The sequence below is a fragment of the Epinephelus fuscoguttatus genome, linkage group LG20, assembly GCF_011397635.1.
Source record: "Epinephelus fuscoguttatus linkage group LG20, E.fuscoguttatus.final_Chr_v1".
Taxonomy (NCBI): domain Eukaryota; kingdom Metazoa; phylum Chordata; class Actinopteri; order Perciformes; family Serranidae; genus Epinephelus; species Epinephelus fuscoguttatus.
Window position 1 is genome coordinate 18,670,479 of NC_064771.1, and position 144,179 is coordinate 18,814,657.

At 41.4% G+C, this 144,179-nt stretch overlaps 6 protein-coding genes and 1 long non-coding RNA gene across 9 annotated transcripts in view; 4 read left to right on the plus strand and 3 right to left on the minus strand.

Moving 5' to 3' along the window:
* The first annotated feature begins 869 nt into the window (after positions 1 to 869).
* LOC125881319 (uncharacterized) lies at positions 870 to 15,511 on the plus strand. Its single transcript, XR_007448228.1, has 3 exons — positions 870 to 1,161; positions 13,308 to 13,341; positions 15,480 to 15,511. It is a non-coding gene; the product is annotated as an uncharacterized LOC125881319 (long non-coding RNA).
* LOC125881318 (double C2-like domain-containing protein alpha) lies at positions 14,313 to 60,851 on the minus strand. Its single transcript, XM_049564423.1, has 11 exons — positions 60,747 to 60,851; positions 54,356 to 54,696; positions 52,378 to 52,457; positions 48,645 to 48,719; positions 48,272 to 48,381; positions 39,770 to 39,896; positions 32,898 to 32,957; positions 22,537 to 22,736; positions 18,577 to 18,658; positions 18,207 to 18,303; positions 14,313 to 15,655 (listed from the first exon to the last, which is right to left on the minus strand). The coding sequence occupies exons 1-11, from the start codon at positions 60,776 to 60,778 to the stop codon at positions 15,519 to 15,521; spliced, it is 1,341 nt and encodes a 446-aa protein (XP_049420380.1). The 5' UTR covers positions 60,779 to 60,851; the 3' UTR covers positions 14,313 to 15,518.
* Positions 60,852 to 90,887: 30,036 nt separating this feature from the next.
* adprh (ADP-ribosylarginine hydrolase) lies at positions 90,888 to 108,687 on the plus strand. Its single transcript, XM_049563699.1, has 8 exons — positions 90,888 to 91,247; positions 97,202 to 97,316; positions 97,417 to 97,525; positions 97,894 to 97,992; positions 101,404 to 101,509; positions 102,881 to 103,147; positions 103,344 to 103,558; positions 108,007 to 108,687. Exons 1-8 carry the CDS (start codon positions 91,240 to 91,242, stop codon positions 108,153 to 108,155), a joined length of 1,068 nt encoding a protein of 355 aa, XP_049419656.1. The 5' UTR covers positions 90,888 to 91,239; the 3' UTR covers positions 108,156 to 108,687.
* A 30-nt stretch (positions 108,688 to 108,717) lies between these two features.
* On the minus strand, positions 108,718 to 125,995 carry LOC125880881 (ataxin-2-like protein). Of its 3 annotated transcripts, none has more exons than XM_049563691.1 (23): positions 123,583 to 124,314; positions 122,402 to 122,441; positions 120,633 to 120,689; positions 119,768 to 119,839; positions 119,420 to 119,579; positions 118,930 to 119,051; positions 118,356 to 118,447; positions 116,848 to 117,096; positions 116,197 to 116,645; positions 116,016 to 116,102; positions 115,806 to 115,919; positions 115,554 to 115,631; positions 115,327 to 115,388; positions 112,350 to 112,708; positions 112,186 to 112,255; positions 111,527 to 111,661; positions 111,364 to 111,427; positions 111,007 to 111,188; positions 110,706 to 110,844; positions 110,406 to 110,515; positions 109,821 to 110,000; positions 109,505 to 109,676; positions 108,718 to 109,406 (listed from the first exon to the last, which is right to left on the minus strand). In XM_049563691.1, the coding sequence occupies exons 1-23, from the start codon at positions 123,702 to 123,704 to the stop codon at positions 109,357 to 109,359; spliced, it is 3,165 nt and encodes a 1,054-aa protein (XP_049419648.1). In that variant the 5' UTR covers positions 123,705 to 124,314; the 3' UTR covers positions 108,718 to 109,356. The 3 variants fall into 3 exon arrangements, with proteins under 3 accessions (XP_049419648.1, XP_049419650.1, XP_049419649.1); XM_049563693.1 differs by lacking the exon at positions 123,583 to 124,314 and adding an exon at positions 125,855 to 125,995 and having other exon boundaries at positions 108,719 to 109,406; XM_049563692.1 differs by having other exon boundaries at positions 108,719 to 109,406; positions 110,706 to 110,841.
* Positions 125,881 to 131,765, plus strand: mto1 (mitochondrial tRNA translation optimization 1). The gene is made up of 12 exons (XM_049563696.1): positions 125,881 to 126,070; positions 126,192 to 126,391; positions 126,502 to 126,619; positions 127,408 to 127,706; positions 127,819 to 127,931; positions 128,012 to 128,202; positions 128,327 to 128,457; positions 129,534 to 129,738; positions 130,290 to 130,461; positions 130,600 to 130,709; positions 131,296 to 131,453; positions 131,599 to 131,765. Exons 1-12 carry the CDS (start codon positions 125,881 to 125,883, stop codon positions 131,758 to 131,760), a joined length of 2,049 nt encoding a protein of 682 aa, XP_049419653.1. The 3' UTR covers positions 131,761 to 131,765.
* Positions 131,766 to 131,948: 183 nt separating this feature from the next.
* LOC125880884 (tectonic-3-like) lies at positions 131,949 to 138,718 on the minus strand. Its single transcript, XM_049563697.1, has 14 exons — positions 138,081 to 138,718; positions 136,972 to 137,086; positions 136,786 to 136,883; positions 136,506 to 136,618; positions 136,290 to 136,398; positions 135,420 to 135,532; positions 135,287 to 135,325; positions 134,619 to 134,693; positions 134,411 to 134,530; positions 134,230 to 134,328; positions 134,019 to 134,122; positions 133,739 to 133,886; positions 132,288 to 132,422; positions 131,949 to 132,197 (listed from the first exon to the last, which is right to left on the minus strand). Exons 1-14 carry the CDS (start codon positions 138,448 to 138,450, stop codon positions 131,952 to 131,954), a joined length of 1,884 nt encoding a protein of 627 aa, XP_049419654.1. The 5' UTR covers positions 138,451 to 138,718; the 3' UTR covers positions 131,949 to 131,951.
* A 2,814-nt stretch (positions 138,719 to 141,532) lies between these two features.
* sult1st6 (sulfotransferase family 1, cytosolic sulfotransferase 6) overlaps positions 141,533 to 144,179 on the plus strand; it is a 26,839-nt gene continuing 24,192 nt past the window's right edge. Inside the window, exon 1 of the mRNA XM_049563703.1 lies at positions 141,533 to 141,877. Coding sequence (XP_049419660.1) covers positions 141,691 to 141,877 — 187 coding nt within the window. The 5' untranslated portion in view covers positions 141,533 to 141,690. The remainder of the gene's footprint in view (positions 141,878 to 144,179) is intronic.

The following is a 144,179-nucleotide window of genomic DNA, read 5'->3' on the forward strand; positions in this document are numbered from 1 at the left end:
AACATTAAATGCGAACAGTCACATTTCAATGACAAAAAAAAAAAAAACCCATAACAGCCCCAACCCTGGCAAGAAAAAATAAAAATGAAAAAAGTAATTTAGATAATAAAAAGTACATAAATAAATAAAAGAAAAAAAACGAATAATTTATTTTTTTTTAAATAGCCTGACATTTTATAGAGTTGACAAGAAGTTATGTATTTATTAATTTTACAGCAGCTGTAGAGAGTAGCCATTTTATTTTTCAAAGCTGCTAAGAGTTCACTTAATGTTAATCAAAATATTAATTTTTAAAATGTAATTCTTATTTACTTTGATTTAGAAGGGCTACAGAGTTGACATGTTGCGCTCGACACACATGTGCTAGCAAAATTATTTAATAACTTTATCAACAAAAAAAAAATAGAAAAATTATCAAAACAAAATAGATTTATTTCAAATTCTTTAAAATAATGTTTCATTCCAAAAATTGAGTAAGTGTGTTGATAAGTTATAATTTGAATTTTTTATTTTTGGTCGGACATAATTTGTCTTGTCTCAAGAATACATGTGCAGCATGCCCTGCACCAGAATGGCCAACTGATGCATTAACAATATCAAACCATTTATTTAAACTAGCCTTGCAACAATCAGTTGGTTGTTGAAAACAAACTAAAACTAAAACTAAGCTGTAATTATTTAGTTTAAAAAGTAATTTTTAAAGGCTAGCCACTCAGTGAGGCTGTACTATAGTGTGTTCCAGTTGGGAGGTCATTATCTTTTAGTTCCCAGTTGAAAATTTAAACTGGAACACCCCCTTAAAGTGGGAGGAAACTTACCAACTGTGACCTTAAAATCCAAGATGGCTGTCCTGTGCATCAACAGTAGTGACAGCAGTTTTAATATACTAATTGTTAGCACTTAAGAAGTCATATTCATGTCTCATTAAATCAACTGTACACACAGTACTGTCCAACTTCTATCTGTGGACATGTTGCTATGGTGTTAACATATGCACAAAATACAGCCTAATGCCTTGTTATCAACTAGCATTGCTTACAGTGGCTACCCTGGCTAGAACTGGTATTGCTAACAACATGTTTTTCAAGTTTTCCAACTTGTACTGGAACGCTGTCAACTCTGATGTGACGTCCATCCCAGCTCCAACCTCCGACCTCTGAGGTAAATGAACACAGCATAAGACATAGCAGTGTTTAAAGCTAAATGCTAATATCATAATGCTAACATGCTCACAATGAAAATACACTGTTCAGGTTGTCCAAAAGTAACTGAGTTAGCAAATTAGTTCCACACTTTATTAACAGGATATTAAATTAGCCTGAAAATACAGCAACCCTCAAACATATTTATTGGAAGCAAGACTCTGCAGCCATGCTAACAGCTCTGATAGCTGTACTGTGCTAAATGCTAACATCAGCATGCTAACAGTTGGACCATGTAGAGACAGGCATTGCAGATTATCTGAGGCTACAAATGCTGTGGTGTCTGGCATCGTCTTATGCTACAAACTTGTCCTTAAACAAAACATTAAGTAAATATTTGAATGAATAAATAGATGTGCTCATTTTTGCTAATTAGCACAAAACACAGTAGCCTATAGCTGAGGCTGATGGGAATGCCTTTAGTTTTCAGGTATTTGGTAAGTGAGTATTGGATAATTGGCTATTTTACAGATTGGTTATTTTACCCTGATGGGGACATGAATATCTGCACCAAATTTCACGGCAGTCCATCAAATAGTTGTTGAGACATTTAACTTAAAAACAACAATGTAAAATGGTGGCACTGGAGAAAAAGTCAGTGGATCACCAGAGTCAATAGGGTTCATCCCAGACCCCCAGGAAAACACCTTTCCTGGGGGTCTGATTTGTCATTGCTGGATGCCATCAGTTTTAGACGCCATTGGTTAGAACGGGCAGAACGACATTTCCTGTGAAAACAGTGTGTATTTTAAAAGACACCATGCATGCAACAGGCATAAATTGACACCGCATCCTGGAGTGTCAACAACAGAGGCAGAGGGGTACCTAATGCATCAAATGTAGACGTGACAGTCCACTGACAAAACTGCAATATTTGATGAGTTGGGATGACAGTGCTTTGAACTTGCAGCCAATTTTTCTCAGTGGCCACTTGCAGTATTGCAGAAAAAAAAATCCTGGGCCCAAAAGGCATTTTCCCCATAGATCACCATTTTAAAAGACACATCTGTAAAACTATTGACAGGACCTCAAACTGCACTCAAGGTCAGTTATCCAACTGACTATTTCTATTATGAATTATTGATCCATGGAGGTTTTATACTTGTGAAACTGCCCTCTAGCAGAGAGAAGTGATTTTACAATCAATGCATCATCACAATGTAAAGTTTATGAGTGTTTTCACATATAATGTTTTTTAAACAAACCAAACTCAGTCCTCTAAAGTGCACTAAAAAGTGGACCAACAAAAAAGGGACTCAGTTCTTTTTGTGTTCACATTGTCAATTCATATGAAAGAGGACTCAGTTCTCTTTCTGGTCCACTTCAACTCTGATTAGGCCTCAGTCCTCTTTCTGTTCACACTGTAGCTTTTTTATAATATATAGTGACATAGTTTTGTTTTTACTTTGACGTGCTACTGCAGTGCAGTTATGAAGCCCCTCGCTTTCAGAACAAAAAACTGGATGAAAACCTTAGTGTTTCTGTGCTGTTTGATGTATTCTACATTCCACATCTGGAGACACGCGGTATCTTCTGGGGACCAAACTACTCCTCGTCCTGCTTCCTTGCGAGCATTATAGGCCGACGTAGTTCCGTCTGTTTTTTCAAGCGTCCCAGTGCAGTAGCATGTGATCTAGAGGGATAAATACAACGGCAAAGTGCAAAGCTAACCTGGAGTGCTTTGTTTTCACAATGCACAGCGAACTGCACCACAGACTTGAAGTGAACCGAACTCAGACCACCTTGAGTTTAGTTCATTTCAGAGGGGACTGAGTTCTCTTTGAGTGTTCATATATACCCCAAAAATTCTGAGTCACCGCTCTGAGTCCATTTAGAGGGCTGAAAAGGACCAAGTGTGAAATTACTGTCAGAGACAAGCAGTAACTTACGGGCGCGGCTAGTGGAAGAAACACTACTGCTCATATTCAGTGGGTAAGTAAATAAAGTAAACCTGAAAACTCAAATCTTTTTGGTGCATACGCCGCATGAGAAACTTCACTGGAATGAAAAGGCGCCATCTTGGCATCCGATATCTAGTCATTATTATAAATCTGTGTTTCATCCTCTGGGAACCATGAATGTCTGCAACAGATTTCATGGCAATCCATCTGATAGGTGTTGAAATATTTCAGTCAAAGAGTTGGAACCACCAACCAATGTTGCCATTACAGGAGTCACGCTCCCAGCATGACTACAAAAACACTAAACTCTACTTTTTTTTTTTTCCAGTTTCTCAGTTGTGGTTATCTGCTTTTTTCCTGGACTTACATTATGGTCAATGTATTATCTTTGGGTTTTGTACTGTTGACAGGATATGTATGAGGAAATAGTGATTGGCACCTCACTGTTTTCTGATGTTTAATTGACCAAACAATTAATCAATTAATCAAAAGAGACAGAGTGAGGCACAGATAGAGACTTGGCACAAGAACTGGGACTATGTTTAAATATGTTACATGGAAATAATAAGGCACGATAAAGGTTAAAGAGATGCATAACTCGCACTTAAGTGAGTGCTCTGTTGTAATAGTGGACATAATACATACAAAATAAATCCAACTATATTTACTATATGAATGAATTCATGTTACATTTTTCTTAAAGGGGCAAAAAGCGAAATCATTTCACCGCTAGGTTCGCTGTTGAGCACTGCCTGTAGACCAAAACACCACTCGCCTCTTACCTGCGTAGCCGAGCACCGCAGCACCTCCACGGACTATTACATCCAGACGGTCCCGGTGTTTCCTCCGCAGGCTCCACTTCACTCAGCTGCCCGATAAACTCGCTGCTTCTTCCCACTTTAACCTGAATAACAAACCAGGGCTCAGTGCTCCGGTTGGATCCAAACAGAGAGCCGGGGCTAACGTTAGCTGGGAAGCTAGCGGAGGCTAACTGGCTGTGCTTCCCTCCGGTCATGCTGCGGCTAACGCTCCGCTAGCCGCTCCCAGCTAGCTCCTGTTTGTTATTCAGGTTAAAGTGGGAAGAAGCAGCAGGTCTGTCAGGCAAGCTGAGTGAAGTGGAGCCTGAGGAGGAAGCACTGGTTAGCCCCAGTTTCACTACAGGCAGATTCACTCGTTACAGGGGTGAGGGAATAAAACCTAAACAGCCAACTGAGTTTAGCAGTTAGCAATGTCTTTCACTCACTCTTGGTCTCTGCTGTGTTTAGCCATTTCCCTGCTTACTTCAATGATGGTGGTACCTGTAATAAATGTAATATATTTGCTGAGATGGCGGCGAGGCTCAGTGACTAGAAGAGCTGGTAGAAGCATTCCATAGCTGTAAGTTAACGTTACTCCAGTGGCAGCCGACTAGTGCAAACTGCTAACGCTCCCGGGAGCTAATGCTAACGTTCCTACTCTTCTACGTGAGCCTGCCAGGCACGGGCTCATGAGAAGCCGGCTCATGGGCTCACGGAGAAGAGTAGGAACGTTAGCGTTAGCTCCCGGGAGCGTTAGCAGTTAGCACAAGTCGGCTGCCACCGGCTACTGGAGTAACCTACAGCTATGGAGAGCTTCTACCAGCACTTCTGGTCACCGAGTCTTGCCTCCATCTCAGCAAGTATATTACATTTATTACAGGTACCATCATGCCATCTGCCATTGCTCACTGGCTGTAGCCTTTTATAGGGAGGGAGGGCCAAGGGCTCCGAGAGGAGGGAGGAGGTGGTGATTCACATGAACATACATGAACACGCAGCCGGACCGGCTTGTAAACAATGGGCTGGAGATCAACACAGAGAGAGGGTGTGTGAGGTCATGCTATACTCCAGATGAAATTACACTTCTAGTTCTTCACATAGCAGTTTTTTAATTCCTTCAATCTATAAATGATGAATTTCACTTATTGCCCCTTTAAAGCTAAATTTCCTTTGCTCACAGAGATAAAAAAAAAAAACATCTACATTTGCAGAAACATGACAGCACTGACAACAGCAAATTCCCCCTCGCCAATGTTAACATTTTGACAGCAAAAGGTATTTTTCTTTGTACTCAGCTAATTTACCAGTAGGTATATGCTGTACAGTACGGCTCGGGAGAGGATCAGCATACCAGACAGAGTCACATCCAGATGCAGTAAGTGGGTCAGGGATTATCCAGCTGGGTCACATAAACACTGGGGCTGTGAGTCAGCTTGGCAGCGTTTGGATGCATCATGATCATCCTGTCAGTCAGCGCAGGAAATAATGAGACGTGCTGACCTGTGGCGATGCTGCTCTATTTGTGCCTGTTTAATTTGTTGAAGGGAACTGGGGCTGAACAAAAATTGTTACGAGTGTGAATTAATGCATCGATGGAGTGAGAAATATTTATTCATTAAAAAAAAAAACCCAATGACACACTTGTGAAAGTTTCCACAGCTTCCACATCAAAGAATGAGACTTTATTAGCTGTTCATTTTATAGGAGACACAGTGAATTATCAACTCCACTTTCTATTAATCACTCAGTCACAATTTTCTTTTATTTGAAGAAACATTTTGGTGTTGTTGTCAAAGAACTGTCAAAACTGTGCAGCTGATGTGATAAATTAGCATGTGTCAACAGAGCAAAGCGGGAAATGCACAGGTGTAACTAATAATTTTAATTACAACCACTCCATTCAGCTGCTTTAGAGACAGGCTCATTTTAAATGCTGGCTCACTGGCACAGCTTAGAAATAAACCTAAATGGAATGGAGCCAAATCAATATTACTTTTTACATCTGTGCTTTTCCTGCTATGACCTGCTATGAAAAGGGTCAACTGTGGACTAAACTGTTGATAGGCCTTTCCCACAGCAGACATTTTGAGGAAAATCACAGGTGAAAATATTAATGATGGCTCAGTTCTCCTCATGAAACATGTTTAAAATGTTTAATTGCCTGGTATGAAGTCAGTGTTTCCAATGAGGTTTGTCTCTAAATGCAGTTTTTTCAACTTCAGAACAAGGTAAATGTGACAAAAATTCACCCTAAGGGACTGTTTGTTATTTATGAGAGGGTAAGGGGTGGTGCAAAACAGGGGAGGCACTTCGTATAATTTTAACTTAATATAAAATTTCGTATTAATTTTAAATAACCCCAGAACCCAACAGCCCACCAGCAGGTTTGAAAGGTATGTTTTTTTAACAAATGGCCAAAATTGCACCATTTATCATAGCCAGAATCTGTAAACAAAGAAATTAATGTCAGATTTTTACATTTCCAACAGTCCTTGAACACATGCAACAACACTTCCATTAACATGTAATCAAATCTAAGGTTAAAACAGTGACATTGGGGCGTTGGTAGCTTAGTGGATAGTGCCGGCGCCCCATGTATTGAGGTGATGCCTCGCTGCAGCTGTCGCAAGCTCGACTCCGGCTTGCAACCCTTTGCTGCATGTCGTCCCCCCCACTCTCTCTGTCTCCCCATTTCACACTGTCCTGTATATTAAAGGCATAAAGCCCCAAAAAATTATCTTTAAAAAAAAAAAACAGTGACATTCAATCAAAATCACTTTTTCTGATTTAAACCCTCACCTGTGGTCATGAACTCTGAGTAATGACCGAAAGAATGAGATCGCAGATACAAGCAGTGAAAATGAGTTTCCTCCGTGGGGTGGCTGGGCTCAGCCTTAGAGATAGGGTAAGGTGCTTGGACATGCGGAGGGAGCTCGGAGTACAGCCGCTGCTCCTTCGCGTCGAAAGTGGTCAGTTGAGGTGGTTTGGGCATCTGACTAGGATGCCTCCTGGGCGCCTCCCGCTGGAGGTGTCCCAGGCACGTCCCACTGGTAGGAGGCCCTGGGGCAGACACAGAACATGCTGGAGGGATTACATATCTCGTCTGGCCTGGGAACACCTTGGGATCCCCCAGGAGGAGCTGGAAAGCGTTGCTGGGGAGAGGGACGTCTGGGGTGCTTTGCTTGGCCTGCTGCCCCTGGGACTCGGCCCCGGATAAGCAAATGAAAATGGATGGATGGATGGATGGATGGATGATTTAAAATGTCACCAAACATAAATCGTTCGCACAAACCAGATCCTGTAAAAACATTAAATTCGGTGCTTGTGTTTGCATGACACAATTCAGGGATTTTCTTTTTCGGCTTTTAACTTTTGATCATCAAAGGGTGAGTTTTTAAAATCTAATAAAGGCCGATGTGCAGGTGCTGTCCACTGCTGCCACTGTTGTGTGTGTTTATTAGTGTTTATTTGGAAAGTGGTCATTATATGCTCATGTAGCTAATGTCGGCTGTGTGGGCGCTGTGATGTCTACGTGTTTATTAAGTTTTGTTTTGTGGATTTTCATGCACCCATATTCCACTGAAATGCACACACAGCTTTTGTGATGATGTGATTTTTAAGGAGGATTTGCATTTTGCTTCAGAGGTTAGCTACTGGGATGTCCACCCGTTCAGCTGGTAGAGCATGCACCCTCATGGTCCCTTGCTGCATATCATCCCCTCTCTCTCTCTTCCCCTGCCATGCTATATCTTTCCCAGCAAAAAAATAGGCCCCAAGACAATGTAAAAATAAGAAATCAGCTGCTTGTGTTGTTTTGGTTTAGTTAAAGAGCTATCATGTGTGTTTGAGAAAACAACAGTAGTGTTAGTTTCTCTAGCAAACTTTGTGGTGAATGACATAGGTGCTGATGTTTCCAGTCAAGTCTTGGCAGTGCTTTTTGTGGTTGGCATTGGACAGTGGTGGCGTGATGCTGCAAGTCACTCATCAGGACGAGGAAATCAACTCACCAGCCTGTAAACTCTCCCTCTGCCAACTTCTAGCTGGAAAGAGTGAGGTTTTTAAATGCAAACATCAGTAAACATCAAGGACAGATGGAGAAGAATGAGCACCAGCTGAGGGTGACGATGGAAATTTGAGGTGCTGTTGTGTTCCTGTCGTGGATCACTTCAAGATAAGCATTCTGCAGGCGAACCACACTGCCTTTTTTCCAAAAGTTGAAAGAAGGGTTAGAGGCTGTCACCAAATAGTTTGTTGGGCACAGGGAAACCGAGATCTGTGTGGGTACATGAGACCCTAAAAATGAGGGTGGATCACGGAGAGTACCACCAGTTGGTCCAGGAGCTTTGCCTCCATGATGGCTGTTTCCAGGCATATTTTAGGATGCCTCAGGGCACTTTGACAACCTGCTGTGTATCGTTGGGCTGTATAGCTATGGGTATCCAGCAACCGCCACCACCAGTGTCTCTTCCATTGTTTACCAACTGTAAACTTGTTGTCCAGGCCACCACAGAAGGTCCGCCTCTCAAATCATCCGAATGGACAATGGGAAAAAAGATGATGAAATAAGAGATGACATGGGGAGCCTTTTCACTCTGAGTTGAAGTTTTTTCAGCTTGAGGAGTTCAGAGCGCTCCAGCAAAAACACTCAAGAGTTGTGCCGTGTGTAGTCTTCGACATGTGACATGACTGATTGATTGATAACTCCCTCTGTGGTGTTTGCTTGTTTCATTGGCTTCATAGGCGTAGCTACATTAGGTGTGAATATACAGATATATGGGTATTTATAGTGGACGAAAGGTTGTGTATTTTCCCTCAGATACTCAGAAAAAATGCTCGAGATTAAAAAATAAAAAAAAGTCACACCCCAGCCAACCCCCCTTCGAAATAAAGTAAAGTCCCTAATAAGCATGTGAAGAAGGGGTGTGGGTAATCCATGCAAATCTACTCATGAACTGTGTTTTAATTGAGTGTGATATCTACAAGAAGCTTAATTGAAATGTGATGTGAGCTCCAGGCTCATATTTGGCCCATTATTACCGCACAGCCCCACTGCCACACTTTCTCTGCTCGCCTCAACTTTTAACTTTCCATCACAGCCCTGGCTAGGTGGCAGTAATGTGCTCATTACTGGCTCTCTAATGAAAACCACTTAATCATCACAGAATGGATTCAGAGCCCTGTGGTAAGATAGCGCTATAATATTTCCATCAAGGCTCTGAGTGTGTCTCTAGCTGCGGTGGCGGTGGCTTCATTCCTCAGTATATCTTTAATGTCTGCCGCGCCACAGCAGCCTTTTCTGACACTGACTTTTTTATTGTGCTGCCAGTTTTATTGTAATGAGATGACAGTGCAAAGAGACAGTCTGAGCAAATATCTGTTGTTTTTTGGACCGACAGAAGTGCAATAACAAGGACTGAAACAAAGAGATAGTCTTCCCCTCCCAAACCAAAGAATAATGTGAATGTTTATTAAAATTCAATCCATGTCAGAGCATCAGGCAGCCAGATGTTTGGTGTTGAAACACACTACTCTGTGACATCATGTGCTACAAGTGGCTCTCATCATTATCCATTATGTGTTATCCCAATCAGCAGTAATGCTTGTCCCTGCAAAGAGGGCTTGGCATTATATAAATGTTTGTGGTTTCAGAGAAATCTGCTAAACCGCTGGATTTTAGAATAATCCTCCCTGAGCAAACTATTATTTAACAGTTACATGAGAGTCTGTCTGCATCCGTGGAACGTGACTTTTTATATAGTAGTTACAGGGAAATCTCCTTTTCGATGTTTACTGCAGCTTTTGTTGTTCATTTTGAATGTAATTAAAACATCTTTATCTCTAGTTGGCCATCTCTGGTTTTGTTTTACCTCGAACAGGTTGGAAATTAAATGTTTACTGTCCTCGAGTGTCCCCTCTCATTATTTTTCAAACAATAATCTCAGGTTTGATCATTGGACAAAATCCGCAGTCCAGTTCTCCCTCCTGCATCCTCCTAAAAATATATCAGATTGGATCTTTTTGTATCTGCAGAGACTCATTCATGTTTTTATTACATCTGGACCCGGACTATTGCAATATTCTGTATCTGTGTTTACTTTAACTCTCTCAAAATTACTTCATAAAACCACAGACGTCTCACAAGCCTCAGCAGGACAGTGTGTGGAACCCCAGTTTTAGCATCTCAGCTTCTGCTACGTGGAGATTTTAAGACTTATAGGATCAGTTTCAAAGGGACAGTCCACCAGAAAATCAGAAATACATATTTTTCCTCTTACTTATAGTGCTTTTTATCAGTCTAGATTGTTTTGGTGTACGTTCCCAAGTGTTGGAGATATCAGCCATAGAGATGTCTGCCTTCTCCTGAATATAATGGAACTAGATGGCACTCGGCTTGTGGTGCTCAAAGTGGCAAAAAAATACATTTGCACGAGATGTGAACATTTATGGTGTCCTCCTTGGCCTAGAAGCTCTCTTCCCTCTCTGCGGTACTAAAGTTGGCGGATGTAGTTTGGTATAAAGAAAATAGTTCCTACATGAATCTGCTCACAGCAAGCTCTGTGGATTATCTTGAGTAACCAGGTCATGATTTCTGGAAAGAGACATTGCTGTTGAGTTCTTCAAATGTCTTTTGGCGCTTTGAGCACCACAAGCTGAGTGCCATCTAGTTCCATTATATTTTAGAGAAGGCAGACATCCCTACGGCTGATATCTCCAACACTTCTGTTTACAGTATGTCCCTTAAAATGGCAAAACCTTTACTATACTGACTTGTATCTGAAAGTTTGTCTCTAGAGAGGTGTTTGACATTCCTCTACTGAAGGGGGGTGATGTCTGTGTACTTCCCTATCTGAGTGTCAAAGGTACACTTGGCAATTTAGATTATATACGTCACTAAAATGAAAGCCAATCGCTGTCTAACACAGGAAATGCTTTTTGGAGTGGTAACAAAGTTGGACAGATGCATAATGACGCCAGGGACACTACCCAAGTGAAGTATGCTTCGCTTTGCTTCCCTCTGCACTGTGATACTGTTGGTAGGTGTAGTTTGGTGGAAAAAAATAGGTCCTATTGGTCACGTTGCTGTTGAGTTTTTCAACGTTGCACTTTGAGCACCACACGCTGCCATCTAGTTCCATTATATTGGAGAGAAGGCGGACATCTCTATGGCAGATATCTCCATCACTCTACAACTCACACCAAAACAATCTAGACTCATAAAAAGCACTTCAAGGCCTATATTTGGCTTCTGAACATCTCCATGTGGTTGTTCTTGTTAAAGATTTAAAACCTTGACTCTGTAACGACCTGCCAAAATTGACATCACATTTATTTAACATTCATTATTTATTTTTGGAGAGCACTTCTGTAAAAGTTTATTAGTTGTTTTTGTGTTCATATTACTGGCAGGATCTGCAGAAGACCTCTGGCGTTTATCCGTCAGGCCAAGAGCACAGGGAAGAACAAACAGTGACTAAAATGAAACAGTAGCAGCCGTCTCTGATTTCACAAAGAGCTTCTTTTTTCCTGCTCGGGACAGACGAGAAAATGCACAATAATCAGAAACTGCACAGCTGCAAATGTGTTTTTCTGACCTCTCATCTTCTATTTAAAATCAAGACTGAGCCTGTCGACGTCCATGACACCATTTCTGAGTCACACACTCAGCTCGCAGTCAGCCTCACAGCATGATACTCTATCTGTACTGTGAGACAGCGAGCAGGAGTGTGTTTATCAGAAACATCCCAATGTCCTGATGCTGATACTCTCCTCTGACTCTTGACCTCTGATCTTTTACTCAGAACACCAAACAAGTAAAAAGTTCAATAAATGGTACAGAGATCATGAGAATGTTACAGGATGAAGGATGGTTATAGATAGATAGATAGATAGATAGATAGATAGATAGATAGATAGATAGATAGGGGGGATGTGGGTGGTTTTACCCAGATAAGATGTCCATTTTGGGCCCATACCCACTTAGTACCCAGGTAGCCCTAGGCTAATCCATGACCCGCTTGGGTAAAACCACCCATGTGGGCAATTGGCATGGGGCCATGATGGAACCCATGGACGATCCTATAAAGGGCCAATTTTTCAACTTATTAAGTACCCACATGGGCCCCACATACAAATGTTGGCTGGGAGGAAATGAACAATGGTCTCCTGGGTCAAAGTCCTGTGTTTGTTTGGCTCATCCACCTTTAGAGATTTCTGTGCTCATGCACATGGGTATACATTGGAGTTGGTTGAAAGCCTGGTGCATCTCATACAGATGCTAAAAGGTGCCCTCTGCATCATTGTAATGACACCAGGGACACTACCCAAGTGATGTATCAGGAGTGAGACCAGGCTGTGGTGCACAACAGACTGCTCTCAAACGTATGACTAAATCTCCCCCATGTTTCCTCTAACGCTAACATTAGCCATCTTGATGCAGACTGCTCTTTCACCAGTCAACCTAGCACTCGTCTCCCATAGCCAGACCTATCTCCAAACTTCTCTGTCAGTGCTGAAGAAAGTGGGAAACAAAACCTTGAGCAAGCAGCAGTGGTGGGTGGGGCCAAAGCCAGATCCAGAATTTCTCAGTGAGGGAGAAAGATTAGATCTGCCTCCAGCCCCTTTTTAAAGTTATGTATTCACTTTTTATTTGGGAAAATCACGTTAAACAAAATATTAATCATAGCAGAATATTTTTACATACTTTAAAACATGTCTGGAGGGGCACTTTAAATTTCTGTGATGAGTATTCAGCAGAGATTCTAATTATTTCATGTATTATTGGCATCAATTTAACAGTTTGAAGCTTAAAGTTAGAGTTAATTTTAATTTGACCAATCACACCAACTGCAGGCCTCACACTAAAAATGATTCATGGTTAGTGGATAATGTTTAAAATAATGATGTTTTTCAGCATAAAAAAAACATGTTTGTTAAAATAAAGTGTTTTAGGTAGTTGAGAATTATTTTAAGAATCAAATCAAAAGCATTACATTCTTGAGCACGATCGAATTATAATAATAAGATAGAGTATCTTAAATAAAATAATTTGACCTCTTAATATCAGCACAACTTTTAGATAAATATTAGGTTGGTTCGACTTAATTAAGCTTTTTTTTCTTTAAGATCAAAGTGAATCATGCTGATTAAACTAAACTAATTGAGTTTTTCAGATTAAAAAAGACTTACAGGATTAATTCCATTATGCCAGAGTTGGAACTACTCATAAAGATGTCTGGAAATGGTTACCTTCATTGTTATAAGTTGAACCAGTGGATTCTTTTTTATAGTGCATACAGGAAGTGATATAAAAACACATTTTGTCTTGTTTTTGTTTGCATCAACAAGTTGTTCTCATTTTGTTGACTCTGGGAATCACCAATGATTCCTTATTTTTGTTCTTCTCTTAGGTACGTGGTCGAGATCACACATTTACTTACCAAGGTAAGAAAAAAGCCATCTTGTTTTCACCATCCACGTTTTGAAGTTAAGGAATATTTAAAATCACATGAATTCCATGTAATCAAATGTAGATTATTATATGTTCTCAAGTGATTGCAATGATTGGTTTATTACATTTTTGAGCTAAAGAAATACAACTACACTTGGTTCATGGATCCCAGTTCACCATTTTAATGTGTGTGTATCCCCCTGCTGACCAGTAACTAAGTACATTTACTCAAGTACTGTACTTCACTACAAATTTCAGGTACTTTTAGTTTAATCTCATGTTGCTTTCTACTTCTACTCCACTGCACTTCAGAAATGAATATTGTATTTTTTACTACCCTACATTTACTTGATAACTTTAGTCATTAGTTACTTTACAAATGAAGATTTTTGCACACAGACCATATAAAAATATATAAGTGCAGCTGATATGATTAGTTGACAGACTAGAGAATGCGCCAGATTTTTTGCACATGGCACAACACCTACCCTTATATACTGTTTAGGGGGCATTACCCACGCCAATAGGTGACATGATGAAATGGGATTCATCATTAAGCACATCAAGGTTAACAGCAGAGTTGGATGGTTAAGATGTCTTTTATCTTTTCTCTTAACAGAAAATTAAGAGAAATTTAAGAGAATGTTGCTGCATGAGGCTTTAGTTAAATATCTTTTACCTGTGGTGTTTGCCTCTGTGCTCCTCGGACACATCTGCTGCATCACTGTTGCTCACACTACTGTCAGAGCAGAGGCTGCAGCTGCAGAGCCTGAAGACTAGGTGGCAGTGTTGACTTTATGAGCTGCACGTAAACATTTCAGATCCAAAGAGGCCACTCAGAGAAAAATAGGATAGAAATTCAAGGATGCAGGCAATAAATCAATATGAATATTTTATGAAAAACAATCATGCACACTTTAAGTTCCAAAAGACAAACATCCAAAGCAAGTCAAACACAATATATATTTACATATGAACACCACTGGCATTATCAGCATGCCTCTTTAACCACACGAGATCAAATCTGCAGCGTGGTTAACAGGATCCACAGTAACGCAGCAGCACTGTGCTCTATACACCATTCATGTTTATAATTTAGATACCAAACAAAGGCTGATGATTTTATTCACTGGGTGTTACAGTGTGACCATGCACAGCTCTCCATAAACCAATCTGCTCTGAGACCTTCCTGTTAATTACATCACTCTCCTCCTCCGTACAAATCAGGGATTGTGGAGCAAATTTAGGTCAACATCAGCGTGTCACCAACAAGACACTGACACTGTGATATCGGAGCCGACACATTAAACAACTCAACGATATTTAAAAAAAACTGTTACTCTTGAATTAACTAAAACAATCTCTCAGTTAATCAGAGCAACACACCTCAGGAGAATTGGGAGCAACACAATGATGAACATCCTGCAGCAGAGCCTGGCACGTATTTGTCTTTTTAGTTTGCTCCATCGACACCAAACATGCAAATCACTGACACGAACCATCAACATGGAAGAACCAACTGTCTTATCAGGGTGTGCTGTCTGCAGGCAATCCAATGACAATCGGATCAATAGATACAAAGTGTCTGACAGTATCAAGACCGCGTGAAGGTCTCTGGAAGCATTAGAAAAAACATTATTGCAAGGGAGAGGTATGTGCGCTGTGAGATGGATGGTCATAACGGTGGAGTTTTAATGTCAAAGATCAATGAAAATAACATGCAGACTGTAATGAGAGCGAGTAAACCTGACATGAGAGTCGAACAGCAGAATAATTCAGCCTCTCCCTCGTTATATTTTCCTGCACAATTTCAATTTGTCTTGTTGATTGAGATCTGACCAGTTTGAAGCAGTGCAGAGGAGCATTTAGTCTGACATTAAATCCACAAAAGGGACATGGATCCCTATGAATATGATTATGAAAATTCTCAGGCTGTACAGTTTTGCGTTAGGAAGGGTCTTCATATTTGCATCAGGTCTATTTAGATCCAAGATGAGATTATTGATCTCTGAGTGTGACCCCCCTTGGGTGTGAATTATGATCTCATTCATGACACAAAGTAAGTAGGATATGAATCCTTCATAGTCATGCAGACAATCCTCAGGGCATGCGATGAAACGTCTCTCGTCAGGCAGCCTCTCCAGTGTCAGTACAGAGGAAGAGGACCAGTTCATTCCTGCAGTGTGGATCCCGGCAGCTCGTTGGTCAGCGTGTGCCAGCGCTCTACCTTCTTGCCCTTGTTCTTCAGACAGTCTATCCAGTGCTGCAGAGTTTCTCCCTGTGAGTGGCACCCTAAGGACACACCGCCTAACCAGCGAAGAGACAAAGAAAGACAGTGTGACTCACGATGAAAGTGAACGTTTGATAGACAAACTTACTGAATTAAAGTTAATAAATTATGTAACAGTAGTATTGAGGAACTGCAAATGTGTCACACACTCTGCAAGTTTGGCATTTTGTCTGGTACAATGTTTGATTTATTGTAAGAAGGCGTAAGTAGTTGTAGCTTCAGCCTACACCTTTTCAGTGTATGAAAAATCTTCTCCACTGTGTTATTGGGTTCTTTTGTTTTCTACTGCACTGTTTTATTAGCAGTTATTGTATAGTTTGTTCACTTTGCATTTTTTTGTTTGTGTAATTACATACAGACAGAAGTACAATTCAGTTTCAAAAGAAACCCAGACCAAGGAGCCAAAAATGTTATTTTACATTATTTATATTACTGTAAAACTTCATTAGTGGCCCAGGCTATTATTTGCTTAAATCACTTAACTTAACAGGTGTCTATTTGGGGAGAGGCATTTAATTCCTTTCCATGAAACTGCTGCTTAGCAAAGATGGGAAATACTATCAAATTGTTTATTTAAACCAGTATGAATATTACTTGTATAGAAATTAGGCTTCAAATTACATACCAGTTACAAATCATTCACTGGATCTAGCTCCGACAGACAGCACATCAGAGAGAGTGTTATGACACTTGTTATGGCACCCGAGGATTATGGCATCGGGCATCATGATACAACACCATTTTATCCTGTTAAAACAATATCCATAGCTATTTTTAAATGAAAAACTCTTTTGATTCTTTTTTTTGGTGGAGCCTTAGGGAGCAAAGGAATATGAATAACTTACAAGGGTAATTTAGGAACGGACACATATTCTGACTTTATGACAACTACAGAGGAAGGGAGTCATGTCTGTAAATTTGAATGAATTACAGTCTTCTCTGGTGCTCATGGTTTCAGTAAAATGAACCGAACTATTGAATTGTAAAGAATCTAACCAAGCTAATAATGTATAGCATCTCCATACTGACAAAAGTTTAAACATTTATATTTGTCTGGGTGACCCAATCAGTTAAACTAATGTTAGCCCCAGCAAGTAGCCAACAACCTGGTTTCATAAATCCAAAGGTGTGGAAACAGGCATTTATTTGTCAAAATATGTAGCCACACCAGGCTAGTAAAAGGGACTGCGCGTTTTATTTAAGTTTTATGGTATTTTCCGTTTATAGCAACAGGAAAAACCTGCTTTAAAATTAGTAAAATTAGTATTATATCCATAATACTAATAGTAGCCTATATCATAAAAGTGTTCATGATTTTAACTACAGGGTACTAAGGGGCCCAAAAGTCCTGAAAGGTGATTATTTTTTTATATTGTGTGCACAAGTTGATTATTATGTGGGAACAAGTAATATATATTGTGGGAACTAGTTAATTGTCTTGTGAGAACAAGTTAGTTATGTTGTGGGAACACATTATTAATCTTGCAGGAACAAGATTAATTACCTTGGGACATGTTATGTATCTTGTGGCAACTAGTTTATTGTCTTGTGGGAACAAGTTATTTATGTTGTGGGAACAAGTTAATTGTCTTGTGGGAAGACATTATATATCTTGTGGAAACTAGTTAATTTTCATGTGGAACATGTTATCAATCTTGTAGGATGAAGGTAAATTTGTTGTGGAAACTAGTTAATTGTCTTGTTGGAACAAGTGAGTTATCTTGTGGGAACACATTATTAATCTTGCGGGAACACACTAATTATGTTGTGGGAACATGTTATTTACCTTGTGCGCACAAGATAATTAAGGTAAGTATCGTGTGCACACAAGATAAATGTACCAAATTAAATACAAAAAAAGATTCACTTGGTTTTCTTTGATAGTAACTGTGCCTAATGATATAACAGCACCATCAAACAGAACCTGACAGGTTTAATGGAACGTGTCAGTGTCTGATCTGCATTAAAATTCATCTTGAGTGACAGCAGGAATAAGTAGTTTCTTTCAAATTAGAGTGACTGAGTCACCTTAAAAAGATAATTACTGCATCTTTATAGTTTCAAAGAGGCAGACAAAAGACACTTATTTAGTTTAGAAGTAAAATGAAGTCTGAAATTACTGAGAGACAGACACTGGTTGTTGGTCTTTGCACAGGATTTGCTGGAAATAAAAAAAATGAAGAAAAAAGCCCACCAGACTTTGACCTTTACCTACTGTAAGAAAGAAAAATCACTTTAAACGATCCCAGAAAAAGTGAAAGAATAAAAAATTCAAAGAGACAAACAGGTGTAGATGTAATTACTTATTCCCTCTTGTAGAGCAAGTATAGCATGAAGCTCATTTTCAGGCGAAATGTCACTGACACCCTTTTGGCAGCCCAACCCTGCAAATTACACACAGTGCTGCACTCAGCAGCCGATAGAAGAGAACAGCCTAAAATATCTTTGGTAACATCTGCCATGGGTACAACATTATTGGACTGCTAATAAAGTAGCCAGGCAGGCAGCTCATCAGTGATCTGAAAAAACACCAGCAGGCAGGAAATTAATAGTTGTCTATGAATTCACCTATGAAGTCGTTGGACTTCCCCAGGTCGTAGTCCCACACCGTGACCTCCAGTGTCTTGGTGGCTAACTCTGAGAAGGTGATTTCATAGAAGAACTCCTGCAGGATAAAAACAAAGAGCAGTAGAGGTGAGCAGATGAGAGCAAAGGTCAGAAGATCACATCTAACACAAGTTTCTCTTCCTTTATAAACCTCTACAATACTCACTAATGAGGCATCAGTTAATAATGTGCAAACTGTAATTGGCTGTTTAACAAAAAGGTTGCAGGAACTTTGCATGCTGTGCAGCGCCTCTGAGGGCTGTTTCTAAATGAGCTATCTCTTTACATTCAACCATTGCAGTTATGCACATACACAAACATGAACATCTACCTCATTAAACTCCGGGTTGAGAGTCTTTTTTATGACCGCTGTTTTGTGCTTGGACTTCTTTTGAACGTCTGGCTTGAGGTACCTGAGACAGAGGGATGTGATACCGTCATATATGAGTTTAATCATTATTATTCACAGCTCATAGTACTGCTGAAAGAAAGAGTAAAGCACTAATGGTGGCGGGCAAATACCTGTGATAACTGAGGTCAGACTCAGTTCATGCATACACCAAAAATCTTTATGTTCACTCAGGGGTAAGTGTCAGTTATAGACAGAGTCAATAGAATTTCCCTGACATGTCAATCTCACTTAGTGATTTCTTCACTGATGGCTGATCCAGAAAAAAGTATTTACTTAAAGGAAGGGTGGAAATAGCCAACTAAATAATAGCTAACTCTTTTCATTTCTTTTTTTTGTACTCGACAAAATAGAATAAAGAAAGCAATTGTACTTTTTTTCAGTCAGTAAAAATCACTGATTTTATTTAATTTTTATTTTGAATATTTTTGCAGTCACAGCTGGGCCAGGCTTCGCAATTTGTGAGCAATGTAACAGTGCAACTTGATATATAAATATATCTATTTCTATTAATATTTCATTACTATACAAAGATGTGCAGTTTGATTTTTAGGATGTCTGCAGTTCAGAACATGAACTAAAACATTACATTTTTAAAAACGATTTTCACAAAATGCCATTTTCACAAATTCTATAAAAGAAAAAAAACTTTATTTAAATTTTTATAAATTAAATGCAACCATGCACAAACTACTTAGCACTCTAAAATTTCGAAAGCCTTACATACTTTTGGAATAAGTACATTTGAGTTGTCTGAACGGCTGAATCTTTTCTTGTTATTGCACTTGTTAAGCAAGAATAATAAAATAAATGGAATAAAAAAAATGTAATAAAATAAATACATTAAAATAAATAAAAAATAAAAAACAATGAACTTGTATTATCCTGAATCAATCACTGGTTTGATGTGCTATCCGGCGGGTAACCTAGGCGACCCAAATCAAACACACCTTAACAGGTGCATGCTGGGTGTGGCTAACATGCTAAATGCTAACAAGCTCACGTGCTGGGAACTTCAGCGGTTACTTCACCGTTAACTGAAGTTTTACCTTCAGTGAGGTGTGTGCTGTTCTGACGAGTGTGTCTACTGGGATAGAGAGACTGAGTGGACTGGTTATACTGGGACAGAGAAGCTGAGTGGACTAGTTATACTGGGATACAAAGGCTGAGTGGACTGACAGGACCAGAGAAGTTGAACCTGGAGCAGACTGGGGACTTTTGGGATGCGCGAGACTCACAGACTCATGTTCAGACAGGTGAGTAAACAAGTCCACACTCACTACAGGTGATTGAACAACAGGTGATTGTATTTCACTTTATGCAGAAACGGTTGCAGCCCGTTGTGTGTTAATATCCTGTGTGTGTTTGTGGGTGTAGCTGCTGTGGAGTTTGATGCCTGTGTTGGCTGCTTTGGTGATGCCAACTTTTAACTAGGAACAGCAATACATGTGAACTTTGTAATATTTACTTTTCTTATTAAAAAATAAATAATAAAATGCCAATATTAAATCTAAGTTTAAGTAGTAATTTTATATCTACATATTAAATCTAAATCTGAAATCTTAGTCTAAATGTTGAATTTTACATTTAAATGTAACAATGCTTGCATACTAGCCAAATATTTAGCTTGAAGCTAGATTTAACATCTAGATTTAATATTTAAGATTCATATGTACATTGAATATTTGGATTTACATTGAGATTTGAATAATATTTAGATTAAACACTGACATTGCATTTAATACATATACTTTAATACAAAGTAAATAAATATGACAGTTCACAAATATTGCTGTAAATCTGGTTAAAAAAGATTTTTAAAAAATTAATTTTATTTATGTGGCTAAATATTGAGTGTTGCACACGCCGTTAGCACCTCTAAAGCCAACTGCGGCAAAATGAAAAAAAGTCCCGACACATAACCCTACATGTAGAAACACAACTTGGAATTTCTCTACTCCGATGTAATGTCTGTATTAGTGATGTTAACAAGTGTTGGCAGGTGGATTTTGTTACATTTGGACTAGGACTGACCTGAATGCTTCGAAGCTTCAAAGCTTCAATTGTTGCCATGGTAATCAATGTCAAAATCAGTAAGACAGTAAATCAGTAGAACATCTATTATAACCTGACATGTTTGGCTTCAGAGTCAATATTTGGAACGTTTGAGACTCAATTACTCCTACGTTCACTTCCGTGAGTCCCTCCTGTATGTCTCCTGCCATTACCTCTCCCCTTTTTGCTGTTGTATTCTTTGGGAAAAGTAGGTGACACTGTGGTTGTAGAAATTTCCATGTTTTAGCCTTTCTGTTGAACTACAGGCTTAAACTCATTGTGAAGCATGTTAACCAATGCTTCTGTCATTTAATGTGTGTAGGGGGCACAGGTCACACATTTGATGAATGACATGTGCTGTGTTCACAGACCTGCAAAAATCTCAGTATTTAGAGAGTGGACACAGAATGATAGCACACAATTAGGAGAAAAAGAAAGAAGAGAAACGGAATGTTCGTGTGCTCCCCTTTGTTTCCAGTCTTTGAGCTAAGCTAACTACTTGCTGGCTGTAGCTTCATATTTGCTGTGCAGATATGACAGTTGTAACCATCTTCTCATCTATATCTCAGCAGGAAAGCACACAAGTGTATTTCCCAAAATGACAAACTATTCCCGTGTAGGTTTAATGTATTATTTGTGAAAAACAACCATATGTGAGCGAGAGCACTGAACGCCAGAACAGCACAGATTGAATAAGCTCAGCATTCCTTCACGAGGTGTCATTAAATTCTGAGGATATTTTTAAGCCAGCTGGAAGGAGCATGGTGAAATCTCTATTCACATTTGCTTTCCACCCACCACCCACAGCTCGGAGAGCGTATGTTCCCACACGCTCTCAGACACAACAAAGCATCTGGGAAAAACACTCCCGCCAAAGGGCAAAGATGCGAGCACGCATCCAAAGTGAAACAAGGTGCATGATGTATTACTGTGGACGTGTGAGGGATGTATGCGTAGGTTCGGTGGATTTAAAGAAGGAGGGAGAGTTTAAGGCATGACGGGGAAAGAGAAAGGAGATTGGTGTGTGGTGAAGTGAGGCGAGGGTGGTGGCATGCTTGGATTTATGTGTGTGTGTGTGTGTGTGTGTGTGTGTGTGTGTGTGTGAGATGGGAGGTTGTTTAGTGTTTTACTCATTCCAGAAATAACCTGAAAGCCAGAGCCAACACTCAGGAGAACACCCAGTGAAGAAGAGGGGGATTTTACACCTCATTTGTCCAGTTTGTGTCAGGGAGCATCATTCAACCCAGGGACCTCCCTGCCCTCTCTGTCACACACACACATAAACACACAGTGACACACACAGTATTGCTTTTCTTTCATCAGTGAGTAATGAAACTCCAAAAGACCTTCATGACACCAACAATAGAACTCTCTCCTCTGTGATACAGTACGCCCATAACACTTGATCATGTCATTGCCTTTCAGTTTTGAAGGCTGTCAATTCGCACACACAGACACACACATACACGCACACACACTGTTACTATTATCTTGGTGAGTGAGTGATATATTACACAGTGGCTTCCACTTGTGTGAAAGCTGCCCTCATTTGTCACCATTACCCTGTGCGGGGTTAACCGGAGCCATCTATCACTCATGAGTGGCGACAAAAGTTGATTCATGAGGTCAGTGTGAGCCAACGGCCAGTTAAGACCAAACAAGGGTAATAAGGTGCAGAGGCAGCTCAGCGCTGGATAGGTCATGTGGAAATTGTTCTCAAATGTCAATCCGTCAGTCTAAGTGTTCATTATTTAATCACTCAGCTTACTCTGTTTGATTTAGCAAATACACAGTGGCATTCGGTTACACCTTTGGTGCCATCCTTACGTTTTAACGTAGGGGTCTGAGAAGCCGTTGACGTCCATGGCTGCCAGGTGGGCGCAGCGTTTGACGCCCACGCACAGCCCGCCACGAGCCCTCTCCTTGGCCTCACCCTTCACATCGCCATCCATGGCTGGAGGGAGGTACTGCAAGCAGAGCAGCAAACGGCCTCTCTCCTCGAGACTTCTCTGCTGCTCAGTCTCCCACTGAAGACAGAAAGAGGGAGAAATATATATCAGAAATAGAGATAAAAGGGTTTAAACATTTCATATCACAGTTATAGTGACCCATATTTTGACAGTTATTATTATTATCACAGTATTTTAAAAATGTGCTGATACACATGCTGAAATCATCTCAAGTTTTATGCTGAAAACCAAAAATAAAATGCACTAAAAATGCACTGTGCATTTTTTGTTTGCATTAACAGTAAAGATATTCAGTATCTGTCTTTAGAGGCAGCACAGCAGTGCAGTGGTTAGCATTGTGGCCTCACAGCAAAAGGGTTCTTGGTTTGAACCTGTGTACTCTGGCTTCCTCCCACAGTGCAAAGACATGCAGGTTAATTAGTGACTCTAAATTGTCCGTAGATGTGAATGTGAGTGTGAATGATTGTCTGTCTCTATGTGTCAGCCCTGTGATAGTCTGGCGACCTGTCCAGGGTGTACCCCGCTTCTAGCCCAATGTCAGCTGGGATAGGCTTGAGCCCCCCAACAGGATAAGCGGTTACGGAAAATGAATGAATGAATGAAAATGAATAGCCTGTCTTTGAAATGCTTGATCGAATGTCTTTTACTGTAGATAAGGACAATGGACCAGTAGCATCACTAGGATTTCCTGCTACACGCCCACTCTGTAAACAAGGGAATAGCAAAATAAAACTGCGTTGCATGCTGCACCTTTTCACCTGTGCCTGGGAGACTATTGTTGACTTTGATTGATGCTGGACAGTTATTCAAAGTGTGGTAATCCGACACGTTTTAATGGTAATTATCTGGGCCAGATGTAAGCCTGTAGGGGATAAGTGTTTGGTGGTGTGCATGTGTGTATCTGTCAGTCTGCAGCTAATCTCACAAACTACTGGGCCTGTCAGCTTCATATTCTGTGTGCACATGTGTGACTGTATGCCCAGAGACCTGTTGTGGCTGCAGTGATTCACAATTGTTGAAAACCTGTTTTATTGATTGTTTTATACCATCACTGACTGCTGACTTCTCTTAACCAGCACATTCTTCCTTTTGAATATGACTAAAATGAACGTGAGATTCTCCATCCGGTTGCATATTTTAATATTGTACAATAAGCAAACGAACATGGTATGATAACTGTCAGGTTCCATATCACAGTATGCCTTTAAACTGGTATACGGCTGCAACCCTAGGCACGATAAGAGATTAAATAATCCCCAGCTTTGTTATCTTCGCTGCCATCTTAGCTGAAAAGGAGCTAGGAAGGACAGTTCCTCCAGATGCAGCTGGTCCATGTTGCGGCTGCGATGACTGCAACCCCATCTGCCCTAGAGCATCACACAACGCCCGCGGCATTTCAGAGGTGGAGTGTTTGCCTGGCTGATTTTGTAGACTTGCAGATTTTGTTAAATTGGTCATTTTTCCTTGATTGTCCTGCTTCTATTAAAAGTAAGTTAGCAGGATATGCAGCTCACTTGTTTCTTTTTTTTTGGCAGTTTTAATTGTTTATTGTTGCTAATGTTGACCTTGTTGTCCAGTATCCTGCAAACAAAGGTAATACTGTTATAAGTCTAGTTATGAATGACATGGATTAAGGATTTGTAGCTGTAATTTGTAATTTCACATGCAGGGCCTGTTAGCAGGACAGCTCGCTCTGCTCTGCAGCGTGCCGCAGCTCTGTCATAAATAGATGAGGCATGTATTTTTATCAGCTCCTGAACTCTTTCGAAACATGCTGTGGTGGGTCTGCTGGAGTTACATGAATTGTCTGCTTGGGTGGCCATGTAGCAGCCAGAACACGGCCACCTGGCGGAGATCTGCGCTCTGAGTGTACTCTCACAGTTCATATTTGAGACAGTAACACATTATTAACTGCCAGGATTTTACTGGTTTATCGTGAGACTGGTAACTATCTCATCCCTAATCAGACAAAAAACGGTGTGTGAGCTACATTTGTAGCTGCTAGATTAATGACTTAAGGTTTAGAGTTAAAAGAAGGCCTCATATATTGAACATAATGAGTCCTGTGCCATGACCCGCTGTATTCAAGTTGTTCTTTAGAGCTGTAATCGATATTCTTATATCACCACTGGGTGAAATGACTGTAATGTAAAAGGGGTCGCTTGGGGTAATGAGCTGTCAGAGAATTATCACCTGACTTTGCAGTTTCCCTCAGCTCGTCAGAGTTTTATTAGTGACTTACAGCCCACACCTTTACAGATGTGGTTCAGTCTCACTGTTCCCATCAGAGTCGTCTTGCAGCTTGTCGCTGTCCCACTCCCAAAAAAACTCCTGTCTCTTCTCAATCTCAGAAGAATGACTCCTGTTCCCACATTCATTCATATTAGAGCTGCATGTTTATATACAAAAAAATGACCTATTGTTATTATGATTACCATCCAGCCCACTCCCGTTAAATTTTTCCCTGTCCCGTCCTAGTTATGTGAGGAATAGTCAAACTGGCTCCCATTGGCGGGAATCCCACAGAAATCCCTTGACCCACAGGGTTCTCCCTACTAAAGAGTCAGATATTTCCCTCGGGAGTTGGTCAAGAGCGAAACCCAGCTAAAGGAGGCCAAGTCAAACACTTCACTTCAAATGAATGCAAATGCTCTGTGTTTGTTAGATGTGTAAATAAGCCACAGCTGTTTGAACACATGCTCGAAATATCAACTTAATAAGGTGACAACATGTCAGCCGTGTGTTTACCAAGGCCAACAAATCAATTGATGCAGGTTGAAAGCTGCAGTGAAAACAAACCACAGCTGTACAGTGCACATCTTCCTGCATCAGCACGGCAGAAATCAAAGCAAGCTTATGTAACCTTCGCTGAACAGCGGCCACTATTGCTACAGGTGACAGGATAAATGCTAGACCACAGTGTAACAGTAGTGGAGGTCTGTGGGGGCCTGGAACATGATTCCTGCTGTTACCCACCGTTTCTACCATGCTCAGTCAGACTGAATCCATCTGTTACTGCCAAATTCTATACCCAAAGCAAATTACAGACTCAAGGTTATATTTTGTTCGTTTGTTAAGGCTGTAGCTGCAAAACCCCTGAGTGCACTGAACTAAGCATGCTCTTAGAATCTTAAGGTGCTATCTAGAACCATACAGGGTTCCTTTACTCTGTCAGTGGTGCAATGGTTGGGAACCGAAACCCAGTTCCAAATTAGAAGAAAATATAAAATGCAGATACCCACCATGGCAGACCAAGTAAAATGAATTGATTAAGGGGACTCCAGATACATCTACATTTAAAAATATCATTTGAAACATAGGTAAACAATATGTATTTAAGGATGAGGATCTTTCAACACCCATGAGTTCAATAATCATTGAAGATATCTTTCTTCTAAAAAGGGTTCTTTGGATGAAAAGGGTTTTTAATGGAACCTCTTAGTCTTACAGGTGAACCCTTGAAGAACCGTTCCTTTAACAAGACTAGTATATGGCGGTATGAAACGCTAGAGGGCTTTTAATTTGTAACAGAAGTGGCCGGCAGTCACGCAGTCACAGACTTCTGTTCACCTTGACTTTTTCTTATGATGTGCTCACACCAAACGTGATGCCAATTTGAATGCTGGAATATTTTGTATTGACCCGCTTCATATGTGCGAAGAACTTGCGTCATATGCGTGTGAAATAGCTGAATTGATGAATGAATTCCCGCTGGTACGTCTTCTGTGTCAAACATCCCCGGAGGTTCTCAATGCTGATTGGCTTTCGCGGCGTGAATTGGTCACTGAAGTTAAGATTTTTCAACTCTGACATGAAGTCGCGCTACTTGCTTAGTTCGCACCGCTTAATTCGCGTATTTCATGTCATTCGCGTCACATCCATCGCAACACCCGGCAGGAATTTGTGTCTAATGGCATCAGGTTGGAGGAATACAGTAATACAAGACTGTCAACGTGTCAGCGCCTATTTCAAAAGAGCAATGGCCAGCACTCACATCATCAGTCACTCAGACCAGTGGTGTAACTTCATCACTCAGTCACTCACGGGCAGACTTTTGCATTTATAGACCCTTTACTGTTGGTAAACAGTATGATGTTTTTTGGTGGGTGGGGCTTAGCTGGAGGCAAAACACTTCAGCCAGGGTTAGCTAGCAAGTTGTATTGGATTGTCTTAGACAGTGAAGGAAGATGATGCGAGTGGTGCATTCAGAAATATTCTACACTCATTTTGAGTGTTTGAGCAAACTCTGGCACAAACTGGACCATTCGTAAATTCGTAACGCTGTCTGAATGTACCGTTCAATTATCCAGAGCCTTGCACTCTGAGTGGCAGAGCACACTCTGGGCACTCTGTCTGGGGAGACGGCGCAGCAGAGCGTCAAGTGGAGTGACTTTGTGATTAACTTAACCATTCATTAGTTCATATAGAAGTATAACACTCTGTTTCTTCGACCAACAGGTCTCTCATTTTAGTGTCAGACTGAATTTACGAACGCACCATGTCAGGTCACTCACTCTCCAGGACCGCGAGTGTTACTTGAAAAAGTAAACTCTGACCAACGTGACCAGACTGGCTGACCCATATGCTCTCACTCAGTGGATGGATGATGTCACAGGAAGCTTTGTGGTTGATTACTATGTCAATCTTACAAAGGAGGACGATACTTGAACTGTTTCCTCCAGTTCGTCTTGCTATTGAAACCAACATTAGCTAATGCGCTAAAAAGCAATATTCCTTTTAATACCTCCCGTATTTCTGATTAGGTGGACAAGATAACCCTTCATACACAAAACATTTTTCATCCCTAACAGTAAATCATTTTCCCTAACCTGATATGGTATGCGCTGCATTTTTGATGATCGCCTCCGTCCAGTCCTTTTCGTCTCATTTAAACCTAGTTGACTTGCTTTTGTTGACGGGCAGTGGTGGCTGGTATGCGATAAATTTTCGATCCATGACTTCTTCTATTCTGGCTCCCAATAACACAACAAGACGACATTTTAAGACTCATGTAGCCTACAGCCCTGTAATGGCGGGTGGTGTTTTGCCTCCCGCTAATAAAATTACGTCATTGTGACGTCGGCCCTGAAAGGGTCTATAGGCCTGGCCTCAGAAGCAAATGGTTCTGGGTAGAAACTCAGCCTTTCAGGAAGAACCCTTTTGCGATCCTTGTTTCTAAGAGTGCAGGGCGAGTTTTATCGTTTATGACTTCAACTTTTTATTTGTGAGACGAGAAATGCATCGTTTCTTTTGTCAAAAGTTGCACAGCTTTAAAATGTACTGTGTCCATTGCTTTGATGTAGTTCATTGCTCTTCCTTTTCTCAGAAGCAAACACACCTAAAGAGCTCAGTGACTTTGATCTAACATTTGAGTTTATCTCTCCCAGCTGGGAGACAAACTGAACCATCACTATCGCTGAGAACAAGTAATAAACAAGAGTGCAGTCGCTCTGATGGCAAAGACCTGTCTCGGACAGACTGAAGCACCGGCCTTAAAGACGTACTAGTCCACTTTGTCGCTCCTGGCTGGAGTATTTTCCACGGACAACATCAAACTGTTTGACAACAAGTGTAACAACAGAGTAGATGTAAAGTGACAGATGAAAGAAAGTGAGGAAGCAATAACAGAGGGTGAAGACGATGTTTTCACAGCACCGTGACTCACCCTCACGGCCAACAGCACCAATACATGTATGTTATTTATAGGAAAGACGAGCTATTTGTCATCACTCCAGGTGCATCTTTTTCAAGTTAATCCTTTATGTTTCACCACAGAAAATGGAAAAAAGGCTCCGTTATATTGCCTGTAATGTAATTTTCATGTAAAATGGGCTCAATCTCTAAATTCCTCTCCTCTCTTTTATCTCTCTCCATCTCTCATTAAGTCTTATCTTCAGGCGAGAGGTGGACACAGCCAGGACAATCAATATGCCACACGCCCCGCACTTCTCTATGCTCCTCCCTCCCTTTCTCTAATTGTCTCAACAGCTTGCCCCCTTCCTTTTTAACCTAAATCTCTCTTTCCTATTTTTTTTTCTCTGGTCGCCATGTCTCTATTTTTCCCCGGGATTCATCATTACTGCCAACAGCCAGTTCGCCATCTGCCGTGACTGAGCAGGAGACTCGCAATTAGTGGGGATAATTTGCACCAGGTATCTGGTAATAGAACAGCTCAGACCTTCACAGATCGATAGAGAGCAACTCATTAGGGAGGTGAAAATAAACAGGCATCAGTGTGGAGCCAGCCACACACAGCTACAAACATGCACGGTGACAGACGAATGGGAAAGAGATGAATTTGTGGGTGGGTTTGCAAGGCGAGAGAACTGGCAGGATGATCACATTCAACAACCTTGAATGTGGTGAGAAACACAGAGGCAGCTGTTTTTTCTCCAGTTATCCTAATGAAGTAAAGGACTGTCCCGGCCCTTTGGTTTGACCCCTTCTTTAATTTACCTAACATGTGATGAGAGGCTCTGAAATCATCTGTGTCTGAAAGCACTGAGACATTAAGAACTTCTAACAGCTCCTAGATTGGGTTGTTAAAGGGCTAGATGAGTGTCTGCAAGTTTCCCTTCCTTTAATAGGAATCATTTTTGTAACATGTGAAAGAAAAATACAGCATTCCTCCTTTTTACAAATTAAAGGTTGAATTAACAGGCAATAAAAGCCAACCTTCACTCAGTTCAGGGTACTCTAGGTTTTGCTGCCACAGCCGTATTCCCCCTGGTATGACCAGTAGCCTACAGTGGCTAATGTTAAGGAAATTCAATATATTTGACAGCCGGTCAATTGCCCTCGTCACCCTCCAGCCAAAATGCATTCTTTCACTCAGCAGGTGATTTGTTATTTTTAACAAAAGGGACAGACTCCCACCCTCCATCTAATGTCCAACTTGCACTATGATTCAGTGATTCATTTCCGTATAATATATTCTATTTTCTGTGCCCTCGGTTTGGATTTGAGTGGGTATGTTTGCTGAAAAGACGCTCTGTGCTCTGTCTTGTAACGATGCCTCGCAGTGCTGCTTTAAATAATCGACACGGTCTAGGAACATATGATGAGACATCCCGGTTTTGAACTGCTCACTGGAAGAATGAGCATGAACATACAAGTCTGTTCATTCCTGATTAAGAGCTGTGTTTACCGTCTGCTTGTCTCTTTGTAGAACACGCCATGTGAAAATACTTCCCTCATTTATGTCTAAGACATTTACGTCTCATGTCTTGTCTCTCCTGTGTGTGTACCCCATCCACCTGAGTCACAATGCTTATCGTAATGCACAGATGTGATTGACTGAATAGCATAACTTGAGGTGATTTAATGTAGGTATTGGTCTGTGAGTGTCCTGGTTGCTACACCAGTGATACAGTGCTGTGCTGGTTAAAGCACAAACAGCCCATCGAAATTCAATAATTGTCACTGATTTATCGGTTATAGGACCGTGTCCGCATAGGACGGATGGGATGGTAGGGTAACAAGGTGGATGCATTTTGGTCATTTTTGTAACAAGGGGGATGGTGTCCCCCCTCAAATTGCCTGCTGCCAGCACATTGTAGGTTAGTGCTGGGCGAGAAAATCAAGTATTACAATATTTTTGACCAAATATCTTGGTATCAATATAACGACGACATTGGAGGGTTGAATATTGGTGCTTTAATGAAATATTTCCACAATGACATATCTGATAAACAATCATCAGTAATGTAGATATGGTAGATAGTGGATAAAGGCAAATAATAGGACAGAAAATTACTGCTTCACTGTAATTCAGCCTTGAAAACCAGATATTACGATATCCAAAATCTAAGACGATACCTAGGCACATATCACGATATCGATATAATATCAATGTCTTGCCCAGCCCTACTGTAGATGGATACTGCTGTCTACGAGACAATGCTGCTGACATACTGAGTCAGTTCACAACTTTATGACTCATCTCTACTTGTGTTACTGTTTCATTATCACTTCTTGTCAGCAGAAGTCACAGTACTCTCACTTTAACGTAAACTGTAGTTTTAGATATTTGCATGTTTTCCCATTTTCATATCAAGCAACTGTTTTCATCCCTTTCCATGTGAAACAAATGTCCAACTCAATTATTCAGTCTAACGACAGATTGATTTGAAATGTACTGCACCTAATTAGTTCACAACAATGAACAATGCTGGCTTAATGGATTACATGACTCAAGTGAGGCTGCTAATTGATTTTCATGTCTTAACAGAGATTAATGTGAACAAATAGGTGTCTGGAAGAGCAGAAACATACAAATGGTAGCTGTGATGTCAAGTAGAAGAACAATTTGTGGTGCATACTTAACTTTAATGTCAGTTATGTTTACCTGCCAGTCTTGGTGAGTGAATTTGATTACTTTCATCTTCAGTTAACCTGCGAAGTATTTGTTTGGATTATGTGATTTGCTGTTTAGTTTGTAATAGAGCTAAGCAGCAAAACCTCAAGCTAGAACCAGTGAATGTTTGGTATTTCGGTCCCATTTTACTGATTATCAGTTAATAAAACTGTTATTTATAATCTTTGCTTATTATTATCTCTGTCAGGTATAAGCCTGGAGGGTATGATGCGTTTGGTCTTGTGTGTGTGTAACCATCTGTCTGCAGCTAATCTCCCAAACTACCGGACCCATCAGCCTAATATTTTGTGTGCACGTTTATGCTCAGCGACCTCTTGTGGTTGCAGTGATTCATTCATTCATTCATTCATTCTAACCGCTTCATCCTCTTGAGGGTCGCGGGGGGGCTGGAGCCTATCCCAGCTGACATCGGGCGAGAGGCAGGGTACACCCTGGACAGGTCGCCAGACTGACACATAGAGACAAACAACCATTCACGCTCACATTCACACCTATGGACAATTTAGAGTTATCAATTAACCTAGTCCCCAATCTGCATGTCTTTGGACTGTGGGAGGAAGCCGGAGCGCCCGGAGAGAACCCACGCTGACATGGGGAGAACATGCAAACTCCGCACAGAAGGGCTCCCACGCCCAGGATCGAACCGGCAACCCTCTTGCTGTGAGGCGAGAGTGCTAACCACCACACCACCGTGCCGCCCGCAGTGATTTATAATCTTTAAAAAAAAATCTATTATATTGACTGTTTTTTCATCATTGACTGCTGACTCCTCACTCTTCTTAGCCAGCTTGTAGGGACCACAAGTTTTCCAGAAATTGCTTCGACTACAAACAACAAGCTTTATAGTCTTTCCAGGCCACATTTTTGTCTTCATCATGGCTCAAAAACTGACATCCATAGAAAAGTTCAGTCTTTTTTTTAACTGGAGCATCTAAGGATTAATTTCATATCCAATATGTTGTGATCCACTAAAGTTTGCTGCGTTACGAGATGAATTAGTCCATGTTTTTGTTATCTTAGCTGTTATCTTGACTGTAAACGAGCCGGGTGGGACAATCCCACTGGACTATTTCTTTTAGCACTTGTTAGATATACACTAGTCCTGTCAAAAGCTGTCCAAAAGTTTGGCCTGCAGACAGACTTTAAATTGCCCTTGACTTGTCTTCCAAAATATACTATATGATTAACACGATATTGGTTAATCAAGCAAGATCACTTAGCATTTTTTCATTCACTTCACGACAGCACGACAATCACACAGTTTGTAGACATGCACCAAGTAGGGACTACGCCAGTGGAACTAATGTGTTTTCATAGACAAATGGCAAACAAACAAAGGAGCAGTCACCTAACACCAGATATTTCCTGTGAGGTAGCGGACATGTCCACAGCAAAGAAGAGTAAAATCAAGAGGGACGGACGCCGCGTTCAGGAGCCGTGGAAAGTTGAATACTTCTTCACTTACAGATAAAACAGTTGCTCTTGTGTCATTTGTACGTGATTTTTTTTTTTCAATAAGTGATGAAGCAGCTGGTCCCTGGATGTTTTCACATTATCTATTCTGGCCCCGGTTCAAAAAAGTTTGGACATGCCTGTAAAACTTTGTGCTCTAAGGCCATAAAATGAAAACTAAAAGCAACTGTGATACGCTGACGGGTTTATTCTCATACTTTAAGGATATTGCTTGCAGTCATATGACCCTTGTGGTCTCATACTGGGTGAACAGCAGGTGAACAAAACTCAGTGTATTCCTGTAAGACAGGATGAAAGATGGATTGTAAGGACAGACAGACAGACAGATGGAGGGTCATGCTGACTGAAACAAGAGGAGTCGTGTTCACCTCTCTCAGGTAGCAGGAGATTCCTCTCAGGGCTGTGCTCATCGCAGTTGGAGAAGGCAGCTGGAGGCAAAAAGAAGAGACAGAGATAAATAATAAAGGAACATGACTGACAGAAACGCCGTACGAGCAGGTTATAGAAGCATAGGATGAACATAAAGCAATAGGCGCATCGAGCTGAGGGCGAAGCCACTTTGAAAGATTACAGGCCTGGTTTGCAGGATGACAGAAGGGCTTTAGTGTTTGATCGCAGAGTGGCCACCGGCCCCAGAGGGCCAATCTAATACCAACAGCCCTTTCCAACTCATGAAGAACAAAAACGCAGCGCCCTCCCGTCTCTTCTCACGCACATGCCCCCCGCTCACCACCACTTTTATTTTTTAATCCATTTGTTTCTCATCTCTCTCACTTGCTCTCTCTATTGACGCTGCACTCCCCCCCCTCCCCCATCCTCTCGCTCTTTCTCCTCTGCCTTTATTCTCCCAATCTCTGTGTACCCTTTTCCCACGCGTGACCCGTCTGACATTTAGCCTGCACAAAAAGCTGTTTGTGAGCTATAAGAATAGATGTCATACTCTGTGCTCTGTTTACCCAATACTTGTTATTCTCAGTAAGCCCAGCTGATGTTGGCTTAAACACACAATATGTAATGCTGCTAGGAGTCTCGATCAAAACACCAAGCAATGCTGTCATTGCAGTCAGTTTCTCCCAATTAGGATTCCTTCAGTGTTCAGGAGGGTTTTTCTACAGGCCAAATTATCTGCAAAGGTCTCTTCTTCCCCAAAACAAACTGACCAGGGGTCTCATTTATAAAACAATGCGTAGGATCCTCACTAAAAATGTACGTGTGTTCGCATGTGCCAAAAAATATTTGACAATTTCTACAATCAGGCTTCCACCTTACATCTGCGTCACCAATTTCCTGTCTCCATATAACGTTCATAAGCATGGGACAAAGTTTCTCCCATCAAGTCTGTTTTTATACATCACAACTTCTGCATGAGAAGTGGCGTACGCCTCTTTCAGGCCTTGTTTTGTGCGTACGCCATGTCTATAAATGAGACCCCAGGAGATTAAAACTGGTAAAAACACAGAATAAAGCAGTGTTTCTCTGACACTGTTCGGCATAAGGCAGACAGGCCGCTAGCGTAGCACCTGCTAATGTTTGCCCGGCTTTTTCTCTGATAACTTAAGATCCAGACTTTCTGCAGTTTTTTACCGGGAGCAGAATTATCTGCAAAGTCCTCCTAGTCTCAAAAAATGAATGGACACAGTGGTTTAAACTGGTAAAAACACTGAACAAAGTAGTTTCACAGTGAAAATCTGTGTTTCTCCAATGCTGTTTCTCTCCTATGAGCTGCTGTTAATGTTTGCTCAGTTTGTTTCTCTGATAACTTAAGATCCAGATGTCTGATGACTCAAATCCTGTGGTTAAAAAATATAGCTAAAAACTGAGATGTAAAAAGTGTAACATAAAAATGTGGCCTAGAACTGGATAAAAAATAAATTTATGACAGCCTCAGGCAGACAACCACAACCGTGCTACATGCACAAAGGAGATATGACGTCACTGACAAGCAACAGTGACCAAATGGCACAATCTGTGTCTGTGATCTAAATGACAGATTTCTCTGGGTTTAACATTGTTGGAAATGAGATAATGTTGAGTACACCACCTGGCAAAATACATAACAATGCTGTGGTTGTTTTTAGATTTTTTAATGCGTAAAACTTACATATTTTGTCTTTGAAGCAAAATATACTATATGGTCAAAAGTATGTGGACAGCATTGTCCTTTAAGTAGATTTTGGTCTACTTTTCTTGGTTTGGTCTTTTAATTCCTTCAGTGAAGGGAAATCGTTATGCTACAAATTACAATGACAGTTAGTCAGCAGTGTGCTTTTGACCGTTCGTGGAAGGCCCTTTCCTTTTTCAACATGATAATGTCCCTGTGAATAAAGTCAGAAGGGCACTTGGAGAGCGCAGACCTCCACTTAGACTAATAAACCAATTTTCTATGATGTGCAAATCTGTAACCTCGACCAGTCTGGATATATTTCTAGAATGATTAGGATTATGTCAAACTAGTGCTCCGTAAGGACTGCTCTCTGTATGAAGTTTAATTGGCTACATGTGTAGGCAGCCCCACGTGATTACTGGTACCTGTTAATGTGCACTGTGATATGGATTCTTTTATTTCTTCCCTGAGTTTTGACCTTTGAATCCTCCCACTTCACATAGTTCGAGTTGACTGATTTATCTGGCATCGTGACATGAAACGGTGGTTTCTCAGTTAAAATAAAAATACAACCAATGAGTGCCACAGGAGGACTTTACATTAGCCACAGGAACCAATGAGTAGAAATAAAAACAATGGCAACCGCTATAGACAAGATAGACAATACCACTGAGGTTTCTCTAAATTAATACATTGACATACTTCTCAATATCTCCTGAAATCATAGTTTCTTTTAGCCTGGTTCCAGACCATAGATCCCGCCCACTCAACTGAGTAGGCTTGCATCTCTGGTCTGGCATACTTCAATGAATTTGCGATTTATCTCGTCCAAACGATGGAGGGACCAGTGAACGCTGGGGGTCTAGCGATTAGCCAATCAGCGCCACGCTGATGTCAAGCTGTACGCCGGTGGGTAACTGGTGAGGATAGCAACAATGGCAACCACTACAGATCCTACAGACCACATTAACGATGCTATCGAGGTATTTCGCCGCTACTCACATTAATGGAGGACCAGATTAAGGAAGCTGCTAAACTAGATATAACGGCGATGCAGCTGGGCATGCACGACGACGGAGACATTTTAAACGGGCAATGCTCGCTTGTTTTCGGCACCCCAGAGGCATGGATACTAATGACGTCAGATTCTGGGTGAGTCGTTGATCTCTACTGATTGGTTAGGGAAAAATCAAATTCCCTCCCCCTTGTAAATTGCCTTCAGTGGAAGCCATGTCAGACTGAAGGTTCTGGGAGCTTCAGTCTGACACTAACGCTAAGTTTGTTTTACTTCTTTAAGCTCCGCTCTCAAAATTCTGGCAAAAGAAGTATGTTGGCATGGCTACACATCAGGGTTAACTTAAAATGACGTTAGATTCAGGCAGATACATTGGTGTCTAGTGATTGTCTAGAGAAAATTGATTCCCCCTCCCTCACAGAAATCGGTAAGAGTAGACGCAGTATCAGAGTGAAGATGGAAACGGAGTGTAACGAGTTTACAATTCTGTCTGATATCAGGCAGTTTTATTTATACAATTGGCTGTCCTGTCACTATTAAACTTTAGTACGATACGATCTACTGGATTTAAAAATGTGTGGCATTTATCCACCAAGGCCAAATGTCCTAACTCACAACATTAACGAAAGTGAAAGTAATTATCCTATCCACCCCGTGATTCGGATCTGCTCCAAATTTCATAGGTTCTTCTTAGTCCATGCAACACACTTCCACTAACTTTCATAAAAACTGGGCCAGTAGTTTTTCTGTTATCCTGCTGACAAACAAACAAAACTAACCGAAAACATAACCTCCTTCTTGACAGAGGTATTTATTCTTCCAGTTTAGTGCGAAAGACCTTGACTGGACAGAGTCCTGACCTCGATATCATCCAGCTCCTTTCGGATGAGTCTGAATAGTGACTGCAAGCCAGGCCTTAAGCTCCACAATAGCGGCTGACCTCGCTGTTGCTTTCTTTTGTGGCTGAATGTGAGCAAATCCCAGCAGCCAGATTTTACTATCTGGCAGAAAGTCTTCCTACAGGAGCAGACAGTACATTAATGCTCATGGTTTTGTGGTTGTGAAATGAATGTTCAACAACCACAGCTGGATGTTATGCTGGAGTGATAATGGAGTGTCTGCATATTTTATTCGAGTGTCTACATATTTTCGGCCATGTAATGTAATCACATAGACTCATAAGCATATTTCCAAATCGTTGAACTCAGGGGCGAAAATCCCATTTCATAGTTGGGGGGGACAATAAACAGTAAAATTTTAGAGAATAATTCCAGGGGGGGCAAGGAAAAAAAGTTGTAGCCTGTCGTTTATACAACGTCTTTTACCGCAATTTGACGCTTTAATCTTTTCTCTATCTCTCCAACAGGCAGGCATAGGACCTTTCTTAGCACTGGCTGAGTCCACCTGCACATGTCCAGATTTAAAACAAAATGATTGAAATCAAATTAACATGTACACAACGACAACAGGCAGGTGCGCCGTGCTGTACAAGGTGCTGAGTGTGTCTGGAGCAGAGCAGGTCTCTGTCTCCCCGTGCGCAGTAGTGTGAATATTTATGCTATTAAGTAAACGGAGAAAACATGTCTCTCATTGTTTAATAGCAGCAAAACAATAAGGCTTCATTCATCAAAGAACTCGATCTCTCTCCTTCTCTCCCTCTTTTTCATCTGGCTCAGGTGTGTGGAATGGATCCTTCGTCTCTTGCTGGCTGCAGGAGCAAACTGTTTTGTTTGGTTTTTTTTTTGTTTTTTTTTACCAGCAGTGAGATAAACATTTCCTGCAATTAAACTGGTGAATGGTTTATAAACAGTGTGCTGTGAGATCTGCCAATGCGCACCTCAAAACCGTGCGTAATAATTGCACGTAATGGCCGCTCCTCGTCAGTTAAACAGCACGTCTGTCATGTTTGTCTCACTGACAGGTGACAGCCTACAGATATTAACTACGAGCCGCTCCGTCACTGTCCTCTCTGACTATCACTAAACTCTGGCTTTTGAACAATGCAGGAGAAATGTTGCAGACAGTTTATATTATCAGCCTGGACCTGGGGCTTGTTGTAACAGTAAATGGGATGTGTTGTAACTTGTGTAAGTTAAACTGTATCTGTGTGAGTGAACATCTTACCCCGCGCGATGTGGGCAGCCAGGTCCAGCCACACGCTGCAACTGCTGCCAAGTACTAACGGCTGCTAACCCCGCCCGTTGGAAAGAGTGTGGGATATACCACTACTAGGAATGGGAGGGGTGGACTAAATCTTTTAAGATTTAAATAGCACATTATTGCGCTTTTATAATGAGCATACCCCCCCTCCCCCCACCCCACCCCCGGATTTCCGCCCTGGTTGAACTATTTCTTTCACATTTTTTGTTGTATTTGTTTTAATGGACTGTTAGGGGCTGCCCCCTGAAAGTTGAAGTTGCTAATCTTCATTCTTAGACCCCTCAGTTTGCTAAAATTCTCTAAGTTGAGAGGTCATTTTTAGTTGTTTGTCAGTTACTTCAGTACGTTAGTGTACCTCTGAGGATGTTATTGCCCCTAGATGTAGCTGCAGAGTGAGCACTCCTCGCTTTCATGCAGCTCTTTGGTACAGACAGCTGCGGACTCAGACCCAGGGTGAGTCTGAGTGAGATGGAGGCAGCTGCCCAGAGGAAGAGAACGTTTACCTAGTCAGACTCAGACAAAACAAACGCTAACATTGTTAGCGTAGTTAACACGCAATAGCTTGGAGGGCTAACTTGGCTTAGCGCTGTCGAGATGGAGGGCAGGCAGCTGTGCTCCATTGACTCTAATGTAATTGTTTCAGATTTCCCCCATTTTCAGGCTGGTTTTGTAGATTTGGAGATGAATGTTGTGCCTGGGGCACGTCGTGTATTAATGATACTCGTTACCTGGAGAGGTCGGAAAAAGATATGCATTTCTTCCCTGTTCCAAAACCAAAATCAAACCCTGAAAAGTGTAGGGTTAGCTAGCTAGCTACTGAAGATATAGCCTATTGAATGTATACATATGCTGCTTTTGCTTTTTGATGATTTTAACAGTGAAAAAAAGATGTCATCACAAAGGGGCGGGGCTTAGCGAAAGGTCAAATATAATGGGATATTACAACTTCTCCATGTTTTTAGCCATGACCCAGACTTCATATTAATGGCGTTTCAGGTAAAAATAGTCGCTAAAGTTAGCATATATTAACATTACCTAGTAATATTAGCCTGAAAGGGGTGCATCCATATACAGAGTTAAAAGGTAGTTATACTCAACCACATTTACTCCCCCAGCTAAAAACAAGACAGCAGTCATTTCAGTCATGGACCCAAACACACAAAATAGTTATAGTCCTGTAGACTCTTGTATGCTTTTATCAGTGTGGCATTTGCACCGTTAGGAGCTCTGGAGGACAAAGTAATTTGTTATGACACTCAAAGGGAAGTGAATAGTCTAATATTGGTATTGAACAGCAACATCTGACTGAACAGACATAATTCAGAGTCGGGTACAGCCAACTCTACAGTTTGCTGTTCTGAATTTACTTTTGTCTTTAGTGTTACTGCCATTTGTAAGTATAAAGTATAATGTTTGGCTGTAAAACACCTGCCTCGGTATATTTCTCTCTGAAACGCTCATAAACACATTTCAAGGATCCTTGCTGTAAATATTTATGATTCTGTGTTTATGTCGCAGGAAAACCTGCCTATTATTTTCTGTTTACTCTCAAATATCAATATCAGCATCAGTCAGTGTTTTGTCCAGCAGCTTCTGGGACACATTTGTTTGGCTCTAACGATGCTACAGAGATTGTACAGACACATTTGTTGTTTTGTATGTATGAGACCCAGGTGTGCGGTCATCATCGCTGTACTAAATATCGATATTTTAACGTCTCCTTGTTAGCCCGTAAACAATTTCCTCCCTCCCCTCTTTTTCTCATTTCCACCTTTCCCCCGTTTCCTACGTTAAAAGATGAGGTTGTGAGTCACACAGGGGACCCTAATATATTGAATTTTACTGTACCCTCAAGTCATTCATCTCTGTCTTAAACTCTCATTTCCCTCTTCCCTTTCTTTTAGTCTGTCTTTCCTATCCTGCCTTTTTATTCCTTTTGCCCCCCCGTCTCTTCTTCTCACAGGAGGTGGATGCTCCAGACAGATGTTAAAGTGTTTGGTCTGGTCAGGCTTCACGCGACGCAGGGCCACCCGCGATTCCCCGATGAACTCATTATGTGTCAGCTTGTCTTCGTCGCACACTGACACCCTGGGAGCGAGAGACAGAGCAGGGAGGGGGGGGGAGGTAAAAAAGGAGGAAGATGGGGAGAGAAGGAAACGTGAAGATTAAGTGAAGCTGATTAATGAGGCAGAGTAAAATATAGACGTATGAATGTGTGAGCAGGGTGAGAAAGTTAGTTAAACAACGTCGCATATGACTCATAATTATTCCTAATGCTGTGGAAACATTATAATGAGAGAGGGAAACTGTTGACATGGACCTGACCTGAATAGAAGAAAAACCTACGTATAGCTCCAGCATCTGCGTTCGCTCACTGTACAAGTAATTACCATTTTCCCTGCTGTGGGAATTTAAATAGTGTGAAAGTGCATCATGCAAGGTTATGTCAATCCATATTCATGGGGCTGGCAAACGTTTACACCATTACGCCATGATGTCACCCGAAATGCATAACTGGGTGGGAGCAACAGAGAGGAGTGAGGGAGATGGAGGCTGGTTGTGTATGTAAAATCAAAAGCCGCAGCGAGGGATGGAGTGATGTGGGTGAGAAGGAGAGATAAGACGAAAGCATTTATTTAAATCTGTGTGTGTGTGTGTGAGGACTTATTTATGCGCACAAATGTGCATGACTATACTGTAGGCAGAAGTGGAAAATCAGTATGCTACTACAGGTTAGACATCCGGTATGATTGCCTCTTTCTGTGCTTTATGTAAATGTGAATGAAAGACGTGATGATGAGAAGAAAACCCAAGAATGCAATCTGTCAGAGGAGTTTTATTCGTCTTCTAACTTAATTCACGGCCACAGGAGTTAAATATCGCAGTCACCTGCTGCCTTCAGGTTCCAGTAATAAAACACGGTAATGCAGAAATGAAGAAGGTGCAAGGGGCCAGTTGCCTGGGGACGCCAGATATGTGTCAGCGTCCCCCGAGCCGAGTAGCTTATGAGCCCTTCAGAATCCAATGGCAGCAAAAAACGGGAAGAATGAAAATGGAAGAAAGAAAAAAGCTGTGGGGAGAGGCAGAGAAAGAATAAAGAGAGATGAAATCAGTCAGAGCTGAGAGGTGAAAGACGGCCTGTTGGATGTATGAGTAAAAGACGGCTGTGATGAAAAGGGCTTGAGGATGGAGAGTGGTGAGCGTGTACGATAGGTCAGAAAGTCAAGTGTGAAGCGTAGAGTCATACTGTGACACGGATGTACGGTTTCTACAGTTACACAGCAGGCGGTAACATACACGTTATACTGTCGCTGTGACTGCTCGTATTTTCAACTACATCAAGAAGATTTTATAATGCCGTTGAAGCAGGGTGATTAATCTAATCAGCACCAGCTGTCACCAACTTAAATGTCCATGTCAGACGTAACTACTGAAGATGTTCACTGGTACTGTTTGACACAGTGTAATTTAAAGGCTTTTTGAAATGTCTCAGTTGACGATATAGTCGCTCTTACAGAAGATCATTTCTGCCGGGAAAAAAATGAGTGAAAAGTTAGATATGACAACAATGAAAATAAAGTAAAACTTTAGTCTAATAACTCAAAATTAAGAGACATGCATCAAAAAGTTGATCATAGTTTTGTCCCCCCTACTCCAAGAAATCATGTTTGTCTATCCATCCATCCATCCATCCATCCATCCATCCATTTTCAACCGCTTTTCAGACATTGGGTCGCAGGGGCAGCAGGCCTAGCAAAGCACCCCAGACGTCCCTCTCCCCAGCAACACTTTCCAGTTTCTCCTGGGGCACCCCAAGGCGTTCCCAGGCCAGATGAGATATGTAACCCCTCCTGTGTGTTCTGGGTCTGCCCCGGGGCCTCCTACCAGTGGGACATGCCCAGGAGGTGATGAAATGGCACGTTCAGGGCCAGAGTACCTTGCCCAGTATGGGGACTCCGAGGCCCCCCTCCGGAGCCAGACCTGCGGGGAGCTCGCCAACAAACATCTAGTGGCCGGGCCTTGGGTCATGGGACTCGGTCGGGCTCATCCCAAATGACTAACATGGAGCCACCACCCTGTAGGCCCACCACCTGCAGGGACTGGCACAGGGGTCGTGTGGGGTCTTGGTGTTGCAGAAATTATTTTTGTATATCACTAAGTTACATTTATAATTATGTTGTGGTGACAATTATGTGTCGTGAAAATTTGAAAGGAATTGGCGATTAACCAAACTGGAAGAATCTCGTTTAATCTGGACAGACAGTCTCAAAACTTATAAGAGGGGCCTCCGCAATGCCAGAGCAAACTATTACTCAGCATTAATAGAAGACAATAAGAACTACCCCAGGTTTCTTTTCAGCACTGTAGCCAGGCTGACTGAGAGTCAAAGCTCTATTGAGCCTTGTATTCCTTTAGCCCTTAGCAGTAATGATTTTATGAGCTTTTTTAATGACAAAATTCTAACTATTAGAGGCAAAATTCATGACCTCCTGTCCTCAGATAGTACCTATCTAACCTCAAACACAGCTGTAAAACATAATATATATTTAGATTGCTTCTCCCCAATTTCTCTTCAAGAATTGACCGCAGTGATTTCTTCATCTAAATCATCAACGTGTCTCTTAGACCCCATCCCAACTAGGCTACTTAAGGAGGTCTTTCCTTTAGTTAACACTCATATATTAGATATGATCAATATATCCTTATTAACAGGCTATGTACCACAGTCTTTTAAGGTAGCTGTAATTAAACCTCTACTAAAAAAGCCCACCCTGGATCCAGAGGTGTTAGCCAACTATAGACCAATATCTAATCTTCCCTTTATGTCAAAGATCCTTGAGAAAGTAGTCGCAGACCAGCTGTGTGATTTTCTCCATGATAATAATCTATTTGAGGAATTTCAGTCAGGATTTAGAGTGCATCATAGCACTGAGACAGCTCTAGTTAAAATTACAAATGACCTTCTGATTGCTTCAGACAAAGGACTTGTCTCTGCACTTGTTTTATTAGATCTTAGTGCGGCGTTTGACACAATTGACCATCAAATTCTACTGCAGAGATTGGATCACTTAATTGGCCTAAAAGGTTCTGCACTGAGCTGGTTTAAATCTTATTTATCTGATCGTTTTCAGTTTGTTCACGTTCATAATGAATCGTCCTTACGTACCAAAGTTTGTTTTGGAGTTCCGCAAGGTTCTGTGCTCGGACCAATCCTATTTACTCTATATATGCTTCCTCTAGGTAACATCATTAGAAATCACTCTATAAATTTCCATTGTTATGCGGATGATACACAGTTGTATTTATCGATGAAGCCAGAAGAAAGTAATCAATTAACTAAACTCCATAACTGCCTTAAAGACATAAAAACCTGGATGAGCACCAATTTCCTGATGTTAAATTCAGACAAAACTGAAGTTATTGTTCTTGGCCCCAAACAGCTCAGAGACTCTTTATCTGATGACATAGTTTCTCTAGATGGCATTGCTCTGGCCTCTAGCACTACCGTAAGAAACCTCGGAGTAATATTTGATCAAGATTTGTCTTTTAATTCTCATTTAAAACAAACCTCACGGACTGCATTTTTTCATCTGCGTAATATTGCGAAAATTAGGCCTATCCTGACCCGAAAAGATGCAGAAAAATTGGTCCATGCTTTTGTTACCTCTAGGCTGGATCACTGTAACTCTCTGTTATCAGGTAGCTCTAGTAAGTCCTTAAAAACTCTCCAGCTAATTCAGAATACAGCAGTACGTGTACTAACAGGAACTAAGAAACGAGATCATATTTCTCCTGTTTTAGCTTCTCTGCACTGGCTCCCTGTAAAATCCAGAATTGAATTTAAAATCCTACTGTTAACTTATAAAGCTCTAAATGGTCAAGCTCCGTCATATCTTAGAGAGCTCATAGTGCCATATTATCCCACAGAACACTGCGCTCTGAGAACGCAGGGTTACTCGTGGTCCTAAAGTCTCCAAGAGTAGATCAGGAGCCAGAGCCTTCAGCTATCAGGCTCCTCTCCTGTGGAATCATCTTCCTGTTACGGTCCGGGAGGCAGACACCGTCTCCACATTTAAGACTAGACTTAAGACTTTCCTCTTTGATAAAGCTTATAGTTAGGGCTGGCTCAGGCTTGCCCTGTACCAGCCCCTAGTTAGGCTGACTTAGGCCTACTCTGCCGGAGGACCCCGCTATAATACACCGGGCACCTTCTCACCTTCTCTCTCTCTCTCTCTCTCTCTCTCTCTCTCTCTCTCTCTCTCTCGTATTCTATTACTGCATCTTTCTAACTCGCCCATTCTGGATGTCACTAACTCGGCTTCTTCTCCGGAGCCTTTGTGCTCCACTGTCTCTCAGATTAACTCATATCGCAGCGGTGCCTGGACAGCGTGACGTGTGTGGTTGTGCTGCTGCCGTGGTCCCGCCAGATGCCTCCTGCTGCTGCTGCCATCATTAGTCATTAGTCATACTTCTACTGTTATTATACACATATGACTATTGTCACACTTGTATACTGCCAGATATTAATACATACTTTCAACATATTGTACTGCAGTAGCCAGAACTATAACTATAATATTATTACTTTCAATAATGTTGTTGTAAGCTACTGTCATTACCTGCATCTCTCTCTCTCTCTCTCTTTCTCTGTCTCATTGTGTCATGTGGATTACTGTTAATTTGTTATGCTGATCTGTTCTGTACGACATCTATTGCACGTCTGTCCGTCCTGGAAGAGGGATCCCTCCTCAGTTGCTCTTCCTGAGGTTTCTACTGTTTTTTTCCCCGTTTTTCCTTATCCGCTGCGAGGGTCATAAGGACAGAGGGATGTCGTATGCTGTAAAGCCCTGTGAGGCAAATTGTGATTTGTGATATTGGGCTTTATAAATAAAATTGAATTGAATTGAATTGAATTACAATTAGCTTAAATGGACCTATGTTATTAATGATGTAATGACCAAAAACCACATTAAGTTTTACTAGCTGCAGTATGGTACATTGCACTTTACTACAGTTTTGGACCGGGCTCTGCCCCCACCAAACTTCTATAAATCAGTTCCATATAGTGAAAAAGTTGACAGACCAATAGCCTACAGACAGCTGTGAATTAAAGCTATAGTGCGTAACTTCTACAGGTCCGTAAATGTCTGTTTCACCCAAGCCACTACTAGAGGAGATGACACAATGCTGATTAAGCCGATCGGCTCCTCTAACATCTCGCGGTATTTTTCAATATATATCATTTTTAGTATGCGTGTCAACCGGCGACATTCCCGCACTGGCACACAGGAAATGCTTTCTCACAACAAGAAGGGAGGGGGAGGAAGAGGTCATAGCAAGAGGTAGAGCACAGGTAGAAAGAGAAAGCAACATGGTGGAGAAGCGGCCGAGACACGGTTCAAAAGTGGATCCTACCACAAAGGCAAGTGTTACTCTGTGTACATGGAAATGCCGCCGGCTTATTAGTTGTAGTAACGCATTATCCGCTAGGAGGCGACAGAAGTTACGCACTATAGCTTTAAATAAAAGACATGATAAGGATGGTAAATCATGACTTACTGTCATCATGAGGCCATTTGTCAGTGGACATGCTGCAGTTTGGTGCAGATGCTGGTTTGAAGTTTGAAGCAGAAACATTAACAGAGCTGCACTTTTTTATAGTTTAGAAAAAGTGGTGTAAAAAAGAGCCTTGCCCTTTTTCAAACAGTGGCATATCTCGTGGTTACGTTGAGTTCTGGTCGAATGAAGCTGCTGTCAGTGGAGAAATTGGAAAACCTCCCTTTACGGTGATGGATTTCTTCCTGTATTGAAAGTGTTGAAACTCTGAAAAAAAATGCAGGTCTGAGAGGAAACCCTGCTGTTTAAGCTTGCAGATACACCAGAAGGAGTCTGGCTCTTGAATTTTAAGGCACTATAAATCACTTCTTATGCACCAGAGTTGTGTGAAGAAACGACACAAAAATGCAAAATATGCACCTGTGAATATTTAGTATCAAAACTAATCATGTCATCAGTGATGCAAATTTGCGAGAGTTGCAGCACCTGTTCAATAAAATGTGCATAGATTTGCAAAATTTGCAACAACTACCAGGATCCTATTGACCCAGAGCAGTGTCTGTCAGTCTGTATGGTTACTGTATAGCTGAAGCTGCTGTGAGCTTCTCTTAAGTTTCTCTTAAGCAAAATTTGAGTTCCCTTGGGTGAACAGACATGCAGTATATATGTTTAGGGCTTTTATTATGAAAGATAAGAATGGAAGAAGTGGATCTGCTGTGCTGCCTTTGTCAAGGCTGAAGACAGTGAAGTTTGCCATTTTGGTTCAGACTACGGAGTGTCCATGAAGCTTTTTCATAGTTCTCATAAGTATAGGCATGACATGATTGGTGGATGCCTCTGTTCACGGTGCGAAAGCTCTGAAAAATTAACCTTGCTCTGACAATAAAGGTATATTCCTTTTTGCTGCGTAATCTGTGAGAAAGTACTCATGACAAAAACATCAGTTTTAGTAAATTATTGATGTGCAAATTAGGGCTACCCCCTAATGGTCAACCAAATGTTAGTCGATCAGAAAGGTCATTAGTCGGCAAAATTTCATTGGTTGCTAAGATGCAAAAAAAAAAAAAAGTAATGTGAAACCCTATTAGGAGCTGCGCCTCGTCAAAATAAATCAAAACCTAGATGACTGGACCCTGTGGGAATTTAATTTAAACTTGTAAGTAGCTACATGCCCATTAGCCACTTAGCACAATCATTACTGCTTTGTCGACAGCGTCATTAACAGGTGGCTCGCTCAGTGTGTGACGTGCACTTGTAGATAAAATATAGGCCTATATTAATGAAGGTTCATTAGTACGGTTTTGTATTTCTCTGTAATGTAGCACAGTGTTAACAATGTTACTGATACTATTCTTTCTCACACCTTGAACTCAAACCATTGTGTTGCCCCGCCCAAAATATATCATTTAATAATTAAATTAAAATCTTAAACATGCGGGCGACTAGTCCACTAATGGCCATAGAAAAAGCATACTACAAGACAACTACTGACTCTAAAATGTATGGATATCTGCATCAGCTGTTTATTAAAAGTGTGAGGGGTGTTAACTGTCAAGGCCCAGACACAACAAATCGACACCAAGAGCTAGGGGCAACGAAGGCCAACTTTTGTGCTGCCTAATGTCGCCTGTGTCTTAGCCAAAAAGTCGACAGCCAGCAGCCAACCATCACATACATTCTGTGCCTGCAAGAGAGAAATAACTCTTCACACCAGCAGGCAGCGGTTGTGTGCATTCGTCATTAAAAAAGGGAAACAAGAAGACCAACAAATGGGTTCAAGACGCTAGTTAGCCAGTTAGCAAATTACAGCACAATCTGTGTGCTAGCGGACAAAAACATAGTTACCAGTAATCTCTGTTAAAGAGTTCAATGCCAAAAAAAAAAAAACATACCTAATACAACAAGTTTGTTTCGATCTCACGTCCTTTTGACTTAAGCTGTTTGTTTACTTGCCTCACTTCCTTTTCTCTTCCCATGCGCTAACTTGTGTTGCCAGTCAGGGGGATTTCATTCACAGATGGGCTTTGCTGTGCAGATTCAACATGCTGAATCAGCCAAAATAAAGCTGACAAGGGCCAAGTAGTGCTAACAGTTCAGGATGCACCGAAAAAACTAGGGCACAAACAGTGACCAACACCCGACCATCGGCTTTGTGTGTCAGGGCTGTAAAGGGTTGGAATAATACTTCATAATTTACCCTAACTGTTTTATTACATCTATTACACAATCCAGATTTACGTGGATGTAAAAAAGTGATAAAATTGTCATATTGTTGACATTTTCAAATGTCAGTGCATTGCAGTGTGTGAAGTCAACATGTTTAAATGTTTCATTGGGTTAAACTTCCTCTGCTGAATTAACAGTGTCGAAGGCCGGTTGCAGGGCCAGTTTCTCTGATTTCCCCCGAGAGATCAACCGTCGATCCTATTTAAATCCCACGCCCACGTGCGCACTGGCAAAGTTTTAGTCACAGGCGGAGACAATTCGCAGCTTTTGTCACCTCTGGAGGGGGTCAATGAAATTAAAACACCCCGTGGTGCTTAGTCTGACCTCAATCTGTCACTGCGACTTGGAAAGAGAGGAAGGCAGGGAGACAGACAGAAAGAAAGACAAAAAAAGGGATGGTTTAGAAAGAGTGAGGGGAGATCTTTTCTGATTCCAGTGGACAGGAGAGACGTGAGGATGGGGAGGAACGAAGGTGAGGTGACAGAGGGGGATCAAAGGATCAGCGATAGGAGAGAGAAGAGAAAGGATAGGAGAGAGAAGAGAAAGGATAAAGGCCTGTGATTGAGATAGACGATAAGAAATCCTTTGTAAGCAATAGTCAGCGTACTGATGGACTCGACAGAGCAGAGAGGCAGGAAGTGAAGGAGACAGAAATAGCCAGACATAAAGCAAACATTTACCTGAGTGTTTTGCGGTACATGTCTTCCTCGGTGATCCCACAGTAGGTGAGCGTCTCGTTCCACACAGGGTTCAGCGTGTTGCGAACGGTCTTGGTTTTCAGTTTATTGGCCTGTGCATCACAGCAGAGAGGAGCGGGAAACAATCTCAGAGCTGCAAACAGCAAAAAAAAACCTCAAAGGAAAAACAACTTCTTACTGGCGAGCGACAAGGTGATTTTGTTTTAGGGCAGATTTACCGAGCCGCACATGCACTTTGGTGATGGAGCTCAATATTATAGCTGAACAAAGTGTGAACTCAAACAGGTTACTCAAAGTCCTTTTAAATTGTAGAAGAACGCAGGGAAAAAGCCATGTCCTGATAATAAAATCAGACCTTGCAGGCTCCTGGCAACAGGTGCAGCTTGACATAAGGATCGGCCAAACCGTTGAAATCCATGGGCTTCAGACCCTAATACAGAGAAGTGAGATGGGAGAGATATAAAATAATTGATTGAGAACATTGTGCAAACTGCCAACACCAGTAATGAAATGTTAAACGATTGCCAGACAGAGAGGTGAGGAGTTCATTTTCAAATTAAATCTAAAGCACAGCAGTAGAGAGGAGGAGGTGGAGTTTTACTTTCAGATAACCATTTAGTGCAGAGGATATACTACCAATTTAAATACCTAATCTAAAAGTTGGAGTCTGTAACTTTTTTAATTTGTTTCTCTTACATTAGTGAAACAAAAAGCTGTTCAGCTGTGTTTCATTGTATATCTAGAAAGACAGGCTTTTATTATGATTTGCAGTGATTACACCCAGTTACAAAACTTTTAAGTTAGAGTTAGAAATAAAAAGGAAACCAGATTAAGAGTTTGCAGCCATGCTACAAGCTCTCTGAGGCTGTACTAAGGCATAGTGATGCTATGAGGGAAATGCTAACATGCTTACAATGACGATGCTAACATGTTGATGTAGGACAGTGGTTCCCAACTAGTTGGTCACAGCTCCATTCTGAATTCAAGTTTGTATAAAACACACTTCATTTTTAAGTAAAATGAATTTCTGGCACAGAGCTTTTATTCTCAAGTGCCCTTACTGCTGTAGAGTGAGTGACTAATGGACAGCTACTTGGAAAGAGACAGCAAACTAGCTCGGCGACATGGCCAAACGCAAGTATGACACTGAAGATATTTAACTGTGTGGACCTTGAGCTAATGACTAAGGAGAAATCTGGACCCTGAAGCTGGAGCAGTTGGATGTAGGAGGTATAATGTTTCCATGTGCCATGTTCATAGTCTTAGTTTAGGGTTAGTCCATGTCAAATCAGAGAGAGGTTTTTGTTCACATTTAAGATTGTGTTGAAACTTTCTGTGTGCTGTGTAAAATATTCTGGCTGAATTTTGAGGATGGCACTGTGTTCTGCCACAGGGAATTATGTCATTTTTTCCCCCTGAAAAAAGTCCTTTGGGAGAAGTCATTTTTAAGGTTCAGTATCTTCAGACATAGAACTTCTAGCGCCATAAAATTTCTTAGGGGCACAGACAAAATGGTGCACAACGTAAATGATTGAAAAGCAGAAGCAGATGTCATATTTTACATTACTGGCCCTTGAAAATAGAAAAACAGTATAAAATGTGTGGTTTTGAGGCCCCAGACAGGCCCCAGAATACATACACATGGACATTTCTATACTTGAGGCTAAAAATACAGTATTTGATTGATGTTATACCAAACTTTAGGTGCTCTAACATAAGTAGAATCTGATATATGGCAAGTATGACAAGCCAGAGTCAATGCCAAAATGGCAATATGGACTCATTGTCTCATTGTCAGGTGTCTATAAGTTGGCATCTTGTCTAGTCACAAGTTCCTTCCTTGTTGTCTTCATGTTTAATTTAACAAGATTTGAGGGTTACTCTATATCAACAACTACCCATTATTAGATCTGTACTGAGCAATGAATACAGAAACTCAAACAACACAGCTGGCCACCGGCATCTGTAGATGTTTGTTTGGTTGTATTTAGAGTGCTTTCACACCTGCCCTATTTGGTTTGGTTCAAGTTCATTTGCCCCCTAAGTACGGTTCATTTGGGCAGGTGTGAACACAGCAATTACACTGTGGTGCACACCCAAATCTTCTTGAAGAGGTAGTCTTAGTCTGGTTACAAACGAACTCTGGTGCGATGTTTGGGTTAAACATGAGCATGTTACAGTCCTGGAGGATTATTAATGTGCACCTCCTCCTGTACTGCCTTAATATGCACATTCAGCACATCCAATGCATCAAAGCATTGTTTTGTAGTTGGAGCTGCGCCTCGTTTTCAAACTGTATGGTTTCACTAAAATGAACAATGACAGCAATATAGTCCACGATGACCAGCGCTAAAATCAACCTGCATAGTTGTCCCTTTATTCTGATATTAGAAAGTGTCGCATTTATCTTACAAGTCAACGTTTTGTTTACTTCCTGGATTTTTCCCGCATGGAAATTCTGACCAATCGAGAGCAGCTTTCTCACACAAGGCATTTGATCTGGTTCGCTTCTAAATGTTGCCGCTAGAACACAAATCAACTCTAGGCAGTTATACAACTTTGTAACAAAATGAGTCTCTGATTCAGACCAAAGCAAGACAACTCTAGGTCTGAAAGCACCCTTAGATTGTGCCTTAAGCTGACCAAAATTCAGTGTCAGGACGTCTAATGCCAACTTCAATTTGACGTAGAATACTAACTACAGATGATGTTGATATTTTGTTGGTTTGAAGTTGTGTTGTTAGGTAACCAAAATCCAACATCTGCAAAACGTCTCATGCCAACGTTATCTGGGTGTAGAATAACGACATTTAGGCATAAGGTATGAAGAACAAAATCCTCACAACAACATCCACGTCAGACATTTGAAATATCATCATTCCAAACAAAATTTTATGTCTTTCTGACATTGGGAGTCCCACGTCTCACGGCATATTGATGTCCGTTGCCAGCTGGAAACTCACAATTAACTGCAGAAAGGAAGTGCTCAAAAGCCACTTCAGTTTATCTGGTGGCCTTCCTATCCGGATTGTTAGTCTTCTCCTCCTTGTGGTAGCTGTAGCTTGCATGGCAGACAGAGCATGTACAGTCGGCACCCAACGGATATCATCTGATCGAGGCCGCTTACACATCCAATGACATAATCTTAATCAGGCGTCTCCAACCCTGCTCCTGGAGAGCAACCATAATCAATCACAGCTGACGCTATTAATCAGATGCACTAGAATGGTCCCAGTTTTTTTTTTTTTTTTCCTTAGCTCAATATACGCATGGGTAGTCACCTGGGCATAATGAGCTTCGTATCTTGTTCAATTTAATCATGAAGACAACATGTAATTCTACACACAAAATGCCTACATACGTATAGATGCCTTCTCGCCGCCTTCGCCATCTCTATTTTGGCATCTCAAGATGGCAACAAATTGCAACCTTGGCTTGTCATACGTGTCATATCTGATGATGTAAGAACCCTTTAAATCTGACACATCAATCAAAGATTGCATTTGTTGCAGGACATACTGAAACATCCATCTGTGTAAACTTTGGTGAAGTGCCTGTTGCTCACAAACGACCCATTTTGCACTTTACATTTTCAAAGGCGAATAATGAAAAATATGAGAGAAAAGATAGGGAGTGCTGCACAGGTTTAAGGCTCTGTGTAGTTGGTTGTTAAAAAAATGAGTTGCTCTTCAAGGAATGGGCAAATAGTCACATAGAGATAAAAAACATCAACTCGCAGCTCACTTGGTGTAAAAGACCAGCACATGCAGGCAGTCCAAAAATGCATTCGAGGCACTCTGAATGTAGTTAAAAATCCTGAGTGAGCTGCCCAGTCATTGTGTGTTATCTTTAAATGAAAAATATGACATCTGCCTTTGCCTTTCAGACATTTGGGTCTTCAGTACACCGTTTCAGTACACTGTTTTGTTTTTATTTACAGGATAGCGATAGAAAAATGCTTTTTTTGCGTCACCTGTTGAACACACAAATATGACCAATACAGAGGTAAATGAAATATTTACTCCCCACTGCGACTAGACAAACTACCTGTGTTGGCTCCAGTGGCGTTTTTAGAGGACAGTATTTACCTTTGCTCTCAGGACGGTGCAGTGTAAGGAACTGGTAGCTCTCTCGTACAGTAGATCAAACTCTAACGTCCCCAAGGAGGCTGGAAGGCAGTAGATAAAAATGCTTCAGTTCTTTTGGTAATTGCTTTTCAGCTGATGAGAACGATGGCAGGGAAAAAAACATAAGGACAATCAGGGAAAACTTTCTAACACATTGTAGACACTCAGAAGGACATTTTAACATAGTGAAAATGACATTCACTTTCATGCTGAGAGTTAGATTAGAAGCGTAATGACACTCAGATATGAGAGGGGTATCAATCCACTCATATTACTCTCAGCATGGAAGCAAATAAGTGTAATTCCCACAATGTTGTACTGTTCTTTTAAGACCACATTTACAGGGTTCTCCTGTCAAAACAAATGAAATGGAAAACACTTTAAAGCAGCTGTCTTTAAACCATCTCATTAAAGAGAGAGTTCAGATTTTTTTGAGGTGGGGTTGTATGAGGTACTTATCCATTGTCAGTGTATTACCTAGGTCTACTGTCTATGTCAGTCAGCACGCCCTCACTTTGGGGAAGCGGTGGGAGTGCTGACATAGAAGACAAGCAATGTACTGCTGTGGACAGAGGCAGCAGCAGAATGTATTTTAGCCACCTAAAAAAAAGTCCCACCTAAAAGAATCTGTAACAGTTTAAGTGTATGCTATATTAAGAGTATTTTTTACTGCTTTTTCCTTCTCTCAGACAGAGAAACTATTACCAGTATCAGTTTCCAATCTATGCTTTCATCAAACAGCACAGTCTCACTGTGAAGTCGTTGAAATCTGTCGCTTACGCAGTGACTTGCGGCATCAGAAACCAAAGAAGAAAGGCATCCTTTAACATTGGGAAGATACGCAGCCAGTTGCCGTTATACTTTAATGCCGCTCGGCAGTGCCAGGGGGAAATGCAGCGGGACATGGACTAAACTTAAGGCGCCGAAAAGCCGAGTGGGGTAGGCGGAAGGGGTTTTGGTTGGGTCCAACAAACACCGACTTTCACCCGAGAGAGCGCTGTTTGCGTCCTGTAAGATTCTAAAGCCTTTTCTCAATCAGGTCAGCTTTTGAAGAGAGCAGTATAACAGCTTCATTTCCCCGTCTGAAATTGCTTTCTGACCTCAAGGTAAAGCAGTTAAATTTTCTAAATAAAGCATACATGTAAACTGATATTGATGTTTTAATGTGGCTACAATATCTTAAGTGCTATATCATTTGCAACTTGACTTGCAAGTTTCTTGAAGACATTTCGGCTCTCATCCAAGAGGCTTCTGTAGTTCTGAAGAAGAGGCTTCTTGGATGAGAGATGAGAGGTGAAATGTCTTCAAGAAACTCAAGTAAGTCCAGTTGCCTACGATATAGCACTTAAGATTATCATGACCTGGATGACTGAGAACCTTCGCCGAACGTAGCTAGGATATGTTTTGCTGCTGTTCCCGTCCACAGCAGTACATTGTTTAGCCTCCATGTCTGCTTCTCCATACTGGAAGAGTGCTAACTGACATCTACTGTATGTAATTCACTGGCTATGGATAAGTACCTCATACAGCCTCGCTTTGAAAGATCCAAACTATCCCTTTAAATTTTAGCACAAGCATTATCTTACGTTAGCTAGCTATCAGCTGGTAGAATCTGCTAGTGATAGTCAGCTCTCGTCTGTTATAAATGAGTAGCCTGCTTTTGTTTTGCATCTGTGTGAAGTCAAAGACCCATGTTTCAAAGATTGCAAAGAATTTCGATGGTTAATCCACCCCTGTCGTCACTGTAAACAGTATATGTGCAGTGTGAGAACAGAAAGCTTGACAGGTGTAGCAGCAACACTTTAGCAAAGGGTCAACTTTGATTTCTTTGAATCATTCCAGGCCTTTTGTCCCAAACCCACATCTGTGTTGGGTTCATTTCTATTCTTGGGCTCGAGCAGCTTCAGTGAAACCAGCTCGTTACTTTCAGGTGACTCACTGTTATCATCGCTGTCACAGCTGTCGATCTCGATGGAGGTGTCCATGCTGCTCATGGCTGACAATGAGCCCCCTCCGCCCGCCACTCCTGGTGACAGCAGACTGCTGCTCCCTCCTCCCCCGGTGGCCCCTCCACCTTGGCCCGCACTGCCAGGGCTGAGCGTGGTGGGAGCTGCCACCTGATTTGGCGAGAGCGGCTCGGAGAAGGAGGAAGTGGGTGACAGGCGAGGGAAGTAGGCAGAGATTTGACGGATGGGGCGGATTGGGCCCGGGCATACGTCGATGGCCATGTGCTCCTGGATGGAGATGGCTAAACGTTTTCCTTTACGGACAGTCATAGGGCTGCAGGGGAAGAGACAGAGATTGATGGAGGGAGAGAAAAATCACATAACTTGATAGGCGATACAGTAATTGGAATTTCAGAATGCGTTCGGCTGAAGACGGAGCGAAGACATTGATCCACAGATATGAGCTGTTGTTCTCAATTTCACCTCCAAGCAAAACAAGGTGAGCTAAGTGAGATGGCTGGTGGTAAATAGGATCTTGTGTCTGGCCATCACTGAGATATCATCACACCTAAAAGAAGTTTCTCATTTTCCGTACAGTCAAGGAGAACTTGTGATAGGAAGCGTTTATCTCAAACAGCTCTCGCACTGAAACCTCTTTCAACATAATTAGAACTCCTTTAAAAGAAAGACATTACTCATAAGATGACAAAATACAGCAGAGGATGTGCACAAATTTGCATTTCAATTGAATGCATCTGAATAATCTCAAGCCTATCAGCAAGAATAAAGGATAACGGACAATAGGGGTCTCCCCCGAATCCTAATCATCCTCTAAGAAATGGCAGTACGTGTGTGTGTGTGTGTGTGTGTGTGTGTGTGTGTGTGTGTGAGCCGCAGAGGCACACGTTATCTGAAGTGCTTAACAATCCTCCACAGACAGGCAGGTAATTACGGGATGAGGTCTTTACTGGTTGGAACACTCTTCAGAGTGCTCGGATGGAGGGAAGAGTCCCGGTTATTATTATATAAAGTTGTGGTAGCTGGGAGTGGAGTTGACCACGAGGCTGATGTGTCTGCTGTTCTCTTCCCGAAATAAAAAAGAGGGGGGTGGATTACAAATCTCTCACAGCTTTTGTTTTCTAAAGACAGCAGGCCTTGAGGGGGCGTTCTGTCCTCAATACTGAACAAACCCCCCCCCCTCGCCAGTCGCCCCCCCTGGACTACCTTCTGCTCTCTCTGCATTAATCGATTGAAACTGAGAAGTGAATATTTGCACTGTGAGTATTTGCGCTGCCGCTGTGTTGTCTGTAATTTGACTGCTGTGTTTAGAAATGTCAAAATGACAAAAATACCCGGGCTCAGAGAGCAACGTTTAAAGAAATATTTAGGAATAGTGGTCATATTGACTTGATGCTAGTGACGTAAAATAATCCTCACCGACAGACGGAGGGAACAGAAGGATGATCTCAAACCTGCCTCCATATTAAAGGAGCAGTTCAACATTCACTTATTTGCTCTCCTGCAGAGAGTGATGATACCAATTAAAAATCTATAGGGACAGACAGCTAATTAATAACCACTAATTAACAGTTACTGTGCTGAGAAATAGTCCCATGTCATTTTTACACTCTGTAAAGATTATACCAACGAAGCATAACATGTTAATTAGCAAAATGCAGAAGTATTGGTAGGTGGATTTTGTTTCCCTTGTCCAGAGCCTTTCCCTTTTGCCATTTTTTATGCTGAACTAACCTGCTCCCAGTGTCAGGCAGTAACACATCACAAGTGACTCGACACAAGTAATGCATAACAGTAATAGTACTTTACCCACTAAGGAGTAGTGTAACAAATTACCAATAAAATTTCAGTAATAATATAACCATTACTTCAAGAAAACATACTTATCACAACCTTTTTTTTTGGCATTGATTAGCATCGTTGCCTCACAGCAAGAATGTCCTGCTTCAAAAACATGGGGTGAGGGAGTTTGCATGTTCTCTCTGTGTCAGCATGGGTTTTCTCTGGGTACTTGGCTTCCTCCCACAGTCCAAAGACATGCAGGTTAATTGGTGACTCTGAATTTCTCATAGGTGTGAATGTGAGTGTGAATGGTTGTCTGTCTCTATGTGCCAGCCCTGTGATAGTCTGGCAACCTGTCCGGGATGTAATGAATGAATGGACCTTACTTCTGTTGTCACCGCACCTAATGATTTGAAATCCAACAATCAATCATGTCACCGGATTCATTTTCATTACGGTCACGCATGCACGTCACAAAGCAGCAAGCTTGAAAGACCAAAAAGCTTACTTGGAAATGTTCCTGTTACTTTGATGATGACAAGAGCATTGTTGTTCCAGGTAGTGGTGCTAAGACTCTTTCCACTGTGAAAACACAGCCTCAAACCTCCTGAAACACCTCCTACAACAACACAACAACAACGTGAAACTCTTGGAAACACACCCCACCAAAGGTGAGCCCTCAGCGCCGCAGAGGATGGCTGTAGCCCCGCAGTGGCTAAACAACCAAAAGTGGATTTGAATTGTGGACAGCCGCAGGCGACAAGTGAGAACAAACTAAAGAGGCTTGAGGCTGGATATGTGTGGATGAAATGTGTCGTATGTCCATGATTGACTCTCCTTCTATCAGACAGATCCTTGAGAAAAAATCGGTCAAAGGCAACAAAAATAATAATTTGAAAGCTGTCTAGATTTGGCTACGCTTCACGGCGATTACCCTGAAATTCACACAGAGACCCACATACGAAGCCTGATATCTCTGGAGAAAGAAATGACCAGTTCAGTTAGGTGTTCTCTACCTGTTCTTTTACACGGAACAAAAGTTTAAATGGAACATTTGGTTTTTTTCCTCCCAATTTATACAATTTTAAATTAAAGATCTTAGCTTTGTCTATGCTCAAAAAGGCTTCTCCCTCCCAAATTTTGGTTAAAATCTTGTTAAACTGTGTGTCGATGAGGACTGCTGTTTTAATCCATCCACCTGACATGTTTGACTTCTGAAGATCACCGAGGTGGCGTGCCATGGGATGGTCATAATAATAAGGCCACACTAAAATGTGCAGTTTCATCTTGAAAAATTTAATTTATTAGGATTTAATATGACTTGCACTACAGATATCAGACAGTATCTTGGTGTGACACCATCTGCCTCATGCAGTGCGACACATCTCCTTCACACCGAGCTGATCAGGTTGTTGATTGTGGCCTGTGGGATGTTGGTCCGGTCCCCATCAATGGCTGTGTGAAGCTGCAGGATATTGGCAGGCATTAGAGCACACTGTCATGCACACCCATCCAGAGCATCCCAAACATGCTCAGTGGGTGACACGTCTGATGAGTATTCAGGCAGTGTATGAACTGCAGATGCAGATCATGCAGATGAGCTTCCCTGAGATGGTTTCTGATGGTTTGTGCAGAAATTCTTCAGATGTGTAATCCAGTTGTGGCATTAGATGTTCATTTGGCTGGTCCTGCAGGTGAGGAAGCTGTATGTGAAGGTGTGGTTATCAAGCTGGTTGAATACACTGCCAAATTCTCGGAAAATACATTGGAGACGGCGGATAGTAGTGACACAAACTCTCAGTTTAAAGGCAACAGCTCTGGTGGACATTCATGCAGTCAGCATGCCAACGGCACACTCCCTTGAAACGTACGACATCTGTGGCTTTGTGATGTGATAAAACTGCAGAGTGGCCTTTTATTGTGAGCATTCCAAGGCACACCTGTGTCGCAATTGTGCTGTTTAATCAACATCTTCATATGCCTCAGGTGGATGGATTATCTTGGAAAAGAAGTGCTCACTAACAGATTTTTGTGACCAACATTTGAGAGAAACTTGTGACAAACGGGAGCAAAAACAAATGTCATTAATATTTTTGTTCAGTGTAGTTCGTCTGCTCGTTGAAATGGTCATAAGAGCTGTATTTATTCCTCTTCCCCTTCCTTCTGTTTGTGGGATCAAGACCAGTAAACAGATTAATTTCAGACCCTTCAGTCGCCACTTCCTGCAGCATAAAGTTAATATGACCAATGACGTCCTGGCGGAGAGTGTCAATGAAATTGTTGCCTCTGACTGTTGACCTTCAGCAGATTTACTGGCAGCGAGGGTCATTTGTCATGTACGGTCCAGTCTCCCTGCTGTGAGCGCAACAGCGGGCGATCCAGCTTTTCCTTGGCTGGAGATGAAACAAACTTCTGAACCCGCGCCGCAGCGTGTGCCAGCCTGAAAACTTCCTCCACTCGATTGACTGAGGGGGACTTTGACACACCACTGGCTCCGGAGCGGAACATAATGGACCTCCTGCCTTTTTTTTTAAAATCAGCAGCAGCCATTTTGGTGCCACTGAGGACCACAGTGAGAAAATTGATGACTTCTGAAGCGCAGAACAAGCGGTCAGAGTTCATCGCTGCTCAATTAAGTGGCGCGGAGATAACGTCAGGCTCCTGCACTTTGGGACAAGACTCTGTGATTCTCATTACAACCACAGTTCTTACAAATATGGAGACAAACCGGTGCTCATCACAGCTACAGTAAATCATTTCAGCCTGGCACAACAATAAAACAACAGCAAAATAATCTTAAATTAAAGGGAAGATTGCCCGACATTAAGAAGAATGAGAAGGTGAAAACAAGGTAATGAAACTCCCAGTGATGAGGGTGATTACAGCCAGGATTGATTAAGAGATTAATTAACTTGGATGAGTGGATAATAATGATCAGCGGCTCTTCTGAGTTGCATATAATCCTTCAAAGCACACACAAATGCATTCACAAAGGAATGCCATCAAACATAAATGCAGATACACTTCCGTCAGATCATTAATTCATCTCTCTCTGCACACACACACACACACACACACACACACACACACACGCACTATGCAGCTGTTGCAGGCTTGTGAGCGACTGTCTGTTGATATAATGTGCGCAGTCAGTCGCCTCCCAGTCCTGGCAAATGTGGCCGTAAGCTGAAGCTGTCCGACCACCACCACCACCAGCAGTCGTACAGCCCGGAGGCCTGGTGGCTCTCCCCTCGCAGGGAAGCAGAAGCTCACGGGGAGCTCATGATTGATCGCTCTCATGCTGCCAGCTGGAACCTCTCTCTCATCTTCTCTTTTCATCATCATCTTGTTGCTGCTCACACTCAAAATAACAAGGTAGAGATTTTACCTCACACTTCACAGGTTTTTTTTATTGTTTTCTTCTTTACGCGTTAAAGCTTGTTTACACACACGACTCTTACCCTCGGACCACACGCTTTAACTACTTTACATAATTCTTATAAGCTATAATTTAATCGCGGCACAACTTGCCAGCCGTACATACAGTAGCCCCGTGGCTGCCACTTATGCAACCGCATACGGTATTTCATGCGTGGCCCCGCTGCACATATATTCCTGATGTTAAATAGGTTTGAGAGGGAGGAATGAAGCTGGGAGTCAGGAATATCTTTGTGCAGCATGCGACCACCCCCCCTCCTCTTTTAGCTCCTTCACTTTAAATTAGAGTCATATCACAAGCATGGGCACTCCCTCTGTCAACCCTCCATTCTCTACCTTCTCATCTCCACCTTTAAATTCCATCTCCTTTCTTCTTCTGCCCTCTCCATCTCTGCCATTATCTCACTTTCTCAGACACCATTATTCCACCTGTAGGTGTGTTAGGATCTCGATTCCCCCTCTCCGTCTCTCGCCTGCTCTCTCTTGGCTGGTTTTCTTCTTCTCTTGTGTCCTACATACAATGGGGCCCCTGCGGCGGGCTCCGTTCACCTTTAAATAACAAGCTGCTGGCTGACAGGCAGATGGTATAGTACAGTGCCGCACACTGTAGCTACTCATTAGAGCTCGACAGTCGGCACATCGTTTTTTGCTAACCACAGTGACAGTGGGCGCTTGTCAATTAGAGCCCTGGTTATTTTCAGGCAGCCAGGGACGAGTAAACTTCACTGAGTGTGTGAGTGGCGGTGTGTGTGTGTCATGTGACAGTGTGTGTTAGAAGGTGTGAAAGAAAAGTGAAGGAGCAAGTAAAAAGGTACAAGAACAGTCTGCCACGTGTTGCACCTGTCTGCCGTGTGAAGAAGATGCAGAATAAATGTGTCCGTCTCTGTCTAGTCTCTACTGCATCTGCTCTTATTCTCTGATGCAGAAGAAAAAACAGACGCGAACCAAACAGACGAGTAAAGTGAGGATAGAATGATAGTGATGGAGGGCGAGGGAGGAGGACAGAAAACATTTTTTCATAGCATAAAACATAAAGGTGTATTTCATGCGGAGAAATAAAAAAATTGGGAAAAAAATCACAATCACTTTGCAGCAGATTCAACCAGCCTGCATTTCAAAATAAAAGAATAAAAAATGTGGACTTACCTCACTGATAGCGCGAGTGTGAAACTCCTCATAAAAAAAGAGGGGATTCCAGCGCGGAGAGGAGAGGGAGACTAACTAACAGGTGGCGAAGAGAGGAGCAGGAACTGGAGAGAGGAAAGAGGAGGAGGAGGAGGAGGGGGGGGGGGGACAAAGACAGAGAGGGAGGGAGAGAGCGCGCTCTACGTGTATCATTAGAAATTAAATGCATGAATAGTTCAAGTTGATATAAAACAAGGAGCAGGAGGGGGGTTGGAGAGGACAGGCATGCTGGAGGAGGAAGAGGAGGAGGAGGATGGAAGGAGTCAAGAGGAAGAGAGAGAGAAGAAGAGACAGAGGCAGCGGGGAGTTCTTACTTGACAGTCTGTTGTGCATGTGACTGTTTTGCCTCACTCCCTCCTGCATCCCCCCACTATTACACACACACACACACACACACACACACACACACTTGTTTTTTGTCACTTGGGAGGACATTGCATATGTTGCATCCTTTCCTTGACGACTTAAACTAACCTTTAGGGATGAGGCTGATGATATACGTTTTTCTAAATTTCTTACATACAGATATTTGTAACAATAACAGCAGCTAATCATGTTATTAAATTGTGTAACTAAAATGCTAACAATGGGGGAAACCATCCTTAAGTAATGTATTAACACTCCCAAGTCAGGTTTTCCTCCTCTTACCGTTCTGCCAGGGTTACATGAAGAGTTAAACATCCGTATTTGCTAAATATTTAAAAGAAAACATAAATCAGCCATATCCCCCAATTTTACGGGGAGTTATGAGCTAGATTTATTACCTGGAAAATAGCCAGGGAGAGTGACTGTGCCCTGCTTCATGAACTCTTTGTATAAACTCATGTTCATGAAGAAATAGTCCCAGTTCAGTCCAGTATTCCCTGGAATTAGGTCTATATTGGACAAACCCAAACCCTTCGCTAAGTCCCGCTCCCATATGCACACTGGCCAATCCTAATGTAGCATCGGGCCGGCTCCGACCAGACATGCTGCTTTTTCTTTTTAATGATTATAACAGTGAAAAAAAGACCGACCCTGCTGTACAGGAACCAGTGAAGGGAAGCAGGTAAACTCTGCTCATATTCAACCAGCTCTGTGTCATCACATTGTGCACAGATGAAAGTTGTTTGACTTCCCCTGGAGATCCCTGCCCGTCTGGCAGCAGAGGTCCAGGTGCTGGCAGCGGCACCCAGGCCAAACACTGTTCATCTGCACACACTGTGATGCCACACAGCTGGTTCAATATCAGCAGAGTTTCCCTTTATATTCATTGTCTTTTGTGGCGATCAGCTCTGTCTGCTTCTCTCTGGAATCACTGTTTCATTTTTCCCAAAATAAAATAATATTGTGCAGTCAGTTACCCTGTGGACTCCATGCTTGTTGCAATGTTTAGTGTCACTACAGGAAGTAGTGTGCCCCCATAGGTAGCAATGCAGAGCAGCTCTGTCTCCTTCAAATAACATTTAAATACAACGTTCATAAGTCCACATAAATGTTGATGCTGAACACATCAGCAAAATGTTCACTAACAATGTAATTCATTTGTTTTCCACCCAAATAGGCAGTCTTGCAATGCAGTATCCACTTGTAGCTACCACAGCATTACTTTAACATTGTTACCATTATTATTAACATTTAACCAAAATCAGATCTTTCCATAACCTTTTCTGTGTAGATTCACGACTAAAACTGTGTACTGTGTACGCACAAATGCAGAAATATGCACCCACAGTATTTTCATTAGATTTATAAAGCTGTGCGTACGCCTGATTCTGTTTTATAAATTTCAGTCATTGAGGTGCTGGGTGCACGGGCACAAGCCTCATATCCAAACCCACCGTTGGCTCCATCCATTTGCTTATCAGGACTTGTACCCCTCCACCATTCATTAGACCTGTCAGTGAGAAGTACAGTAAAGACAGCACCACTAATTCACCGCATTTATGCAGACTGTCATTGCTGGTAAAATCTTGATCATTATTGTCATTAAATGTCAATGATTATTGATTCATTCATTGTGCTCACATTAAACTTTCTTTACAAAGTGCTTCACAATTCAGGATAACAAATGATAACACACAGGGATGTGGATGTATATATTTTTTTTAAAAAAAAATCATCACTCATAAGTAATTCAAAATTTAGAATGTAAAAGCACCTTTGATTAACATTTTACAGATAACGGTGGAGCCTGCTAAATAATCAAATATAAAACTAATGAACACCAAGAATTATAACGAAGTGCTGATGACTGGCAGTAGACTTGATTATAGAAAACAAGTGTTACAGACTCTGGCTCCATATACAGTTCTTATTTTGATGACGATGTTCCGGCCTTTGGGCCCTTTTTGAGATCAACAATCAACAACTGATTGTCGATTGTCGAAAGGTCGAAATGTCGTCATCAAAATAAAAGAACTGCATATGGAGCCAGAGTGTGCCACACTTGTTTGGCTGGAAAAATAGTAACACAATCAGTGACATTGGGAGACAATCTGGAAATCTATGTGAGGTCTGCACATTTTCACCACACAGTCTTCCTTTATAAATACCATTTTATGTGTGAGAAAAGGTGTATGCATGTATACGTACAAATCTCCTCTCTGAAAATCCAGCGTGGTCCGTACATGTAGTGTTTGATTAACTTAAAATAATGTTGTCCCTTAGTATATTCCAGGCAATTATGAATTATGAATACAGTCTAGTAATTAAAAAATATAACTTCTAGGAGACAGGGTTGGATAGAAAAGCGTTTCCACCAAACACTTTTGGTATGGTACCTTTGGAACCAAAAGTAACCCTTCACACATGGTATCTAGACCCTGGCGTTTCCACCGCAAACAGTACCCTTAAATGTGGGCGGGGTTGTTGTCACTCACTGCCTTGTCCTGCGCTCACTGTATTTCCTCATCAGCGACCGGTGAGGGAAGACTGCATCTCGTTTATTGTCCACAGAACAAGACTGAACAAAATACAACAGGCTGCAGTGAGAGTCTCTCGATGGAATATTTAAAAATAGCAAGTTTGTGCAGTTAGTTCTTGTAAGGCAAGCTCAGAGGTTTAGTGTTGCTGGAGCCCACAGGAACAATGCTCTGCCATGCTTTTTCCCCCCTCCTAGTGAGGATTAGAAGATATGCCGTTCACATAACTCGGTCGAAATTATTGTATATAAACGCTTGAAGATCCACTCATTACTAAAAGTGTTCGTCATATAAAAACTATGGTCAGAGTTGTCACAGTGAAATTTAAGGTGTGCTGATGGATTCATGTCGTCAGCTCATGCACAGTAATGCAGTAACATTACAAGTAAACATTCCACCTTAAAAGTCGCCGGCAGTCAGCCCAGTGAATTAAGTTACTTTTTTCTCAGACTCCAGCTGCTGCAAGAGGCAACAAAATCTCCTTTCATTTTATGGTTACAGTCTACCAACAGTGGTTACATGAGCCTCAAAACCAGCCACAACTCAGCCCTGAGCAGAGTGACCGTCCTCTATTGACCAATCAACAGACTGCAGTGTTCACAGCTCCACCTTTTAGTACCAGATCTGTGTGCTAGGTGCCCCAACAGAGGGGGGACCAAAAATGGGGGCAGTATGGAACAATCCCGTTGGTACCATCCACAACTTTTCACAGTGGAAATGGAAAAAAAACGTACCGAACTGAACTGTACCATACTGGTGGTAAGGGGGCTAAAGTAAAGATACACGGTTGTAGCATGTCAGATTTCTGTGCACGAGATTGGACCTGCTATCAATGTTTACCTTTTTATTAACTGTGCCCACAGTTTAAACCGTGACGGAGTGTTTAAGTTAACGTTAACTGTAGCTCAACCATACCTTATTTGCCATAACAGTGATGTTCCCATAACCTTATATTCATGCAGTTGTTGCCCTGTACAGATTGAAAATGCTGGCACTGAGTATAATCCATTACTCTTGCAGTTGGGCAATTGTCCATTTTGGACAGAGCCAAGCTTGCTGTCTCACCCTGCTTCCAGTCTGTATGCTAAACTAAGCTAATCACCTCCTGAGTCCTCCTAATGTGAATGATACAAGTACAACACACAGACAGCATCTCTTATTAAATGGCAGGCTTTGTATTAATTTTACGGGGGGGAAAAGACATCTAATTAAATCTCTCCATCTTTCTGTCCATGCTAATTCCAAACTAATACACTGTGTCTTAATCTCTCTGTCCTTCTCTCTGAAACACACACACATACACAAACCCAAGGTCTCTTCAGTCTCAGTTCCTCCATATAATTAGGCTAATGGTTCTTGAGTCAGTGATAGACAAGAGGAAACATGCTATTTCCCCCTTGCGTCTATTGAAGGCACAAAATTGGTGTTCTCTACGTGTCTCTGTCACTTTTTATTTGACTTGTCCTTATTTCTCTCAGTTTCGAGTCCACACTCTCTGAAACTCTCTTTCGATCAAAAGGAGGAGCCAAGAAGCTGTCACACGCAGTACAGGCTGTTCAGTAGGCTCACTGCTGCTTTTTTGGTGTTATCCTCAAAAAAATGCTTGATGTCTTTGTTCAGTGGTGTTCTTCATGTCTCTCCTTTCTCATCTCATAACCCCTCTCCAGTTCCCTCTCTCTTCTCCTGACACACACACTCACACACATGTATGTTCTGGTCCCATTAAACTGATGCCATAGCACAGACATGCATGAATGCATTAACACGGCAATGTAACGCATAAGCCTCAAGAGAACGATGACTCCCACTCCTTCATGCAAACAGCTAATGCCACACCCGCTTTCACAGTCAAACACACACACACACACACTGCAGAGCCACCACCCTGCCAACTCTGTGAAAGACACACTTCAGTATATACAGTATACATGTATATATGATATAAAACCTTACATCATCTTTTTGGGCTTCATTCCACCTCCCACCCTCCCTCCCTCCTCCTCCTCATATCTCCACTCTCCTGCCTCCTGTTTATGAGGACTGAAAATCTCCTCATTATAAATGCATAGTCGTTACGTGCTCTCTCCACACCAGTTATGTCGGGGATGGCTGCTGGTGCTTCAGTGAAAACAGCTGACCAAAACAGAGTCCACAATGGCCCTGACAAGAACAAATGACATCAGCGAAACCAGTCTGCCCTTGTTACACACAGATGACAAACACAGACAGGAGTGGTTTCTCTGACCATTTATACAACGGGAGTCACTACGAGACAGTTTATAGATTCTGTGTACATGATTATGGCCAATTTCATAAAGATTTCATTTCATTATACTTGTGTCATTTGTTTTATATATGTTGGTTTAGGTCCCTACGTATACATATTTGGTGTAGACTTACCTTAAAAAAAAAAACAGTATCCATGTCAGTGTAACCTATATTTGGAATATTTTCCTTACACACTAAGTGATCAAGGCAGCAGTAGACCAACAACTCCTGATGATGAAATATCTTTTTTTGTCAATGGAGTCTGGTAAATAAAGCAGTAGCTAAATTCAGTCATAATGGAGCATTGGTGACGAATAGGCTGGTCTTGCTAAATGCTAACCAGCTTAGGGCAACTGCCCATTGTTTATTGACCAGATTGTGAGTTTTACTGCTGTGGCTGTGAAACAGAAATTTGTTAAAACTATTACTGTTCAATGTGCCTCACACTTCCCAAGTTTGATAAGACTCCAGGCCACAACACATTAACACGCCAATTAAGTGTAATTTAAAATTAATTTAGCAAACTAGCTGATCATTTCAAACTGCCAAATTGACTGAAGAAGAAACGAGAACATTTTGTCACATCTTTTTGTAGATACAGCATTTTCCCCATGCCTTTAAGATTGTCCCAAAATAGAGAGCAGTATCTTCATTTTTTGTTTTTTTGCTGTGACATTTATTAATAGCCGGCGTAAAAAGGCATAAAATTAACACCTCGTACATCTGTTACACAGTTTGGCTCAGAGCCATTTTCTCATGTTGACTGTTTCGGCTCTCTGGCTTTCTGAGGCGGCGTACGGAGCACCATCAGTAATTAATCTTAATAAAATATGGGTAGACATAGTTTGAAGGTCAGCATTAGTAAAATGGTCATATCACACACGCTAAAAACAAGCTTAAAAGTCAAAAGATTTGTAAAAACTGCAACAGGCACAGGACATGGAGCACATTAGCAGCAACTTAGTAAAATAATAATTAATAATTGATCGCAAATAGGACATTCAGTTGGCACTGGTATTACAGAAAGGTAGGTAGGTAGATGGATTGATGGATGGGTAGATTGATGGATGGATAGGTAGTTAGATAGAGGGATAAATAGATGACAGATGGATGGGTAGGTAGGTAGGTAGGTAGGTAAGTAGGCAGGTAGATGGATAAATAGAAAGGTAGGTAGGTGGATGGATGTGTAGGTAGGTAGGTAGGTAGGTAGGTAGGTAGGTAGGTAGGTAGGTTGGTGGATGGATGATAGATTGATAGATGTGTAGGTAGACAGGTAGGTAAGTCGGTAGATAGATAGATAGATAGCACAAACAAGTCAGCCACACATATCACAGCCACCTAAGACATACAGAATTTATACAAAAGGGACAGAGGTGTAGATTGGCATTCGACACACCACAGACTGAATTTCAAATCAAGAGGAGGTTACTTATTTAAAGCTCAGATGGCTGTGGGAACAAAGCTCTTGTGGAAAAGAGCCCTTCTGTAGCCTCTAACAGCAACTAGAAGGAAGAGGGATAGAGTGCTGGTGGAGTGGGTGATCTGGGTCATCTGTAATTGTAATATGTTCATATGTATGGATGTCACATACACATAATTCCCCACAAGTATAATAAAGAAAACCTTTACATTCGTGTAAGACAAAATACTAACAGACAGCACAGTATGTTCTTATACAGAGCAACATCATTTAACAGCACAGCCAACAGTGGGCTATGTGTTTCCTGGCAGCTGCAGCAACTCTGAAACTGAATTCGTGAAACAATCTGAGAACTCCAAGGTTCTTTATCTTCCTCTGAATCTCAGCCATGTGACTGCAAGGTCAGCGCGCACAGATCGGAAAGAAAAGGACTCAAGCTTCTCACAACAGTATTGTCACTTATTGAGATGAGCTGCCCTGATGTATTGCATGAGTCACTGGCCCATAAATGTGTGAAATGGAAATGCTAGCACTGCGTCTTTATGTTGGAAATGAAAAGGAAGGAGCCTGATATCAACATTGTGTAGAGAAATGCCGGGGCTGTTGTGATGACAGATAGGAGAGGAAACTCAATCCAAATAACCCCGATTAGAGCTGTAGGAGAATTTCTGTTAAAAAGAGGCGAGGACAAACAGTCTTTGTTTAATTTGTTTGCCGGGCCCATCACTGCAGAAATAATTAATAAACCTCACCAAAGTGGATTGCTGACATTTTCACCAAAAAATAAAAAAATGTAGGAGGAGAATGTCAGCGATATCCTATCAGGATTTGGGTGATTAATACCAAAACACTTCAAAATGTAAGAAGATGAAGAACAAACGGCAGAGAATTCACAATCAAGTCCTACCTAAGGAACTATCTTTGCAGGGTTTGTACCTTTCATCTAATGACTCATAATCCATAAAGATCCAGAGGAAGCACCCGCTCAAGGCAAAAAATATACACACTTTTATTACATTACCTCATAAGTCCAGTCAGGATAGTGTGAAACAATAAATGGAAACGGCACGAAGTTTTAGCCTCGAGCGTGTGCTCCTTTTGAACAGAACATCTAGACGAGGTTCATGTGATATTACTGCATGTAAGATGCATTTACTCACTGCAGAGCATCCTGGGCACTGTCCCAATTACCTTTTTTATTTTTCCAACTCATCCCCTATGGAGCTTTACATCAAGAGACACGAGGCTCTGACTCAGGCAGACAGGCAGCCCACTCATGTCAATTGGTTTGATGGAAGGAAACATAAAACATATCTCAAAGCTGTTTCATTTGAATTTGTTTTCCAAAGAGGTTTTTTTTTTTTTTTCCAAGGAAAAGCAAGTTGCGTACTGACAAACAGGCAGACATTGAAGAGATGTTTGACGGCGCAGTCATTCATCGAGCAGCCTTGGTTGGCATATGGAGACGAGCCGCTGGAACAGTCATGGAGGGCAGAGGACAAGTTTACATGAGTGCATGACCGACTGTGACGTGTGCAGATGAGTGTGCAGCAGCTTATGAACCCTGCAGCCTGTAATGTGCAGATCCAGGCATGTTTGTGGGTCTGTGGACTTACATTTGCCCATGACATAGGGATGTGGTTGTATAGTATGTGAAGAGCATCCTCTGAATGTTGATATAATCACGTAGCTACAGCTGTGTGGGGAGTAGAGCTGGCAGTTTATTAGATATGTGCTATATTGCAAAAATTAATATATTGGAGATGTGTAATATATACAAACCTGCAGGCTGAGACAGATTAACCTAAACTTTATGGAAATTGCAGGAATAAAATAACTTCACAGGTTGTTTCAGCTCGCTTATTTTATTTTATTGTTTACTGATCTAAAGGAGGAAATCCTGAGAAGAGGCAGCTGTTAAAGATTACTGCCATTGCCTTAGTGGACAGTAATGGCTTCTCACCTTCTCCAAATGACTCCAACCATTTCTTACGCTGGCTTTACACCAAACGACTTGATTTCAGTGTTGCAGACAGCAGAATAAAATCCCAAGAGTTTGACCTCAGTTGGTGCGTGCTCCCATGATCTCCATTATTTGGTGTAAGGTGGTCATAAAAGTCAGTCTGAGCTGAGTTTTGACAAAATCAGACATGTTTAATATTATTGGACTTTTTTACTCTTGGTTCATGGAAAGACCGAAGTTTAATAACGCCAACATTGTCATCAACCAATAGCTGCGTTTTCTCTAGCACCAAACAGGAAGAAGCCAACCAAGTGGACACATGGAGGGGTGTCAAACTCATTTTAGCCCATGGGACTTATTCAGCCGTGTGTGATCTCAGGTGGGCCGGACCAGTAAAACCATTGTAGAATAACCTAGAAATAATCACAACCTTAACATTTGTCATTTTCTTTTAGAGTAAGTAAGTACATTTTAAAATCTATTTAGTCTACTACTCACTGCCATTACATTTTTCCATACATATCCACAACTTTGCTGCAATAAGTTAACTACGCCTCACAAACCATTTACATATCTAAAGTTTTGGCCATATGGTAACTGGAGGGTTCCACCAAATGTGTTTAAAATATAAGTCTAATACATATTCTTTCGTATTGAAGCTGCTGGCTTACAATATTTTGCACAAAGGTCAATATCTTTAAATATGACCAATAAGTATTCATTGTTTTTTCAGAGAAGGTGTGCAAAGTCATCTAGTGGGCTGAATTGGACCCTTTGGTGGGTTGGTTTTGGTCCTTGGACCATATATTTGACACCACTGGTATACATGGAGGGGACTCCGGGTAGGCACAAGAACGTGAACAAGTCTTGGTTCTTTTGGGCTGTGGAAAAGGAGGAGAAACTGGTTGAGTCATGGAGTGAACATGACCTCTTGCCTTCCTTTCCCATAGTCTCCTCCCACTTAAACAACACAGCTGACCAATGGGGGCTGGTAGCGAGTTGAGGCCACAAAATATATATATATATTTTTTTAACGCAAATACAGATAATCTTTAATCTTCGTACTGATACCAAATCGACAAGAATACTGTTGAGCTATGACGCCTTTTATTTTGTGTTTGTAAATGTATGTGTTTTGTGGACACGTTAGGAATTGTTAATGTGTCATATTTCTTGTTTGGCGTTATGTTTTCCACCGGGAGCAGGAAGTAATCTTGAAAGTATTCCAGTTGTAGTCTTGCAAACAGTGATCCCAAGCTCTAAGTGTCTTGGTGGGCCTTATCCATGGAAGAGGTTGACGGACATCTGAGGGCCAGCGTTGTTAGCAGGGGCGCTGTTAACTTATCCAGTGCACTGCCAACTATGGTGGCCAGTGCTAAAGCCTGACAAACACAAATTGCCCTACTAGAGCCAGTCTTTGGTTTGTCCATTCTGGGCTACTGTAAAAACACAGACAATGACTTGCTCCCCTTGTAAATAGAAACAGCTCATTCATTCGATTCTTATTTTCAGGTGATTACACACTGAAGAAAACATACTTATTATATTCCATTTCTGCCAATATAGCCCCCTAAATTCTACACACTGGACCTTTAAGGTGACACAGGAAAGAAAAGACCGATATAAATGACAAAGTATATGCTGCTGCAAAAGTTAATTACAGGCTATTTTCAACCACAGGATTGTGTTTAAATTTCACTTTTAATTGTACTCGAGTGATTCAGTTCAAAAGCAGTTCACTGATAAGAATTTCTCCTAATTTGTTTAATATAATTATTTATATGTGATAAAAAGCAAACATAATTGGTAAAAACATGATGCAACCACCTCTTTATTTGTTTATATAGGCAACATTTAAAGAATTATACAGGCGAGTATATTCCTGTTGGAAGCTGATTTCATCCAAAGCATAATTTCTTTAATCACTAATGGCCTCAGGCTCAGTTTAAAGCTAATTCAGTCCCTGTGGTTATTGTAAACCACTATAAAATGAACATTTTCAGCCTTATTGTGTAGTCCTTAGCACTTTAGTCATAATATTCGTATGCATCTGGAGACCTTTATCATTTAAATCTCACACAGCTTAGCATACATTCGCTTACAAGATGCAAGCTGACAAGCTGTTATGTCAGCGATGTCTAAATCTGACCTAAAGTGTAAAGTACTGAAATGTCCCCTGAAAATAGGAGCATGGCATCGACTTGCTCTCTTTCTTTTTTTTTTTTCTTTCAAAAGTGCATACATACAGCCTTAGGTGATGTGCAGCCAGCCACATTCAAAACTGAATTCTATTATAAGTACATTGATATGCAAAAAGGCTCGAAAGGGCATTTGAAAATGAAGAGTTTTTAGTCTGATGTTGGTTTGCAGTGTTCATAAAGTCATTGTACAGTCAGAGTGCTTGGCTAAACTAAGAAATTACTGTTTTATTGAATATTTTGTACAAGAAGAGTCTTTCTGCCAAATGGCCTCTAAAACTGTCTGCACTCCAAGCTGCACCATTTCAGAGGAAACTGAAAAGTAGTAAGTGATTCAATACTTGAACTTGTGTCCCCAAATTAACATGAGGTTTTATTAACTTTTCAGTAGTGTGCAAAATACATCACCTCTAACCACATGTGTGCTAATGACAGTATAGCGTGTTAAATGACTTTTACATGGCAGGTTTCAAGGTTGTAGTTTAAACTTTAAAGGGAGTATGAACAGTGGTTACATGAGCTTCAAAACCAGCCACAACTCAGCCCTGAGCAGAGTGACCGTCCTCTATTGACCAGTCAACAGACTGCAGTGTTCACAGCTCCACCTTTTAGTACCAGATCTGTGTGCTAGGTACCCCAACAGAGGGGGCACCAAAAATGGGGACTGTACGGAACGGTTTCATTGGTACCATCCACAACTTTTCACAGTGGAAACAGTAAAAAAGTGCACCGAACTGAACTGTACTGTACTGCTCAGTGGAAACAGGGCTATATATTTAAGAGAAAGCCAAAATCTACGGCTGATATCTCCAACACTTTGCAACTCACACTAAAACAATCTAGACTGATAAATAGCATTACAGGTAAGAGGAAAAAAATGTTGATTTTGGAATGAACTATCCCTGTAAGCTATCCACCAGCTATGGTGATTGTATCTGACCAACTTGTTCTGATTGAGAGATTAATGTGTATCAAGATAACAAGGAATGGAACTAATTTCTAATCAGATGGTGACATCTGATGAGATGAGTTTCATATGGAAACATCAGACATGCTAAGTTAAATGATGGCAGACAGGCTTGCAGAGTAACACGCATGAAACAAGACCTTAATCATGTAAAACCTGATTAATAAACATTAACAAAATTTTATTTTGACACAAGATGTGCTGTTTTTTTCCTTAATCATTTGGCTGCTTTTTACATGACGTAAGCTGGGGGCTCTAATCAGCAAGCTTGTTGAAGTGATGAAAGTGCAGTGTTAATTAATTATGAATTTGAGCAGGAGAAGGAAACAGAGACTGGAGACTAGAAATAAAAATAAAAAAAATGGGGAAAACGGGAAACAGAGAGAGAGGAAGGAGGAACATGGAGGGAAGGGAAGAAGAGATGAGCTGTCAGATAAACATTTATGAAGCCGAGAGTTGTCGTGATCATTTCTGAGAATTTAAATTGTCTTTCTCTATCGCTTCAAATATCTGAAACGCTGGATATAAGAATAAGAGAGGCCTTCACCAGAAAAAAGTCAAATAATCAAATCATCTAGAAAATGCATCACCGCAGAGACGGGAGTTATTCCGGCTCTGTTGAGATATTGATTTTACATATCAGGGACACCTCCTTCTCTCATAACGCTTTTGAAAATCCTCAGGGGTTCAGGATTTATTAGAAAAAATGCAGTGCCTTTGTTTGGCAGAGACATGTTTTCAGTGCACTGAGAGACATTTTGCTTCGTTAACACATGAATATTTTAAACAGCCATTTAAAAAAATATATTTCTAATAAACATATACAAACCCTCCATTCGCCCATTACCTGTGAAATTACACATCAGCATCCCTCTCCACTTACACCTCATCCTCACCTATTATTAAAGCAACTACAAGGAACTTTCATTTCGTATTGACTTTGGCGTTCCCTGTAACAAAAGCTGTCGCCTTCTCCATTAGCACTATCGACTTGTGTCGTGAAGATCTTGATCTGGCTAGTACATGAGAAGGGGAGTAAAAGAAGATGCTAGTTATTGTCTATGCCAGATGTAAGCCTGGAGGGGATCATACGTCATTGAAACAAAATAAAGTTTGTTTTAGTTGCCAATGTTAATTCCATCCATCCATTTTCACCCGCTTATCCAGGGCCAGGTCCCAGGGGCACCAGGCCAAGCAAAGCACCCCAGACGTCCCTCCCCCCAGCACACTTTCCGGCTTCTCCTGGGGGACCCCAAGGCGTTCCCAGGCCAGATGAGATATATAATCCCACCAGTGTGTTCTTTGTCTATCCCAGGGCCTACTACCAGTGGTTCGTGCCCGTAACACCTATAAAGGGAGGCGCCTAGGACGCAACCTGATCAGACACCAGAACCACCTCAACTGACCCCTTTCGGCGTGAAGGAGCAGCGCCTCGACTCCGAGCTCCCTTCGGATGTCCGAGCTCCTTACCCTATCTCTAAGGCTGATCCTAGCCACCCCACAAAGGAAAATCATTTTGGCCGCTGTATCCGTGATCTCATTCTTTCGGTCACTACCCAGAGCTGATGACCATAGAGGAGGGTTAGGACGTAGATGAACCAGTAAATCAAAAGCTTCGCCTTCCGGCTCAGCTCCCTCTTAACTAAGACGATCTGGAATGGAATGGAATGGAACATGAAATGGATCGGCGGTTTGGTGCAGCTTCCGCAGTGTTGCGGGCACTGCACCAAACCGCCGATCCATTTCATGTTCCATTCTACCCTCATTTGTGAACAAGACCTCGAGATACCTGAACTCCCTCGCTTGAGGTAATAACTCTCTCCCAACCCACAGGGGGCAATCCACTTGTTTCAGGCATGAATCAGTGTAAATCTATATATTGTAAAACCATGTAGGAGGCCGTGGGGCAGACCACGAACACGCTGGTCTGGCCTCACTATGCCTTGGGGTCCCCCAGGAGGAACTGGAAAGCATTGCTGGAGAGAGGGACTTCTGGAATACTTTGCTCAGCCTGCTGACCCCGCGACATGGCTTCGGATAAGTGGTTGAAAATGGATGGATGGATGGATAAAACTATGTTTAGCAATGTATGTTATAAATAAAGTTGACACACTACGTACCAGTCCAGAAGGAACGTGGCCAATTCAGGATCAATTTTGCATCTTTTTAAATCCCACAGTTCTCTCCATCTGCTGAATAACTGACCAAGGCTGTCTAATGTTTTCTCCTATACTTTTACATTGTTCCTACCAGATTTTTTTGTTTTTCGGTCAATTATTTTCTTTTTTCTTTGCTGATCCTGCCTCAGTATCAACCATAACCACAAAATATAATTTAAAAAAAAGCGAATATACTCCTCACTTTGAAACTTTGTTTGGGAATATGTTAACAGGTTCTTCCAGTCTGTGTGCAGTAAATTCTTTCAGATGATTTTGTGGGGAATAAGACCTCGGACAGGCATAAATAAATAAATAACTTTACAGAAAAAAACAATCTTTTCGCTAATGATCTTGTTTGCTTTCATATAGTGCAGGTTCCATTCTGAATGGACCATAAGTGACTTTAGAACGAGTCAAGTTTGTAAAAAACACACTTTATTTTGAAGTACGGTGAATTACTGGCACAGATCCTGTATTTTGAAGTGCTGTGGAGAGACTAACGGACAGCTACTTGACAGAGACAGCAAACTAGCTCGACGACATGGCCAAACGCATGCATTATGCTGAGTGTATAAACCTGTGTGGACCTTGGACTAATGACTAAGGAGAAATCTGGACCCTGTGGTTGGACCAGTTGGGAACCACTGATATCAAGGCATCAGTATTAAATTGAAACTGTTTCATAACCAGTTAACGTCTTGCTTTAACCAAATGTTAAGCAACAATTTAAGTGTTTAAAGGTGGGGAAAAAGAGAATAATATAAAGCACAACACTATCTCCTCCAGCAGAGCTTTGAATGACCCAGTCTGAGGAGTAATGGCTCTTCAGAAATGACTAAATTAGGTCTGTCAGATGACAACCAAGCCAAGTGATGGCTGAAACATTAACTTCAAGAGTGACCTTTCATTATCCAGTAGTGCACTTATGCTTTCATAGCAAAGCTCACAGGACAAATGTCTGAGTCAGACTGACATAAAGAGCTGTGCTCTAATAAATTAAGATTCATGTCGGGATCAGAGGAAAGTTGGAAGATCTGAAAACAATGTTTTTTACTGATTGGATGACAGGAAAGGTCTTCTGGGAATAGTTCAATATTATGATGCTTATTTGGTTTCTGCCAGAGAGTTAGCTGACAAGAATGATACCACTCATGCAGGGCTTGACACTAGCACCCACACACCTGCCAAATACATGCCTTCAACTGCACGCAGAATACACCGTATATACGTATGTTGATGCACGTAATGTGGAACCAGAGTTCACAAGCACAAGATCCGCCTGGAAACTTTTAGCTGTTCATCATTAGCAACAAGTGCTGTGCTTTGTAAAACACGCATCTGATTGGCATGCATGTCAGTCATGCTAGCGAGTGCAAATAAATCTGCAGCTACAACAGCAACACAGGGGTTTTTTATAAGACAGAAGATGTGTCGCTGCTGCTGCGCCGTTATTTAGTATGTAGTATGTAAATGTTAACACATCTAACATGCTACTGCTAACGCAAATTCGACGACATCACCCAGATGTGCCGATCACTGGGTTGAGGGACAAACATACCAGGGCTGAACATCTTACCCTGCTGCTTATAAGCAGATTTTAAACACAAAAGCAGAACAGAATAAAACAATTACTGAAGCAGTTCACATTTACATTGGCACATAGCCGAGGTGGAACTACTTGAAACACTGCTCCATTTTTTTGTTGTTCAGTTTATTTTGCAATTTCAGTTTCATAGCACAAGATATGCTTTTCACTTTTATAGGCCATTGTGACCTGTTGCCTTTTGGGAAAGTGTTTGTTCAGTGTTCGTAGAGTCTAATTCACAAGTGTTTGAATTGCTCTTTGTTTTATAATGAAAGTAGTTCACCAAAGTTGCCGGTGGGCAAAATGTTACCTCAGTCCAGAGCAAGAGAATTATGTCCTCCTTTGATGTTTGCACCACACACACACACATGCACACACACACACACACACACACACACGCACACACACACACACACACAGGGGGGACAGGTAACATCCTGGAGTCTTTGCTGGTTGCGAGGAAATACTTAAATACATTGATTTGTGGACTGCTGTTTTGAGCAGGCCCTCAGGAATGCGACCATGCACTGCTACCAATTTTTCCCAGTGGCCACTTGTGGTATTGCAGCCAAAAATTCCCAGCAGCCCAAAAAATATTTTCCCAGTAGGCCACCATTATGTAGAATGTTTGTAGAATTGTTAACAGGAAACAGGAGCCGCAAGGGCTACACCACGATGAGTAGGAGGGCCACCATGGTAACCACGGTAGCCTAGTGCGCAGGCCAGGGTGGAGCAGCTGTGGGTGCAGATCTTGGTTGGTCAAACAAGAACTTTGAAGGCCGAAGTGGAGAAGGGTTCCATGTGGACAGCAGTTGAACATGGGTCAGTCGGTCCTAGCAGATTGGGATTGAGAGTCATTTATGACTCTTTCTTTTATGAATTTTTGATCCATGGAGGTTTTATAGAAAGGTTTTGTAGAAACACTACTGTGCATATTCACTGGGCCACATAGCACAAAAGCAGACTTAAAAGATAGAAACTTCTACTTAACTAAATTGGCGCCATGTTGGGGTCTGGAATCTACTAATTGTTATATATTTATGTTTTTTAGGCCTTGAATTTGACATGCTGACTATTGCTATCTTAGATTTGTGGAGCCATATTTGGATAAGAGGTTGGAACTGTGGAGGAAGGAGGGGTGGATGTGACTCATTTACTGGGGTGACACCTTGCAGACAGCCTGTCACCCAGTAAAAATTCACCTTCACACAGTTGCCATGAATGTTGAAATTAGCTATAAGGGCAAAATAGTTTCTTTTACCAGGCTATAAACACGTTTATTTCTGCTGTTAAGTTGGGCATTTTAACATTGATGTCTATTGATTGGCTCCTGGGGCTTCAGAAGTTGCTGCTTGGGTCTGACAGAGGAGTCCATGGCGATGGTAAGTTCAGATGTGTTTGTAATAACAGCGAGGACAAAAAAGTGAGCTAAAAGAGAGAACTCAAAAGTTGGACAGGGCCCAGCTAGCCGCTTTCAGGGAATTCCAGTCTAAGCTAACTGTCTCCTGGCTGGAGCTTCATATTTAACAGGCAGATATGGTGTCATTCTTCTCAACTATCTTTCGGAAAGAATCCAAATTAGTGTGTTTCCCAAAGCGTCAACCGGCCGTGAAATCAATCTGCACCCCCAGCAGCAGCAGCGAAATTGAATATGTCCAAGGTTTTACAAGAAGACATCTACTGTAGTAATCTGTTTAGCTCCAATCACCACTGTGAGGCCAAGTTTACAGTATATTGCCTGGAGGCTGCAGGGGAAACGGCACTGGTGACACATCCACACACACTCAGTCTTTACGGATTCTCGTATGCACACACACACTCATTCACCCACTGTTGTTCCCTCTGCCCCCGTATATACACAAATGCATGCACACACACGCATGTATACACACGCTCACACCCCCAGTGTTCAATCTCCAACATGTACAGCCCCAATTGTAATCCGGCTGCCAGTTGCTAGGCAACACTGGAACTTGTAATAGCACTCGGGTATCATGGCCCGCTGCGGGTGGGGTGGGGGTGAGGGTGTGGATGGGGGTGCCGGGGTGAGGAGGTCACATGTTTTTTTTTTTTTTTTGAGAGGTAGCCTCTGGGGGGGAGAAAGACGACGGTCGCTCCAACTAAAGGAGGCTTATTGGCTCCTCCTTTGACCACCCAACCATCTCTAACCATCATGGGACTCAACAGTCAACACTAATGACATTTTTGACAAGAGCAGCTCTACAAGAGGGGCTACGATGTTAGATGAGGGCGAGCACAGCAGGGACAAATGACCAGATATTTCTGGCATTTTTTTTCCCCAGTAGCCTATGTTCTGACAGAAGTGAGGGTGGAGGGAGAAGAGGTGGGTGATACTGAAAAGATTTAATATTTTATCATCCAAACTAGGGCTGCAAGAACCTACAATTATTCTTTTATTTAAAAAGAAATAAAACATGTCAGCATCAGCATCAAACCTACATTATACATACAGCAATAATAAAAAAAATAAAATTAATGAAAAACAACATTAACAGCAGCACAGTGCCTGTTATACCTACTGAAACATTTAGTTGTTGACTTGTGATCCTTAAAAGCAAAAATCCCAAACTGTCTCTGACTCCAGCCCTGAAATATAAATACTCACAAGTCTTCCAAGGATTATAAATCTGAAAATATAATTTACTGAACATTTGATAACATGATCTTGATGAATTAATCTATAATTTGTGTTATGTCCTTTAAGGCTCTGGGGGCGACTCAAAGTCGGACATATGAGTCGAAATGAAGAAACACAACCCCCCTCCACAGTGGAGGACGATGGATGATGGTAGCGATGAAGATGTGTGTGAGTAGGGGTGTGTGTTTGAATATGTGTGTGGATGAAAGTAGAGTTGAAGCTGACATGTAACGGGGAGGAGAGGGACAGTAGAATTTCAAAAGAAAAAGTTGTAATAATTAAAATGTGTGTTTATTTTATTCTGCTAAATAAACAAAGTTGAAAATAAAAAGACTAAATCAATTGATGTATTGTCAATATATCTTGAACAGACGGCTACATCTTTAGGAAAAATTCTAGATGTAACTAAAATGACACAATAAATCTAATGAAACACGTTCGCATTGATAAATTCATGTTGTAGGAATTGGTCATTGTGTAAGAACAGGGACAGAGTGCTGGAAGAAGGAAGCTGGATTCAGTTACATCGCCCGTCCTCCTTTCAGGCAGACGTGGCTGCCAACATAGTACCCCAGCACTGATGTGATATAGTCTTCGCTCCATCCCTCATCCCTAAGAGGCAACCTGGGAGCAAGTTTGTCAGGTTTAGTCAGGCTTACTGTACCTTCTGCCTGTCGCCAAGCAGAACTGAACTAACCACCCTAGTGGAGAAGCCGCACTGCCTAGTGGAGCTCAACTGTGCCAAAGGGGGCAATTTAAAAAACATTATAATCACATGAGGAGAAATGTCTCTGGCTTGATAATTAGCAGTGGCGAGTAGGGGATATCTTTGATGCTATTTGGTTTGGCTGCTGTGCAACAGCATAATAGGCTTCTTCATTATCCTCTTTCCAGCTGTCTTGGAAGCACTTTTAGGAGGAAGGGAAAACATACATTCATAATTCATGCAGGTTTTAGGGTAATGGTCTTTTGTCGAATTCCATCCATAACCATCCATCGCAGCAGTGCTGTTTTCAAGTGCAGCAGAAACTGCTATCCTGTGCATGTTAAACATGACACAGTGGTTGAAAGCATAGCCTGATATTTGGGGAAACTCCAGTCTTTATGCTAAGGTAAGCAAACTGACTGTAGCTCTGTATTTACCAGAGAGATAGGAGAGCAGTATCAGTCTTCTTATCCAACTTTTGCTAAGAAAGAAAATAATGTCAATTCTCAAAATGTCAAATTTAGGGATGTCAACACTTAACTGTTACCCTTCAGGGTAAGGTTTGCTACCCTTCAGTTTACTGCACTGCACACCACCCAGGTCTGGTGGGAGCTACCATTAGCTAGCAGCACTGCTCATAGCGATTGCCACATGTAATGCCGGCCCGACCCAGCAGTGTTGCTGTAGAAGCTCTTCCCACAGGTCTCCCCACTGAGTAAGCTGCCCAATTTTGAGCCACAAAGTTCATTTAGCGTTGTTAATTACTGTTGGCTCTGTTATTCCCATCTGCATTGTTAGCATGGCTAACAAAAGGTTAGTCATACATTGGAGATATTGATTGGGGTATGTCCTGCTTCCAGGTTCAGGTGCTGATAGTAAATGAAATATGGATCAGGTTGAAGAAGGGCCAGTAATCACCTCTACAGATTCTCTCAGGGCATTATGTATGACCAGTACATAACATATTCATATAACATATTAAGTAGCGAAGAATAGAGACGGTTCCCCGACTGTTCACACAGCTCCACGAAAACATTGTGTTTCACTTAAAACTTTTCGCTCCGCTTATAACTGCCTCAGGGCACTACTTTCGTGACCAAGTTTGGCACAGGTATGCCAGCGCCACAGGTGTGCCAAAAGAGCCTGGCCACAAAATTACCAAAAGTGCGTTTGGCACGTTTGTGAGGCACTTGGCAGAGCGCACCGGACTGCAGTCTGGTCACACTGCTGAGTTCACGAGCCTGCAGAGCAGCAACTAATATTCGACTTGTGGAGGCAAATAGATAAAAACAAACACTCTGACAGCTGCAGATTCTGAATGGATATCTAAAACATGATGCATCATTCCAGACATTATCGATTGATGATCCTATCTTCTTCTGAAAACTGCAAAGGTGGTCGTTAGCAAACGACATGAGATAAAGAGCCGTACAACCTGGATATAAACCACTGGCTTTGTCCCACCCTAGGATGTGATTGGCTGTTGGAATGGAAATTGTCAACTGTGGCTTTCAGAGCTCAAAGGGGACAGGAAATAAGTGACTATTGGGGTATCTGGCTCTGGCCTCAAACCAACCAAGATTGGTCTTTAGGAGGAAACAAAGAGGATTGGCTGTTGTGTTTCCTGCTTGTTGTGGTTTGGTCATGTGTTCAGAGGCAGACAAAGAAGACCAATCGATGGTCGTCCCTCCAGCTTCAAGTTTTTAGTGCTATTTTAAATGATTTAGTAAAGTAAAATTTAAATAAAATTTAATAAAATTTAATGCAGATACCGCCCACAGAGAGTCAAAGTAGGGCCCCACCTTTCCCCAGCACTCAGCCTCAACACCGGCTCCCCACAGGAATGTGTGCTGAGCCCCCTACTGTACACTCTCTACACACATGACTACATTCCCACCCACCCAAGTAACTCTATCGTGAAGTTCGCAGATGACATGACAGTGATCGGGCTCATCACAGGGGGAGATGAGACTGCATACAGGGATGAGGTGGAAAAACTGTCATCTTGGTGAAGCAACAATAATCTGGTCCTCAAACCACACCACAAAAACCCAAGAAATAATTGTGGACTTCAGAAGAAACAGATCTGACCTTCAGCCCATATACATCAACGGGGACTGTGTGGAGAGGGTCTCTGACTTCAAGTTTCTGGGCCTGCACTTGGACGATGACCTAACCTGGAAACTAACACAGAAACGACTCCTTCCTGAGGGTCCTGAAAAACAATGCCCTATCCAAGGAGCTGCTGGTGTCCTTCTACAGATACTCTGTTGAAAGTGTACCGACATACTGCATCTCAATGTGGTTTGCCAGCTGCACTGCTCAAAAAAAAGACAGCACTCCAGAGGGTCATCAACACAGCACAGAAGATGATCGGCTGTGCTCTCCTCTCCTTAGAGGAGCTGTACAGGTCCCGCTGCCAGACAATTTCATTGTACTTGTACAATGACAATAATGATTCTGATTCTGATATCCATCTGACTGGATGGATATGTAAAACATGATGCATCATTAATAACTTGTTAAATAAAATACCACAACGTAGGTGTGGTAATCAGTCCGTACTGTTGCTAAACATTTATATGTACGAGCAGTTAGGCCTTCTTATCAGTTAGAAATTTGTTTTTCTCTGCATTAGAAAATGGACCTGTGGCACGCAACGTGAAAAATGTCACTTACATGAGTCTTATAGTTAATGCGTGAGAGTTGGCAGCCCTGCAGCTAAAAACGGGGACATTCCCAGGCACAGCTCCAGCCAGGGACGGGCTACCAAAACGGGGACTGTCCCTGGAAAATGGGGATGTCTGGTCATCCTAGGTAATCGTCGAATGAGCGGTGCTGCTAGCTAGCACAAGGTGGTGCGCAGTGCAGAGTGGCCAAGGCTAATGTTAGCTAATCAGTGGAGATGGAATGGTGGACAGTGGGCATTATGTTTCTGCATGTTAATGTGTCTGGCCAGCCTACTATCAGCAAAGCCAACGGAAAATAAAATACAAGGCAAAACATTTACATCACAAACCATTAAAATATTATCACCTGTAAATGGACAGCACTTTGAATTGCGGTGCTAAAGCTCACTGAGTCGGGCTAAAAGGAAAGGACTCTTGTATTTCACGTCATTATACATTTTTTTTTCTTAAAAGTTAACCGGTTAGTTAAAATTAATGGATTTTCAGACCATCTAAAGCAAAATAAACTAACACTGCCATCCCTACTCAGTTAAATTAGAGTGCTGTGTTTAGCTAATCAATGTGACTATTTGGAATCCAGACGGAGATTTTCATCCAGCAGCCATCACTGATGCAGTCATATGTTTTCTCATCCTCTCTGGAGCACTGATACTCCAACACACACGCTCACAATGCAGCAAGGTCCCTCAGCGACAACAATAGTGATATAATGACAAAGGCTGAAACTGTAGGCACGACCACAATGCGCCCAGGCATATCTGCACATGGACCATTTGTTCTTATTTCACCATTGTGCGGCTCTGCAGCTCTGCTCACCATCAGCCTTTATGGCCCCTGACAACTCATGTGACAAATAACCTCCAGGCCGCCTCTCTCCTGATACCCCAGCTCCCACCAACAATCTCCACTTTCTCTTAGATGATAATCGTCTGGTGGCAAAGACGGACTGTGTGCATCAGCCATGGGGAATCGCTGTCTGGCATCGGGATCCACCACCTGCCAGCGTCAATCACCAAGTCTGTTTCAAGGCCACTGTTTGTGTATTACAGTGAAACCATGCCACCCTGTGGAGGGAATAGCTTCAGAAAGCATCAGAATGAAGAGCACATCACAGGTTTTGCTACATCTACAGCTGGATCTAGGATCCAAAACTTGATTTTAATGTGGTGTAATGCTTTATTGATCCCCGGAGGAGAATTCTCTCTTTGCTTTTCTCACACCACCTTTAGGTCAGAGCACTGGGTCAGATGAAAAACAGCAGTGTCTCGCTCAAGGACATGTTAGCAGGATGGATGCTTGCTGACAGTGCAGCTTGGAGCCGAGACCTCTGGTGGAACCGGGGTCTTGGTACTCACATCATCAACCTGCTGCACAAACTGCGATCCAGATGGGATAGTTTAAATTTCTGTGTCAAACATGCAAAGATCACATCTGGCTCCCAGGGGAATATAAAGCAGGTGCTGTGTTCCTCTGCAGTGGGTACAAGCTGCACTATGCGTGAAATCAGACATGTAGTTTTCAGTTAAATAAGTCAGTTATTCTAGCTTGAATACAACCAATTGTGTTTTCTATTTTTTATCTCTTTATTTTAAAGCTTTATATTTTGCTTTATACATAAGTGAGATACTTTAATCAACAGTATGGATTTTCTTCATCAACTTGAAATGCAGGGAAACTAATTCACACACACAAGGCAGCTGAGTGGGTTTGATCGTTCACAACATCCTAGTGTCAGGTCCTCTTGTTTTGCAATACGTAAGCACCGGTAAACCAGGCCGAATTCCTTCTGCACCCTACTTGTGGCTCTGACCTAGTCTGTGTAATGATGGGCAAAGGGGCGAGGCCTGTTGTACTCGGATTTTTGTGTCAGTGGGTCAATGATGCCTCTTGTATTTCACGCCATTATACTTTGGCCAAAGGTTGTTTAATCACACAGAACAGTGTTTTAAATTTAAATTTGTAGACTTGGTTTAAAGTACTAAATGGACATACAGAGATTTTACATGAATATTTTGTTGCCTTTTTTCCCCTCTGGTGGGCGTGGTTTTTACTGTATGGTGTGTTGCGCTCTGTCTCTATAGCCTGTTCACCATTTTTGGGAAAACATATTCCCCTTCTTGCAGAGAATTAGTTGAGATGATACCACACGAACTAGCATCTGGTTAGCTTAGCTTTGGTTTTTGTACAGATTAAACAAACAGGATTTAACATGTCAATTAATGAGCTTTAGAGGTCTGAAAAGTGGATTGTGTTATCGTTGAACCGAGCCACGTTAGTGATTTCCTTCTGATTTCAGCCTTAATGCTAAGCTAAGCTAACAGGCTGCTGGTTGTAGATTAATCTTCAGCGTACAGACATGCAAGTAGTGTCAGTCTAATTTAACTCTGTGCGAGAAGCTTACTTTCCAAAACCTCAAACTTCTAGACATTTGTCATACATTACTGTTGAGATGTCTATGAGATAATATGTTTGTATCATAAAAGTATTTGTTGACTATTTGAAGTGGATGTATGATGCATGACTGAGGTTGTAATACCTATTCTGTCTACAAAACATATTCCATGTAAAGGTTTCAGAGGCATGTTTAAAATCCTGTAATGCTCTGAAAGTTTCAAAAAATGTTGCACCTGTTTTAAATACAAACAGAGTTTGGATTCTGACAGCAATGACAGTGAACCAGCAATTCAATTTCTATTTATTTATTTGTTTATTGTTGTTTTTGTCATAGTTTGTCAATGACATTAACACCAATGGAGAGTTTTTAAGGATAATTAACAGAACTAACTAAATGAAAGTGATACCCACCCAGACCTTAGACTCTCAACGAGGGCGAGGAAAACTCCCGTTATAAGGCCAAAAAAAAGGAAGAAACCTCAGGAGGGCCCACTATGGCAAGCTGTTTTAACATTTAATTGCTAGACTGGATTTTCATTACTGATATCTGCAACATAATTTTGCCTAGTCAAAACTCTTATTCAAGATATCTGTAATTAGATTTTGCCTAGTCAAAACTCTAATTACAGATATCTGAAATTCAGATTTGACTAGTAAGATTCAAACTATTTTTACTAATTGTGGATATCTGTAATTCCATTTTGAGATATCTACAATATCTATAATGTAATTGTAGATATCTACAATGACAAACCCCATACACATGAATGGCAAAAATAGTTTGAATCTTACTAGTCAAAACTGAATTACAGATATCTGTAACTGTAGTTTTGACTAGTCAGAATGACGTTATAGATATCTTCAATTAAAATTCACCCCACAATGACATTACTACTTATTACTACTACTACTACTACTATTACTACTACTATTACTACTAAAATGACGTTGTTGATATCTATAATGGTAATTCCGGGTAGTCAAACTTAGCGATTAAATGTTAAAACGGCTTACCATAGGCCTACTCAAAGAGAGATCCCCCTCTGGGACAATCAGCAGATGGGTGCCACTGTCTCTTTGTCCCCAGCAGTCTTTGTTGTTGGTGTCTCCTCTTAACGTTTACGTTTTTTGGTGTTTTCCTCATCTCCATCCTCCTGCCTTGACCTCTTTCTTGGTCTTCTTGGCTGTAGGTCCTCTTCCTTGTCCACTTGCTTGTCCTCCTCATTATCAGTCTGTTCCGCGGCACCTGCATCTTTGGTTGCATCAACATTGCCACTGCTGTCAGCAAGATCTTGGCCAGTTGTTACAGTAACAGTGTCCGAGTTGCTGTCTGCAAACTCATCACACTGTCTTGCTTTCTTGCTGCTTCTCTCGTCCTCTGCTCTGTTGCTCTTTTGTAACCTTTTCCTGGATGGACCAGGCACAGGGTCTTCCTCAGCATCCAGGCTAATGGAAAAGTTCATAAACACAAATAACTAGCAGCGTCTGGCAAGGATAATAAACAGGAATAAAAACAGTAAAATGATGAAAAAATAAAATACATACATACATTTATATTTATATATATATATATATATATATATATATATATATATATATATATATACAGTACAGGCCAAAAGTTTGGACACACCTTCTCATTCAATGCGTTTTCTTTATTTTCATGACTACTTACATTGTAGATTCTCACTGAAGGCATCAAAACTATGAATGAACACATGTGGAGTTATGTACTTAACAAAAAAAGGTGAAATAACTGAAAACATGTTTTATATTCTAGTTTCTTCAAAATAGCCACCCTTTGCTCTGATTACTGCTTTGCACACTCTTGGCATTCTCTCCATGAGCTTCAAGAGGTAGTCACCTGAAATGGTTTCCACTTCACAGGTGTGCCTTATCAGGGTTAATTAGTGGAATTTCTTGCTTTATCAATGGGGTTGGGACCATCAGCTGTGTTGTGCAGAAGTCAGGTTAATACACAGCCGACAGCCCTATTGGACAAGTGTTAAAATTCATATTATGGCAAGAACCAATCAGCTAACTAAAGAAAAACGAGTGGCCATCATTACTTTAAGAAATGAAGGTCAGTCAGTCCGGAAAATTGCAAAAACTTTAAATGTGTCCCCAAGTGGAGTCGCAAAAACCATCAAGCGCTACAACGAAACTGGCACACGTAGGGACCGACCCAGGAAAGGAAGACCAAGAGTCCCCTCTGCTTCTGAGGATAAGTTCATCCGAGTCACCAGCCTCAGAAATCGCAAGTTAACAGCAGCTCAGATCAGAGACCAGATGAATGCCACACAGAGTTCTAGCAGCAGACCCATCTCTAGAACAACTGTTAAGAGGAGACTTAGCTATTAAGGCCTTCATGGTCAAATAGCTGCTAGGAAACCACTGCTAAGGAGAGGCAACAAGCAGAAGAGATTTGTTTGGGCCAAGAAACACAAGGAATGGACATTAGACCAGTGGAAATCTGTGCTTTGGTCTGATGAGTCCAAATTTGAGATCTTTGGTTCCAACCGCCGTGTCTTTGTGAGACGCAGAAAAGGTGAATGGATGGATTCCACATGCCTGGTTCCCACTGTGAAGCATGGAGGAGGAGGTGTGATGGTGTGGGGGTGTTTTGCTGGTGACACTGTTGGGGATTTATTCAAAACTGAAGGCACACTGAACCAGCATGGCTACCACAGCATCCTGCAGCGACATGCCATCCCATCCGGTTTGTGTTTAGTTGGACGATCATTTATTTTTCAACAGGACAATGACCCCAAACACACCTCCAGGCTGTGTAAGGGCTATTTGACCAAGAAGGAGAGTGATGGAGTGCTGCGGCAGATGACCTGGCCTCCACAGTCACCGGACCTGAACCCAGTTGAGATGGTTTGGGGTGAACTGGACCGCAGAGTGAAGGCAAAGGGGCCAACAAGTGCTAAACACCTCTGGGAACTCCTTCAAGACTGTTGGAAAACCATTTCAGGTGACTACCTCTTGAAGCTCATGGAGAGAATGCCAAGAGTGTGCAAAGCAGTAATCAGAGCAAAGGGTGGCTATTTTGAAGAAACTAGAATATAAAACATGTTTTCAGTTATTTCACCTTTTTTTGTTAAGTACATAACTCCACATGTGTTCATTCATAGTTTTGATGCCTTCAGTGAGAATCTACAATGTAAGTAGTCATGAAAATAAAGAAAACGCATTGAATGAGAAGGTGTGTCCAAACTTTTGGCCTGTACTGTATATATATATATACATATATATATCCATTTTTCCACTTTTCCATCATATATATATATATATATATATATATATATATATATATATGTATGTATGTATTTTACTTTTTCATCATTTTACTGTTTTTATTCCTGTTTATTATCCTTGCCAGACGCTGCTAGTTATTTGTGTTTATGAACTTTTCCATTAGCCTGGAAATCCAGACCCAAATCTAGAAAGATTTAGGATCTGGCTATGAATAATGCAAATGGCCTAACTCGAGGGGCAACACCAAGCATGCATTTGAAAATATCACTGCACGCAATTGGATAACACTACGACCAATCAGAACAGTACAGGGGTGACGTATCCAGAGCTTAGCTACCAGCAGAGCTAACTGGTAGATTAGACTCTTGCCATATCCTGTTTGCAAAACAGCAAAAACATCCTTCTTGCAAAGGAAAGATTCGAGCGCCGTCTTCTGTTCCTCTTTTAGAGAAAAAGCCAAGTCTAACTCGTTCATTGTAGCGGCCAAAGCCATTTCAAACAACTGGTGTTCATCTGTAGCCATCTTGCAATGTTTACTGACTGACTCTGGACTTCGTCGACGCAGCGCTGTCGTCATCTGTTTAGCTCGCCTCTTGCCCGCCTATATCAGATACACCAATGTCATTGGTGCAGATCGGCTACAAGGGCATGGGTAATGAGCATCATTACTGATTGCCAGAGTGACTCGCTGAGCAAATTCAAATTGTGCTCTCGCGAGAACTCTGGATTTCCAGGGTACTTTTCCATCATTTTATTGCGGTTAATTCTTACAGCTTGGCTTTTGTATGGACTACACAGACAAGGTACAAAATGTTAATTAGTGAGCTTTGGAGAAGCTGCTAGTCAGATTTTTTTTTAACCTTTGGACTGTGGCAGGCTAGCTATTTCCCCATTGTTTACAGCCCTTATGCTAAGATAAGCTAATTCATGCTCTGGCTCCAGCTACATACTTACCGTGCACACGAGAGTGGTATTGATCTTGACAAGTGAATATAAGGCTGTTACCCATAATGTTGAATTATTTCTTTAACAGGGTTTGGGTAATCGTGTCAAACTGACAGTTGCTTGATAGTACTTTTTGAAACTGAACATCCTCTGTTGGATGAAAGTTTTATGTTGAACATCATGAATTAACTTCAATGAACTGATCTTGACTGGGTGTAGAGGTGACAGTTCAGGCGGGGGAGAGCGGAGGAGGGACTCAGGCTGTTTTATCTGCCTGGATTATCCATCCATCCACAGAGTTCAACATCTGGTCAGAGAGACAGCAGAGATAGAGTTACTCACTGCTGACAGCAAGAGAGGCACACAGACAGAGAGGGGTGGAGTAGATTTATTTATGTAGCAAGGGTTTTTAAAAAGAAGAATTCTTGGTTTATGACTAAATATCTATAAAAATAAAAAGATTTCCCATCAGCCTCAGTTATACTTTGTGTTAAGTGCTAATTGGCGGTTGAGCACCGCCAATTCATGTCCAATAAAATTTCTTGTTTTTGCCACTGACAGGCTCAGATTGTTGCTGTGAATGTCTGACACTACAGAAAAGATCCCTGCAGAGATAGACCTGATTGTAAGAGAGTAAGATCCTGTTTGTTTGACCAGAAACAGCCCCAAAATCGCTATCCCCAAACCCACCAGACTCCATTTAAATTAACAGTAATTTTAGTGTGTATAGAACCAGCGTATTTACACATCTAACTGGGTGAAATACGGGTTTATCTCAACCAAACCAGAGTTGATGATTTTTGAAATAGTAGTAAAGACACACAAGATGGATATTGTGAGTTTTATTTTGCTTCTGTCAACTTTGAATGAGGTGTGTTTTATGATGATAAAATTACAGTTTTTGTAGATGGAGTCTGGTCTGACAATGGCAATTTTGGGGTAAAACAAACACAAAAAGGATCTTACTCTTAAACAAAGACGTCCATTAGCTGTAGTGATCCTTTCCATAATGTTGTCAGACAAGTAGTATAATATTTTGAGCCTGCTAAGCCTCATTTCTATCAAGCAGTACGATACAGTGCAGTTCAGTTCGGTACACTTTTTTTAGACTAATTCAACCAGGTAATGTGAACTGCATATATTCTAATCCTCGCTCTGAGAAAAAAAAAAATAAAAAAGCATCACAGAGTGTCGGGCTAAGGCAACACTAAACCCCTGAGCCTGCCTTAGAAGGACGAAATGCACAAACCTGCTATTTTTAAATATCCCGTGGAAAGAGACTCTCACTGCAGCCTGTTCTATTTTGTTCTGAGAATGTTGGCGTGTAACCTCGTTCTGTGGACGATAAACTAGGTGCAGACTTCCATCTGTGTCACCGGTAATGAAAAGTGAGTACAGTGAGTGCTGGAGAGGGCAGTGAGTGACAACATCCCCGCCCACATTTAAGAGTACTGTTTACAATGGAAACGCTAGGGTCTAGGTACCGTGTCTGAAGGGTTACTGTTGGTTTCAAAGGTACCATACCCAAAGTGTTTGGTGGAAACAGGGCTTTAGTGACCAGAACAAGCATTCTTAGTAGATGTACATTGAAGGTGCACAATTGCCCCACATGACCACATTGCAGGCTGTTTCGCCCGCCGTCTGCAGCAGTCTTGCTCAGTACTGGACCAGTTTCAAAACTTGTTGTCTCCATTAGTCACTTAGACACAACAACATGGGAAAGTAGGGTCCAGGTTGAGAAATACCAAAGTTGCCCTTTAAGTACTAAACACCACACTTTTTTTTTCTTTTTTTTTTTGGGCTACATTATCCATCCACATTGTTATTTTGTCAGTACCCTTGAATAAAAAAATACACTTGGAACGAGCATGAGTGAGTACTAGGTAAAAAAAAAAAATTCAGCAACAAAAAATTAGTCACGGTTTTTCAAATGAGTCATGCACTGTGCACTAAAAGCACGAGGTTAATAGCACACAGTTAATGTTACTCTTTGTGGTGCAGCTGTTTTGAGTGGTCCGTCAACGATTGTCCTGCAGTTAGAGGGGCGATTTGCAGTGTGTTTTATTGTGTCTCCGTCTTGCCAGCTGGAAAGCAGCCATCTAGAATTGCGTTGCAGCTGCGTCTTTTTTTAGCCTCCGCGTTTTCAGCCGCTCGGGTTGGGAAAGTAGCGTGCAGTAAGTTTAGTGAATGAACACTGGTGTTTGCTGCAGGCCTCTCTGAGCTGAGACTGGAAACAGACCAGCAGTGTGTGTGCAGCGCTTCAGTTTACAGCCCCGGTGTCAACTTCTGCGTGTGACCGCCTGGTGAAGCTTGGTTTCGGGGAACGACACGCTGCGATGGACCGGTGAGACTTGCAGTGCACTGAGGGAGGAGTTCATGTAGCAAGTGCAACATTTTACCTTAATTACTCTAAAATAAAGTCCGAGAGTAACGTCATGTTTAAGATGATGGCTTGTTAATATGTCGATGTTTTAATTTAGGGTAACGTGACATGACAGGTCAGAGCATGTTCAGATGGCTTTCATTTTAGGAATAACAACTTAAAATGCTCTATAGGCATATTATTACTTTTCTTTCCTTGTCGCCCTGAGCCCGAACATTCATCACAACTGCAAGTATGAAGTCTGGTTACTGAAGAGCAGACCTGGAGGACAGGGGCGTAAATATGAACAGTGCAGTCCTGGGGCCTGTGGGGTTGGGGTGGAGGGGGCCACAGAGAGAGTGGACCCTCCAACAATGTGTTGGGCGGAGAACAGGCCCTTGCAAGTGATTCAGATTCACCGCCTTGGAAATACACATGTGTTTAACACTTTCCTGCCATATTATTATTCAAAGTTGCCAGCCACTGCCAGCATTTTGATTATATTCACTAATCTTTCAAGACCCACAGAATAATTTGTTCTATTAATATGTGAACAGTATGTACATGAAACTAAGGAAGAGACCCTCTGTTTTTAAACACACAAAAACATTTTATTCTGTCTTATTCCATTCTTTTTTTTATCAACATTGAATTTATGTATTTTCATAAAACAAAAACCATTTCAGACAAAAAGCTGAGGAAAATGCATTTTTGTCAAAGACAGTCATTTTATGTTTAAAATCAATTTCACATTTACATTTTTTGTTTTTTTTGTCATTTCCTTACGTCAGTTTGAAACATATAAATTAAAAATGATAATTATGCTAATAATTTGCTTTATATGCCCTCAAAAAAGCAAACCTATCTCCATCATGTTTTTTTTTTTTAAATTGTCAGTCGTAATTTGCATTAACATGACATGCTTATTCTGCAGTAATTATAAAAAATATAAATAAACTACAAAAAGGTTTAATTGATTAGTTGATTAATCAATTTAATCAATAATATATTATTTTATTTGGAATTTTTTGAAATGTACTGATATAAAGTAATAATTTCTGGGTAATATATATGTTGATGTTGTCCAGTGTCTACATTTTGATCATGTGACAAGATGAGACGATATACAGTCGGGGTGGGCGATATGGCCATAAAATAATATCACAATATTTTGTGTATTTTGCCAATAACCATAGTCTTGACGATATGACAATTTAGTAATAATAATTTACTATAACATTTAAGAAAATAGAATTGCAACAAGACAAATCATGGTTTTACAGTTTGCCTCCAAATATTCAGTAAAAGCTAAACAAAAACGATCTCTCATTTCTTTAGTTTGTAAACAACAACAGTAACTCCGAGTGAGATTCAGATTCTGTATACAATATTAATAGTTCATAAAAGAAGATCTAACACAAATTACACAATTAAACAGCTCCCAATACAAAAAAGTACCCTGGGATCTATATATATGAATCAACAGGCAATTTCCTTCTCTTTTAGCAAAATCTTAAATGATTGAGTTGTTTTTTTTTCCACCTGGACCTTAATGCTCTGCCATTTCTCCTCTAATCATCACGCTGTAACCTGTGACAGGTTATTATGATACCAGAACTTTCACACATTCAAATATATGTAGTTATTTGTCGAGACGTGAGCGTCACATAGGTTTACATTACCAAAGGTTTATGACAAAATGACTTTGTGACACCGACTCCTGTGTGCGCACGGAGAGAGAGGAAAGAGAGAGAGGCGCTGTGCTGCTGCCAGAGGAGCCGCTGAATGAGTTCTGTCTGAGCAGTAACTCACTGAAAGAGCCTGATAAGTCCGGGGCTGTTCATAAAACATTCAGGACGCCACTGTTTATTCCACACAGCTGCTCCTCTTTTTGAAACCACCGCAGAGTCGGTAATAATTTTGCTTTCAGCCATGCTTGTTGTTCCATGGGCAACAGTATGGTGTCAATATGCCAACAAGTCGAAATATTGAAATTGAAATATTGCCCATCAAAATAATGTACACTGGGGCCTGTCATAACTACCTTAGGCCACTGGTGGAGGAGGTATTCAGATCCTTTACTTAAGTAAAAGTACTAACACAACACCATAAAAATACTCTGTTACAAGTCCTGCATCAAAAATGTTACTTACCTAAAAGTATGCAAATACATCAGGAAAATGTATTCAAATATTAAAAGTAAAATTATTGAAGGCAGAGAATTTTAAATCAGTTTAATAGATTAATTTAGGCTAATTAAAATAATTAAAAAGAAAAGCAGTAAGTCTCATTCTTGAGAAGCTGCAACCATGAAATGTTTTTGCATGAAAAATGACAATTATCCAAACACTTGCCCATGAATTTTCTTGTCAACTGACTAATCGTTTCAGCTGCACTTGTAGATTTTCATAACATTCCTGTGCAAAAATCTTCATTTGTAAAGTGGCTAGTAACTAAAGCTGTCAAATAATTGTAGTGCAGTAAAAAGTACATGAAATGAAAACATTCCTGTAATTTGTACTTTAGTACTGCACTTGAGTAAATGTACGTAGTTACATTTTACCACTGCTGAAAAGCCAAAGGTTTTATTTTATTTGAAATATTTTAAAATGATCTCCATTTATAAAAAGGCTCTTGGCAAAATCTGTGTGTTAGATATGGATCTTTTTCCACTGTGAGACATTTCCAAAATTACTTTACATTACAGTGGCAGCTAAATCCCCATTACCACACAGTGTTACGAGCATTATTTAAAGATAATACAAGTAGTGTAAGTGTTTTTTGTTTTGTTTTGTTTTTAATTAAATCGGGGGAAAAAAAGATTCAAATGTGGGAAACAGCTTGAGTTGAAATTACTGTGAGACAGAAGGTAAATGATCTCATGAAGCAGCCTCTCCTCAGTGTGAATTCCTTTTTATGGGTGGTAAAAATAGAACTGTTAAAAAGAGCATGCACATTTGTAATTTTCTGGTTTTAGAGTTCCCCCTTGAGTTGGTTAGTTGTGTTATAGTGCAGACTGGCATACATTAGTTAGGCTCCCTCATACATCTCCAGCCTTATTTCCCCACATACTCCATCATGCCCTTTATGTTCCCTTGATGCCGGTTACTTAACCATTCCTCGATTTAATCAGAACTCATGGGGTTGTCGAGCCTTTGCCCAGCAAGCCCAGCTTCTCTTGAATAATCTCTCACTGCACATTAGGAAGGCAAGTTCTGCTGATACAAATCCAAAGCTGAAACACATCTTTTTTTCTGTACATTATGATCTCTCCTAATTTCTTCAGCTGGGAACCCAATCACTGACTGGTTTCACCTCATTGATATGTAGGATACCTCAATCCTGTTTCAGTTATACTGTCTGATCTCTGTTTTTTAAAATGACTAACTTTAACGATGTTCTTTTACCCACATTATTACCCATGTATATGTGTGTGTGAGTGTGTTTATTTTTACATGTAATACTAAGCTTGTCTGCTTTTCATGCCTCCACGCTGGCGACAAGCCCGGTTCTAGGCAGGCATATATGAGGGGGCAGTCATAAATGTGAAGGGGGCATCATGCTCCAGCGAATTTTTGCCATAGGTAGAGCTGACAAATAAAGGTCACTCGCTCACTCACTCACTCACTCACTCACTCACTCACTCACTCATTCACTCACTCACTCACTCACTCGCAGGATGTGGGGACGCTGTGTGAGTGCCCTATAGAAGGTGTCACTGTGGTTTCAAATGTGCTCGCCGCTTGTTTTGTTGTTGATAACAGTGCTTTCTACATGGAATTGGGTTGTTGTTAGCTGTGTGTCCAACCCCCAACCTGAAGAAATGGACTGCACTTTGTCAGGCCTCTACCCTAAGACCTGTCCAACTTGGGTGTCTCACCTGAAGGCTAAGCTCCTGCTGGTATAGCTCTTAGGGTCACTGAGGCACGCAAACCCCCTGACCACAATAAGGTGGCAATCCCTCAGGGAGGAAAACTGAAAAATAAAACGAACAAAAAATAAAATAAAATTAAGAAAAAATAAAATAAAAATATCCTTCATCCAGGCACAACCAACATCTTAACATTTATCCTAATGGATAGCCATTAGGCATGTAGACATATGAAATAAATTTGAACCTAATAATTACAATAACCTCACTATAGCCAGTATTTACCAAAGCTAGTCTTATAAAATAAACTTCTCAAACTAACAGAACTAACAAACACAACAGCTATAGGCTACAGCAGAACATTTTATACTTTTTGTTTTGTTTTGTTTTTTGTCTTTTTTTTTATTGGTTTTTTTTGGGAGGGGGGTTAGCAATTTAACAGATTTCTCGTCACTCTACTCTCCTTTGAGCTGCTGAAAGCTGCAGGAGTGAAAAGTTAAGCTTTGTAAAATTGCTGTGATTATCGAAAAACAAGGACAACATTTGTCCTCAGTATGTGACATGCAGCAGGCACTCATCTCTCACTGTGCTTGTGTGATTGAAGAAACGTTCGCACTGCTATATTTACTTTTGTTTTTTGTTGTTAACTATATATTAAGTATCTCACAACACGAGACGCTACAACGAGCTGTTTGTCTGTCCATATGGCCGTCCCATTCTTGTGAATGCAGTATCTCAAAAATGCCCTGAGAGAATTTTTTCAAATTTGGCACAAACATCCACTTAGACTCAACAATAGACTGATTAGATCTTGGTGGTCATAGGTCAACAGTCAAGGTCACTGTGACCTCCTCTGTGTAATCATTGTGAATGTGATATCTCAGCAACACCTTGGGAGAATTTTTTTAAATTTGGCACAAACGTCCACTTGGACTGAAGAATGAACTGATTAGATTTTGGTGGTAAAAGGTCAAAGTCACTGTGACCTAGTCTGTCTCATTCTTGTGAAAGCAATATCTCAAAAACATCATGATGCATTTTTTTTCTAATTTAGCACAAATGTACACTTGAACTCGACAATAAACTGATTAAATTTTGGTGGTCAAAGGTCAAGGTCACTGTGACCTTGCATCTGTCTCATTCTCGTGAAAGTGATATCTCAAGAACACCTTGGTGCACTTTTTTCAAATGTGGCACAAACGTCCACGTGGACTCAAGAATGAACTGATTAGATTTTGGTGGTCAAAGGTCATGGACACTGGTTTTGGCCATAACTCAATAATTCATACGCTAATAACAACACAATTTTACACAAATGTCTATTAGGATAAAATGATGGAGTGATGACATTATACATCCAAAAGTTCAAAGATTGCACTGTGATATCATAATGTTCCGCAAAAACACTTTTTTCTGGCCATTACTCAATTTCAAAACTCAGGAACAGAAGGGGAGACATTTGGTCAGATACTGAACTGGTGACTCTTTTCACCTCGAAACTGGTGATTATTAAGATCTTCTGTGTTGCCAGGGGAGGATGTGTGTGAAGCATCCATGTTTTCGCAGACATGGATGTAAACTTGACTGGTTTTTACTGACTTTAAGAGGGTGAATAGACTCTGGGTGTTGTGTACTTTGTTGGTTACTGTTTCCGAGGATACTCGCCAGCCAGATTGAAAGTAAAAGCCAACCTCAGATTCACTCTTGTTTGGCATTTGGCCTTGCTCTATTTGCATCGTTTTGGCACTGTGTCCCTAGGATGCCTGCTGCTTGTTGCCTGGCACCTGCCTTATGAAGCCCTGACCTCACCTGAGTGCTGTAGGGGCACACGGCCATAAACATCCAGAACACAGAAAATAAGATGAAAAAAAGCAAATACAGGCAGAAAAGAGGCAGAGTTTTTCAGAAAAATATACTGCCACACACTTCTAGTGGGTTAGTAGTGATGACCTACAGGGATTACTTCTGTATGAGTCCAAACCTTGTTTTTCAAGACAATCCTGCATAGTCTATCTTTAAAAAAGTGAAGTTAACAGAGTGGTCATAGCCTCTTTTGTCCCAGCAGATCTGCTACAGTGGAGCACTATAAGGCAGCCATGTTGCTGAGTGGTGTCGGTGATGCTCTGGGATACAGGAACCAGCTGTGGGAGTACAACGAGTCAGGACCAGCTATCCATCAGGTCAACATGAAAAGATGTGCTGAGTTTGTGATGAAGTTAAAACACTGCTAAAGGTGTATTTAACCTAAGATGTCTGCCCTTGTCTTTTCTGTCCTTGCAGGAGCTGAAGGAGCTTGGTGGTCTCAAGAACATCAAGGCCGAGCTCCCTGACTGGCCAGTGAGCGATGACACAGTTCTGCATCTGGCAACGGCTGAAGGACTGGCAACTGGTGAGGTCAAAATGACACACTCAAGCCATCTGCTTTCTCTTCTGCCCCTCCTTTGCTCGTTTTGTTTCAAACAAGGAGTTTATTGGATTGATCTGATTGTCGGCGTCGTTCTGATGAGGCCTCATCAGGCCATGCGCCACACCCTCCTCCTCATAACTAAAGGTTAAATCTAATTTTCCAGCCTCGCCTTGATTTGGTGCTCTATTACAGCTTGGCAGAAGTGGAAGGAAAATGGTAGAAATTCAACTTGACCTTTACTGTGATAAGACAAACAACCAGCCTTGTTAACAGGTCCCTTACATCTTTAAAAAGTTAATAAGGACAGCGTCTGCAGTTTGAACAAGTTAGCTCTGTGTTTTCTCTCATAGGGAAGACGGGGGAGGAGCTCATGCATGAGGTGGCAGCTCGATATGTGGAGGGGATGAAAGACATGGACGGGAGGAAACCAGGGCCTTCAAGCATTCTGGGTGAGATGAAGTCTTTATTTTTAAACTGCTGTACAGTTGTCATCCTCCTCTGAAATATAATGGAACTAGATGGCACTGAGCTTGTGCTGCTCAAAGTGCACAATAAAAACAAACTGGAAAACTCAACAGTAATTTCTCTTTCCATAAATCCTTACCCGCTTACTCAAGATAATCCACAGACCTGTGTGTGAGCAGTTTCATGTAGGAACTGTGACTTTAAATTTTCCACAGGTGTGAAAGTGAGCGTGAATGGTTGTCTGTCTCTGTGTCAGCCCTGTGATAGTCTGGTGACCTGTCCCATGCCAGCTGGGATAGGCTCCAGCCCCCCTGAGACTCCTATGAATGAATAAATGAATAATAATGTTGGGACGGCTGAGGCTCAGGAGGTAGAGCAGGCAACTAATTGGAAGATCAGTGGTTCAATCAGCGGCTCCTCTTGCCCAATTTACCTTGGGCAGTATCTTGCATTACTTGGGCAAGATACTGAACCCCAGATTGCTCCCAATGGCTGTGCCATTGATGTGTGAATGTGTGTGTGTGTGAATGGGTGAATACGAGTCATTGTGCTTTGAGTAGTTGAAAGACTCAAAAGGCATTATATATGTGTAGGTCCATTTACCAATAATTATAATAATAATAATATTGAAATTGAAACACCACTGAATTGATGGCATTGAAATATTTTACTTAGAAAGGTCTGTATCTGAATTTATTTGCTGTGAATTAAAATATGAAATTTCTTGATTTGCAATTTCAAAAGCAGAATTTGAATATATTTTTTCAGTGTTCACAAATTTAAATCCACAAATCCAGGTTTTCGAATTTAAAAAAACAAAAAATGTTTTTACTAGAATTTTTGGACCTGAATTTGACATCACATTTAAGCAACCTGGATCCACAACCACACACGTCACGCTGTCCAGGCACCGCTGCGATACGAGTTAATCTGAGAGACAGTGGAGCACAAAGGCTCCGGAGAAGAAGCCGAGTTAGTGACATCCAGAATGGCCGGGTTAGCTAGATGCAGTAATAGGATACAAGAGAGAGAGAGAGAGAGAGAGAGAGAGAGCGAGAGAAGGAGAGAAGGGGCCCGGTGTATTATAGGGGGGTCCTCTGGCAGACTAGGCCTAAGTCAGCCTAACTAGGGGCTGGTACAGGGCAAGCCTGCACCAGCCCTAACTATAAGCTTTATCAAAGAGGAAAGTCTTAAGTCTAGTCTTAAATGTGGAGACGGTGTCTGCCTCCCGGACCGTAACAGGAAGATGATTCCACAGGAGAGGAGCCTGATAGCTGAAGGCTCTGACTCCTGATCTACTTTTGGAGACTTTAGGGACCACGAGTAACCCTGCGTTCTCAGAGCGCAGTGTTCTGGTGGGATAATATGGCACTATGAGCTCTTTAAGATATGACGGAGCTTGACCATTTAGAGCTTTATAAGTTAACAGTAGGATTTTAAATTCAATTCTGGATTTTACAGGGAGCCAGTGCAGAGAAGCTAAAACAGGAGAGATATGATCGCGTTTATTAGTTCCTGTTAGTACACGTGCTGCTGCATTCTGAATTAGCTGGAGAGTTTTTAAGGACTTACTAGAGCTACCTGATAATAGAGAATTACAGTAATCCAGCCTTGAGGTAACAAAAGCGTGGACCAATTTTTCTGCATCTTTTCGGGTCAGGATAGGCCTAATTTTCGCAATATTACGCAGATTAAAAAATGCAGTCCGTGAGGTTTGCTTTAAATGAGAATTAAAAGACAAATCTTGATCAAATATTACTCCGAGGTTTCTTACGGTAGTGGCAGGGGCCAGAGCAATGCCATCTAGAGAAACTATGTCATCAGATAAAGAGTCTCTGAGTTGTTTGGGGCCAAGAACAATAACTTCAGTTTTGTCTGAATTTAACATCAGGAAATTGGTGCTCATCCAAGTTTTTATGTCTTTAAGGCAGTTATGGAGTTTAGTTAATTGATTACTTTCTTCTGGCTTCATCGATAAATACAACTGAGTATCATCTGCATAACAATGGAAATTTATAGAGTGATTTCTAATGATGTTACCTAAAGGAAGCATATATAGAATAAACAGGATTGGTCCGAGCACAGAACCTCATGGAACTCCAAAACAAACTTTAGTACGTAAGGATGGTTCATTTAACGCCAACAAATTGAAAACGATCAGATAAATAAGATTTAAACCAGCTTAGTGCTGAACCTTTTAAGCCAATTAAGTGATCCAGTCTCTGCAGTAGAATTTGATGGTCAATTGTGTCAAACGCCGCACTAAGATCTAATAAAACAAGTACAGAGACGAGTCCTTTGTCTGAAGCAATCAGAAGGTCATTTGTAATTTTAACTAGAGCTGTCTCAGTGCTATGATGCACTCTAAATCCTGACTGAAATTCCTCAAATAAATTATTATCCTGGAGAAAATCACACAGCTGGTCTGCGACTACTTTCTCAAGGATCTTTGACATAAAGGGAAGATTAGATATTGGTCTATAGTTGGCTAACACCTCTGGATCCAGGGTGGGCTTTATTAGTAGAGGTTTAAGTACAGCTATCTTAAAAGACTGTGGTACATAGCCTGTTAATAAGGATATATTGATCATATCTAATATATGAGTGTTAACTAAAGGAAAGACCTCCTTAAGTAGCCTAGTTGGGATGGGGTCTAAGAGACACGTTGATGATTTAGATGAAGAAATCACTGCAGTCAATTCTTGAAGAGAAATTGGGGAGAAGCAATCTAAATATATATTAGATTTTACAGCTGTGTTTGAGGTTAGATAGGTACTATCTAAGGGCAGGAGGTCATGAATTTTGCCTCTAATAGTTAGAATTTTGTCATTAAAAAAGCTCATAAAATCATTACTGCTAAGGGCTAAAGGAATACAAGGCTCAATAGAGCTTTGACTCTCAGTCAGCCTGGCTACAGTGCTGAAAAGAAACCTGGGGTTGTTCTTATTGTCTTCTATTAGAGCTGAGTAATAGTTTGCTCTGGCATTGCGGAGGCCCCTCTTATAAGTTTTGAGACTGTCTGTCCAGATTAAACGAGATTCTTCCAGTTTGGTTAATCGCCAATTCCTTTCAAATTTTCGCGATATTTGTTTTAACTTACGGGTTTGACAGTTATACCAAGGAGCGAACTTTCTTTGCTTTTTTAACTTCTTTTTAAGAGGAGCTACAGAGTCGAGCGTTGTTCGTAGCGAGCCTACGGTGCTATCAACAAAATGATCAATTCGGGAGAGGTTAAAGTCGGCACGGGAAACCTCTGTTACTGAAGGTATTGGTATTGAATTTAACGACGAAGTAATCTTTTCCTTAAGTTTGCTTGAATGCCAAGATTATCGTACACATGACTTACCGTGTTGGGACCACGAGCTCATGGGCAATACTCTCATTTGCTCTTTTAGGAGTCTCCCAGCTGAGGCCTGGAGAGGAAGGGGGGTACAGAGTGTCATATAATCCAGAGGGGACAGGCTGTGGAGCAGCCATGAGGTCCATGTGTATTGGCCTCAGGTAAGATGTTTGTCCTGAAAATAAAAACATAATAACTCAGTCTAATCCTTTTGCATTCCAGCCTGAGCCATCCATGGGTTTGGTTATTAATTTTTAATTGTCAATTACCTTGCAGTATTGCTTTCCTGAGGAGGTACAGGGCAACATAATGACAAACTGAGGGCAAAGTAGAGAAAAGGAAATATGTTACAAATTGATTTCGAGCTGAGTGGCACTGTGTTATCAATTCATATCTCTAAATGGCAGATGTTCCAGCAAATCAAGTCACCTCCCTGTTGTGCTAGAACTTATTTTCATTTGTTTCTTGAAATGCATAGGTTTTTGTTGGTAACACACCTGGTGTTTGCAGTAATCTGCAGTGATATTTTATTTATATAGTGCATTAGTTTACAAGTAAACTCAATGTGCTTTGCATGAAAATGCATTTGAAAGACACCCATCCACCCAGAGACAGTCAGGAACTAAGAATCACCCCTCGGACACACACATTTCAGTCAGGTCCACTTTAGTCAAAGAAAACTTTATTCCCATTAGCAGTATTATATTTGTATCATATTTACATTGCTACGTTTTGGGGCCTCTCTGTTTTTCCTAGGCCTACACAGAAAGCCTCTGCCATGGGCCTGCATGGAAAGCCTAAGGCCGAGAGAGCACACCTCTCCGCCCCTCCACGTGCAAACAAGGAAAGCTTGAAGCAGGGAGCGCAAACCTCCCTGCCCCTCCATGTGCCTACAGGGCCAGCATCAATAACAAACAGAAATGACATTGATTAGTCAGACAACATGAAAAGGAGAAGCTGGGGTGGAGGCAGGTTGCAAAGCTTGCAGATGAAGCAGCAACACATTTCTCCTTAAAACAAGTGTTTTTGATCAAGTTTTCAAGTCATCATCTTCACTTTGGATGATGAGGCTCAATAAAGTGAAAAAAAGAAGGTGGGGTGGTGTTAGTAAAAAAGCACTGTGCAGCTTGGTGTGGTTATCTGAGGACACGAAGAACACGTGACATTGAACATTTCACATCTAAATTCACAGTTGAGGCACGAAGCTGCTGCTCTTATCCTAAGTAATTTATAATAAATGCACTGGTGGAATATGTTTACATTCTCCGATCACTGAGCAGAAAATAACAAATAAGAGTTCAGGGTAAAAACATCAACCAGAACCAGAGAGAGACAAGAGACATGGTGTGGAGTCAATTAGAGCATGAAAAGAAGTAATTACTATAAACAGAACTTGTATCCAAATATAATATAATGCAGGAAACATATTTCTCAGCTGTTTAATGGACCTCATTAGGTTTATGCAGAAACCTTCAGGTACATCTCCATAATAATAACTGCTGATAAGGACTTTAATACTTTGTCCCCGCCAGGTATCCAAAGCCTGACCAGCTGTTGTCATTGGTGGCGGTTGCTGTGGAGACAGGCAGAATGACCCATCCTCACCCCACTGGTTTTCTAGGAGCCGTCGCATCGGCCCTTTTTACTGCGTACTCCGTCCAGCGCAGGCCAATCACAACTTGGGGTCTAGGCCTGATTAATGAAGCCTGTCCAATAGCAAAGAACTTTGTTCAGAGTCGAGGCTACGCCGTGGAGGAGACGGAGAGAGACTGGAACTACTTCTGTGACAAGTGGCAGTGGTAAGAGTTGCTGGAGTGAGCCTTTGTTAGGCTGCCATGCTTTATTAAAATTAGGTTTTCAACATGAACGACTTCATATGAACCTATTACGTCTCAAGGTTAAAAGATGTTGACATGGGATTTGTACTGAAATGTCGCAGGTTTGGTTCAATTCAGAAGCACAGAGCTCTTGAAAATGTCTCACCTTTGTTTACAGGTACCTAGATTTGAGGGGACTCTCTCATGGGGTGGGGCCTGTGATTTGGCCCTCCTCTTACGGCCCAGCTGAGAGAGATGAAGTCTACAAGACCTTCAGCCTGTCAGGTTGGGCGGGACGCAGCGGCCACGACGCTCCAATGATAGCACTGGATGCCCTGCTGGGGGCGGGTTCAGACTGGGAGGAACTGATGAGCAGAGCAGGCTTCCATGGAGGTCAGAGATTCAACCAACAAAATGTCTTTTTGGATGGTCTTATCAATCTCATAGGCTGAAGAACAGTATTGCCCCAACTTTAATACTACCAAACCTTTACAGAATCTCAAACATCTCCAGTTTTAGCTTAATGGTTTTGAGTTTTCAATTTAAAACCCACATGTAACCATCCCAGGCCTTTCTAAATGTAACCTTTTAGAATAAAGCCTGGTCTTTCACCTAAACACAGCCTTCTGGTTTAACTTGAATCACAGTAAAAATCATAAATTCATAATTTCTCATCATTTAGCATTTTTCCAAACTCTCCTCTTGGTTTAAAGGGAGATGTTTTTTATCTGAAGTCAGGGAATTCCTGCTAAGACAGGCCATATGTACTGATGGTCTAAACTGTAATTAATCCTCATTTGTCATTGTCTTGAGAACAGAAACAGCTTTGTGGACGCGCTACAAATGAATTGTAAAGGAAACTTCTTTCATACATAAGTTAGTAAGCAGGTAGTCTTTACCACAAAGGCCGACATGAAAAAAAGTCATAGTGTGATATGTCATAAAATTTTATATAAGACATAATACAGTATGTTATTAAAAAGGTCACATGGAGAGTCATAGTACAATATGTTATTAAAAACACCAGTAAGTCATAGTATAGTATGTCATCAAAAATAAAATAAAAAAAAAGTCATTGTATGGTATGTCGTCAGAAATTTCATAAAAAAGTCATAATATAACATGTCGTCAAAAATATCACAAAAAAGTCATAGTATGGTATGTCACCAAAAATATCACCAGTGTCATAGTATAGCATGTCATTCAAAATATCACAAAAAAGTCATAGTATAGCATGTCGTTCAAAATATCACAAAAAAAGTCATAGTATAGCATGTTGTCAAAAATATCACAAAAATGTCATAGTATAGCATGTCGTTCAAAATATCACAAAAAAGTCATAGTATAGCATGTTGTCAAAAATATCACAAAAATGTCATAGTATAGCATGTCGTTCAAAATATCACAAAAAAGTCATATTATAGCATGTCGTTCAAAACTGCATAAAAAGTCATAGTATAGCATGTCGTTCAAAATATCACAAAAAAAGTCATAGTATAGCATGTTGTCAAAAATATCACAAAAATGTCATAGTATAGCATGTCATTCAAAATATCACAAAAAAGTCATATTATAGCATGTTGTTCAAAACTGCATAAAAAGTCATAGTACAGCATGTCGTTCAAAACTGCATAAAAAGTCATAGTATAGCATGTCGTTCAAAATATCACAAAAAAGTCATATTATAGCATGTCGTTCAAAACTGCATAAAAAGTCATAGTATAGCATGTCGTTCAAAATATCACAAAAAAAGTCATAGTATAGCATGTCGTCAAAAATATCACAAAAATGTCATAGTATAGCATGTCATTCAAAATATCACAAAAAAAGTCATAGTATAGCATGTCGTCAAAAATATCACAAAAATGTCATAGTATAAGCATGTCATTCAAAATATCACAAAAAAAGTCATAGTATAGCATGTTGTCAAAAATATCACAAAAAAGTCATAGTATAGCATGTCGTTCAAAACTGCATAAAAAGTCATAGTATAGCATGTCGTTCAAAATATCACAAAAAAAGTCATATTATAGCATGTCGTTCAAAACTGCATAAAAAGTCATAGTATAGCATGTCGTTCAAAATATCACAAAAAAAGTCATAGCATGTCGTTCAAAACTGCATAAAAAGTCATAGTATAGCATGTTGTCAAAAATATCACAAAAAAGTCATATTATAGCATGTCGTTCAAAACTGCATAAAAAGTCATAGTATAGCATGTCGTTCAAAATATCACAAAAAAAGTCATAGTATAGCATGTTGTCAAAAATATCACAAAAAAGTCATATTATAGCATGTCGTTCAAAACTGCATAAAAAGTCATAGTATAGCATGTCGTTCAAAATATCACAAAAAAAGTCATAGTATAGCATGTTGTCAAAAATATCACAAAAAAGTCATAGTATAGCATGTCGTTCAAAACTGCATAAAAAGTCATAGTATAGCATGTCGTTCAAAATATCACAAAAAAGTCATATTATAGCATGTCGTTCAAAACTGCATAAAAAGTCATAGTATAGCATGTCGTTCAAAATATCAAAAAAAGTCATATTATAGCATGTTGTTCAAAACTGCATAAAAAGTCATAGTATAGCATGTCGTTCAAAATTGCATAAAAAGTCATAGTATAGCATGTCGTTCAAAATATCACAAAAAAGTCATATTATAGCATGTCGTTCAAAACTGCATAAAAAGTCATAGTATAGCATGTCGTTCAAAATATCACAAAAAAAGTCATAGTATAGCATGTTGTCAAAAATATCACAAAAAAGTCATAGTATAGCATGTCGTTCAAAATATCACAAAAAAGTCATATTATAGCATGTTGTTCAAAACTGCATAAAAAGTCATAGTATAGCATGTCGTTCAAAATATCACAAAAAAAGTCATATTATAGCATGTTGTTCAAAACTGCATAAAAAGTCATAGTATAGCATGTCGTTCAAAACTGCATAAAAAGTCATAGTATAGCATGTCGTTCAAAACTGCATAAAAAGTCAGTATAGCATGTTGTTCAAAATATCACAAAAAAAGTCATAGTATAGCATGTCGTCAAAAATATCACAAAAATGTCATAGTATAGCATGTCATTCAAAATATCACAAAAAGTCATAGTATAGCATGTCGTTCAAAACTGCATAAAAAGTCATAGTATAGCATGTCGTCAAAAATATCACAAAAATGTCATAGTATAGCATGTCATTCAAAATATCACAAAAAAAGTCATAGTATAGCATGTCGTCAAAAATATCACAAAAATGTCATAGTATAGCATGTCATTCAAAATATCACAAAAAAAGTCATAGTATAGCATGTTGTCAAAAATATCACAAAAATGTCATAGTATAGCATGTCGTTCAAAACTGCATAAAAAGTCATAGTATAGCATGTCGTTCAAAATATCACAAAAAAGTCATATTATAGCATGTCGTTCAAAACTGCATAAAAAGTCATAGTATAGCATGTCGTTCAAAATATCACAAAAATGTCATAGTATAGCATGTCATTCAAAATATCACAAAAAAAGTCATAGTATAGCATGTCGTTCAAAATATCACAAAAAAAGTCATAGTATGGCATGTCGTTCAAAATATCACAAAAAAAGTCATAGTATAGCATGTCGTTCAAAATATCACAAAAAAAGTCATAGTATAGCATGTCGTCAAAAATATCACAAAAATGTCATAGTATAGCATGTCATTCAAAATATCACAAAAAAAGTCATAGTATAGCATGTCGTTCAAAATATCACAAAAAAAGTCATAGTATAGTAGGTTGTCAAAAATGTCACAAAAAAGTCATAGTACAGTATGTTGTTAAAAAAAATTACGAAAATGTCATAGTATAGCATGTGGACAAAAATATCACAAAAAAGTCATAGTATAGTATGTTGTCAAAAATGTCACAAAAAAGTCACAGTATAGTATGTTGTCAAGAATATGAAAAAGTGATAGTATATAGTATGTCGTTCAAAATGGCATGAAAAAGTCATAGTATAGCATGTCTTTCAAAATATCACAAAAAAAGTCATAGTACAGTATGTTGTTAGAAAACATTATGAAAATGTCGTATGGCATGTGTACAAAAATATCACAAAAAAGTCATAGGATAGTATGTCGTTCAAAATTGCATAAAAAAGTCACAGTATAGCATATTGTCAGAATGTCACAAAAAAGTCATAGCACATCGTAAAAAAGTCACAGTATAGTATGTCGTCAAGAATATCACAAAAAAGTCATAGTATGTCATTCAAAATGGCATGAAAAAGTCATAGTAGTGTCAAAAATGTCCAAAAAGTCATAATATGCCATATAAATGCCATAATATAGTAAGTAATAAAAAAAGGTCATAAAAAGTGAGAGCATAGCATGTCATGAAAACTGTACTAAAAAAGTCACTTAGTTGGACAGTCCATCTACAGACGTTTTTTTAAGTATTTGTAATATTTAATAGCTTGTTAGTTGAGATTCAAAGATTCAACTGTTCCGCATTCATCTGTAAATGTTTAACAGATTATTTAGGTTATTTGTAATCATTCATGAACTGAAGTGTATATTCTTAGAATAATTTAGTTGAACTTTTTACTCAACCTCTGAAGCACAGGTCGCTAACCAAAATGTGATATAAAAAGTCACAGCATGTCCTTGAAGTCATACTGTAATGTGTCACAAAAAATGTAATAACAAATGTGTTATAAAGTCATATGGTTTGCCACTGATACATTTTACATCATCTCAACATCCAACAAAAAAACAATTTGTCAGATTTCCTGTTAAACTTCCTAAAGCAAAAATGTGTCACACTGTATGTGAAGTCGTCTGCTTCCTTTTCTTCCTGTCCAGGTGACAGTGACAGCACAGCTGTGATTGCCTGCTGCTGCTGGGGTCTCCTCTACGGCACCCAGGGGGTCCCTGAAGGCAACTACTCCAACCTTGAGTACCGGGACAGACTGGAACGCAGCGCCGAGCAACTCTACACCCTGTCACACTGAGTAGGCCGCCACAGCCTGCTGCACTGACCGAGTGTGTCCCAACTGAGGGGAAACTAGGCCGCACACTCTGACACATTGACGTAGAGCTAGTTGGCGAGCTCGGTAGTACATCGATTTAGGGGCCTGTCACTGAGCCACAAAGTGTGGTGTCATACATGCCTGAAGGGGAAGCAGAGTGGCCCACTAACCCAAAGAGGAGTCATGGCTGCCTTAACAAGGACTGTGTGCTGTATAATGAGGGGTCCCCCTAGTGAGCATTTTAAATTAACATGCAGAATTGCACCACTGAGTGGAACGAATCCGAGCTAATGAGAATGTGAAGAGAATACAAAGTCCCCTGGGAGGTAATTACTTTGTTTTGTCAGCCTGACATAATAGCAAATGCTTATCGAGCTTCAAATTAAATGTGCTCTTGTTATTGTCTAATGAAAAATAAATGTCTGCGTCTCATTATAGCTCTTAGCTTACTACAAAACTGTTAACTGTAATACTCAATTAATAGTACAATAAATAAAACAAACAAACCTTTTAAGTTGAGTTGAAAACTTTATTTTTTGGTCATTGTTGTTTTAATATTTTTTTTGTCTTGTCCATTTTTTTATTAATTATATTTTCCTACAGGAGAGAAGAAGCAAAGGGGTGGTTTTAACTACTGGATTGAGTTAAAAGAAAAAAAGGGGGGGGAATGATTTGCTAAAAATCCCCTCTCCTCTTTAAATCCGTCCTTTCATGCTGTATTCATGAGAATCCCGTGACAGTCTGTGTTTCCCATTTGTGTCATGGTACTTAAAACACACTGCTGGAGGTGTCTGCTGCTGTTTGTCATCCGTGTTTTTTCCTCTCCGACTGGTCCGCCCAGCAAGGTGCCTCATGTCTCTGAAATGGGAGGAAGTTGGAGAGAAGAGCAGGATGGCAGCAGGGGGTCGGGCGCGGCTCCTGTCGTCTGCCACCTTCATCATTAGCACTGAAAAGGTCCTCCTCGTCTGGGGCTGACACTGAGGTTTGTACTGATGAAGAACATTCCAGCAGAAAAATAAGGTGCTGCGAGACTTTTTGTCCTCTTCTCTCCTCTGCACGATCCTGTCAGTTTGTTTACTAATGAGTCGCGTTCAGTCTGGGCCTCGCGTCCAGCAGGCAGTGGGGGATGATGGGGGTCATTCCTAAGAACAGTTGGGAAGGTGGAGAGGAGGGCGGGTGGGGTTTAGTTTCCAGGCTGATGGAAGGGAGCAGGATGCGTCTGTACCTGCATTGCTGTTGGGAGGTAAACAGATAAAACAAACTGTAAATGTCACGCTTCAAACAACAGATAGAGAATCGGGATGGATTATACTCGGCTTTATGGCTCGTACCTTGTGGATGTCCTATGTAAAAGTGTTGGTGTGCTCCTTGCTGTGGTCCGTGCTGGGGGTGCTGAGGCACTGAGCCGGGGCCCTGCTGAGGAGGTGGCTGCAACATCACTAACTGAGGCTGACCGTGGCTCCCCGAGTGGTGGGGACCCGACATTGCTCCTTGTACATGGGCCTAGCGGGGTGAAGGAGGTGGCAAATCAAAATTGAGAATACAAAGTTGTGTTTTATTAACTCATCTCATCATTTGGTCTGACCTGGGCTTTAAACAAATGATGCATGAGAAGGAACAGTAACCACAAGCACTGTGGATCCATACCTGTGCTATCTGTCCCAGGGGGTACGTTGGTGGGATGCCCTGGTGGCTGTGGATGCTGTAGCCCTGAATGGGATAAGAGCCTTGTGGAGACGTGTGGCCTGGCGGCATGTTGGGTGGAGTGGGTGCTGACAGGGGACCTGAGTGGTACAAGGACTGAGGCTGTGGGCCAGACTGGGCGTTCTGAAAGGAAAGAACACGGCGTCAGAAGATTTGTCACAATAACAGTGTCCCAGAGGCGGGAATCTGCTCCATTAGATTTAACAATACAACAAATTCAATGTGTCTGTAGGTTTATAGGATTGTATTGTGAAAACTGACAATAATGTTGAAATGATATGGAAATGTACATTGCTTATTTTGTTTGAAAGATGTAGGGTGAGGCTATAGGATGCAGTTTAGCCATCATGAGGAAACTTAAGTAACTGAACCTCTTTGAATTTTAGCTAAAAACCCTTGTACACATTTCAATAGTATAGTATCAATATGGTTGAGGCTTTGTCTGTACGAATGTAATTCATTTAGAAATTTGGACACAGCAAATGTGTTTTGGTACATTTGGGAAATTCAAGCAGTCCTGTATCTCACCTGTCCGGGACTAGGTGCAGTGTGCTGGGGAGGGGGCTGGTTGCCTGTCGGGGTACTGGAGGGCTGGGGCTGATGAACTGCACCTGAGTGGTGTGAGAAGGACTGTGGAGCTGCACAGGAGAAAGAGAGAATAAGTGTCAGGTTAATGCTTTACATCGTTTTACAGTCCATAGTGAGACTCCTCATGGACGTTTTCAAGGTTTTTAATCAGGCCACTTCAAGACCATCCATGAATCAAAAAACACTGATACCATATGGGAGCAGTTTAACCTAAAATATGGCACGTTTGGGTCCACTCACCGTAGATGCCTTGCTGTGGTCCCTGAGGTCCGTCTCCCTGTGCAGAGAACTGGGGGCCTCCTGGGGGTCCCAGTGCTTGTGGGTGAGGACCCCCACCTTGACCTATCATTCTTCCACCTTGCAACATGGAGTACATCTGCTGGAGAGAAGAGGGGAAACAGTGTACTTGTTTTATACGTAGGAGGTAAGATGTACCTGGAGGCTGTGTGGCTGAACCACCTATGTTTAATTTAATGCTACCACAAACATTATGCTAATTAAAACCTTATTAAAAAACGGGGTTAGAGGGTAGCCATCCTACCTGTCCAGGGTAGGGTGTCATGGCCTGGATGACCTGCTGCTGGCCGTACTGCTGTGGATTGTACTGAAGGTAGGACTGAGGGTAGGGGGACGCCACCAGCGGGGCTCCGGCTGCTGACGCTGCAGCTTGTAGCATGGGTGGTGCTGAAGTACCATGGTCAGAGCGCTGAGCCACTACTGAGCCTGGTGGAGGCAAAGAATTATCATCTTATAGACATAGACACATCTATAGCAAGAGGCTAATTTTAAAGTGTTATTCTGTTAAGCAGATGTCACTGCACTGTTGTGTCGCAGGTTATAGCTATTTATAATTAAAACCACAGACGTAAGGCACTGTGGAAAGAAATGCTGCTTTTACCTTTGGTCCTGGGGTATTTTCCCTGGCTGACTGTAGACATGGTGTACTGGTACATCGGTGGGGGCTGGAAGACAGAAATGATCAAGAGTCAACTCAAGAAAAAGCTTCCATGTCTTAAAATGACACTGGTAGTAAACATGTAAGAGTTGATTTGCTCACATACCTGCACAGAGTGGATCTGTGATACGTAGGAGAGGTAGGGGGTGTTGTAGAGTGGTCCCTGTCCGCCTGGGTGCTGAAGGACCACTGGGCTTGGAGGAGTTGGCCGAGGTGGGGTGGGCGCAGTGTTGGGCTTCGTCTGTACAACAACAGAACCAGAGGTCAATAAAAATGCATGTCACTTAGCTAATCACAGGGTTTCAACACATTATGTTCTACATATTTTACAGTAAGTGAAATAACAACATAGTGCCAACAGGTCTTTGACAGGGCTGGAAATTAACATTTTTGTCCACCTGCCACTGTGGCCGATGGATTCCAAAATCTAGCAGCCACTCAACAGATTACTGTTGTTTTATTGGCTGGTGAGTTAACAAAAGCTAGCAGCCCCAGCATTTGGCTGCCGGCTGGCGTTTATTTCCAACCCTGGTCTTCTACTATAAAATAGATGCTGCAATAAATATTCAGAGCAAATGACAGTATTTTTCATACTTTTTGTTAGACTTTGGTGCATAGTTTATGTCATGGACTCCACTTAAATTCATTCCCTGAATACTAAACTGCTCTTTATATACAGCACCACCCTCGTCTCAGCCAAGATAATACATATTTTTTTTTTTTTTTTTTACATTTTAAGGATTCAGCAGGAATAAATGAGCTTACCATGGGCATTTGAGGTTTGATGGGGTTGAACTCTTTAGCGTTGGGGTTTAAGGTTGATTTCTTTACTTGGCTAGAAGATATGAAAAAATAATGTGTTAGCAAAAGACAATCACAAGGACATAAGAGAGCATGATGAAACAGTTTACAATCTCTTTGAAACGCACTCTGCCACGCCCTCTGGCCGCTCCGTCGTCTCAGACCTGGCGTCCTCGCTTCCTGGGGTCCTGGCTGGCTGCGGGGTGGCTGGTGAATGCCTGTCTGAAATGGGTGCAGCGGCGGCGCTTGGTGTGGCACCAGATGTAGTTGCGGTGTCCTTGGTGGCGTCCTCAGCAGGGGCTGGTGAAGGCTGAGGTTGGGGCTGGGAAGGACTGGGAGCTGGAGCCTGAGCTTTGGGCTCTGAAGCAGGGTGAGCGTCTGAGGGCGAAGGTGTGGCTGCGCTGGGTTGGGCGACGTCGCTGACGGCAGGTGGGGTTGCTGCTGCTGGGGAGCTGGGAGAGCTGGAGCTGCCTCCACTTGGCTGGAGCTGGGAAAAAAGTGGAAGACAAGGATTGAGTCGAAGGAAGAGAGGTAAATAAGGATGGAGGTGATGGCAAAAGGGGAAATAAGTAACAAAGAGTTACTAAACAGATAAAAGTAAGCAGGGAACATGTCCAACAAATATGAGCACATTTGCATATTTGTAGCAGGGTTTTTCCTGTGTAGGAAATTACACGGCAGCTGCCTCCAGCTCTTGACAAAACTCTAACGGGGATCTTCATGGAAAACACTTTACTAGCAAGCCTTACACTTGGATTTCTGTCATTTATGACTCTAATTGCAGCATTATGCCACTGTGGTGGCGCTGTATCTTAACCAGCAAAGTACACCGGAAAAGGCACAGCTGAAACTGCCAAAGAGGAAGAAAAGACCCGTCTGTTTTGCAAAGCAGGGGCCAGCCCTATAAACGCCCAAGTATGTCTCTCACTGACTGATGACGCTACACCACTGGTTGGTACAGTTTTGGTGTTTCCCCACTTGTTACTGCATGTGCCACAGTATTTCCACTGATAACATCTTTGCCACCACACATTCACACCCACTCAAAAAACATCACCACAGCAAACAAACATCCTGCGATCATGTGGAACACGGAAAGCCGATGAGGTCTTGATTAGTCTCCTTTTCCCTGCAGTTCAAAATTTTAATATAGTTTTATATCATCTGGTGGCATTTGAATGCTGTTGCAAACAGCAGGTGACATTTATAAACATGGCTCTGTGTGCCTCAATCTGTGTGTCTGAACACTGCCTTGTACTGCGACTACGACGCCAGAGTGCGTCTGTTTACACCAGTAAAATGTGAGGAAATTAAATGTTCATTTTTATTTAATTTTCCTATTGAATTAACTTTTTCTCCCACTTTATCAAATAAAAGCTCAAGCAGACATCTGTAAAGCATGATACTAGTTCACTGCAATACATATACGCGACAGATACTGATAAAAGCAAATAATCTAAAATAGGAAGTGACATAATTAAAATAAATTATGAATAAAAAGATGTGCCTTAAGTGTCTTGTATAAGAGTGAGAGGGGATAATGGAAAATACAATAAATTTGTGATTTTTCTAATACTTTAAAAACAGGAGATTTTCATCAACAGAATGAGAATATTTTACAAGATACTCAGTCTATCAGTATTTGTGGTCATGTCCTCAGTCTAAAACATTGCTCAACCAGGTCATACATATAAAACATTACTGGGACTACTACAGAAAACTGCAGATGATCATTTATTATCCAGAGATTCACATTATAGACACCACTCAATATCTCTGTAACAGTTTGGCCATATTTCAGCACATGGACAGTGTTTCCCATGGACAGATTTTACATTGTCAGGCCGCCTAGATATATTAACAGCTGACAAAGTATATTTGTTGACTCATTTTAGCATTTTTTTTGTCAATCTGAGACGACAGCATCTGCGATCAATTAACTTGTGGACTGAGCTGTGTGCAGCACATTGATTCACGCAGCCCCTCATCTTTGCCCGCTCTCTCTTAACAAACACACTGACACAAACCAGTGTATGAACAGCACCTGCTTTCTGTACACACTGTGAGGTTCAAGTTTAAGAGAAGCTTTGCCGATTTTCAACCAGCTCTGACACTGCAGTGTGCGCAAATGAACAGTGTTTGGCTTCCTCCTGTGCAGCTGGAGCTCCCTGTCCATCTGCCAATGAACGTGTCAACCTAGTCTAGTTTCCCTACAATTGAAATTTGTGAGTCTCCCTGAAATTCCGTGGCTGTTGTGAATATTGTTTCTTTTGCGTCCTTTTCCGTCCAATTTCTTAAACATTACCTGAATTAACATCTCATCAGTGTATTGTTTTCAGCTTTGCAGACATGTCTCATAAAATCAACGACTATTCTACAAGCCAATTTCGTTGAGAGGAAATGATGAGGACAGATGAAACAGTGCAAGACATCATCTTAATATTACAGGCAGTTAAAAGGAAATAATTCATGTTATGTGGGGGAGCCCCTCTGTGTGGAGTTTGCATGTTCTCCCTGTGTCAGCATGGGTTTTCTCTGGGTACTCCAGCTTCTTCCCACAGTCCAAAGACATGCAGGTTAATTGGTGACTCTAAATTGTCCGTAGGTGTGACTGTGAGTGTGAATGGTTGTCTGTCTCTATGTGTCAGCCCTGTGATAGTCTGGTGACCTGTCCAGGGTGTACCCTGCCTCTCAAGGCCAAGCCATTGTCAGATATAACTACATTTCAGTAAATAGGTCTCACAAGTAATTTTTCTTACCGAACATTACGAGTAAAAATGTCAAGACTTAAGTAATATGACTGTGCTTCACCTCCTCCACCCAAAAAAAGGTGGCACAACAGTAAATAATCACACACTGAAATCGAATAACCTCATCCTAGAAACCAGAGTCTCTGATGTACAGCTAATTTTTATACTAAGAAGTGTTGCATAAAAAGTGATGTCTCAATGTCGTGTGAAACGTTAATCGTCACAAATAAGTGAATGAGGGGTTGTTGTTTTTTTTTGAGGAATCATAACATCAGTGGTGTCTCAGGTCATAGCCTCTTGATTGGTCACAGACTTTCTAATTTCACGCTTCGACGAAAGGAAGCTGAACTCTTACCCTGAATTCCTTGCCAAATTTCCGCAGCTCCTCGATCTGCGACCTTTGCTGAACTGAGGGAACTGTTTGAGGAGAGAGAGGGGAGGGGGAAGGTTAATGAAGATGTGAAAATTTGGAAACTTCAATCTGTTGTCAAAAACATACAGGGCATGCAACTAAGCTCGAGTGGATGTGTGTATAGTTATATTAAAAAACTCATATCCTGTTCAAATTGAAGTCTTACACACCTTTACTGCTCTTGCTGTCCTCGGTGCTGCTGGGGCTCTCTGCGGCACGCTCTTTTGCTGCACCAAGGATCTCATTCACTGTAAAGACAAGACAAACGGTAAACTAATTAGTTGCAGTACTTCACTAGATTCCACCTTCAAGACCTGTCACTTACTGCTGCCTCTCATTGAAGCAGATGAAGCTCACATCATTACAGAAAAATGAGTCTGACTTTGGTTTCAAACAAAATTAGGCAAGAAATGAGACAGTACCATCAACAGGGAAAAGAGGGGCGGGACCAGACGTCTTCTGGGGAGGCAGGGAGACAGACGATGTGTCCAAATAAGGCGTGTCCTGGGAAGAACCTGATTTAGGAGAGCGAGTAGCTACAAGGACAGCGCAGGGAAAAATAAAGGTTAGGTTTCAGACAATCGGTCAATAATGTAAAAGAGGATTTTATAACAGCAGCTGACTGAATGTACCTGTGGACTGAGAGTGTGAGTTTGAAGAACGGACTGTTCTGCTCGACTGTGGAGGTCTTTGGGCTTTAGGTGATGTTCTAGTCGAGACTGAAAGGCACACAAAAATATTCACAATTCATACTGCCTTATTAACATACAGAGATGCTGTTAAAACACTTTCTGAAACAAGCTGAACACTTACTTCCATTAACAGGTCTACCAGCATCAGACAGCGAGTGTGGGAGTGAGTGGGAATGAGGGACTGAGTGTCCGTGTGGGGCAGGGGGGCTGGCTGGCGACGGGGCAGTGGAAGCAGAGGCTGGCGTGGATGCTCCTCCCGGAGAGGCAGGTGTGTAAGGGCTCGCAGGGCCAGAGTTTGGGCCTGGGCTCGGGCTTCCCTGGGGGTGATGGGGAGTGTAGGCCCCACCTCGGCCTGACAGAGGGCTGTTTCTCTCTGAGGGGGAGACGCCAGACTGCGGCCCAGCAGCAGAGGGCAGAGGGGGTCTGGGGGAAGAGGAGGATGGAGGATTGGAGCGATAACCTCCGCTAAGACGATTGTGGGGTGGAGGCCCACCAGGACCTCTCTCAGCTCGTTCCCGCTCCCGGTTCATCTCTCTCTGACGTTGAGGTAATGGAATGTACTTGCCCTCCCTGAAAGAGAAAGTACGTCACACAGGGGGCAACACATGAATGACACTACGCCGTCAAAACATAGCAGTGCATAGAAACATGATGGAGACTAGCTGAGGTTCAGACTTCATTTAACAGTTGACTGGGTTAATTATAAACTATCATCTAAATTACGACAAACACTGTTTATCTACACGCCCAACAAAGCAGCGGACCATCTCACCTGGTGCTGGCTCCAGGGCTGTCTCGCCCCCTTTCACGCTCTCTGTCACGGGGGCTCTCACGGCCCCTCTCACGATCGTTGCTGTCCCGCACCACAGCACTGTATTTGTCCTCCTCAGTTTTGCCCTCATCATTTTCCAGGCCGACACGATGGCGATACTGGGGACTGGACTCGATCTCACTGGCCAGGCGGGCAGCGCGGGCTTCCCTCTGCCGATACATCTCAGAGTTGCCCTTTTCCAGTGGCACACTGGACAGCAGCAGAAAGACGGAACACAGAAACAACATCAGGTTACAAGAACATTTAAAACTGCTGATGAAACCAAAGTGAGCCCAAAGATTGTCTTTTTTTTATGTATTAGTTAACGTCAAATGTGTGAATCATATTGTTATAATTAAAGAGTCTTAGAGGTAAAAATGATCTTGCCGACACCGGTAAGATTCCTTATAATTTTCTGGGCTGGAATCAGGCATCTTACTTTAAGCCTGACTATAATCAAACTTGATGCAAGGTAGAGATGGTACAGCCAACTTTAAGAACTCTACTGAAACTGAAACTTAAGTAAAGTTGCAGGTTTTCACTCCCTATAATAGTATGACATCATGTGACATCATGATTAAGTTTAATGTTTCATTCCTCTCTGATTTAAGTTGTATTAACTACTGAAATCAGATGGAGCAATACACTATCTGATTAGGGTAAAAACCCCTAGGGACCACATTACTGTAAATAGATTCACACTTGCTGTAATTTGTAATTACACCAGTGATGCTAATAAGGAATTTTTAATTGCATCTTAATGAATATGTATGATATGAGAGACATATATATGGAGTCTCACTGCTCACATAGCATTCTGACACTGTATGATCGCCTGCTTGATTAACTTGATCACCACAAAATAAAAACGCACATTTCGATTGTTCTCTTTGCCAATAAATCCACAAAGAGATTTGATCATTTTTTTAAGTGAGCAAAAATACATAAAAACAGTTCAAGTCAACATGACCATTACATTTTAAAGCTGCCTGGGATCAAGACCTTTGACAGTTCATGACACCTGCATTAAAAATAACTGACAGGTTTTATGACTATTGGTCAGACGCTTATTCATTTACGTCCAAATATCTGCCAGGCTACGCTTTTCTTTAGTAATGCCGTCACCCCCTATTGGTCAATTGCAAAACAGCTTAATTTAAATTATCTAATGAGTTTGGTGATGTTTGGACAAACTCACTGATTTATGGCCAAATTTTGCACCAGGCCAATGCACTTATTTGGAACTAGTGACGCCCCCTACTGAGTGATTTCAAAATCATTTTACAAAGTAGTTCAACATTGTTATAAAACATATGCTGTCGGTTTTGTCATGGTTGGACAAACAATAATATGGTGTAAAGTCTTTACAACCAACTTTTAAGTGTGTTTTTCCTGCAGTTTTTGGTTTATTTTAGTAATAATATTCTATTTTTTATTCCTAAAGGCAATGAGGCCATATGGAAACTTACGTATACATGGAAAGGCTGGAATCGTATGTTGACGTGACTCCATACTTCACTTCATTGTAACGGAACATCTCATTGGCATCCCAGCCATTTGACTGAAAAAAAAAAGGAGATTAAAAAGGAACATTAGTGGGGTAATAAAATAACACTAACAACAGGCCAAAACACAAATTCAAAACATAAACATGATTTGCGGACCGTAAAAATGTTTTTTAAATCTGAATATTCTGGCTGTACTATTGTTGTCGGTGAGATCAGTATGTTATCTGAAAATTATACCTTAGTCTCTGTGACATATTAGGATGATTTTACGACTATTTGCTTTAGATTTCTTACATATAGCTTCTTTAAGAAAGCAGTTTAAAAAAAAAAAAAAAAAAAGATTTCCTGTGGAATATCAGATGAGCAGTTAACTTGCCTCAAAAGACTGAAGTGTGAACAATCATCTTAACATGTGTATAAAGTATCTTTAACTGAGGGTTCATAGTATTCCAACATTTCTGAGTAGAAAGGGCATTTATATCATGCGATGGTTTGATGGTGTTTATGTGTGCGTTTAAGAGACAGAGCGACTCACTGCATCATTTTCCAGGTCGTAACTCTCTCCATTGCTGTCTCCTCCCTCCCATCTCTGCAAAACCTTCTCTTTGTGTTCTCCATTCACGCGATTGGAGCTGATGGCTGTGTCTGTGAAGGTGTCTGAAATCCAAGACAAAAAACACTCGTTTCATTTGGCAAGATGTGTCTACAGCAACATTTGGGGCTGATCATTTTGGGCCTGAAATGTTTAATTATGTTCAATTACGTTATCATTTGCTTACTTACTACCCGTACTGCAGAACATCAATTATTTTCTCTCAGAGTATTTAAAAACCAGTTGAGCCTAACAAAACATTTACTATGAATCAAGGACATAATCTAGTGCGTACTTTCACACAAAGCCCTCCTCTCTGTTTCAGGAAGAACTACAGATCTTTGCCTCCAACGCTTGCAGGTCTGTGAAGAGCTTATTTCTGTAACTGTCTTTCCTCAGTACCCTGAGTCTCAGCATGTGTGTGTGCTTGTACCTCTGGTGGCATAGTTGAGGTCGACGTCTCTGCAGATCATCGTCACCAGGTCTGAGGGGCTGAAGATCATAGTGTCAGTGATGTCCTCCCTCCTCGGCGGAGTTGATGTTGAGCCGTCCTCCTCACTGCGTTTGTGTACAGCATCCACAGCCAGCTCACACTACGGACCAAACATTAGGAAGGCAAAATGAAATTTGAGGACTATGTGAGCTTGCAGAGCAAGACTACAGAAAGGCCTTATTTTTTCCTTGACATGAGTTTACCATTATGGTGACAGGATAACTTGCGGTTCCTCATTAAATGGGCGTAGAGAAGTGCATGACTGTGTGCTCAACATGAGCTTCTTACCCGAGAACTGAGAGTCTTGAATATGCCTTCAAATACACTGCCGTTCTTCACTCTTATGTCACAGTTGGAACCCTGAGAGAGAGAGAAAGATTTTGTTTTAAAACTTATTCAGAAAAGTTAGTGATAAACAAATCATTTAGATAAGTGACACTTCCAAAACTGGAACAGCATTTGTGGATTAATTATGCAAATATTTGTACATTGTTCTGTGTAGGGCTGTCCCGAAAACTAGCTTTTGGGCATCAAGGCTTTAGTGAGAAATAACTGCGATCAATCAAAGCTTCGACAGGGTTAATGACAGATAAGTCGGACTTTTTTTTAATCTAAGACAGCTAAGCTGGTACACTATTTACATTGTAGATTGCATTGTAGATTTGTGATACGCCTGTTTTCTTTGGCATATCTGGCATCCGACTCTTTGAGGGTTGTCTTTACTAACATTAAAATTATCCCAAAAGCTTGACTTTTTCGACTGTGAAGCTTTCGAAATACTCATCTGAACGTCGACTACCATGGCAAAGACCAAAGCTTTAACGCATTCGGATCAGCCCTAGTATTCAGCGTACTGTGCATATTTTCAGGGGTAGCTGTGACACAGGATGTACAGCCTGCTTCTTCATAAACAAAAGTAACAGATGGCAGTCAGACGGAAAAAGGATTTTATTCATTAACCCTTCTAACCCTTAACTCCCTGGTACAGACACAGCAGATCATGAAACAAAAGGTTGCTTTGTAGTAGGTAGGAAGGTTACATCTCACCTCTAACTATTATGGTCTGTGTAAAAGGGAGTGATGCAAGTCATTCATTTTCTAGAATAATCATCCTGGTCGGAGAGGAACATCAATAACAAGCCAAATGACTTACCACAACAGCTGTGAGGAAATGAAGCATTCTGGCATTGTTGTACACACCCTCGAAAACCTGCAGATGGGAAGATATATATAGTATTGATCAAACAAAGTTTCAAAAAGACACGACATCAAACAATCACATTGTGATATATTGAAAAAGAACATAGTTTGATCCGTTAACCAGTGCATAAAATTAGACAGTCAATTCTAAGAGCAGGGGAACACCAACTCTCTCCTTTTATACTATGACATAAATCTTCCACACGGAGGTTACTTTGCTCCTGATCATCAGATTCAATCAGACTTCAGTTTCATGTATGCAACATTTTCTGTTTCTTTAAAATGTTTTTTACATAAAGTGCTGGCTACCAAACTTTGACACTTTTATGGCACCAAACAAATTGCTTCAATACTATCAAGTTTTGTAAAATGTCTTGTCATTCGGCACTAGATTTTTGATACCTAAGGAGTGAATCTCATTAGCCTCAGTGAGCCAGTAAGGATGCAGTATGCTTGTACCAACATTTAATAATGCTGGTGATGGGCTGTCTAAGGCTACAGGTCATAGAGACATGCATGAAAAACAGTATATTGTGTGTTGTTGTATTTGGAATATTGAGAGGCTCGACTACAGTGTGCGTTGCATAGGTGTAAAAATTAAAGAGACCAAAATGTGGCTCAATTTTAACAGCCAATAGTGTGCAATGCAATACATGCAAATAGGTTATTCTCGCCAAGACCGGAGGTCTCATGTATAAACACTGCATACACACAAACTAGGTCTGAAAGAGGCATATGCCACTTCCCACGGAAAAGTTGTGATTTATTAAAACAGGCTTGATGAGAGAAACTTTGACCCATGCTTTCAAACATTTTGAAGACGGGAAACTGGCGACGCAGATGGTGAGGTGGAAGCCTGATTGTAGAAGCTGTTGAATAATTTTTGGCACACGCCATTTTTGGCTTTGTCTGTACGAACATTTTTAGTATGGATCCTACTCGCTGTTTTAAAAATGAGACCCCCCGCAATGGGACAAATTAAAAGAAATGAAGAACGGACCGCTGCCACCTTCCTCTCAGCATTCAAATCTGGCTAACGTAACAGAGCCTCTTTCAAATATTACACCACTGGATTTCCCGTTATCCAAGATTACTGCGGACAGATGATGACTGGGATTCTAACAGGTAACGTTTGCAAACATAAAAATTCACCTAACTTGTACAAGGCTGTTTACTTAACGTGACTGTAATATGTGAGGTGACAAACTGTGGCCTATGCAACGTTTATGTGTGTAGCTTTGGCGTAGGCTATATGGTACATAGGTCTCTATTGTTTATATTATAGTATTGCTGTAAGTGTCAAACTGCCAAGGAGCTGAAAATAAACCCTAAGATTTGTACCACTGTGTTGAAAGTAATTTTCCGTTTGTTAAAATTCATTTTGTAAGAATGGTATCTATAAAAGTATTGTTTAGAAACCAGTTTATAAGTCAAAGTACTGTCTTGGAACATTTTTGAATGACAACCAGCCCTATTTACATCAGTCATGTTTGTAAACATGACAAACATCCTTATATTTTAAGTTATGATCACTTTAGGAACACACAGATACTGATTTCCCATCAATATTTTCAAATCTTCACATGTATGACCTTAAATATGGCAAGATAGATATAAGATAAAAGAGTCTTTCAATACCGTCCCTAACTTTTTATTACTATAGTGTGCACAATATGTTGTGTGTTTGTTTGCTGCCCAATTTGTCTATAATAGGATACTCACCGGAGATGACTGGAATGATGGCTTTGCAGAGGATCGATTCCTGTGAGAAAACAGCATAGTTAAAACATGTTTGACTGCTTAGAAACAAAAGGAGTATAACTTGTTTTCAAAGCCTGCCAAGGCAGTGTCACATTCCACATCACACATATACAACATATAGATTAAGAGAAGTTGACACACTAACTTACAGGCCTGACAAGTTCCCAAATCAATATCCCTACTGCAATGAAAATATACAGTGCACACTTGGCCTCTAGAATCCCCCATTATGAATGTATGCTTCATCTACTGCCAACTTTTCTTGTGTTAATGCTAGGTGTCCTTGTGTCACCTTCCACTCCACCTTTGTGGCTCAGAGCAAAAACACTGGTATCAAAACAGAAGCGGTTTTAATGAGGTAAGGTGTTGTCTAAAAGACAAATTAAAAATTGGTTTAAATGTCTCAAAAACCTGTTTCAGTTTCACTTATCCCTTTACAATGGGTCAACCCGAGTATTTCTATTTAAAGTAGAAAAGAAAATGGACACCTGCAGTGTTGAAATCACGTCAACATTTAGGAAAAGATAAACGTGGTTAATTGCAATAATTTCTATACAGTCAATACAGGATTTTGATCATTCTGGATACTAAATGCACCCCCCCCCCCCATAAGACTGTACAATTTGGGATGATATCACTGCTGCTTACAAAGACGGTTACAAAACAAAGGCTGAAACGGAGCTGCCAAGAGTTCAGTAAACACACACACATCTTGGTGATTTAAACCACATAATATGACCTTGTGTTGGCCATAAAATCTCTTCAATGTTAATTATGATGTTCCTAGAACAAGTTTTTCTTAGCTACCAAGCCGTGTTATTGAAAATTTTATATTTTGCAATCATCAACGTCCATTCTCTGGCACTGACAGGCCAGATAAACTTTCAATAGCTTGTATGCTGATTTGCTGCTCATCGCTTTCACTAAACTTGGCTCCACCTCACTTTTTGTCTTCGACTCAATGTGAGCATTCTGATTGGCCCACAGCCCCTGTCAATCACACACGAACAAATCTCATTGGCCTGGAGAGAAGCCGTATTACCGAGACACACCCACTAGGCTCACAGCGCCTTAACCGGTAGGCCTCTAAGTCACAGGACAATCCCCGGACTGTCCTGACAGGGAACCCCCACATCGCTTACCTCCCGGCCGGCGTCCTGTTGCCACTGTTGATGCCGCTGACTGGGGAAGACATACCGGCGGGGCCCGAGGTTCCGTTAGACGCTTTCCTCCCGCCTGAGCCGGGTTGCTGCTGTTTCAGCATCGCGAAGCACAAGGCTTAGACACCACCAAGTGTAAACTAACTTATAAACACCGATATGAAGTTGCTTTAAAGGCGACTATCTTTAGCAATATCACCTGTCCTGATGAGCGCAGAGCCGGTGTAACCTCAATAAGACCGGCTATTGTAGCTACTCTTGCTAAGCGAACACCAGTCGCTTGTGGCCTAAAATGTAAAGGCAAAACACCTCGCTATTTAAATTAAACGTAACATATAATTTAACAGTTTCCCCCCCGACTATCTACTTTGTAACCACAGTGGTTATGTCAAAGCAAGCGACTTATGAAATGACACGAGTTTCCGTATAATTATTTAGCAATAGCAGGCTAACTTAGCATTAGCTTTGATCCTCAAGCTCACTTCGGGCGCTTTCCCTCCGGGATTTACTCTCTTCTCTCTGTCGCGTCGCCTTAACTCCGGCACCGCTGTCCCTTCCGTTAAAAAACAAGATCTTGGCGTTACTGTCAGTTGCCTTAGGACGTTTGATATTCCAGGTTTCTTGGTGAAAACCTGCTGCGGTCGGTCAACACCACCTCTCGGTAGGTTCACTTGACTCAATCCGCGCGCGGCTGACTGGAAACCGGCTGGAAGGGGGAGGGGGCGTTGACGTGCGCGTGCGCCTTTGACCTACTAGTGAGCGCGCGTACGTGGAAAGATGTGTGCATTGAATCGATATTTGATTAAACCTGATTTATCTCTGACATAAACAAGAATGGATGGTTTCTACTGTACACGTGGCAGTCACCAAACAAAACACCAGTGTTGTTTTGTGTGCACACTATCACCTTGATTTTTGTGAATTCCTCTTTAACCTCACATTTTCATGTGTATGTTCCCCGTGCTTGCTTTATGCTTTCATTTCATTTATGATTTTATCAATGGCAGATAAGAACAGCCAATGCCATGGCAAACCGACTTGACCCAGTCAAACAACTTTGTCAGTGCGCCTATACAACAGTTATTACTACAGTCAGCTGCAAACAGCATGGCAGCCTCCATGAAGTGCGTTTGTGTTACATAGCAGGATTTTGGCAATCTTTTCAAGGATTTTGATCATTCTGTGAGTCTCAGTATCTTCAGACACCATTCTGGAAACTAAACTTCTTTGGTCTTCTGCCAAAGAAACTGTAAGTAACTTTAATACTTGAGGTGATGACGTAGTTGAAATGGACCCATACATAGAGTAACGTTAGTGTTAGGTGTATGTCCATATGACATTATGGGACAGTTTGCCTCTGTTAAATGGCAGAGGTTATATCTATGATCTTTATAGATCTGATAGATCAATATTCAACAGAAATGAGTTGCCTATGCAGTCTGGCTGTTGAGTGGAACATATCATATATATATCATTTATTGTAAGCAATACTTCCTAAAAATGTGTTTTGATGTCATGTACAGTAACCATAGGTCTAAAAGGCTTGAGAGCTGTTAGTTTTGTCCTTCCAAGAGACCCAAGTGCAAGTAAATTTAGCAACAGTATATCAAGTAGTTAGAACAACTAAATTATAAAATTACTTGTCAGCCAGTGGTGTATAGTGCACACTGAAAAATGATTCATGGGGTTTGTGGATGATGCTCAAAATAAATACGTTTTTCAGCATAGAAAAAATACATTTAACTTTTTAGGAGGTTTTTGACATTTTCAAGTAGGGTGGAATTGAAGTAAATAAATTAGAATATCTTTAATAAAATAATTTGACCACTAAACATCACCACAACCTTTGGATAAATATTAAGTTGATTCAAGTTAATTAAGCTTTTTGAGGTCAAAGCAAATCATGTTGGTTGTACTAAACTAATTGGGTTTGTTAGATTGTGAAAGACTCATAGATTATCTCAAAAAGGCCAGAGCTGGACCAACTTAAAAAAGATGCATGCAAATTGTTACCTTATTTTTTAAAAGTTGAACCAGTAGATTATGTTTTTTAATGTAGTTACCAGGGGCTCCAGTGCATACTACTGTGACAGGCCCTGGTGCACACTACTTACTAGTTATAAGGCGCACACACACACACACACACACACACACACACCACTGGCATTAAAAACACAATAAAGACAGTTATGTGCTCACTTTGTACTGCTCTTATTAAAACAACCTATCATGTCCACATCTCTGACCATCTAACCTTCACTCTACAGGTATGCATCCCACATGTTGACAAAGAAGCTTCCACCCCTGAAGGGTTTCCTGTCACTGGTTCCCAGACGTGCCAGTCACGTTGCCCGTCAGCAGTATGACGTCATTGTTGTGGGTGGGGGCCATGCAGGGACCGAGGCTGCAGCGGCAGCGGCCAGAGTGGGAGCTGAGACGCTCCTGGTCACACAGAAAATACAAACCATTGGTGAGGAAAATATGCTTTGTTTTTCGTCTTGGTGCAGTTTTAATCTTGTTTTTTACAGACCATTGACTCTTACCTGTGCGTGGTCCAAACATCTCTCTCCTTCTCCCTTTACGTCCCTCAGGTGCCCTGTCCTGTAACCCATCCCTGGGAGGAGTAGGTAAGGGTCAGCTGGTGAAGGAGGTAGATGCTCTGGATGGTCTGTGTGGTCGAGCAGGCGACTGGGCTGGGATCCATTTCTCCATCCTGAATCGTAGTAAAGGCCCCGCTGTGTGGGGCCCAAGGGCCCAGCTGGACCGCCAGCTCTACCGTGAATTTATTCAGGTATGTTATACACAAATGTGGTTAAATTTTCTGTGTTGAGCGTAATGGAATTTTTGTTTTATGGTTAATAATGTTGTTAACCATGTGTCTGCCTGCTGTTTCTCATTCAGTCTGAGCTGCTGTCCACGCCCAGGCTGACGGTGCTGGAGGGCTCAGTGGAGGAGCTGCTGGTAACAGAACCAAACCCAGAAGAGCCTGGACAACACAAAGTCACTGGGATACGTTTGGGTAGCGAGCAACTGAGAACCTTTTTAATATTTTTCGTCTTACCTGTAGAGCTATTTTTCCGTCTAGACTGTTTTGGTGTGAGATGCCAAGTCCCGGAAAAATCGGCCGTACAGATGTTCTCCTTCTCTTGATATAACGGAACAAGATGGCACTCAGCTTGTGGTGCTCAAAGCAGCAATTTAAAAAAAACAAACAAACAAAAAAAAAAAACTCAACAGCAATGTCTCTTTCCAGAAATCATGATCCAGTTACTCAAGATAATCCACAGACCTTGTTGTGAGCAGTTTCACGTAGGATTTATTTTCTTTCTACTAAACTACACCTGCTAAGTGTATCACCACACAGAAGGAAGCGTGCATCTACTGCTAGCTCACCTGGCACCACTGAGCTAGCTAACATTTCAGCTCAACTGAGAAGGAGGCCATTTATATTTACATTGGCACTGTCACAAGCATGAGCCCCTTGTCCATGAGTAGATGCACATTTCCTTCTGTGCGGTGTTAGGGTTACAGTTTGGTAGAGAGATGCGCTTTGAGCACCTCAATCCGAATAAATCGTCTTCAATATGCATTTTTCTTTCTCCATTGAATCATTTTTAATGTTCTAACTAAACTGTAAATATCGCACAGATTGTTTTTGAGAATCTGGAGTTTGTTTGACATCTGATATCTGACAATTGCACAAACCAGTAAAATGCACTTTTAAAAATTTCCAAAACAAATTACAGAAATAAAAACGCTGCCTGTTAATCAGTTAATTAATTTGCACTTCCTCTGACATCCTCTCAGCTAACGAAAGCCACCCGATCTCAGCCAGCTCTGTGATTCTTACCACTGGAACTTTCTTGTCCGGCTCCCTCTTCGTGGGCCAAAGCACGTCCCCCGGGGGGCGGATTGGAGACGCTCCATCGAGTCCTGGGCTGTCCCAGACACTGAGGGAGAGGCTGGGGCTAAGGACAGGCAGACTGAGGACTGGTACCCCTCCCAGGATTCTGAAGGATTCCGTAGACCTTTCCCAGGCTCACCTCCACCCCCCTGACAGTCATCCTACTCCATTTAGCTTCATGAATACACACACACGCTGCAAGGTGAAGTTTATTTTAAGTACTCTAAGTTTAAAAAATGTAAGTGGTCTAAAAAGAGCTGTCTAAAAATGTTTTTTGACTTCTACTTTTATTTCGAAACTTAACACCTCTGCAGCCTGAAGAACAGCTGCCATGCTACCTGACCCACACTACTCCTGGTGTAGAGAGAGTGGTGAGGGAGAGTCTTCATCTCAATTGTCACATACAGCAAGACACCAAGGGTCCCAGGTACACACACACACACGTAACTTGGTATACAGATTGTTCCAAAACTCAGGATTGATACTTCTAGTCCTCGTCTCTCGTAGGTACTGCCCCTCCATTGAGTCGCGAGTGCTTCGCTTCCCAGGCCGACAGCACCAGCTGTGGCTGGAGCCCGAGGGGTTCACCTCTGACCTTCTGTACCCTCAGGGTCTATCCATGACCATGCCCCCTGACATGCAGCTCCTCCTCATCAGAGAAATCCCTGCCCTGCACAGAGCTGAGATCCACACGCCTGGTACGCTGAATCCTGATCGATCTGCACAGCAACACCTGATCTACAGTACATTTAAAAATCAGATACAGTTATACAGCATGTGTACTGTGTTGCCTCATCATTCTTATATTTTGGGCTTTTCCAGGGTATGGTGTGCAGTATGACTTTGTTTGCCCGACTCAGCTGAGCCCTGCGCTGCAGGTGAAGAGCACACAGGGTCTATTTCTGGCCGGTCAGATTAACGGCACAACAGGGTACGAAGAGGCTGCCGCACAGGTACCTGCTGTTTTCTGTACACTACATTCAGATATTTAGGATTCATACAATAATCGTGGCTCAGGAAAAACATTTTTTGTCTTCTGCTTCTGCCTAGCAGTACACGCTTTGGGCCCAATTAAAGAGTAGTCTGCAGGTCTCATAGTGTATCTCTCTGGGGCGGCAGTAGCTCAGTAAGGACTTGGCTTGGGAACTGAAGGGTCGCCAATTCAAGTCCCTGTATGGACCAAGTATGTAACACGGACTGGTAGCTGGAGAGGTGCCAGTTTGCCTCCTGGGCATCACCAATGTGCCCTTGAGCAAGGCAGTGAACCCCCAACTGCTTGGGCGCCTGTGCAAGGCAGCCCCCTAGCTCTGACGTGTGTGTATTTTGGGCCTGTGTGTGTATGACAACAGAGTGGAAAAAAATTGAATTTCCCCTCAGGGATAGATCAAGTATATCTCTTACTCTTCTTCTTCTCTGCAGTCTGTGCAGCACAGAAAGGTAATCCTAACCTTTACCCACATTTTCGCTTTGGTGTTCATTTCTGACGTTAAATGTGTTTTTGAAAGTACTCCATTACTCGCTATTAATATAGTACAAGTGCTTGAATATGGAGATTACTTAAAATGCCCATGCTTTGTTATTTTATTCCAAGTCTGCTCCATAACTGGACATGGATATCGCTAATACACCATTTTAAGCCGTGTAATTTCCCCTGCAATTATGCAACAGCCTGTTTAACCTCTTTATTACTTTCTAATTAAATAGCAGGCGTTATCTAAATGTTAGGCGGATCACGTACTTGCATTCCCCTGGAGAAACACAATGAGGAGCTTGTTTTCTTACTGGTATTACTTGTAATTGCTGTTTGTATCCCTGGGAGGAGGACTCTTCTTTCTCACGGCAAATGTTGGGGATCTACTGTTTGCACTAATAAGGAACACACGATGCTTTACACTTACACACATACTCATTTGCATAACAAAAGACACCCACATTTAGCAAAGTGCTTTAAAACAATGGTAGGAAAAGCACAGTGGTTCCAACTACACTGAAACAGAAGGTATTTAAACTCTTGTGTCTGTCTGTGTAGGGCCTGTGGGCGGGGGTGAATGCTGCCCGCTTGGCGCTCTCCATGCCTACACTGGCACTGTCTCGGACAGAGAGTTATATTGGAGTTCTCATTGATGATCTGGTGAGTCGAGGCGTTACAGAGCCGTACCGCATGTTCACCAGCCGGGCGGAGTTTCGAACCTCTCTAAGGCCGGATAACGCTGACCTACGCCTCACTCTGAAAGGTAGGCAGCATAGACTGAATAATAAAGATGGACGACATGACAGCTCCTCAAAAGTGAAGCCAAAACATCTCGATTGCTTCCTGGTGGTTGGCTGCAGCATAAATTAAAAACCCTGCTCCCTCCATGTTAGAGAATGAGACATGGGCCAAACTAAAGATAATCAAAGTACAAGTCAAAAACAGTGGTGTCCATTTTCCTGATAAGTTTGTTTATAATTGTTTATGTGATGCTATAAAAAGGAGATCTGATGTCATGATTGACAGCTATGTGTGCCAATTCGTGTGCTTGTAATCAATGGCGCTGTTCCCGAAAGGTGATATTGTGGAGAACACTACTGCACAGACTGTACTAAGATGGCGGCAGTCATATTTTGGCTTCATTTTTGTACACTGGATGGAAGTAGAGACGTGTTGTCCATCTTGATATACAGTATCTGGTAGGCATAATGTCTGGTACTTGAATAATGTCACAGACAAATATCATGAGGTTATGAGGGGCCCCTACTTTCTGTCCTTTAATTTTCTCCTCTCATAAACCTTTTCCTCCGCCAGGGTTTGAGGAGCTGGGATGTGTGTCCACCTTGCGCTACCAGGAGGCTGTGAGAGTGAGGGACAGTCTGCAGGATGCACTGGCAGCCCTCGAGGCTCTCGCTCTCTCCACAGACAACTGGAGAAAAAAGCTGCCCGACATGCGTATGAGTGAGGCCAAGTACACAACACTGACGTGAGTGACACTTATGTGGAATCACCAGTGTAAAGATGCCGATCTGCCCAACTGAGCATGCCTGGTGTTTGACTTCAAGATGCAGTCAGCAGTGGTCAACTTTTGGTCCTGACTGTTACTCTGTGGCTTCTTTTTCAGCGGTGGGAACATGCTGCAGTACAAAGATGTGTCCTTTGAAATGCTGGCATCTGCTTTCCCAGAGTGCCTTTCACCTTACATGGAATTCTCACAAAGACTTAAGATAGAAGGTAAAAACTGGTATTTGACATTTTGAGGCAACAGAGAAAGGTAACCCTGCATTCATGACTCGATTAGGCTGCATTCACACCAAATCAGCTTTTAGAGAAACGCAACATGACATCATGCTGCAGTGGGCAGCAACGTAACAGGTGATCATACCGGCACACGCCCGCAGTCAACAGACACAAGTAATAGTCTCCTTCTACCATTTAATATTGAGTAAAATAAATTAAGTATGTATTAAGAGCTCATGTGTACTATCCTACGAAGGAGAGCAGTCACTCGGTCTTTTGTGGCAGTTATGATAATGAATTTTACAGATCTGTTGAGCCAACAAAAACAAACCTACTGAATACAAATACTCAGTTGCTGAGATGGAGAGATTGGCTTTCTCTTCACCCTCCACTCCCCCACAAATGAGCCATTTGTGACGCTCCCACACCACCACACAACCCTGCGACTAATCGCTGCAATGCCTGATTTGGTGTGAATGCAGCTTTTGCCTCAAACTGTTGCTTTGGTTCTGTGTTCTTTAATTAAGCTACCATAACACAGTTCATTCTTTCTCAATAAAATATTTCTCCTGTTACGAAGCTGTGTACAGGCCTCACTGTTACCTACAGAAGAGGGAGATTGAGAGAATTCAGAGGGAGGAGAACATGTCTCTCCCACAGGACATCGACTATTTCTCTCTGCCAGTGTCTCTGTCTCTGGAAGTCAGAGAGATTTTGGACAGAGTTCGACCGAGCACTGTGAGTACAGTGTGTTTGTTGCCTACTATCAACTTTTTGGTATTCTTTATATTTTCAAAGAGCAGAAAATGGTTGGCTAAATTAACTTCATCTTTGTGTGGTTAAATGAAAAACTAATTCATACATGCCATGCTTTGTCCTCCAGCTGGGTGCTGCTACACGTTTGCAAGGTATAACTCCAGCTGCTATCGTCCATCTCCTCCACTACACGGTACAGAAGGAGAAAAGAACGCACAGAAACCAAGCGGACCAAAAGGAGGACAGAGAGGAAGACATGTGTGCAAGAAATGCATCTTTACCTCAGTGAAACAATGACTCGTAAATGTCTTGTAAAAATGTATGTATTCCTGAAAATGTACAAAAGTATAAATTAAGGTTTTTGTAAAGTTTTGCTTGGGATGGAGACATCTTTATATTGTTTACAACAGCGTAAGAAAATAAAATGACATACTAAACATTCTTTCATAATCTATCTCTGCTCCTCTGTTAGCTGTCCGACTACCTGGTGATGAGCTCTAATCCTGTTAGTAACATGACTGTGAACAGCAGTAAACTCAATGTGACCTTCCCAGTGTCGGCACTGTTAATGGCAATGTGCCCGTCCAGCTCAGCAGCGCCTCTAGTGAAGAAACCAAACGGAAACTTCCAGTTAGGCTGAGGCGTGCCCCTGGGGGGTTCTGGGTAAACTGTAGTGTCAACAAATGTCACCTCAGTGGTTAGAGTGATCGGAGACGACAGAGGACACTGGAAAAAAGATGGAAGGAGAGAGTTTGAACATTTTTGAAGAGGTGAAACAATGTGTTGCAGAGACAAGAATGTTTGACACTGGCCTACCTTAAAATTTTGACACTGGAAAATGTATTTGGCCCCCAGGATGAAGTTCTGGGGAAGGTCTAGGAGACCCTGGCGGGCCCACAGTACTCGGATAGACAGAGAGTTGGGGAGGACACAGCCTGATTCACATGTTTCCTGAGAGAAACAACAAAACAAAAGACTGAATAGCAGGAACACAAGGTTATAAATTTAAACCACAGGCACACAAAAGCCTCTTTCACACATAGTTCCCAGTAAATTAGTGAGAAAACCTTTCAGGCACCCAAAGTGATTTTCCCTGTTTACACAAGCTGCCTTATTGGGCAGCTGTGGCTCAGGAGGTAGAGCAGGTAGTCCACTAATCATAAGATCAGTGGTTTGATCACTGGCTTCTCCAGTCCACGTGTTGAGATATCTTTAAGCCCTGAATTGCTCCTGATGGCTGTTCCACCGGTGTGTGTGAGTGTGTTAAAAACTGAGTAGCAGGTGGCACCTTGTACGATAGCCTCGGCCAACAGTGTGTGAATGTAGCACGTGGTCAGAAGACTAAAAAGTTGCCATACAAGTGCATTTATATGCACTAGATTCAGGAACATTTCTGTCTTGCCCCTTTCACACATGCTGTGGCAGTACAGGAATACAAGGTGACAGTGACAGTCCTGCAGATGGTGGTAATGCAACACTTACGGATGCCAACTACCATAAAACTCAGCAGCAGAAGAAGAAGGGACAAGGCCAGATGTACGTGTACCCTGCAGAGGACGTCTCTTATTATTTGGCAGGTGAAGAGATGTTTTTGGTGCTCGTGTTTTTGTGAGTTTGTGAGGCAAGTAATGAAACTGTAAACAAGTCGCGGATTCAAATATGTCGTTAGTGGAGTCTTGTGATTGGTTCGCTAACTCCACATAAAAGCATTTTTCATCAGATGTCCGGAACCATTTACATGTGTGTCCCGTCCCAGCAATGCTACTGCTTTTATTCACAACGCAGCTGTACCGGCATTTTCCCTGAAATGTTAGTAGGTGTTGAGGTGGGAAATTGCCGGTACAAGTTTCCCTGACTATCAATCCCGGTTGTGTCTAGGTGGTAACCCCAGATTCGTGTTAACCCCCTCAAGATTTTATGCTCTGTGTTTCACATGATCATTCTAACCCAAACCATGATCCTTCCTTAACTCTAACCAAGTGCTTTTTGAGCTTTGACCTCACCAGACCTCAACTACAGCAAAACAATGAGACAAGAACATTTTTAAGCAACTTTTCACAAATCTAGGGTTACCATCTAGCCACAGCTATTGATCCCTGGTCCCATTCACACACGACCCCATGACCCCAAGGAAATGTTCCTGAACATATCATGAATGGAATGCATGTGTGAAAGAGGCTAATGTGCAGTTTTAGCTAATCCAAATTTGCTCAACACTGAAAGCTATTAAATTTCTTACATACTTTAAATTCCTGATTCAGTTGTACCTGCAGGCTGACAGGACACTCCTGAGTGATGACTCTCGTCCAGTCTGGTTGGGAGCCCATGTTCATGGCGATCACATCAGGAGTAGCAAGTCCCTGCAAGATCCCGTAAATCTGGGAGCGCAGCTCTGAACAATCACCAGATGGAGAACTAAACAGCACAAGGAGAGAGTGCAATGACACAAAGAAAAATAAATAAAACTCACTGTTTCAGAATTATAATCTTAAAAACTGGGCTCATTTTCAGCAACTCAATGTCAGAGGCCAAGCTAAGTATACTCACCTAAAGGTGCAGCCAGTGATGGTGTTGTGTGTGAAGAGGACAGCTGCTCGTCTGCTGGGGTCAGAGGAGCACTCCCCACTCTGTGACACCCCCAATGTGCTCAGCTGACTCGCTGTCAAGGAAGCATGATGCCTAAGTAACACAAAGCTAGCTGGATAAATGAAACAATGGATTGAAATAGTGAAGTACATGATGTTGTTTTGAAGGATACAGGCTGCACTTCTCCATCAAAGCGACCAATGACAGGAGATCCCACTCTCAGTCCGACCGCAGGGGTCGGTCCTCCTGGAGTGGGGCTCGGTGTTGCAAGCTGGAGGAGAGAAATGATATTAATGTAAGCATCTGAATCCAGAGTTCATTTAGTGATTACATCTGTAACTTTAACAGGCTACCTGGAACTGTACAGAGTGCGTCTGCAACAGCAACTGATTTGGATCCACATCAGCTAAGACTACGTTCACTGTTGCATATGTGAGTTCTCCTCTGCCTGTGTATCCTATGACAAACTCAACCTGCAGGAGATTCAGGAAAAGGAGAATTAAGTGATGGATTTCTGATTTAGGAAACAATTTGGGGAAGAACAAATTTTCATGTACTCACATTTTTCACCACATTGATGCAGGAGTTGTTTTGTTCACTTGGTGCAGGCCAGTCAGACAGTGGAGTAACTGAGATCTGAAACAAGAGTTAAGACAGAAGAAAAACATGTCTTTAAATGGCATTAACTCTTCGTGTAAAACCTTTTTTAAGGTAGAGAATACCTCTGAATAAAATAAAGAGTAAATAAAAATAAAAAAAGAGGTGGATGTCTGTAACCCTCGTCATAAACGATGTATTTTTTAATGCACATGCTGTACCTTTATAGACTGATGACTATCACACTCAAGAGGCTATACTTGTTAGTTGATAACACTCAACAAGTTTATTATTTATGCAACAGTTTAAGATTTTTGTAGATACAGTAAGGGATATTGCTTCATTCTCGTGCCTTGTGACATGCAGGAGAAAAAATCAAATGCTAGTGCAGCTGATTTCATAGGCTCACTGTTGATCAAGATGTGAAGGACAAAATGAAAGTGTTCCTGCTTATGTCATGTATGGCTTTAATAATAATACTACATTATACTTATATAGCGAACGACAGAAGGTTGGCATCGGCAGAGCGTGTGATAAAGGAGGAGCTCAGACAGGTAGGGTGGGGCCTGGTTATTGAGGGCTTAGTATATTATGAGGAGGATTTTGAGGTGAATGCACAGTCAGTAACTTACCAGAAATTCTGACATGTGTGCAGTCTCGGCTACTGGAATCTGTAATAAAAGGCATTGATGTTAGTCCTTCTACTTTGACATTCACACCAGTAATTATTTACATATAAGCATCAGTGCATGCAGACTTGCTGACCTTAATCAGGCTCAGGTCGGAGAAGTAGGAGCGGGCGTTGAGATTTGGGTCAGTGGTGCACGACTGAGGAGTTAACATGCGGGTACAGGACAGAGACACAGACCTCAAGAACCCTGCAAGCAGAGGAGAACATAAGTTATAGTGGTTAATGTGATTGTAAAATAAGGGCACAATATACTATACACACAGTAAAGCAATGACTAAGAATATTGTTTATTTTATAAAAACAGAGCACAAATATACAAAGGAAAATGTCTGCAGATTCAGTTTGAGCTTGTTCATTAATAAGGAAGCAGTTACTATCAACTGCAAAAAAAAAAGTACTTCAGGGACTGTTGGAAATCCTTAAAGGCTAACTTTGGTGTTTTTCAACCTGGACCCTATTTCCCAGTGTTTTTGTGTCTTAATGACTAATGGAGACAACAGTTTTTAATACTGGTCCAGTACTGAGCGAGACTGCTGCAGCAAGGTAGTAAAGCAGAGTGTCCACTAATCAGAAGATTGGCAGTTCAATCCCTGGCTCCTCCAATCTGCATGTCGAAGTATTTTTGAGCAAGATACTGAACCTCAAATTGCTCCCAATGGCTGTGTGAATGGTTACCGAGTAGCAGGTGGCATCTTGTATGGAAGCCTCGGCCACCAGTGTGTGACTGTGTGTGTGAATGGGTGAATTGGGCAAATAATAATAATGGGAAAAATTGGATTTCATTTTGCTGTCACTCTTGACATGAGAAGGACTGCTCACTCTGACAGGAGGAAGCTCCTGACACAAAATTCAGATGGCAGGTCTAGATTTGAAAATATTTGGGGAAACTCTGCAACACTGCGATACGCAACACTATTACACACTGTTATTTGGTGTGAACTTACTTGCAGGGTTGCGGTTGACGCAGAATGCAGCGGCGACCCCTGGAGACGGCTGACGGAGGACACCTCGCACAGACGAGCCAGAGAAATATGTCTGGATGACATCATCAACCTACAGAATGAGGAGAGTGTCAGTACTGTTGAGCACCTTTAATCTCAAAAGAGTTTTACATTTAATACTATAGATACAATATTGAGAGTAGAAAGATATGTGTTTACCCTGTAGAAATCTCTGCTGTGGCTGCTGCCTGTAGGTGCTGGTGGTGAGAAATGGTACGAGTCCCCTAAAGCTGGATATTGAGGTAGAGCTGGGAGGGACTGTGGTGATTTATCTGTTGTGAGTTGCAGATTTTAACTGCATTAGTGGGGGATACTTTAATGTTGCTTATTAATATGCTCTTGCAAAATTAGCTGTAACATAATCACCAATTCCCCTGGTGACAGCACTGATGATTGTTCATTCATTTTAGATTAGTATATTCTAATTAAATCTACGTACCTTCGGGCCGGACACAAAACAAGGAGTCAGTCACAGTGACAAGAGACGAATCCACGTTGGCCCTGAACATCAGCCATTTCTCAATACAAACTCCTGAACTGAAAAATACAATTAAGAAAAAAAATTTAATTCTAAAAAATGTGCACTTTACGAACTATAACTTTAGAACATGTGCAAAACACTTACATGGCTTTTTGTGGACATTCGGTGAAGACAGTGCTCAAGTTTGCAATACCACAATTGAGTGTGTCACAACAGCAGCCGATGTCACAGAAATCAGGGGTTAAATCACAGAGACAACCTGAATAACAACAGAGAAGATGTGTGTTAGTCAGGAAAACTTTAGCTTTGTGTAAAGTCACAGAATGTTCACTGGTTTAACAAGAGCACATGAGAAGACAGTGTCAGTCAAATGACTTTATATGATGTTATTGATTTTATTGTACACACAGTTAATTGTAAAACGTGAGTTTGACAATGTTTGTGACAATTGCTCTGTTGTTCTTTTTCCTGTTCTGAACAGGAAAGAATTCTTTAAAGACCTTAATCTCTTACACACACACACACACACACACACACACACACACACACACACTTTGCCCTCTTTTTTCTTTGGAGAATCACAGAATAATATTGCATTTATTCTGTATATGGCAGAAAAATGTGAGTGAAATATAAGCATGTATGCTCTGCACAGAGGACTCACAAAGTGCACTTATATAGTGGACTATAACCTGAAGTTTATTACTACTACCATTATTAAATGTATCTAGGTTAATCTGCAAATTTAAGGAAATTATGATGACTGCAATGCTTTTGAGTTGTATATATACGGAAGCGTATTGCATTCACTTGACAAATAAAAAAAGCCCTGTTTTTCTGAGTATTTTTTTTCTGTTTTTCATAGTAATTTATTTATTTTTCTGTTTTTCGGGGTAATTTTTTTCTGTTTTTCATGGTAGTTTTTTTTTCTGAACGAGGAGACGAGATACTTCAGAAAAACAGAAAATATTACTCAGAAAAACAGGGCTTTTTTAATTTGTCAAGTGAATGCAATATGCTTCCGTATATATAAACCTGAATACACACTACCAAATTATATCATGGGATTTGAAAAAAATAACTGGGTCTAGTGGGATACAGTTTGATGGATCATGTAGCACCTCTGTTTATCAGACCATTAATCAAGTGTGAGAGGCACTTGGCAGAATAGACAAGTGACTGCAGCAGAGTGGAGACAAGCTGGACTGAGACTTTCACAACATGAGAGATGAAAAGGGGCAGGTGTGTGTTACCCTCTGAAGTCACCACAGGTTGGACTGTGGTTGCAGGGGGCGCTTCAGTGACCACAGTGGGAGCTTCAGACACACTCAGCGACGTGGTTGCTGTGTAGTCTAGGGTGGGCTCCACGGTGGAGGAGTCCAGAGTGGGGTCCAGACTAGAGGGGTCCAGAGTGGGGTCCAGGGTAACCGCCTCAGTGGTCCCTACATTGGTGGAGCCAGCTGCCGCTGTACCGCCTGGAGCAGGGGTTGCTGAGCTAAGAGGCTCCCCAGATATAGGGCTGGGAGTGACGGTTGAGGTGACCCCTGCTTCTGTGGCTGCGTGAGCCAAACGTCCACAGAAGATGATAAATATCTGAACTAACCACCACTGACGAGAATTCATTTCTTCAAGGAGACATGATGCGGTTAGCGGTGCTAAGTCTAGTTAATAAAATAGTTAAGTGTTAGCTTAGATAACGTTAGCTTCACAGATAACTGGAATTATTTCTGCTACGACGCTACGACTTCCCACCCATTGCTACTTACAATAAAATACAACTACGTTAAAATAAAATAAGCAATTTAGAGAACGTTTTACATTCGTGCATTTAGCTAAACATGCTAGCCATAAATACACCTTGTTACTAAGGAAGTCGTCACGGCGACTTCCGTTTCGCAGACAGTGCTACCGTAAAACTTGTAAAAGAGGAGACAGATTTTTTTTTTTTTTTTTGGCAACTACTTAAATTGATGTCATCATTCAGCAATGGTCTTCCCAGGAATTTGTGGTTATGCTGACATATCTGTCATAGCATTTACTGGCTTTTGACTTTGTGCAATATTCCAAAAACATGTGGATTATTTATTTATTCTGATTATTTAAAGGATCCTCTTTAGCTGATGTCATGGTAATAAGCTAATCCTCCTTAGGCCCACAACTAACATATAGTACATAACAAATTACATGATGGACATTAATTGCATTAATATACTTAACATTACATTCATATATAATTCAAAGTCAACACTGTGCATACAATAGGGTGGAATACTAATTAAAAAGCATATATAGATTATGTTTAAAAAGAATAGATGGTGTGAATGAGAATTCTGTGCAATATTTCATGACTATGCGCAATAATTTATCATACTTACTCCGCTTTAATGTCCTGTTTTTATATTTATTTATTGTTTTTATAGTTGGTATTTAGTCTTTAATGTGCCTGTTTATCTGTGCACTTCTGCGTGTACCTCTGGACACACCTAATGTCGTTGTACAGCTGTACAACAACAATAAAGTCATTGATTTATTAACTGAATTGCATAACTCATGCAAAGGGAAATGCAAATCCTATTAAATCCTATTATCCTATTAGAGTTGTACCTCCTACTATTCAGTCAGTCATTTGCATGCCAATAAATGCCTCTGCATATTCTTATTTATAAAGGATATATATTAGACAGCACCAAAATGCATGACTTGCAGAGTTTAGCATGCAAAAACAGCAAATTTTTCATTAGAAATTACTCGTAGCAGTTGTTCGATAAAGATATCACATAGTTGTTGTGCTGTATATGCTTTTATGATGTTCTGTGCCTGGACTCTACAGAGGTATAAGGTCTGTTGTCTCAGTGGAAGCAGACACAACTGATATATTATGGAAAATGGGGATGGAAAAACAGTGGCCCTGTGTGATCAGTGTGCACAGTAACCTCAGCAACCAGGAGAACATTTCAACCTTTTCAGTATGTACATATCCATTTACCCAAATTTATGTCTTAGGTCTTACTCTTCTGAAGAAAATGGATACCCTAAGAGAGTTGTCAAGTTTCACAGTACAGTGCCAACAAAATGTCTTATCATATTACTCTTCTGTGTATTGTTTGTGTAAAACCTATCTTCATCGCTCCCACCTGATCGTGTGTAAAGGTTGTCCACACGGCACGCGATGCAAAAGACAACCTGGTGAGCTGCAACGTCTCAGACTGTATGAATATGTCCCAGCCTGAGCCAGGGCCCTGGGGGGGCAACATGCCCAAGTTCATGCCAGGAGAGAACAATTAGATCAAATCACATTCCTGAGAGTCATTTTACTCGCAGTCAAACTCATTATTATTCTGCTATTTGTACAAAGCCTCCAGAAAGGTAGAAGGCATATCTTTGGATCTGTGACACTATGGATAAAGAAACTGATTCTCTTTCCTATAAAAAAAAAAAAGGGGGAAACAACACAGAACACAGGACGTGCACAATCTCTGTAGGTTAATAGTGCTGGAACAGTTTAAAACGCAGTCCCTCAGTGCATTGCAACTTACATAAGTGACCAGAAGGAAACCACTGTACTTAAAGCAGCTGAGTCAGCAGACGTTTTTATGTGAACTCATAAAGGTGGTTTTGGGGATGTGTGCTCTGAGGGTGATGTGAGACGTAGGGGAGTCATGGGAGTTCCCGTGGTGATAAAGATTTTACAACAGTTGGTCCATCTCTTGCCTTTAAAGCCTCATGGGTTAAAGATTATGGTTTGTGTCATTATTATCAAGGCACTGGCCACTGGAAGAATCAATGTTCTGTTTTGAGGTCTGAAGATAAACATAAATCTTTGTCGTCTGCTGCGTCTCCTGCCCTGTCTTGTTTCAGTGCTCCTGGGCTAAAGCGGTGTGGTGGTCCTGGGATTGATGATGATTTTGAGCCCTTTATTGCTGAAGCTTTTGTGTCTTTGCTGGGTTATGAGAAGCATGTGTCTATAAGGTTTTTGCATCTGTGTTGCCTTTTTCACTTGCAACAGAAACAAGGGGCCTAGCTCTGATGCATGGACAGAGATGGCGTTGATACCTGTACCGTAGCATAACATGACACTTGAGTGTGATCTGGTGGAAGGTGTTGTTGCAGTCAGTGTGCACCCTCGCCTTGTGATTCTGGGAAACAATCTAACTGGTGGTGCTGTGTGGGCTAATGTGCCATTACTTCCTGTGGTTACTCCTAAACCACTGGCATCAGGGGAGCCAGATGAGAGTGGTCAGAGGTTTCCTTGGGTGTTTCCAGTCAGCGCCTTGATGTATGCACAGAGTCGTAGTGTAGCTGCTCCAGACTTGCAAGTGGGTTATAAAGGGAGTTGAAGTACATGGTTCCCCTGCCTGATCTTGTCCCTGTCTGTCACTTGGAGGAGTAGAGTGAAGTTGAACAGGTTGATTCTATATTCCTTATTGTTAACATCAGTGTCTCTTGTAACTGCTTTGAGGACAGTAAAGTATTATCTTTATTATTATTTATTATTATTATTTATTAGTCCCTCATCATGAGATACTTAGTATGCCTCAATAGCCACAGGAGATTAGCAGCACCCTGCAATGCCGCAGACTCCAGTGAATGTCAATCAGATACCACCTGAGATTCCCTTTTTGGGATAACAACGTTTACCTTATCTAACCTTTCTGTTGTTCTTACCTACGAACATAAAGCTTGAAAAAGACACACTTTGAAGGGACTGTACAAAGTATCTTTGCTGTTAATGTTTGACAAAGGATGTAAAGCCAGCCGAGAGAGGAGCAGCAGAGCAGAACCAACGTACCAGTCTTCACTTAGACATTACAGTCAGCTTCTAGTTTTTGGGATCCCTTAACTGAGCTCTTGACAGTATCAGTCATGTCGGAGGAAAAACAGTTGTCCTACAGCGAAGCCATTCAGAGGGCATGTGCCTCCATCACTCGCTTCCCTCTCATCCCAGTCAGAGGAGTTCCTCTCATGAGCTTGATCGCCAACAACTGGGACTCCATCTGGGCTTTCCGTCCTGACCCCTCAGACCTCCTCATTGCTACCTACCCCAAAGCAGGTACTTCAGTTCAGGTCTAAATGGGTAATCCATTTTGGACAGGACTTTTTGTGTCATTTTTATTTTTATTGAAGTTCTGTATTGTTCACGCAGTTGGCACCATTTGTGAAATGTAACTAAGGAGTCTGGCTTTGAAGAGAGCATAGGTACATTTGAGTTTAGTTCCCTGTCCAGGAATGTAAATATAGACAGTGCTTATTTAAGTTGCCATTTTTGCCATATACTGATTTGAAGTGAGGATTGCTGGTAATTTGTATGCTGATGTTGTCCAGTGTCAAGTCTCTATTTGATCATGTGACGAGATGATACATTACATGTATACATTATAGTTAAATGGTAAATGGTAAATGGACTGCACTTGTGTGGCCCTTTTCTAGTCTTCCATCAACTTAAAGAGCTTAAACAGTATATGTCACATTCACACACACACATTCACACACTGGCGGCAGAGGCTACCATACAGGGTGCCACCTGCTACTAACCATTCACTTGCACTCACGCTCCAATGGAAAAGCCATCGAGAGCAATTTAGGGTTCAGTATCTTGCCCAAGAATGCTCGGGATTGAACCGTGGGCGACCCACTCTTCCCCTGAGCCACAGCTGCCCCATGAATACTTGTGGTCTGTGTGTTACTGTAAGGTAGTTTAAAGGTACATTGTTCCTTTTAGAAATACTGGTAAAACAATTCAGTTGTTCTGATTGTTTATCATAATATTCCATTTCATGTTATTGAGCCAGGTGGCTGGGAAGGCTACATACAGAAGCTAATATACAACCGGGGTGGGGGGTTCCAACCCCGGGGTGGGGGAGCCCTTCTGTGCGGAGAGTTTGCATGTTCTCCCTGTGTCAGCTGGTTTTCTCCGGGTAGCATACAACTGGATAAATGAGACTTTGATTCATCAAGAATTTTCTCAGTTTTTTGATTCTTCGTTTGCTGAAGGCATACCAGAAAACCATGTTGTTCATGACATTAAAGTTACACAGGATTAGTAATTGATAAATGGTCATTTGGGGGTGAAGTATCCTTTTAAATAAAGCGCCCATCATGGAGGGAAGCTGACAAGACAAACAAAAAATCAATTAAAAAAGTACACAAACTGGATCAATTTAAGCAAACCAGTAGCCACTGTTGGCCAGTCATCTTGAAGAGTGAGGGCTAACATTCAAATTGATGAATTTCTTCCAGTAAATTTCCCGGTAATAACATCTGTAAAATTGTCACATTATGGAAAATACGTCATTCTAACACGAGTTTATGTGTTGTTGTTTTGGTGTGAGTGTACAATGGGATATCTCCTCGAACGTTTAAGATTTTATACTATACATGGAAAGTATCCATTTCATTTGTCTCAGTGTTAATTTGTGTTTCTGGGACATAAGGGACCACATGGACCCAGGAGATAGTTGACCTGCTCCTTCACAATGGAGATGCTGAGGCCTGCAAACGAGCCCCCACATCTTTACGCAGTCCTTGCCTTGAGTTCTTCTCCCCACCACCCATCCCCTCAGGTGTGTATTTAGGTGGTTATGTTTATGTGCCAAATCCTCTTTTATTTGGGCACACTCTATCTATTGACATTATTTCACTTCCCAGATATTTATTCTAGGAAAGAAACTAAAATGGTGCTAGTTTAAGTCAGTGGATGATTATAAAGCAGCTGTAGGATATCTGTCCATCTCTGTGCATTAAAGTGGGACTCATGTAACATTACCATAACATGGAAACTGAGATAGTGTGGAACAAAAGTATGTTTCGGTGCCTTCATACATATCCTACATATCAAGGCCTACAAATCCTTCTAAGTGAACTTATGTTTCAGGTCTTGATCTTCTACAGAACATGGATCTTCCAAGAATCATCAAGACACATCTTCCTTTTCAGCTGGTGCCTCCTGGATTTTGGGAAAACAAGTGCAAGGTGAGGCTCAAACTGTCAGATTCAACTGAGAGCAAAATCCTGCGGTGAATTTTATTGCCTCACATGATGCACAAAATGGGGTGAGAGGTTACAGTGCAACTGCCTCATTAGGTTACCCAGTGTCTGCATTGTTGTTATAATCCCTTTTTATATTTCCCTCCTGGTTGTGTGTAAAGGTTATCTATGTGGCACGCAACGCCAAAGACAACTTGGTGAGCAACTACCACTTTGATCGTATGAATATGTACCAGCCCGAGCCCGGGCCCTGGGAGGGCTACATACCCAAGTTCATGCGAGGAGAGTGTACGTATTAAATCACATTCCCAAGTGTCATTTTACCTTTATTCAAACTGGTTGTTTCTGTTTGCACAAAGCTTCTAACT

Coding starts and splice junctions, on each gene's coding strand:
- LOC125881318 (XM_049564423.1), bottom strand. CDS start 60,778: ATGAGGAGTTTCACACTCGCGCTATCAGTGAG. Junction 48,382..48,644: donor TGTTGCCAGGAGCCTGCAAG/GTCTGATTTTAT, acceptor TGTGATGCACAG/GCCAATAAACTGAAAACCAA. Junction 18,659..22,536: donor TCAGACCCCTACGTTAAAAC/GTAAGGATGGCA, acceptor CCTCTGTCTCAG/GTACCTCAAGCCAGACGTTC.
- adprh (XM_049563699.1), top strand. Junction 97,526..97,893: donor GGCTGAAGGACTGGCAACTG/GTGAGGTCAAAA, acceptor TTTCTCTCATAG/GGAAGACGGGGGAGGAGCTC. Junction 101,510..102,880: donor TCCATGTGTATTGGCCTCAG/GTAAGATGTTTG, acceptor TGTCCCCGCCAG/GTATCCAAAGCCTGACCAGC.
- LOC125880881 (XM_049563691.1), bottom strand. CDS start 123,704: ATGCTGAAACAGCAGCAACCCGGCTCAGGCGGGAGGAAAGCGTCTAAC. Junction 119,580..119,767: donor TCAAGACTCTCAGTTCTCGG/GTAAGAAGCTCA, acceptor TTTGGTCCGTAG/TGTGAGCTGGCTGTGGATGC. Junction 110,001..110,405: donor CTGCACCTAGTCCCGGACAG/GTGAGATACAGG, acceptor CTTTCCTTTCAG/AACGCCCAGTCTGGCCCACA.
- mto1 (XM_049563696.1), top strand. CDS start 125,881: ATGTTGACAAAGAAGCTTCCACCCCTGAAGGGTTTCCTGTCACTGGTT. Junction 126,620..127,407: donor AGTCACTGGGATACGTTTGG/GTAGCGAGCAAC, acceptor ACATCCTCTCAG/CTAACGAAAGCCACCCGATC. Junction 130,710..131,295: donor ACAAAGACTTAAGATAGAAG/GTAAAAACTGGT, acceptor CCTGTTACGAAG/CTGTGTACAGGCCTCACTGT.
- LOC125880884 (XM_049563697.1), bottom strand. CDS start 138,450: ATGAATTCTCGTCAGTGGTGGTTAGTTCAGATATTTATCATCTTCTGT. Junction 137,087..138,080: donor ACCTGTGGTGACTTCAGAGG/GTAACACACACC, acceptor GTTGTTATTCAG/GTTGTCTCTGTGATTTAACC. Junction 136,399..136,505: donor ACAGCAGAGATTTCTACAGG/GTAAACACATAT, acceptor CTCATTCTGTAG/GTTGATGATGTCATCCAGAC.